Here is a 119488-nt window from a genome sequence, read left to right on the forward strand (position 1 = left end):
TACTGTCACGTATGTTTTGCTTTTTAGAATATTACCACAGCAGAAGCCAAAGGACAAGAAAATGCATATCAACTCGAAACATAAATTTGGGTCAAAAAGTTTAATTTAAACAAGTGTTGTTGTCGTCTTCGGTCTGCTGTGTTGATACTCGTACTTTCTTTGTTGTTGCGGGCAGAGGAGCCAACAACATCACGTATACGCAGTGTAACACAAAGTACAAATAAATTAGTTGCACTCAAGGCGGATGGGATTGGCGAGGACGTAGAGATTGCTTGGGTTGGCTTTCTTTGGCTTGGCATGGGTTCTGCTGCGAAAAACTTGGCAAACGAATGCCAGAACGGAAATTTACTAATTTCAAAGTTTCGCACGCATTAACCTCGAAAATCTGTGTGCAACTTGAAGACACTTGCAATTGCAGAGACACCCCGAAATCGAGGGAGTCTCCATCTTTCGTTGCGTTGTGCTTGTGCAAATAATTTGGGTCACGAGCTGAGCAAGCAACAGGGATAAGGATTTGGATAAGCGAGGGGTGTTCAGAAGGGTGATTCGACTTTAAAGGTCACAACAGAAAGAAAATGAATTTAGAAAGTATAACCTCTTTTAAAGCTTCTATCCCAAAAAAAAGTTATGGAAATATATATTTTGTGGGACCATCTTATCGGGTTAGTTTTTAATTTTTTTAGATTTGTTAAATGATGAATGAATTTAATAACAAACGAATTCGGTAAATAAAAAATTTTTAATGGAAGTTACTTCTTTAACCACCAAATAAAGTTTTCCCTAAATTCGACTCACCCTAGCAAAGAGTGTACGCTGTACAGCAGCTGACAAGTTAACGCTGCGTATACGTAACCCCTGAACAGGGCCAGGCTAAAAACGGCTAAGGACAACAAAGACACGGGTGAGCGGCAGCCGAGTCGAGTTGAACTATTGTCAAGTTTTAACCTCGATATGCAGCGATGTAAGATTAGGCGTCGTCTAAGCCACACCCCTCCGAGAACCCCCTTTCCCACGCCACCCATACCCATGGAATGCAGCGCCTTGGGACAAAACAAAAATAAGTAGCAAAATGCCAGGCGAACTGAGCAGCAGCAGGAGCCGCGGCTCACTGTCATGCCAACGCACGGGAGTTGAGCATGGTCATGTGTGTTCTGGGCGGGGGCGGTTGGCTGTGACCCAGGGTCGTAGGAAGGGGGTGTGGCTACAAGGAGCGGCTCGAGTAATCATGCAGCGACGCCGACGACCCCTTGAGTGCATTACAACAATTGAAATTGCTGGGGCTGCGACTCAGACTGCGAACGGGCTGCTGCTAATGTGGGCTTATGTGGGATCAGATGGCGAAAAATATTTCAAGTAAAGTGGTGTTTAAATGGCCCTACAAAATATTAATTTTGTTCAGGATTCTAAGAAACTCTGAAATGGTCTTTAAATAGAAAAGGCTCTGATGAGTATTTCAATAAAAGTTCGTAGTACGTATTACATTTTCCACCATATTTTAAAATTTAAACTTTTTATTTTTAAAAAACTATGTCTTTGTTGTCTTAAGGATTTTGGATTTTTGTCTCATCAATTGCTTTAATTGAACGGTGTAAAGAATATGTTATAAGTAAAATTCTAAAAAAATTGGTTATAATCGAATGTGAAACCGAAATATGTTTTGTTAAATTTTTAACGCACATTATTACAGCATCAAAAGTTTTACCGATTATTGTTAAATTCGCCACGTCTGGTTTGTTTCGGTTTTCCTAGTTGCTTGCCCATTGTCGCCCGTCGACTACAAACCAGGTTGAGGCTGCTGATGGGTGGACTGGGGGGTTCGAGGTCGGAGGTTTGAGATGAGGACGACTCGACCCACTCGCTGGCCTTTTTGTGCGCATTCATCATTATTGTGGGCCCGCTGCTAAGTCGTGTCACCCGCCCAACGCCCATCCATTACATCGCCCTCGACAAGTGTGTCAGGTCCAAATGGCAGTCGGCGGTTGTTTCGCGGCGTACAAGTTCAAAATCAACTATTCTTGGCTGAGTTTTCAGGCCACACCAGGAACCTGCACATTTTCCCAGCCACGGAGCTTTAATCGAACTAGATTCCAAAAAGAATTTCAGTTAATTTCTCGAACAAGTTTCCGCTTAGCAAATGCAACAAATGGCTATAAATAAACTAAACCCATGACCCCATTAAAAAATCAGAACAAAACTCGAGTAAATAAACCGAACAACTTTAGCTGACCAACGAAAAAAGTTGGGAATAAACTACGAGCGAACTGCACTCAACTTGTAATGAAGTTTCAATATACAAATCAATAAGGACCAAACGGGCAGGCCAACCTCCTTGAGTCCAGGACCTGCAGTCTGCACACCGCCCTGAAAATACGAACAAAAAGCAAACAACTTGAGCGTCGAGAGGCAGAGCAACAATCTGTGAGATGCACAGATGAGGCCCACTGATGTTTGGGTCAGTTGCAAACTTTTTAGACTCCTCATTCCCGTAGACGGGAAATCAGGGGCGTGGAGAGGCAAGGGGGTCTGTCTATGGCTGGCATCGGCAGGAGAAGTTAATGATGTCACTTCCACTTTTACCCAGAGGCCGAAGACATCAACCCAACCGCCTTCGATGCGAGCTGCGGCAGACCGAAGTGGAACGTGTGAAAAATACGAAACTATTAAACCATCGCTGTGTTGGCCAGAGAGACACAGCCACAGAAACCGTTTAAGCCACAAGGATAAGGGGACCATGATTGGAGGGATCAACTGATTGGGTACACGAATCCAAATTAAATTTTCACAACATTCTATATCTATCTGTGTATCACTGCATTAATAGTCTTGAGCTAAAAGGGGTCTGGGGGTCTAGTAGTAAACCAAATAAATTATAATTACTACTTTCTTATGAATTTAAAAAATATTTTTTTAACCACTTTATAAATAAGTCTTATCATTCGATTTTTCATATTAAATCGTTCATAAGATATTAATTAGGGGCCAAGTATTAGGAATGACAAACAAATCTCTAAAACTATTGCCTAAGGGTGTGCAACGACCTATCTATTTGAAACCCTTTTTTCCGGTGCCCTCAATTTTATTCATATTTTTGGAAATATAGCTGGTAACTGCTCCACCCTTTTGATGTAATTATAACCTTACTTGAACATTTGGCTAATTCCGAGAGTTTAAATACGAAAACAATTACATCACTCAAACCGAAATGGGGAAGAGGGAATAGGGCTGAGAAGAAACACCAATAATCGCGCAACGCACTTAGCCAAATTTCAAGCAATTAAATCTTTAATTCGCGCTTAAAAGCTGTTTTACCCCAAAGACTCTACCCGGCTTCCATTTTCCCTATTTTCTGCAGGGGGTAGCTAACTAATTATAAAACGGATGCGCCGCATTTGCCACCCCGAAACTCCCCGTCGTCTCCTCTTTTTTGGGGAGCGCTTTGTTTAAGGCCGCAAGTCCCAACCAGAAAAGGGACAGATAAATGCGACGGTCTGCTCCTAAAATAACAGTATTTTGCATAATTGTTGACCCAGAAAGTCCGAAAAGAAAGCAGCAACAAAACAGGGGAACGATGCTGCAAAGAATGTAATTTCTTTTTCTTATTTTCCCCAGCATTTTCCCTCGGCGTCGCTGTGGGAACCGCCAGTGATTTGTAATTAGGAAACGGCCGCCAACTGTCGCCTTGGTTTTGGCCTGGCTCGGACGATGCCACGCCCCATTTGCACCGCAACGGAGGCGGTGGCAGTGGCAGCGGCAGCGGCAGCGGCTGGAGGCATTAGCGAACCTTAAATACCCAAGTGCCATCTGCTAAGGGGAAAGCGGCTACAAAAAAAGGTGACCGGGAAAAATTAAATGAATGAAAAGTGCTAGAAGAAAAGTGTAAAGCAATGACGGCGACGCCTGGTGCCCCCCTTAAACCCCCTTCCCACACTCCCTTTTGGCCATTTTCGCAGTTTGTGGCTTGGCGGAAGAAGAGGGGGAAAAGCGCAAAAGGGATGGTGGAAAGCTGTGGCGAAGATTCCACCCATTTGTGTGCGTAGTTGGCGAAAGTTTATTAAACATTTAAATTCACTCATTTCGCTTTGGGACTGCTCCTTTCTTTTTCGGCTGGGGAAATGACCAAAAATTGAAATTATTTCATGTCCGGTGTCACCATTTTGGCCTTCCGTTTTGGGTTCGAGTTTGAGTCGGGGTCCTCGTCCTCGGCTAGCGGCCTTTTGCTTAAAAATAAATCCATTGATGCAGAACTTTTGAAACTTCATTTTCAACGGAAATTTATAATTTTGGGCCAGCGGCCTTGGACGGTCCTTGTTTACTCATGTCCTGCATGCTTCCGTTTTCCACTTTTCCATTTCTCTGCCTTTTGGACCACCGGAAAAGACCTTTTCTTTCTGCATAATTTCGGGAAATATGTTTGCAGCAGTTGGTAATATTTCAGGGAAAGTTTGGGGCAATGATTTATGGTGGGGAATGCCTTATAAAACGGTGCAGGCGAAGGGTTTCTTATAGAACATCTTAATTCATGAGAATTGATTTAATTACAATACGCTCTTTGAGAAAAGTTCACTGCTTGTTTGCAGGAAAAGAATGTACGTAGTTGTTTGTGTTTGTTAATAACTGTTTGGATTGGATTGTTTATTTAATACGAATAATATAGTTGGCTTTTTTTCTAATTGGTTTGTCTTATTAATTAACATTTAAAAGTATTAAAAGTCTAATAATAATTTATTGTCTTACTAGCTTAAACGCGACTTATATGACTTAAAAGCATATTTATGAATCCCCAACTGAATTAACGAAACTAAAACGTTGGAATTCATTGAGTGCCTAAAGGTCTTAATACTCGGAAATGCATAAGTTCAAGTTCCCTTTTTCTTAGCCTAATCGATCTTAAGCCCGAGACCACCTGCAGGGGACTAAAAGCACCTTAACAAATTTTGGCAAATGACCAACATAGCTGCGGAGGTTGAAGAAAACTCTCGATGAGAATACATCCTTGTCGGATGTATATAAAATCGCTTTTAAGCATAATCCTTTGCCAGCACAAATCCCATTCAAACCGCTCGGCTTGGCTTTGATTCCGAAAGCCCCGAAAACTTTTGCGCCCTCAAATTGAAAGGAGTTTTTGTTGTGCCCGTGTGTGTGGGTGCTTGTGGCTCGGCTCTTTGGCATTAGCTACCCACCTTTGCTCCTTGAGCCACCTTTCAATGGCTCACCTTGCGAGGAGAGCACCCACAATGGGCACACACACCCACAACCACCCAGTCGCATTCAGGTGCTCACTTATTAGAGGAAAAGCAGGTGAAAACCATCCTTGAGGCGGTGACGTTGCACTCGGAAGTCAGTCTGAATTTGCAGCCCAGAAAATGGCAATAATGAAATCAAAATGTGAATGCCCTTTGCATTTCCTACTCGTAGTTTGACCCTGTTCTGAGCCTGGGCCAAAGCAAGAGAAAAGCTTCAGCTTTGGCTGAAACTAAATCTGAGCCTGGTCAGCCCCCAGGCATTTCCTTCGCCCGCCACGCCCCCTTGAATAAGCACTCATTAGTTCCCTTTCCGAGAATTGTGCGGCTTCGCTGCTTTGGCTGCTGCATAAAATTTGCATTTGAATGCTGCGTTCGAAAAGTTGAGACAAATCCATGGCGGGCATTCCCGTTAAGCTGCGGTTGCCGTTGTGAGGATTCGTTTTGGGTAGCAGGTCAAAGCTATTTTAGAGAGGCTTATTCAATTTATTAGATTTAAATTTATGTGCAGTGCGTCCTCAAAACAGTAAACTAATGAAACCCAGGGCTTTTTATTAAGTACATATATTAATGTGTACAGATATTTTAAAACATCATTGAATAAACCAAATTTTTTGATAAAGAATAAGAATCAAAATACTGTTTTTGAATTATAATTCAATAATTATATAATTATATATGCAATATTTGTCAGTGGGAAGAAAAAAATTCCAAAACATTTAAGAAAAACATGTTAAATGGTAGAGAAGCTTAATTTTCGAAAGAAAATGGTGTCAGGCGTAGACAACAAAAAAAAGGATTTTTTTTTGAATTCATTAGTAAATCTATTATATTAACTGCCATGATATAAATTCATAACTTTTCTGTTTCATACTTTCTAACATTGATGCTTCGCATTTCTATCAGAACCATCATCGCTTGTATTTTATTTCCATTTAATTAAGGTTCCTCCCATCCAAGTCTGGGACCATTTCTTTTATTTCGATTTTCTCGATGCTCCCCGCTTTGATTTAGATGCCAGATACAATGCGGCTGTAACAATTGTTGGACATCGGCTGTCCTAATGGAAATTCGCAAATCAATCCTTTCAATCACGTTCGTCCTTGATGCTTAGCCTGGAATTAGACAACAAGTTGGCCTTGACCCGATGGCTATTGTTAAACTCTTTGGGCTGGCTGGATTAATTTGTACTCCTGCACCCACTTTTATCCATTAAATATTGCCGAATTTAACTTTTAAGCAAAAAACATTTGTTAACAATATGTTTTGAATATCCAAAGATAATTTCATTTTGAAAGTAATCAGGGGTGCCTCAGAAATCGATACCATTATATCGATATCGCACTTCTTATTAGAAAGGTCTACCCTAATTGCTCATGAATAATCGCCATTCACACGAAATCAAGTGATTCTATCGATAGGTGCAGCTACATAATTGCATTCGCCATCCCTGGTAACTCCGCGTTTTGAATAAGAACATTACATTTTTGGACAATAAGTGGATTTCGACAAACGATGGCCAACCAACTTGTTAACGGCAACGATTTCGTACACATTACGGCTGACCAAGATGATTTCATCGACGTTTTGGACTTCAAGGAGGAGCCACTAATGATCTCCGAGGAGGACATGAGCAGCCACGCCTCTGAGATTGAGGGGGACATGCCTCCGGGTGAAGAATTGCAAGGAATTGAAGGTGGTCTCGCGGTTCTGGTGGCAGCCATTGAGACTTTCAAAACACAAGATGGATATATTTCCGGTGATCATTTTACCCCAGAGCCCGTAGAACCAGCAGGTGAAATTGCGGAAGAGATAGAAACCGGATTTTTCGAACGACATGGCGATCATTTGCAGCAAAACGATAACACCTACAACGTGATCTCCTCTGAGTGTTTTTCCCATCCCTCTGAAGAAGTATCCCAGATGACGCAACTGATCCGTTTTCAAAACGAGACTATCGTTTACCAGTCGTACTCGCCACCCTCGATCCCCAATTCACATGTCTGCCATTGCCGCCACAATCACAGCCGCATCCTGGAGGACGACTGCGAAATCGATATGATGGAGGTGGCCTGCATCCTGCTCAATTCGGCGGCTGCTCAAATGAGTCCCCCTGTTCAGGTGGACGAAGATACGGTGCGAACCATTGCCGACGGCCTGACCTCGGCCACGGACTTCACGGCGGGGGAGGGGATTCCGCTGATCGGACGCCAGGGGGTGGGTCGCCTGGTCGCCGCCATTATCCTGGAGAGGGAGTCGGGCATCCTTCTGGCCTACGCCGTGGCCCAATTGGTGCCTCAGGCTCTGATCGACGGCATCACAGGGGACGTGACAGGCATGATGCTCCATCAGGTAACTCGCGGATTCGGAGTCAACGACAACTACCGTCGCATCATCACCGATAACTCCGGACCCGTCCTCTTGTTGGTCAACCAAATTCCAAACTAAAAATTTCAAGCGATTTTAATACCTGGTTATTTTAAGAAATTCAAATTGCTTTAGAAAAGTTTAGCCCACTGCCGAAAGTCTAGTTAATTAAGAAGTTTTAAGAAACAGGTCCTAAAGAACAATTTTGGAAATTGATAAAAATACAATTTTTCAGCTTTATGCATAAATGTATGCCAAAAGTTTACAAGTTACCTTTTCACCATAGAAATTTATATTTTAATCTTTGAATATTTTAAACAGTAGAAATTAAATTATTTTATATAAATATGTAGACGACTAAAGTCGAAGTTACAATAATTACTGGATTTTAATATGTAACATTTTTAAGTGTTTTAAGTTATTGAAAAATCCTGCTTAAGTCATTGAATTTTAATATGTTATTGGCTTTCAAAATTAAAAGGCGAAATATTTGTCACTGCAATTAAGTAGAGAGATTATTGTTTTCATTGGTTGTCTACGGTTTTTCCAAATTAAAAGTCTCAGAATATTTACCTAATTTACCTTCTCTTCGATCCAAAACAAAAGAACACAAATAAATATTCTGAGATTATACTTACCATAAAACCAACAAATTGTTTTCCTAACAGAACCAATTACCCAAATGTTGAGTCGTTGAAAAGACCTCATTAAGTTATTTAATTTTATTATTTTATTGTATGTAATGCAATAAATTTGTCAGTTAAAGTTTCACATAGTTCTTAGTTTCGTTTACATATGTATGTGTAAGTATTTCCTTTCGTTATTAGTCGGTACTTAACAATAAACTTTGCTATATCATGAGTACACGTGAGTTCGAGTGTCTGTCTTTAAAAAGTAATGTCCACACCTCGTTTCGATTTCGGGACGTTTGCGTGTAATGCGATTTATTTACAATTATTCGGGATGTTGATAATTACACGTAAGGCGTCTATACGTTAATCGAGCTGATGAAAAACACTTAAGAGCTTAGAAATGTATTTTGATTTCGATTTGTATAGTACTTGCTATGGTCATATACGCCGCTTAAATCTAACAAAGTTTCATTGTTTAACATTCAGTTTTATGGGGTGTCCAATGGGCTGTTGGTGGCTTTTTGGCGGGGAAATAAAAGGCTGGAAGTTAAGTGGCGGGAGATGGGGAAGGGTGGCAGTGGGTGGATGGCTCAAAGGCGGTTAGCCGCAGACCGCGAGCATTTGATGCATGCAAGCCGGAATGTGTTAATTGTCCACACCCGTGAAAAGAATCCCTGTTAAATTAACCCTCTCCTGCCCTCCCCCGCTGTAATATTGACCACAGAAATTTATTTCCGTGGCTTTTTTTCTCGCCCATCTGCGGAGCGTGTTTGCGTTTGCATTTGCTCACAGCTGCTTGCGGTTACCTTGGCCCAGGATCAATTTGTTAAACGCTCAAAGGCGAGCGCATCAAGTATACGCAGGGTGTGACAAACGGCGCCTTGGGAGAATCGCACACATAATTAATGCCGCTTTGAGGGCATTGTTTGAGTGGGAGAATGTGTGTGTGGCCTGCACCTAATTGCAATTAAGTTGACGCTGCAGCCTCAATTTCCACGTTTCCACGCTGGAACAGAGGGAGCAGAGACAACTTTAATTAATTTCAGACGATTTTTATGGGATTTGCCGTGGATCGGGGAGTGTGTGTAATTAAAAAGGACGTTAAGTGGATAAATAAATACGAGCCGGGCCTGCGGGTTCGCGATGCACACGATGTTTACATTCTGTCCGTTTGATTTCGTTTTATTTATTTCTTTGGCCGCCTTCCGCCTTTGTCTCCTGCCCGCCTGCTATTTGTTTATTTATTTTATATATTTATTTGTATCGTTTAAATGCAATTCATTAGTGTTTGGAATACGTCTCTGGTTGGATTCTGCCATTTATATTATTTGTATATTCAATTAATTTACATTTTTGTTGAACGAGTTCGCAATAGAGTTATATACAGTTCGCGATTCAGTCCGCTCAATTCAATAAATTTACTTTCGTTATCAATTAAATTGTTTTTGTTTGCTTTTCTCTTGTTTTCTGCTGGATGTCCATTCCGATCAATGCATGTATTTGCTATAATTTTTTTGTTCCTTACGCAATTATTTACTTTATGAATTTTGGTTTTTCCCGCATGTTTCGAGCTTGTTCGTGAGATAAGAGCACATAAAATAGAGTTCCATAAATTGGCTATGCAAATGTTTGCGATGTCGCACACATATCGAAAAGTTCATATTTGCGGGTGTTCTATTTGCCAAAGATTATGTTAACTAAACTCCTTGGAAATCATGCAGAACTTCTCCGATCCTTGGGACGGCCTATTCGAGGGTATACAATTTTTGGTTGAATTTATCGGCAAAGGAAGTTGGATTTCCCGGAGTCCGGTATTTGCTAAAAATAATAAATGTTCAAAGTTGTCAGGGATCCGTGCGTGAGAGAGAGGGGCGAAACTGTGCGAAGAGTGCGGGAGATATGGCTAATTGAAAGGTTCAGCATGTCGCCACATAGGAAAGAGACTGCCAATGTTGTTCCAGACTCAAATTGCCATGCAAATGCATTCGAGTTGAATTTTTCCAAAAACGCATTCGTTTGATGGCAGGAATTTCCCAGACCCTGTCCGTTCCCTTTCCTCCTTCCCGGTTCGCTCATGCGGTCCGAATGGATTCAGGATATCGATGCAATTTCACATTGGACTGCATAAATATTTACGGTTATGCATTTATGCAAACTTACTCGGTATTTTCCACAAAACAGAGGTCCCCGCATCCGAACCGAAAAACCCAAACAAAAACTAGATAACAAAGTCAGTTAGGAGTCTGCCTAAGACTAGGGGCTTACTAACTAGTTCGCTTAGAGCCGGTAGAACTTACGATTAGCTGGGGCTCGGGGTTCTCGAAACTGCCTGCGGTAATCCGGGGATTACGGAATCATCCTCTATATGTATTGGTTATTAGTTAGTGGATAAAATCAACTAGCTTACAACATGCACTCAATTATTACGTTTAATCTCTCTTTTCCTTTCTTCTCTTCTCGCATTTGCTATTTGGGTCTATCAAGTTAATTTGGTTTTATACTTTTACGTTGGCAGAGTGTTGGGATCCCCGTCTTCTCGCTCTCTAGTAGCTGCTGTCAGTGTCTCCTGCCCTTCAGTTTGGCTTGGTGGCAGCGACATGTCATGTGCGGTGGCCCACTCCGATGATGATGACGCTGAGTAGGAGAGCCAGGATGCTGAGGGCGTAGGCCCGGGTGGTGGCTGCCGACGAGGTGACCGCCGAGGCCGACGATTCGCCTACGAAAATTCAGAGGAAAAAATCAAACATTGTGGCAATTTGTCTCCCCTGCACAGAAAGAAATTATATTCTATAAATTATTGATATATTATATTATACAATTTTATTGCTGCATTATATTAAACATTTATAGTAAAATTTGTTTATATAGTGTTGGGATGTATTACCAAATATATTTAAAATTCTGCCAAGTAAATTCTGTATAAAATCCCTTATAATATAAGGCTTATAGAGAAGTTTTTAGCAAACTCGGCTTATATATAAAATCTGTAAATAAACTGTGCCCAAATTAAAAACTAATAATGGTGCATAAGCCAAATTAATTTCTTACCTAATTTTAATTTATACGAAAGTACCCAATTAAAATTTATTGTTTTGATATAATTAATAGGTAATAACGCATTTAATTATTACCTGATTTAAATAAAATATCAAAGTAATGTAAACTATTTTTTGGCCAATTTAATATGAGAGTGTAATACGACTTTAAGACTTAAATTACTGTAATATTGGTTTATATTTTTTGCGTGGAAATTCCCGCTCTGCAACTCACCATTTATTATGTTCAGCGTTACGGTCGCACTGGGGCTATTCGACGGGCTACATGTGTAATTGCCAGTATCGCGCTTCTTGGCCGACTCGATGATTAATGAGCCAATCTGCAGAAGAAGAAAAACACAGGCCGCTACAGTTACAGTATCAAGTGCCCAAGGAAAAGTTCGGAAAGAAAAAGATAAACACAGGCAGTTTTCATTCGGACATGGACACACGTACTCCAAATATTGGGCATGTGCCGGAACTGACTTTTTGCGCCGTTCCAGGGGAACAAAGTTATGGAGGCAATTAGGCGAAATGCGACAAAACTGAAACTTTTGCGAAACAATATTATAATATTTCTTGCTTGCCAGCAGCAGCCGAGAATCCATTGGAAATTGAGAGTAATTAAATTAAAATCAACAAGGGAGTCTTTGGGTCGTGGAAAAGTGGAAGAATATCAGAATTACAGAAGAAAAAAATGATTTTAAAAATTTAAATAAAAGATTTTAGAAATATTGAATTAACCTAGGAAAATGTAATAATATTATAACAAGAAGTTAAACAAATTATAGCCATTAATTTATTGTCTTAATGCAGTACAAAGATTTCTTATAGGTTTACAAATTTGGGAAATTTATTACGATTACACTCATAGAAATTTTTACCCTAAATCGCCCTAAAAAACTGACTTTTCGCCCGTGGATTTAGAAAATCGCCCATAAATCGTATCCGCTGGCGATTCGCCCGTGTATTTAGAAAAATTTTCTAAAAAATCCCGATGGAAATTTGGTTTAATTTAGGGTGAATTTTCTTGAAATAAGAAATATTTTCCTGTTTTTAGGGTGATTTGCCCTAATTTTAAGGTGTATTTTTCTAAAATTAAGGGCGAATTTTCTGATTTTATAGGCAAATGCCCTAAAAAATTAGACAAATTAAAAAAAATCGTGTTTGAGCATGCTTAACTGAATTTGGGAAGCATGTTTTTTTTTTAATCGTCTATATTCTGGGACTGCTGCTTTAATTAAACAACACCGGCGGAGGACACCGTTTCATATTATTGTATTGGTGTGTAGCTTATATGGAAGCTGCGTTAAGAGGGGGGCCCGATCTATTCAACACAGCCGTTAGAACTGAAAAATCATGTTTGTAAACGAATTAGGGAAATAAATATGAGGAGAAAAAACAACTTACTTTTTTTGGTCGTTGCGAGAATCGAACCCACGACCTCTCGGTTTAGAGTCTAGCGTCCTACCGCTGCACCACAGACCCATCGCGCAAGACAACGAACAAACTCTGCAGACATCTTATTTTCTTGAGGTCTTCGTTATATTTTGACTAAAGGCAACTAAACCGTATATTTTTTCCTGACGATTGTGACAATTAGTCCCGTTTTCTTGCCAGCAAACACAAAGATGCTTTTAACTCAGAACTCCCATACGTTTTTAAGGTTTAAAGACTACTTTAATTTAAAATTCGGACGAAAAAATGTCCTTAGTATTATAACGTTTACAAAAAAAAAAAATAAATAAAAATCAAGTTGAATCACACAGGGTTCGAACCCACAACCCCACGACCTTAGTCCTCATATAGCAAAGTTGAAAGCGCAAGTAATTAGACCGCTGGGCTACCGAATTTCACACTTTTGGAGTGATTTTTAAGGCGAATCGCCCTTGTATTTAGACAAATTTTAGAAAAAAAATTAGGGCAATTCGCCGTTGGATTTAGAAAAGGTCAAATCGAAGCAAATCGAAAAAATCGCCCTAATTATTAGAAAAATAGAAAAATTAACCCTAAAAATATTTTTTTATGGTCACCTGCCTTGAATTTATGGCAAAATTGTCGTGAAAATAGAAAATTTTTCTCAGTTCAAGGGCGAAAATTTGTTTAGGGCAATTTTCTAAAATGTAGAAAATTATTTTTATGAGTGTAGGCACAATAATCAGCTAACGTATTTAAATATTAATTAAATGTAAATTATAAATAAATGATACAAATTGTAATGAATTAGATAATTTCCTAAATTACAAAAAATTCTAAATATTTACAAAAGTATTAAGTGCATAATTAATTAATGAGCATTTTCCGCTGTGCACTTACCGTGCTCTGGCCTTCTCCGGAGGCCTCCGGCAGGTTGGGATCCAGTTGCGTGCGGTGGCGGCGGGAGTCGGCCGCCAGTTGCTCGGCGCCGTGGTACCACATGATGAACGTGGGTGGCTCCAAGGCGCCGCGCACGATGCAGCGGAGCACCACGTTGCTGCCCGCCTTCACGTAGCGGTCCGGTTCTCCCAGGATCTCCGTGCGGGGAACTGCGGAGGAGAGAGGGAGCGCACATAAGTGGAAGTGGCAAATTCGGCGCTCCAAAATTGTGTCATTTCGCTAATCTATTGAATTAACAGCTGCGAGTCACGTCGCACACGTAAATCTGGCTGTGGCAGAGCGGCACTCCGCCTCCGAAGGAAAAGAAAATCCACTTTTCAATTTTTCACTTACTGATTCCGGCATGAACTACCCCCCAGATGTTCCGCCGACCCGGGGCCCGGGTGATTTTTTGGCCAACAGACACGCACATGCATAACAAACTAAGAGTTGTGTCAAACAAAAATGGAAGAAAAGCAGCAAAAAAGTGGCGAATAAAGAGCACACACAAACGAACAAGTTGGAAATGTTGGCGCATACATTTTCACACGACCTTCCCCCCGGAAAAGTGGGAAAACTGGGCGTCTTCATTTGCTAGGGCAACGTGGAGCGACGTGAGCTTTGAAATTTGACAAAATCACGTATACGGCGAGTTTTCACTGCTGTTACACAAAAATGTGCAAAATGAGTGCGCCGAGAATTTACACAAAATGCCCGACTATGCCCCAGAGTATCTGTGTGGGCCTCCAGTAGTGTAGTAGTGCAGTAGTTCTGTAGCAGTGGAACACGCGCCACGTTTTGGTTTGACACCAAACTGTGTCAGCTTGTCAAAATCGTCATGTTGTTGCATGTTAGTTTTCCAGCTGCTTGACTGGAGATTCGCGACACAGCAGCAAAAAATATGCAAAAAAAGAAATGGCAAAAATATACATAGTATAGCACCTGAAGCAGCAGCAGCAGCAAGTGCAATGTTATTAGCCACCGTTCTACTTTATCACCCACGCAACTTGGCTCTGGGGATATCACCGCCCGGTGAGAGAATAATTTTCCAGCCGGCAAATTGTGACACGCATATGGCTCTAATTAAGTCTACGAGGAGTGGGATTGGTGTAATTAAAAGTAGCAGTTTAAAAGGCATTTAGACAACTAAGTTGATATCTGTTCTCCTGACATGAAAATATTAATACCTCAGTACCATAGAAAACTTGATATGATACGATGATCTATTTTACGTTATGTGGTATCAATTTTGACTTCATATGCTCGGAATGTAAACAAAAGGCCAGTTCAAACTTTCTTCCTCGCACTCACGCAATTTAAGTCGCCACATTGCTTATTCCTCTCTTTTCCGAAGTCAGAAAATCTCCGAGAGAGAGATTTCGGTAAAAACGATATGCGAGGGCGATATGCTGCAATACCATTTGCATATCGATTTGACTGACAACTATTTATATTTTATTGTATAAAACAATATCTTTGAAAATCAATTAGTAAATTCTATTTTAATTTTGCTCCCTGATCAACCGCAGCCTTTAGCTATAATTTACCTTCGCCATGCGAAAACCAAACCCCAATTCAGTAATAAACTGGTTATAGCTATCGCAAGGACACATTTTCAAATTAATTTCATTAACAACATCGATTCCCGAACTATTATGCTTGGTCCTTAGAAATGATTCTGAAAAGAAAGCAGCTGAATGAAAACCGCAGAAACAGAAACCCGAAAACTTTGTGAACAAACTAAAGTTGACCACACTTTCAGCTAATTCTCGGAGCACAAAGGGAACAGCAGCCTGTGGGGGAAGGGGATTGGTTAAGGGTGTCAAGCGAATTGCAGCAACTTAAATTAATTGAGTTTATGGCGAAATGCTTTTAGGGAAATTAGTTGAGGGGAGGTGCGCAGACTTCACAGGGAATATTGTCACTTTTGATGGTGAGATGGTGAGATAAAATGCGATGCCCAGAAAAAAATAATAAAGCCAAAAGAAAACCCCAAAATTGGCTTTGGCCATACAAGATTAGCAGCAAATTAAATAAGCAGACCGAGCCATCCGAGAATGAATACGAAATGCGAAATACGAAAGCAGGCAGGGAATGAAAAGCTCAAGCCCAGGAGATGAGATGAGCTGAACAGAAAGCGAATCTCATAAAACCAAATCTAGTTTGTCGTTCAATGATGCAGAAAAAAATATATTCATTCATTCGGCATTCATGTGTGCGTGGCCACCGTGGGTGTGAATGCCTTCTTTCGGCGCGAAAAGCGAAATGCGAAAAGCTCTCCCATTCGGATAATAAATATAAATCAGCCGAGTTACCCGGGAAAAGTTTAAAAGATTATTACATAAGTTTGCAGCTAAGCAGACTTGATGTTTTTCGGGGCATTAACAACGATTTGGCTCCATTGTGCTGCCCATTTCGGTGACCTAGAAACTTGAGTAAATGAACCAAAACCAAAGGAACTGACATTTTAACCAGCAACAAAGCAAACAAGCATCTCTTCCCCCGCCTCTCCGCCCCTGTTAACATAACAAATTGACCGAAAACTACGAGCCTATTACCCCGACTTTGGCTCTGCATCCGAATATGGCCCAGAAATCAAGCGGCAGGCTGGCAAAGGGCAAAGCCTCAACATAAAATCCATTGCCAAAGACTCGGAATCGAATTCATTCATTCGCCAACGGGTGGCGCTGGGTCAAGGCGGGTGATTTGGGGGTGATTTCGGGGTGATTTGGGGCTGGGCAAAGCGGGTGGTGCAAAAATCGACAGCATGCAAAGGGAGTTCTAGCCGTTTGCACAGACAAAACGATGCAATAAATACAAATTACATGGCAAAGGCACAAAATCAGCCAAGCAGCGCGACACCAAAGGGGGGTGGGAAAACTGTTGGGAAAAACTGGCAGGAAAAACTGCAAAGGGGTGGTCAGAGGCGGGGGCGGATAGGTGCTGCCGATAATGGTTATGGCCAGCTGAATGGGGAGAAAAGGAGCAAGGGAACCGGAAGGACTACGCACACCCAAATTCAACTTCAAACAAACAAAGGCCGATTGGACCACGACCACGACGGGGACATGGAAATGGAAATGGCAATGGATGAAGGCCAAACGACTGCAAATAATGGTTATGCAGAGAGAGACGGCGAATCGGGGCGAGAAAGAGACGGATCGCCGAATCCCTGCCGGGCATGAATAGAAATCCTTTATGCTTAAACTTGTCGTTAGATTAACGCAAATGTGGCCGCGCATACGAAATTCAGCACGGCGAATATTTTTGGCTCCAGATGGATACCTGTTGGCTGCCACGCCCCTTGCCCATTCCTGGCTCCTTAAAGAAAACACTCAAAAAATTATGTATTGAATTAAAATTAAAAAAAAAAGGTAATTGCCTCCCAAAATTGGTTCAAAAGGGAAACATTTATTTCATGTTACAAAAACCTTGAAACTGTTAAAATTACCTTAACAATTACACAAAATTTTCTTAGGGAAAAACTGGTTATTTGAAGTGCTTTTAAAATTGCACATTCATTTTAATTTCAAGTTGAATCTAACGAGCTAATGGTGATTTTTATTCCCAGTGCACACGCACACATGAGGTTTTGGCACACATGCGCAAGTGTTTAGCATACAAATTAGCTGAGCCGGAAATGCGAAAATCACTTTTTGGCAACACCATTATCCAGTCTATTGCCCTTGCCCTTATACCCCGCTCCTTACCCAGCCGGGCATGATGTGTCCCTTTTTGCCGGCAGCTCCTTGGGCTGGATCTCCATAAAACCAAAGTGTTAGTTGGATAAAAGAAAATTCAATTTGTTGGCTTCAAATGCAAATTGACTTTTTACTTTCACTGCCTTGCGCTCTCCTTTTCGTTGCTATCTCAGCCGGCTAAATTGACCTTAAATTGTCAAAGAATTTGAAATGATGGTGTAATTCCCGGCCAGAGCCGTTCGCCCGGCCCGAGGGCAGTGTTTTTTGCCGAGCGGGACTCGGTGATTCGGTAAAACAAACCTCAACCGCAAAACGGACTGATATGCTGGTGAAGTTGCAACAGCAATCGTTTCAAATGAATGCATCCGTGTCATAGATAAAATCCGAAATCCAATACCCGTGGCCAAAAAATATTCGCACTGATTTCTGTGTCGTAGCCCCAAGCAATGCGGTTGTTATTGTGCCGGCCAGATAAATAATGTGAGCCAGAGCCAGGGAAATTTTATATCAATTACAGGGCCCAGAACACCCAGAACACTCCGATGCCCTCGACTGACATTTACATTGTTCATTTGGCCTGCTGCTGCTGTTTCTTCCGGTATGCAAACATGAAATTTAATTAACTTTTTACTCGGCGCTCTGTCTGTCGGTGTGTGTCTGTGAAACCAAAACGAAACCAGAACCCGGGACGTAAAAGTTTTCTCGTTAAAAAACTTGACGGACCAAAGAAATTTTCCGTCTGTTGGTGCGAGTGTGTGCTCTCCCATTTTATTTTTTTTTTTAGTTTTAAGCAATTCAATGGGCAATGGTCAGCAGCCGCAATTTGAATGCAATTTAGTGAGTAATTTGAAATGCAGTAGCCGCATGAAACATGCAAAGATCTCGGCTCATGTGTGGCCCTGCCCTTTGTGAGAGGGCTGCAAAGTTTTCGCATTTGCTGCCACTTGACCTTTGCCCCCCGCCGCCCTGCCGCCCGGAAATTACACGCTCCAACTCATTTAGAGCCCAGTGTCTGAGTGCGAACTCATATTCATAAGCCCCAGCGCTTCGTGTTCACGGCCTTGGTCTTGGCCCTGACTTACCCACAACTTGCAGCTGGACACGCGCGCTGACTTTGGGCTCCGTGGAGACCTGGCACTCGTAGGACCCGGCATCCCGGGCCTGCACATACTTGATCTGCAGGGTCCAGTACTTGTCCGGCTGCTTGATGGCCAGGAATCGCTGGTCGGCTATGAAGACGGCCCTGAAAGTGGGATACAAAATTGGCATTAGTTACAAATTATAACTTTTAATTTAATCTAAACACTGCGAGGAGCGACAAGAAACTTATCCATTTTGTTAACTTAAAATGGTTGCTCTATGGTTGAATGATGAGAGACATAGTGAGCATTTTTATGCTACGGAAGATTGAATGCATCCAAGGAAGCATTACTAAACAGTAAATACGTCTTAGTACCGAAAAATATTGATATTATAAAATTACCACCCGTCCTTGATCCTCTTTTTAAGGACTTAGTGCTAATGTTTTTGTCTCTTTGCTGTTTTTTTCTGGTTAAATACAAATTACAAGATTCCATTTTAAGAGGCAAATAGCCCAAAATTCTTTCCATTCTTTGACCAATATATTAATATTTGATACTTCTTCCAAACCTTAAAAAAATAGTTTTTCGATGCCACATTGCACAATTAGTCCTAACTTGTCTGTTCAATATTTCTAACACTTTTGAATCAAATAAGGTTCCTGTTCAGAATATTATGTCCACGAATTGGAAGTGCCTCCAAAATCAATTTTCTTAGAACTAACCTTTTGGAAAAAGGCATTATTTATAGCACAAAATCATCAGTTTTCACCTACATATGCTTAAAAGCCGAGGTGAAGAATCTGACAAGTTTATCCTGCGGAACTGAGCCACACCATTATTACTTGTTTGAAAACTCCAGGTAGCAAAACTCCGGCAACCACAGGCCATTCGGACTGACTTTAAGCGCACATACTACATAGCATACATAAATTCTAAACAAACGAACAATGGCGGCAGACCCACTTAGTCGAGTCCTCGCTAAGTCCGCTACTAATGGCCACTCAAAAGACACTCAAAGTTATTTAGTTGCGGCATTTAAGCGGCAACTAGGGGGAGAAAGAGTTGACAACAAAGTTGCGTGTTTGGGGCAGGCGGCATGCAAATGTTTTTGTTGCTAAGACGAAGGGAAGGGGTAAAGTCAGTTGTAAAATAAGTTGCGTTTAATGTCATTGTTGCGATATTTTTGTTCCTTCTTCCTAGTTGTTCCCCCCTCCCCTCCTGTCCCCCAAAATTGCCCTCTGCACTTTGCCTAAAGTGCAAAAATGTTTCCGTCATTTGGCTAAAATGCAGCGGAATGGCCACGCCCACTGCACACATGCGTTGACATTGCTTATTATGTGCCCCAAAGCCGCCTCTCGGCTTGGACCCTCCTCTCCCTCGCTCACTAACAAGTTTTGATGCTAAACCCAGATTAGACCCTTGCGTTTTGCACTCGTAAAACTCGACATTTTATGACTTTTGCCATTTCCTCGGTGCCCCGTTTTTCCTCCTCCTAAACTGTACACCCCTAGCTGAATTCCTTATCAAGATTTTGTAGTTACTTTATAATTTTCATTTCATTTTAAAGTTTTCCCAGCGCGCTTGACTCTTCCTCGCTTCTTTTTTCCTGCTTTTCGAGTTCTCGGTGGTCTCTTACTTGCCATATATTTCTGTACAACTGCTTTTGGCTTGCTCCTATTTTGTGGCTTTCTGCGGTCTCCCTGCTTGTTTCTCAAGTACTGGGAAGTGACCCGATCCGGCATAAGTTTCCATCTGCAATTTATTGTTGTGGAAGGGAATTCTGTGTGCCGGTCCTCCTGGTTTTCTGTGATATTAGCCACTCGGTTACTCTGGGTAAGTGGGTGCATGCTAAAAATATTCCTCAAGTGGGCTAATCAAATGGTCGAACCTTTGGGGGCTTCGGTCATTTTAGTGGACTTTTTGGGCTTTCATGCAAGAAAAATGTATCTGTATATTTTAACCATCTATAATTTTTACGTTAAAACCAGAAAGGAAGCTATATTTAGCAAGCAGAAGATTTTATACCCTTGCCCTAAGCCAGCTATTTGATAATTAGATAATTAGAATTATAACTCTAGGTTACAAAACAATTATTGAAAACCACACCAAGAAGGATGATGGTAGCTTTTGATAAACTTCGTTACAACTTATAATCGGTTTACAACTTATGACCATGCAGCATTTGCTAATGCCCGTTAGAAATGCGATTGTTCTGGCTGTTTGATTTTAAGAGGTGTGTCAAATGAGCTTGCCAATCTTCGAGACATCAGAAAGAAATCCAGAACCAGTTCCTTATAGAATCTCAATATGTTCAAGTACGCGGCACATTTGTTGTGCGCGTTAGTTTCATGGGGTTTTTGTAAAGTCCTTGCTGAAATCGAGAATCAACAGTGTCCTGGAATTCTGACGAAAGACCCACGTAATCCACATGTTGAATTGTGTCTGGTGGAACTATCACCCATGCTGGAGCATATTGCCAACCAGCAGAAGAAGAAGGGCATTCTCAATGAAACGCAGGGAATACTGGACAGGATCGCGGGTCACCAAGCAGCCAGAGATAAGCATTTGAAGGCTCTGCAGAGCAACATGGAAGGTCAGTTGAAGGTACTAGAGGCTAAGGTGGACCAGGATGTCAAGATCATGTCCCTGGAGAAATCCTTGCTCCAAGCTAGAAGCGCACTTCAATGTTCTCTGGATGCCAAAATAATTCCGCCATCGAATGTGACACTGACAGTCAATGTAAAGTTCGAGAAGTATGGTAAAAAGTTAATTTACATCGAGAAGCATGTCAGGCAGAATTGGTTTAGTGCAGCCAGAAAATGTCGTGAGATGGGCGGCAAGCTGGCGTCACCCCACAACGAGACTGAACTGTCATTCATCCGCAAGAAAATTCAACCCGAAAGGTATTGGCTGGACTACTCCAATCTGGTCGATCCGAATAAGTGGATTTCTTTGGCCACCGGGAAGGAAGCCTCATTCTTGAAATGGGACAAGGGCGAGCCCAAAAAAGATGCCAATGCGCACTGTGTTTATCTATACGCCGGACTGTATCACGCATTTCCGTGCGACGACCGAAACTACTTTATTTGCGAAGTCTTAGAGGGCAAGGGTTACAATTTTACTAGTATTCCAATTCAAAATAATACGAATATTAATGTTAATATTAACATGACTATTAATATTAAGGATGAAAGGCAAAAGGAAAGGGAAAAGGAAGAGGAAAAGAAAAAAAAAGAGAAAAAGGAAAAAGAAGAGCAACGGAAGAAGGAAGCGGAACGAAAAAGAGAAGAGAAACGAAAGGAAGAAGAGGAACGGAAGAGGAAGGAAGAAAAAAGGAAGAAAGAAGAAGAAAAAAAGAAAGAGGAGGAACGGAAGAGCAAGGAAAAAGAAAAAAAGAAAGAAGAAGAAAGAAAGAAAAAAGAGGAAGAAGAAAAAAAGAAAAAAGAAGAAAGAAAGAAAGAAGAGGAACGGAAGAGAAAGGAAGAAGAAAGAAAGAAAGAAGAAGAAAGAATGAAAAAAGAGAAAGAAGAAAAAAAGAGAAAAGAAGAAAAAAAGAAAGAAGAGGAACGGAAAAGAAAGGAAGAAGAAAGAAAGAAAGAAGAAGAAAGAAAGAAAAAAGAGGAAGAGGAAAAAAAGAAAAAAGAAGAAAAAAAGAAAGAAGAGGAACGGAAGAGAAAGGAAGAAGAAAGAAAGAAAGAAGAAGAAAGAAAGAAAAAAGAGGAAGAAGAAAAAAAGAAAAAAGAAGAAAAAAAGAAAGAAGAGGAACGGAAGAGAAAGGAAGAAGAAAGAAAGAAAGAAGAAGAAAGAAAGAAAAAAGAGGAAGAAGAAAAAAAGAAAAAAGAAGAAAAAAAGAAAGAAGAGGAACGGAAAAAGAAAGAAGTAGAACAAAAGAAAGAAGAGGAGCGAAAAAAGAAAGAAGAAGAACGAAAGAATGAAGACAAAAAGAAAAAAGAGAAGGAGGAAAAAAGAATAGCAGAGCAAAGAAAAAAATCTGAGAAATGTATTAAAAATCAGAAAAAAAAGACTAAGGTATGTACGGCATGTTGGCTAGATGAAGGTGAGAAAAAGTGTCATAAGTGTAAAACAAATGCTAAAAATGAGACAACATGTGAGGATATCCCCGTCAGTGAAGACTATGACGACAGTGACTATTATTATTCTTATAACAGCTATAGTAGACCTCTGAGATGGAGATGGAGCTTAGGTTGGTATTATTTTTATCACTGGTGGGAATAATATAATTAAGAGCTATTATAAAGCCGCTGTGTATGAAATCCAATACATTTTTTTTATCAAACAAATTTGACGACCTAATTGTTCTAATTTAGGTTTTAAATAATTTTTAATAAAGTATGAATATGTATATTAAAATATGTGATGAGTTTTTTTCTGAAGTGGAGGGGCCTGAAGTGGGGTCAAATCTTAGAAAAAATCTAAATATTTTTTGTTTTGTATGATGCACAGCTGAACTCAAATCTTTTTTTCTAGTAGGTCTTGCGAATTCAACAATTTTATTTTCTCACTTCACTTTTTTTTCGGAAACCGCGGGTATTGCGGCGTAAAGAATTGTGTATACTCTTGCAGTGGGTATCAGTGCTGCCATTTTGTCCTCTTTCCGGACAGATCTGTCCTTTTTTTAACGACTTTATCCGGAAAAAAATTCAAACATCCCCTATCCGGAAATCTGTCCTTTTTTCAAAGATAAGGTTTTGTGTGTTCTTTTTGCTAGTCGAAAGTGTATAAACCTGCTTTTATATGCTAAAACGCCGTTTTAACCATTATTCTTACAGTTCCGCACTTTAAAAATAATTCTTTTTACAAATTATCAAAGAGATGTAATGCAGTCGATGGACTTTCTTTATAGTACGATTTTTTCTGTAGCAAAAAAAAGAGGAAAACACTTTAAAAAGTTCTCAATTTTTACTCTCAGCCTTTTTGTCAGAAAAAAATTTCATATTTGAACGACTCTTATTCGGGTTTGACGCAGATATTGAATTTTTTTGTATTACCAATATAGTTACTTGAAATGCTTTTATTTTTTTAATATTTTAGATTATTACGTATACGCACAAAAATTGACCATGGTAAAATGATCAAACGAAGAAGGTTGTGAGTCGGGCGCAATAGATCATTACATAATTGAATTTAATATAAAATCCATTTATATTAAGTAAATATATCACCCATTGGTAAAAACAGAAAAATGGAGGCGCATTTACTTTTGTCCTTTTTTTTTGTCCTTTTTTAAACTTTTTTGTCCTCTTTTTCCCTGTTTTTTTTGGCTTTTCTGTCCGGTTTTTCAAGCTGAGTGATGGCAGCACTGGTGGGTATATTGATTTTAGTCAGAAGTTTGCAACGCAATAAAGGAGAAATTCCGTCGCCATAAAGAATATATATTCATGATCAGTATCACTTGACGAGTCGACCTTGCAATGTCCGTCTGTCTGTCCGTCCGTTTCTACGCAAACAAGACTCTGAGTTTTTAGGCTATCGGCATGAAACTTTCCCGAAAGTGTTCTATCTATTGCCGGTAGTATATATGTAAGTCGGAACAAGCCGGATCGGACAACTATATCAATTATAACCTATGCTTCAAAATAAAAATGTATATATAGCTGCCATAGGAACGATCGGAAAAGTTTTAGAAAATTTAAATGCAATTTAACATTTTGTCTAAGAAAGTCTATACATGGCCTTAAAAATATGCATCCCATACATATTCACGGACCTTAATTTTTTTTCTGGGTGCATTATTTTCTCTGCATTAAAATGCGCGTCAAACAAAACTAAACTTATTACAATTGGGCCATGCATTCAAAAGTAATAAATTATTAAAAAAGTTTAGGCCATTTTCAAATTGAAACTAAAAACTTTGTTTGTCTGTGTGTCGTGCCAATTGCCTGTTATTGGTTTTTGAAAAAAAATTATCATAGTAAGTAAAAGGTGCCGAAAAACATTTGTTCTACAAATTTTTGAAAAACTCTTTAGTTCTGCCACAGTTTCTAAACGACTGTCACGTGATGTTAGCCGTTAAAATGGGAGAGAGAGAACGCTATAATCGAGTACTTCGAGATCATAGCGTTCATACAGTCAGACAGACAGACGGACATGGCTAGTTCGACTCGGATAGTGAACCTGACAAAGAATATATATAGTTTATAGCAGCGGTCTGCACACTCATACAATTACATTTTGTTTTATATTTGTGTGAGTAAATTGCACGGGGAAGCTTATCAGTGTGTGTGTGCAGACCGCTGTTCTACAGTATACGTGAGAGGCAGAGAATGAGCAGAACCATTTCCTATGCTCACTTAATAGGACGCTGCCGACCGCTGGTTTATAGGGTCGGAAACGCTTCCTTCTATCTGTTACATACTTTTGCACGAATACAATATACCCTTTTACTGTACAAGTAACGGGTATAAAAACTAGAGACAATCGCACTCTCAAATAATAATTTAGAATTTGTTTTTTGTAGTAGTCGGGATTTCACGTCGTTACTTCGTGTACTGCCGTCTACACTGATTAAAAAGAACTCCTTAAATTATTTTTAAGGGAATGTGCTCCCACAAAGGTGCTCAATTTCCGGAGGGACTGCTTGTGAATATGATGGGGTGTCCTTTCGCAGGATAGTTGGTGCGGAGTCCTTCACTTGAACCTCAGACGTATCTGCCATGATTTTCTCCCCCAGCCGGAGAGTTTCATTTCCTTCGCTTCGTTTATCGCATCAGAGCTTTTTCTGCAGCTTGTTGCGGTTGCCACTCGGAGAATCCCATTAAGAGGAAGTTCATCTCCTGCTGCACATGCAGCTTCTGCTATCCTGCTATATGGAAACATCGCCTGTGTGTGTGCGCAGATAAGAGATAACAAAGTAGCAGAGAAACACCTGGCTGGGTAATTACCTCGACCGCCGCCCAAGGACTACCGACTCCTTTTGCCACCCATTTCGGCCAAGTAATCCTTTGTGAGGACGGGGACGAGAACGGGAGGCCATAAATTGAGGAAAGCATGTGTCCAGCGGCAAACAAAGGACGCCATTGCACGTGACATTTATATGATAGTGTAAACACATCATTTGCGCCATTATACAACACACTAGCTGTGTCGCTGGCTAAAAGTTTTTGAAATCTATTCCCATTATGTTTGATATGCCGGGGAACTGCTGGCGAAGGACAAACAGTTGGAGTTTTCTTTTGAGCGGGCAAAACGAAGGAAACTTTCTAGATAGATGTGACAGAAGACATTGGAGCAGGAAAGAACTCGACGCACACAATCAAGTGGCAGCGGAAGCAGCAAATGCAGGAAGACCGACTTGGCCCGAAAAGGAGGGAGGCGGCGGCCAAAGAGGGCGTGGCCACGGGGGCACGGGATCCGAGGACAGGACCCTCCTCTGGTGGGCACTGCAGGAAGCAATCAGTAAGGACACTATCTCAGCTAAATTTCAATGCTCGCCGCCCAGCAATGTTTGCCTTCGGCCAGAGCCAGCCAGTCATTCATTCATGCCCAGCCATTCATCCTGGCCCCCACAGATACTCACTCACACTGGGCCATCGGGCATCGGCATCCCATCCTCACACAGCCACACAGGCACTCACATATGGAAGCTACTCCGCAGGAGGACAAACAGGCTGGCTGTCTTATCTAATGTGAAAGGTTCATTGGTTTTACTTTTCTATCAAAGTAATAAGCTGGAAATGTTTGCCCTGCCCCCCTGCAGCTCAATACGCCCCAAAAGGCAAACGTGGCTAAAACAGAGGAAGGCGGAGAGAAACACAGAGATCAATTGGGGACCTATTGAGGTTTAACAGTGAACAGTAAAATGAAACTGATTAAATACTCAAAAGTTAATTTTATAGATTTTGAGTAGCAATTCTGTTTTATGTTAAGACATATGTGTATATTAGAGCCCTGCACAAGTAGAGTTTAAAACAGCTCTGAGCTTGAGCTTGAGTTGTTTGTTTGTGACTTTGGAATCATAGGTCATGGGATCATAGAATCATCGAGTAAGAGCTCCTCCCATGAGCCTATGATTCCAAGAGCCCTTTCAAACAGTTTGGCTCGAGTAGCTCATGTCAAAAAAACAAACCGAACAAACAGCTCAAGTTATTCGAACAGAAATAGCTCCAAGGGCAATGTCATTTCCATTTTATTTACAAAAAGAGAAAACGATTATAAGAGAATCATGGCCGACCGCCAGTACTTTTTTTTAGCAAACTCTTAAGAAATCGCGGTCCATTGAGGGTAATTTTTTTTTTAGCGATTCTTGGGGGGAGAAACGTTTTATTATTCACTAGAAGAAGCAGCAAAATAATTATCCTCGGTGGACCGCGATTTCTTAAAAATCAACAAAAAGAAGAGACGGTTACAAGAAAACTATGGTCAACAAGAAATTTTTTTTGGCAAACTGTTAAAATAAAATTGCGGTCCATCGAGGGTAGCTATTTATTTTTAGCGATTCTTGGGCGGAGAAACGCTTCATTATTTTTTAATTTTTAACAAAGATAATTGTTGAAGAGGACAACATATTAAATCGAGTTGATCTTAAGATATTGCCGTTGCATAAAAAGCCACAAAAATCCTTCATCCAAATTAAAGCAAAATAAAAAATAAAAGGTTTTTTCAGCTCCGGTCGAAAAACTGAGCTACTCGAGCCCATGATTCCATGAGCTTATGATTCCATGAGCCCTTTGTTTTCGAACGAGTCGAGTAGCTCATTATAAAAATTTAGGAGCTGAGCTATTCGATTTGAACATTTTTGTGAGCTGATTTACTCGAGCTGTTTTTTGAAATGGGAGAAAAAGGGCTCTACGAGTATACTCGTGCAGGGCTCTAGTGTATATAATATTTTTAGGATCTTAAAAAACTCGACAATGTAAAAATGTTTTTCGAAATTGCTTTTAATGATCCTAATGTTTTTTCAAGTGTAAGATAAAAGACTGAGGAAAACAACAACAAGCCGAGTCGGAGACAGTTTGAAGTAAAGTTTCACTGCGTTTGAAGGAGAGGGAGGTGGAAAAAATGCAATGAAATTGCACACTTGCGTTTCCGCTTGGCCTGTCATACAGGAAAAACGGAAAAAAGGTACATATCCACCATCCAGCATCCACAAGCTGGAATCATTGATGACACACCTGCATCTCCTCCTGCAACGGGACACACAGATTGAAATTGAAAAGGCTCTTCGGAAGCTTCAAAGTTTGTGCTCTTAATTCATTTTGTTGTAAATTGTTTTCGTCTCAATTGAATTTACAAAAATATTGGAGGGAATGAAATGGGCAATCTCTACGGAGTTCTGTCAAAAGAATGTTCAAAAAACTAAAGCGAATGAACAAAAAGGCCTTTCAGGGAGTTGTTAATCTCCAGGGTTAGAAGTAAGCGAGTGAATTGGCTTCCACAAAAATAGTAAATGGTTTTTTGATTATTTAAAAACGAAGCAAAGCTATTAAAATGCAATTAGTAACCTGGAGTAATCTATCAAGAGTTTGATTATCTATTTAGGTTCAAAGGTTAACTACCTCATCCCTACAGGGCCATTCTACACTCAAATTTGTTGTCATCCATTTCAGACTTTATGAAGGCAGTTTCGCAACTCATAATATTTTAATTGGCAAATATCATTACTGCTGACGGCCATTCATTATTATCATGCATGTGCCCGGAATGTCTGAGGCAGTGCAATCAGTAAATCACTAACAAAATGGAATACTTATATCTGTGCGTTTGTGTGGACGCAAGAATAGCAGTTGAAATCGAGCCTGTATCCCAGCAATTACGCAAATATTTATGCTCGTCTGTGAATTATTACGTTTATAGCACTTGCGCTGTCAATTACGCAAAATAACAGAGCGGCGTCCCCAAGGCAGACGAGAATACCCAACGATACCCAGCGGGAACATTCCTCTGGAAAATAACATATTTTCAAGAGGTTTCTCCATACAAGCGGAAGGGACAAAACCTCATTCACCCCTTACATTTCTTCCGTCTCTGGTTTCAAAATACACGGGGGTGACACAAAAAGTAAGGGGGAAATGAGGTTTCTATGTGGTTTTCCTAGGGAATTCACATTTTCCCTACACCGTCGCCTGCTGAAAGAAACAGGATTTCCGACACTTTCTGCTAAAAGGAACAGGATTTTCAGCACACAAAGAACCACCTTCTCACTTTCCCGGTGGGTATTAACGACTCTGAATGGGGAGGCAGAAAATTGATTTGTAATTGTCAGCAGATTCTCGACCAGCCTCGATTTCAAATGCCTGGAAATGAGTTTGTTAATTACCTGTCAACGGTCAAGATGTGTCCATCTCGCAGGCGAATCCAGGACACCGATTTGTTGCCCAGCTGTTTGACCTGTGGGAATAAAACAAACAAAACAGTGAGAGAGAGAACCACAGAAATATTAGGCTGAAAAAATGATGGATAATACAGATGTACGTATGTATAATTTCTTTTTAATTTTATTTCTTCAGACCATGAAAACATTAAATTAAAAAGAAATCCTGCTGGCGGACAAAAAGTAGTTCCTACAGTTTTAAATGTTTCAGATATATTACTTACTGTTTTTTTAAATGCAACGTTTTTTTTTTAACTCATATTTTAGTATATAATGGTTTTAACATAAAATGTAGTAAATTTTAAAAAGGATATATTACATATTGTATTATCATTACTCTTTGCCTAATTTCAAACAAGTTTGATAAACTGAAAATTAAATCTCTTATTCTGCAAATGCCTATTGCAAATACCGATTTCCATCAGCACATGGAGTAGCTTCGAGGAGGAGCCAAACCAAGATTAAACCCTCAAACTGCAGGCCCTCCGCTCCATTAACGATAAGGACAACCCCTGGTGATTAGACGGTCTACATGGGAATTGCTCAACAAGTGGAAGAGAAACGTCAAAGTGCCGCCACACACACACGAGGGTAAATTACTGCAACCAAATGCAGATGGGTCAGGAAATGGTAAGTGGGGGCTAGTGGCTGCCCACAGAAACTACATTGAAATGTAATTAAATACCGAAATGAACATGAAACCAGGCCGACAGATGGACAAACAGGGAGGCTCAGAAGCAGAGGCCTCCGCATGTTTCAGATATTATCGAAATGTGTCGTAGTTAGTAAATCTAAAATGCATTTATAGGCGCACACACAGCAGCCTCCCTGTTTGCACTGAAACGATTTTGTCCATTCAACACTTTGGTCCTGAGTTGGTTTAGGATTCGGGGTAGGTAGTACTAGGTGGTAGGTCTCGGACTCCTGCAGGGGATCCATTAAATGTTTAGGTGCTGTCGCCGCCCTGTAATTCCGATGTAATGGTCTCATTAGGAGCTCGTTGCATGTGTCGCATTTAATTGGGCATCGGCCCGGTCGCAGGCGGATTACTAATTTAGTTTTGTGGAAAATTCCATTTCCGAGATTACTTTTGATTGCACCGAGACATCGAGAGTCAGTCCACCTCCGCCTATACCTCCACTTATTTAAAGTGCGCATTCTTTGGCCGGAACAAAAGTTAAGCTTCGACAATTACAAATAAGCTGCTGCTTGGAATATTTCAAATAAGCCATTTGTCCCAAAAGGATGTACTTCTCCACCTGATGTCATCGAATGCCCGGACAAGTGAGGCCAATTTGAAAAGAAGCGGACCGAAGAGCAATCTTTGTCCGACTCCTGTTCATGTCCTTGTCCCTCTCCCTGTCCCGTCCCCATCGCCGTGTCCTTCTCCTGCTCCTCCGACCTCCCTCCTGGCTAAGAGGACTCACTCAACTGTGGCACTTAATGCAGCATTTGAACAGAGAATGGAATGAAAGGCTCCCGGAGAATGGAGAATGGAGAACGGCCAAAGGAGCATCCAGCAAACTGGGCGTGTCATCCTGGACGGGCATAAAGTGTAAAGCCAACGACGAGTAATTGACGAAAATTGAGATGCGAGCCTTATACTTTTCATTCCTGGATCGGGAAATGATGGCTGGGCTGGTCTGGAAACGATGGGAGGTTGGATGTTGGAGGTCGTAAGAGCTGTCTAGGCTGTCGTTTGCCGAACTCTGCGGAGGAGCACTTAATTGACCATGACAACAAGAAATTAACATTGCTCGGCTGGAAAATTACAGAACACAGGCCGCACGGCCACCCCATCATGCATTAAATATTTCAGCCGCGATTAATGCGAATTTTCCAATGCTTTGTTCTTTGCCAGGAAATTTGAGCTCTCGAATTGGTGGCCACTCGGGAAAAATTTGTCTTTAAATGAGTTGCAAAGTCTGTAAGACGGCTTTGTGAATTGGATACCTTGAATTTAATCCTACTAAAATAAAGTAATCTTAACATATTTTTCTTTATTAATCCTTAACCTGAAGCTACATTCGAGAACCCATTAGGCGGCCATCGATTACAATAATGTTAGCTATGCTGCCAACCTAAACATTTTCTGTTTGTTTTTGCCTCAACCATCAAACAATTGGCTGAGGGCCTGTCAAACACTCTAATCCCTGGATCAATGCCTAAATTAAATAAATATTAAATAATTAGCAGGGGCTTTCCCATTGACAAAAGAGTCACGTAACGTGGCTGACCCCGACACCAAAAACTTGGCGCCGATTGCGATGCCATAAAACTAATTTGTTGAAATTTAATTTTCAGTTTTCGTTTATGCTAAATAAAATATTTACAACTTGTAAGCAAACAATTTGCCTGGCTGCGTGCCTCGGGCGTTTCCCATTTCCCCCTGACCCCGCCTTTCCCCCAGATCTTCCCGTTGGCCTTTAAACACCTGCGCAAACAATGGAAAAGCGTGTGAGAAATCGCCCGAGAGAGTCTTGGCCACGTTTGTTTGGCATTTGTTTTTGAGCCTTGCGTTAAATACACAGGCTGCGGTCACACCTCGTCGACCTTGTCCGTCCAGGACGGAACGGGCTTTCAACAAATATTTGCGCAATAAAATTTAATGTGTTTTCTATTAGGACCCCGGCCAGGTCACGGTGGTGAGGACGAGGGCAGCCACAACAACAATAATAGTAATAATTACAAATAACAACACGCACGCACCTCCATCTAACAGCACGCAACATCGTTTACGGATCTACAGGCAAAACTCCTTAACACGAACAAAGTGTGTGGGAAAAGGAAAAAAAATTTTAGAGGATAGCTGAAACTTTCTATATTTATACCCGTTACTAGTAGAGTAAAAGGGTATATTGTATTCGTGCAAAAGTATGTAACAGCTAGAAGGAAGCATTTCCGACCCTATAAAGTATATATTCTTGATCAGGGTCACTAGCCGAGTCGATATAGCCATGTCCGTCTGTCCGTCTGTCTGTCTGCCCGTATGAACGCTAAGATCTCGGAAACTATAAAAGCTAGAAGATTGACATTTTGCATGCAGATTCTAGGAGTTTCTACGCAACGCAAGTTTGTTTCAAAGGGGTGCCACGCCCCCTCTAACGCCCAGAATCGCTAATATGCGATTTTAAAAATTTAAATATTTAAATTTAAATGCAGTTTTATTGTGTTTATCAATACCTATCGAAATGTAGAAGAAATTTTTCAAATCGGACCATTCGTTTAAAAGTTATGCGTGATCAAAGATTTCTATCTTCATCTCCCTCGCACTCCCTTTACCTGAGTAACGGGTATCTAATAGTCGGGGCACACGACTATAGCGTTCTCTCTTGTTTTAGTTCTTTGGGACCATTTTCGGAATCTATCTTTCTAGTTTCTTACCTCACAGATATATTTTACGGATTTACTTATTTATTTTATATATATTGATTAAAAGTTTTCCAAGTATAATTCTTTCCATAATTTTTTCCTTACAAAAATAATAAAACAATAATTCTTTCCAGAAAATGTGTGTTTGTTCTTCTAAAATAATAATAACTTTATATGATTCAAGTTTGAATAATCGTTTGATAAGATTTATTAAATTAATTGTCAAATTTATTCTACTTATTGTATCAACATTTATATGTATCAACATTTATATGGTCGACGATTCATACAATTTAAATGTTTTTTTTAGCTTAAGAGAAAGAACAATTTACTTGGTCAAGTTTGAGTTAGGGAAGATAAACTGTACGCGCAATAAAAAGGGAAATAAAGCAGGAATTATGAATTTATTTTTCTGCTAGTTTAGCTGGTTTGGTATGGGAAATTGAGACGGGATGTGGTGGGTGGATGGAGGAGGCTAAGATGGAGAAGCACTTACCCGACAGGGCAGATACGCGTGTGTCCCGATCTGAGTGGTCACATTGGAGGTGGCGTAGCCATCCAGATAGGGCTCCACGAGTCCCGATGTCGCCGACAGGGCGGATGCCTCCGGCAGAAGCGAGGACACTTGAGCCAAGCTGGAGAATGCGGTCGCCGATGATGGGTCGCCGCTCTCGTCGGAGCTGATGGCGGTGGAGGCTGCCGATGACGCTGTCCCTGCTCCAACTCCTCCTCCTCCTGCTCCGGATCCTGATCCTTTCCCGCCTGCCGCCTCCGCCGACGTCTGTGTGTGCGATGCTGAAATTGATTTGGGGGCAGCCCAGAGAAACGGGAGAAAAAGTAAGAGGAAAGTGGATTTCTTGTTAATCGAAATGACAATTTTGGGCTTCGATTTCACCAAAGCACATGTCACGTACATGGCGCTACTGATGCGGGTTTTTGTGTTAGGGAGGGGGCTGTGTTAGTTGATTGGGCATTAAAGCTGCAGGCGAACATCCAGCTTTAATTTGCATACATCTGAGTAAACACAAGAGAATTTTATTGACGTTGAAATACATTGCTTGCTTTTAAGTGTTTAAGGGTTTATTCAAAAAGGGTTTCTGTAAGTACCTACATACGTGTGTATAGTAATTCGCTCTAAATAAAAGATTAAAGCTTAAGAAAAAGATTTATTTAATGCTTTCATTAAATTTAAAAACTCAATGCGATTGAGGTTTACTTTATAAAATATTTAAATTTGAAAATCCACTTAAATGCCTTTTAAATTCGGAGAAATCTTTTTTAAAAATTATCGATCCCAGCTTCGCTTTGTTTAAGGCGGTTAAATTCATATTTTATAAGATTTCTTCCCAATTTCACTCAATAAATTATTAATCCTAACCGCTTTCACATGCCCCACAAAAGCAACAGTGAAAGCAGCAGCGACAAGTTAACAACATTAAACGGGCAATGTGCCAAATGAGTGCAGGGTGTTTAAGCCAGATCCACACAAAACCGCCAAGTCAGGAGCAGGCGAAGAAGGAGGTCTAACCGCAATGGCTGGCCAAGTGGGTGGTGGGAAGACCACCTCTGCAACTGACGGGCCTTCCTCCGGCTTCCTTTCACATCCGAACTCCAGAGCTCCAGATACACACACGTACTTGTCTGTTTGCCAAATGCCAGTTTTTCGGTTTCAAATGAATCAATGGTGTTTAAGTGGCTTTCGGGCGACAGCGTCGCCATCACGATTTTCGCACCGCTGCAAAGTTTTTTAATGAATGCCGTTCATTAAAATTGATTGTTGTTTGGTGGGGCCATCCGGTGACCCTGGCTTTCCACCCCCTCCCCCCTTTGGGGGCAAATATTGTCCAACGTCCAAGGGACGCAGCAATGTCGATGAGTTGGCAGAATGCGGAAGGTCCGCTAAAACGCATGCTATTTGCTGAATTGCCAATTAACTGGCAATTTGGGCTAAAGCGAGCCGAAGCAGACCCCTCGAATCCCCGATATTTTTCCCGTTCCCCAAAACCCAAGCAATTGATTTTATCCGTCTGGGCCTTTATTTCTGCCCCACGACTGAACAACATTTTCGGTATTATATTAATTTTTGGTGGGAGCTCGGCAGCAAGAAAACGGTTTTCGAGTTTTGACTTTGACATAATTGCGCCTGTCGCTGACAGTTTGATATTTTTTTCGGACTGTAGAACTGAATCCCGAATTTCTCACAAATCGATGGTAAAATGTGATAAATGTGCGGGCTTTGTTTAGCAGTGGATTGGAATAGGCTTTTAAGCCAAAAGGTGGGTTTAATAATGCACTAAATTGAAAATCAATGATTATGTTTACAAGTAAATATATTTATAAATTCTACTTGAAATCGAAATTGTATTATTTAGGTTTTGTCGTTTTGTTGATGAACTTAAAATGAAATATTGCACTGGGACGACTATATTTATTCGTAAGTAAAGATTTCATACTAACCCCAATATAATGTAGTCTTTTCAAGGCTACAAAGGCAGTTATAACTGGTTAGCCAATTGAATTGATTCTTGAAAATGAAAAAAACATAAAAGTTGTCTGGGATGGGATGATAAGCAAAATAGAAGCCATGCAAAATTGAATGACAAGGACATGTTCATACGTAAATCGCACAAAAAGGTACCAGATCCGACATAACCATGGCTGAATTTGTGCTCCAATTAAACGAAGAATGTAGCGTAAAATGATTTCGAGTTTGACAACTTGCACGTCAATTTAATTGGTGCGAGCTCTTGACGGCCAAAAAGGTGGCAGTGACAGTGGCAGTGAGTTCCGGGCGTATGCATAGCTGAAATCAGCAATCATTTCATCTATGCCTATTTTTTGCCTTTCAGGATGGCATATCGGCCCCCCTTGCCCCGACTCCCTCGATCCACGCCCCTGACAAGGGGGCAGAGCCACGGCAACAGCCGGAAAAAAGGAAAATAGTCAGGGAGTTGGGGAGAAATGGGCGGTGGGGGCGGTGGCGTAATTGACAAAAGGTTTCATGCATTCAATGCCACTGCCAGGCTCGTTGTCGTCCTCTGACAAATACAGCGCCCAACTGACGGCTCGGCACTCCCGGCCAAGTTGTAGGACCGGGCCAGAAGGACATGCCCGCTGGCAGCCCACACCCAACACTCTCACACACACAATCAGCGCAATCGACACGCAAAAATTGGAGAGAAACGCGCTGAAAAGATCAAAGCCGTTCAATTGTCAGTGACGACAGCCGGAGAGGTTCCTCGGATGTGGATGTGGATGCGGATGTGGATGTGGCAGGGGTTCAATCGGGGCGGGGGTGGTGATTTGTCAAAGCAGGGCCCTCAAGGCTACCGCCTCCCGGTCGCCGCCCAAATGTTTAGCTCAACTTTCACCAAATAAAACAGATGCCAGAAATTTGCTTAGTTTGCATTTCCACACGAAGCTGTTGATTAACGTGTGTGGCGAAGAGGGATGCGGATCCCAATCAGGAAACTGAGAATAAAAACGAAAACAAAGACGAACGCGATTAAAGTGGTCTCCAAGTTGTGGAAGTCCTCTGTAGCTTTATTATTCTCTTTAAAAGTATGGCGTTTAAGTAAAATGGATACAAAATATGATGTGTTTAAAATATTGTGATCCGTTACCCGGCAATTTAAAAATATCAGTAACTTTTTTGTCAAATTAACATTTTATTATTGAACTTTGTTTTATTACATATCAATTTATTTCTAATTTATTTCATTGCATATTTGACCAACAAAGATGGTTGATTTTGTGCATTGACGTACGTAAGAAACATATTGGTTTTTGGTCGGATTGCATTAATGGAAAATAGTTTCATCGTTTAAACATTTTCTTTCATATAACAATTTGACAGTGGAAAGTGGCGTAAGTAAAAATTATCTTCCTTGACCATCGAATAATCTTAAATATTTTCGAACGGCATAACATTTTGCCTTAAAACTCAAGTGGAAATGTCAGGAGAAACCATTTTGTTGGAGAAATAGTCACACGGACACACACAAAACAAATTCCAACCCCGGGCTCGTGATCTCTGACGGGTTCAAGGTGAGTGGACATCTGTGGTGATCCAGGCCATTTTCCAATTAACCCGCTTTTCTATTGACAGCACGAATCGAAGATGTGCAGCCCCTGCTGTGGATCCTGCTGCGGTCCTTGCTGCGGCCCTTGCTGCAGCCCCTGTTGCCCCCCGTGCTGCAATGACTGCTGCGGGTCCTGCTGCAGTCCGTGCTGCAGCCCCTGTTGCAGCCCCTGCTGCGGACCCTGTTGCAGCCCTTGCTGCACTCCCTGCTGCAGCCCCTGCTGCTCCCCTTGCTGCACGCCCTGCTGCACTCCCTGCTGCACTCCCTGTTGCACGCCCTGCTGCAAGTGTTGCACTCCCTGCTGCAGCCCCTGCTGCCCCCCGTGCTGCACCCCCTGCTGCTGCAGTCCGTGCTGCAGCCCGTGCTGCGGCCCCTGCTGCTCCCCCTGCGGCGGGTCAAAGTGCAAGTGATCCACGGAAGCGAGATTGGAATCGCAGGCGGGAGCCAATCGCAAATGTCACCACAAGTTCGTCGGGCTCGTTGGAGAAGCTCCGAGGCCCACCTGCTATTACCAGCTAAGGCAATCAAATACACGAAAAGTCAACAGCAGACCAAAGTTTTCAGTCCCTCGAGGAGTGAGTGTATATGAGGGGGTGAGGAGGTGAGGATATGAGGGAACTTGAACCATCTGCTCCCGGGGCCATGTTAATGAAGACACAGATTAGACAGCGGGACCCTGGCAAAAGTTGGTCATCCCCAACTTGTGCCAGTTAGTGCTGTGTAAACTTTTTGGCCTCTTCCAAAAATTAATTAAAATCAGTTTCAAGTTATGTGACACGAGCACACACACAAAAGAAATTACATTACAAGTCAAGATGAGTCAACTACATGGCTACGAAATCTGTTCGTAAACTAACAGGGCAAACGTAATTATTCTGTAGGCTTCCGCATGTTTTTCGTACCCTTAGTATTCACATTCGACTTTGAGCAAGATATTAGGGGGTGCCACAGAAATAGCTGGGTTTTTTAATTGACTTTTAAATGCCAAAATTAGTATGTAATAATAAATTTTTAACCCAAAAGTGATACGAACTCATACAAAATGGCGACTATCCTTTATTCGCTGCATACTTTTAGACCAGGGGTGCTCAGTCCTATGGCACACGAGCACAATTATTTTTGTAATATCACTAAGCATACGGCAGTGCACTCGCAATGCTTGCCTATGCACACCCCGAGTCCTCTTTGTGTCGCTGTCCTTAATAGATAAGAGCGAGCCAAGTCAACAACAAATTCCATTGAACTTTTTTTTCTCCTCAACTCACAGTGCAAAGTGTTGTTGTCTTTTTCATGACTGTGTGTGAGTCGTTACTTGCGTGCGTGTGATTTTCTTTTAATTGTGTTGGTAAGGGCACTGCCGTAAGCCAATTTTGAACACCCCTGTTTTAGACACTTTTTTAAGTGATTTCATAAGCCTATCTAATTATTTAGTTATCTTTAAATCAGTTTTTATTATTCACTATTGTTTATTTTTACCAATTACTTTAAAAATTACTTTTTTATATTATTTCGAGTGATTCCAAGTCATATATTTAACTCCCACAAATAATCATATATCTTTATAAGCTCCGAAGCAAACATAATTAAGTTCTTAAAGTAAGACCCATTTGTTCGAATCGTTAGATGATTTTTAAAAACGATTCCTTACCGGAAGTTATTTACTCACAGATGGCGGCAGCTGTCGCAACTTTGCATACTTTAATTAAACATTTTACAACACATTTGTGCATTCAAAGTGGATTCTCGTCGGATGTCTCGGAACGTAGCCTGCAGGCCCGGGGCGACGAGTAAAAATAACTTGTGACAGGCTGGTGCGGCAGTTGTTTAATCATTTCACTCGAAATGCTTCCAGGCCCGCCGGCCTTTGCTCCCCCTTCTCTTCGCTTTCCATCTGTAGTTCGCCTGGGCGATGTGAACTTAATTAGGGTTAATTAATACTAGAAAAACACACAGACATATTGACAAAGGGCAAATTGATGTGCTCAAGAAGTAGCCCCTCGTGCAAATGTGGGATGAGTGGCCCAGGCCCTTGGCCCAAAAAGGACACCAGATCCTGCGACAGGAAATGAGTTTTCAAAGGCCGGAAGGCAGCAATTATGGCAGTCGCTTTGTGTGGACTGTTAATTGGTCTGGGAATCGACGAGGCCGACGACTTTACGATATTTCATAAATTGCAATTTTACGATGCCCTCAAATTGAAACCAAATTGCAGGCTCAACCTTGAGATTTGCATATCCTGGGCGTCCTTTTCGATCTTATCCCAGAGCCATGTACCCTTCCCCCCTCTTCCCACTCCGTCTGTTTGTGTACTTTGTGAGTGTCGACGTCATGTAACGTGGCAAATCCAATTTGGCCACGCCCATGAGGCGGAAAGGAGCAGGAGTTCGAGTCCCATCCCCCCGACCCACCCGACTGCTCACTCAATCTCAATAAAGCAAAAGAAATTTTCTCTCAGAGGAGAGGAGCCCAAAAAAAAGAAACGCCTTTGGCAAATTTGTTATTGGCCGGGTTGATGCAGCATTCTTTGAGGCGCAGCCAAAGAAATTGGATGAGGCCAGGTGCCAGCAGAGATTCATCCTGTATGCAGGTAAATATTTGCCCATAGATGACTCCGGGCTTAGTGAGGCGCCTTCTTTGCCCTCGGCTTATGCGGATTTAATGCGGCTTCGGGGCCGGGGCCTTGAACTGCACTAGATGCCTCGCAGATTTAATTAAATTCGCTTTTTGCGGCAAAAACCATATCCAAATGCGAAATCAAAGCCAATTTTATGACTGCACTTAATGAAAGTCGGAAATCTCGTCTCGTTTACATTTTATTTTCCACCTCTCGCCGAGCTGTCAGTAAATATTTGATATGCGAGCTTGCGCCATTTTTAATTATGCTTCAAATAAACATGACGACCGATATTTGGTCTGCCCGCTGCAATAATATTTAGCCAGTTGTCCTGATTTTGACTGCGACGCACTTGTTTTAATGCATAAATAAATATTTGTGTTAAAGTGAAAAAACCGCAGGCCCAACACACGAACGTCATTCGGTACATGCATCCTGTACTCCATGTGTTTTATGTGATATCTGTGCTGGAAAAAATTGACAGGCATTAGATGTCGCTTAATAAACCCTAATAGTCTGTGGTATCGTGTCGGAGTGTCTATCAAAAACACACTTTTCGGACCGCCCGCTTTCCGTTGTTCTATTTTCCAATTTTCTATTTTTCCATCTATCAATTATGCACCGAGGTCGGTGGGCAAGGGGCAGTAAGCGGGAAAATTCGCTTTCATATTATTATTTGCTTTGAAACGAAAACTGTCAGAAATGACCGCAAATGTAAGCGGCGTTGGCTGGTGGAAAATGCTTTTTGCGGCCGCTTCAGTTGCATTTATCGGTTTGACATTTCCAGTTTGCTAACTCGCCAGCAATAAAAGGAATTTTATAAAATGAATAAAATAACAGGCGTCGCTGTTTTTTCATCTTTCTAATTGAAATTTACTGATAGACGCGGAATCAAAACTAATATTTGCTCGCCAAAGAAATACATTTGAACTGCGATGAATTCGCTTTTTCACATCTCAACCGTCAGCTAATTGATTTGTGCTCTCAGCATATCATTTTGACATGGCTAATAAGTTGTGTGGCTTTTTGAATTGTTTCACGGCTTTTAACATTCCAATGATTTTTACAAGAACAAATATAATTGCTTTATTAAGCATAAGCATTGTTTAAACTTTAAACACTCAAATGAATTGGGTTAAAATAATATAAAATAGGAAGGAGCTATATAATAAATTCACAATTTATTCCATTATGAGTACAAAATGTATTTTTCCGCAAATGTACCTACAAGTATTCCTCAAAGTGTTTATTTTGAAAATTTTCTGTGATCTAGCTATGAAATATTTAAATGCAGGCCAATGAACTTTTGGGATAATACAATACGCTCATTTACATAAGTACTGCAATACTTAATTGCAATTATTAAATAAATCAAAGATATGAAAATGTTCGCTGTTAATATATTATAGTTTTTCGACTCCCAATTAGTCATATTAAAAACCTACACATGTGTAAAGATAAAAGCGCGCTAATTCGCGGGAAAAACAGCATTTTCAATTTGTTAAACAAAATCCCGCACAAAATATGGCAACATAGTGTTCCCGTATTCTGTGGGTAATAATTAATGTAATGCTCATGTGCGGACTTCACTCGGATGGAGTCATTACGGGCCCAGCCCACGAATCCGGGATAAATCCTGGAGGAGTGAAGGTATGTGGGTCATGAAACAGCTTGATATCTTTACTGCGCTCTCTACCTGTGGCTATGGTTCATCCATCATTAGTTGGACACAAAAAGAAGGATTTTATGATGTGGTAATGGCAGCATAAAGGACTCCACGGGAGCGAGTGCAAGTGCGAGTGTGTGTGTGCGTGGCAGTATTTTTTATGTTTTATGCCTTTTGAGCAAACAAGTTGGCGTATTTTTGAGCTAAGCTCGCAGACATAAACTGTCGGCTGGCCCCTCCACTCGCCCACAAACTAAGCCACAACTTCCGCAACGTGTCATTCAAGCCACCCACATCATTACGGCCCCCTCCCCCTCTTCACACACTCCATGGCACCCCACCGGGAAAATTCCTATGGAAAATAACATATTTTCAAGAGGTTTCTCCATAGAAGCGGAAGGGACTAAACCTCATTCACCCCTTACATTTCTTCCATCTCTGGTTTCAAAATACACGGGGGTGACACAAAAAGTAAGGGGGAAATGAGGTTTCTATCTGGATCTCTGGCAGAAGAATGCAGGACAAAATCCACTGGTTTTTCGACTTCCCGCATTATAGATTTTCCACACGTACCCAGTTATGGTTTTCCTCCACTTGCAATCTCTGCTTTTCTACACCCTCCCAGTTTTGGTTTTTCCAGACCCTCGCAGTTTTGGTTTTGCACTGCTTTGCAGTATCTGATTTTCCACAATAAAAATCATGTTTTTTGTAATATTTGTTTGTGTATTTATTAATAATATTTACAATCGAAGCATTGGAACTACAAATTTTTAATGCCTGAAGCATTCCCGGGTTTTGCTTGGCCGAATGCAGTACTTAGATATCCATTTCTTGTCTGTCTTCTGAAAATATCAAACATAATTTAGATATGAATGTAAGACCAGGAATAATAATAAGAGTAATTACCATTATTAGGTCTCCGCACAAAATTAAAGGATCTCTCCAGAAATTATGCCTGGTTTGCCATGGCCGATCATTTACCCTCTGTTCAGTTGTTTTATGTCGGGTATCTATATCAAAAACTATGAGAAGAAAAAATAAAATATGACAAACGCAGGCGCAACACTTCTGGTCCCAAGAGGTCTCAGTCGTCCTGGCTGAAATAAATGTAATATTTTGATTAAGTTAAACAACTAAGTTAGTACTGAAGTACTATTTATACAACCATTTAATGAACACCTCACACCATTTACCACTGGTAAAGATTAAAAACATTTCAAGTGTCACTGAAATGCAGAATTTGTGTTGAAGATAGCATCCGGAGGCGTTATTTATTAATGGCGAAAATATCTGTGATACTAACCTTTGTAACGCTGAAATAAAGGTTATAAAAAAACAAAATTCATTTTATCACTCACCTTTTTATTGTTTTTTAGATTAAAATTAACTATTTTCACTTTTTTTTCACTTTTTCCAACAAATTTAAAAATGATGTGACCCTGCATCATATACTTGATAATACTAAAATGCAGATTTGATATAAATTTCGTTGTAAAGTCCGGTCACACTTTGGCGCCGAATAAGTATTTCGTTTAAAAAATACTTTTCAGGGACCGTAATCATTTAAGGTTACGTATATTATAGGTGTATTAGGCATTTTTCGTGTTATCAATACCACCAACACGAATTTTTATATTTTAACAACACTTAAAAATGGCTTAGGCCACGATCTGACGATCAAATTATTTTATTTCACAGAAAATGTTTAAAAATGTAAAAAACAACAATAGTTTTCTTTGTAATTTAATGTAATTCCTTGATAAATGTGATCAAATATTTTAATCGTCTTACCGTGGCTTTTCTCTATAATTTGGTTGAATCCCACATTCATCCTTATTATTATTTGAAAAATGTTGAGTAAAATAAATTAATATTATCATTATAGACATTATGATAATAATGTTATATAGTTTAATTTTTTTGATTAACAATTATTAATATTTTTTCTACGACTTTTAAAATTACTAAAAATTAAAACTAAATGTGAGAACAAGTCTTTTGGTTTTGGTGTAAATCATAGGATTTTTGAATATTATAAGTTGGTGATTTTTTTGTTAAAAAATATTATAATCGTAGTGCCACAGAAATCACACAGCGCATAAGTGGCCTGATATTGATGCTTCTCAGAAACCCACCCTCATTTAGCGCTCAGAAATTATCTATCCCTACACCGCCGCCTGCAAAAAGGAACAGGATTTCAAGAACACAAAAACCAACTTCTCACATTCCCGCTGGGACATGTACTCACTAACACACGTCCAGGAAAGGACTACTACTGGCTGTACGTGCTAAGTTGTTATGGCGCTGCTCTACGTAACTCTCCGCTCTGTCGCATAACTTAGTTTTCCACGCTTAATACAGTTTTACGGGCCCCCACTTCGTCCCACCGCCTGGCCCATGGAAATACTTTAAAACGCATAAAAATTCCGACACGTCGTAACCTCAGTGCTTTTAACAGCTTCTCCCCTGCTCATCGCGAGCCACAGCCCAGAGATCCAGATGCAGAACCCATCCCGAAGCCCGAAGCACCATATACATATATAAAACCGAACCCAGAGTCAGCAATCAACTGCACTTCCCAGGGACTCTCGCTTTGTTGCAAGTCATGCACATCAAGTGGAGTTCCTGCCGCTTGTTGTTCCTTCTATACGCGGTACGTCTGGAATACAGGGGTATACTGGATTCGTGCAAATATATCTTACAGCAAATCTTGCTGGAAAATCAGTGAATTGAAAGGACTGAGATGTAAACGCTCGAATTAAAGGGATAGTACTTACTTATTATTACATTACGCTATATTAACTACATTATGCTCATATAAGGAAAATATAACCTATTTTGATTGAGTTATTTTCATTTGTACTTATATAAGAAGGATGACCGCCATTGTAATTTTATTGAAAGGGAAACATTTTAATAATGACTAAACCTATGTGGGTATTTTACTTGGAGGTATTCGGTCTAAAATTTAGTAAATATAAATAACTAAAGATTTAGTCGGTTCATGAATATAGCTTGCGATACTTTCTAGGTACTAATAATATATAAATAATAAATATAAATGTAAAGATAAATAACCTGAATATTACATGAGATCATTTTAAAGAAAGAATTTCCCAATATTTAAGATCTTGTTAAATCCCGTTCGTTTTGCTTGCTAAATCTCATTTTATACATTAAAAACAAGAGAGAACGCTATAGTCGGTTTGTTGTCCCGACTATCTAATACCCGTCACTCAGCTAAAGGGAGTGCGAACGCTGTGTCGGGTTGGTGTCCCGACTAATAATCGTAACTCAGCTAAATGGAGTGCGAGGGAGATAGATATATAATTTTTGATTGCGTATAACTTTTTAATGAATGGTCCGATTTGAAAAATGTCTTCTACATTTCGATAGGTATAAATATACACAACAAAATTGCATTTATACTTCTCGGAAATCTTTAAAGATGTGGGCGCAGGACCCATTTTAAAATCGTTAGGGGCGATTGTGGGCGTTAGAGGGGGCGTGGCGCTCGGCTAAAATAAACTTGCGCTGCGTAGGAAGCCAAAGAATATGTGTGGGAAATCTCAACCTTCTAGCTTTTGTAGTTTCTGAGATCTCAGCGTTCATACAGACGGACAGACAGACAGACAGACAGACAGACAGACAGACAGACAGACAGACAGACAGACAGACGGACAGACGGACATGGCTAGATCGACTCGGCTAGTGACCCTGATCAAGAATATATATACTTTATGGGGTCGGAAACGCTTCCTTCTAGCTGTTACATACTTTTGCACGAATCTAGTATACCCTTTTACTCTACGAGTAACGGGTATAATAATCCTGATAACACCATAATTAAGACACACTTGAGAGGTGTACCAGGTATCTCAGAGTTGCGACCGTCGATTATTGAGCTCTACTTGTTGTTTCTAGCGCGATGTTGTTGTCTAGCGGACGCGGTGGTCCCGTCTGTTCCGCTGCAGTTAACCTGCAAAGTAGCGCAATTTGTTGATAGCAGGTTAAATTTCATTTTCCCGCACACTTTTTATATATATTTCGTTCCATGTTTGCTCCTTTTTTGTGCGCCCTCTAATGATGTTGCCAGCAGGATGAGGCCGTGGAGAGGGGAGGGGGAAATAAGATGCATGTGGAAAATGTGGCGCATCCTAAACACGTTTTGCATGAGGAATAAACGTAATTGTTTTTTCTGTGTCACAGTCGTTTGTATAAATAAGGTGTGAGCGAAAATGATGCTGAATTAAATTTTAAATTGAATTGCTTCCAGGGGAGCGATAAATACTAACCGTTTTTACACGATGAAAGACACTTTAAATCATACAAAAAATGTATTGCATTGTTAAATCTGTGGTAAGGGCTTAATCGAGTCAATGCGAATGTTTAAAATTTCAAGTATTTGTAAAGCAATTTCCCAGGAGGCGCACAAATATTTTCTGCCCAAGAATTTTATTGCTCGACAAAATTCATTAGCTCCATGCCCACAAAACTAACCAGGCAGTATAAACTTTTGCGCAATTATATAAATTTGAATATCCTGCCGCCCCCAACGGCTTCACCTCTGCTGGCGTTGACATTAATATCACTTTAGCTCAATCTGTCCAATTTACCAATAAAACTCTTGAATCTCGGCTCGAAGTGCTTTAAACTGCAATGGGCCAGGTAAAAGGTAAAAGCGAGTGAGTATTCGAGTATTTGAGTGTGTGTTCCTGTTCTCTCGTGTGTTTGTTTGTGCGGTGGGGCTTGTGGCTTTTAACTTTTGCATAAAAACAACGAACGCAGCCGGCAGCAGTTAGTAGATGGATGGATGCAGGATGCAGGCCAGATCCGAGCCAAGGATGCAACTTTCAGCTGCTAAACGAAAATATAAAACACTTAACTCGACTGCAGGGGCGACAATCCTACTCCCCCTCCACTTCTCCCTCGAAACCAGCCAGATCGTCCTCCACTATGCGACACATTCAACTGCACCCTGGATCCCAGAGACTGGCAACAATTTGATGGCGCTGCGCGGAGCGGGGGAAGCCCTTTCAGCCCTTTGGGTTGGGCCAACAAACCCAGACACAGCCAGCCCTCCCCTGGCTGTAAATTTAGGTCACTTTTTGGCAGCCAACAACAGTGAACCGGAAGTGCAGAAAATTTGGCCTAAAAATAGCATTTATGTGCGAGCAGTTCACTGGCGTAAAGTTTTACGAACTCGATTAGGATTACGATTATGGAGGCACTTTAATGAAAAAATTAACCCAATGATGTTCTTGATCTCTCCCAAGTAAATAGATGCAAAGGATGCAATACTAAGTGAATTTTAAAAAGGTGGTGAAAAATATCCGTTTTCTATTTACTTAGAAATTTCTGTGGAAATAGTTTGGAATCTTTTCTTAATTTTTATTATAATTTAGGGATATATTTTGGACTGCGGAATGTATAAATATTCCAAACTCAAATACAAGGACCTAATAAATATATATACATCCACTTTTTGACAACAAGTTCAATTTGTTTTAAGTAACTTCTCGAATCGGCCCACTGTGCCTGCGTCATGGGTTCGGTTTAGTGGGGCATTGAAAGCGCGGCTCACAATGACCGACCACCAACCGGCGGTGAGGGACGAAGTGAAAGGACTTCACGTGGCTTTAATAAATAACAGCTGAAGTTTAAATTGCCGTTAGCATAAATTATGAGCAGTTAGAGACGTTGCCTGCATTCAGTGAACGACGCCTTTTTGGCTGCGAAACTTCTTTCAGCAGCTCGTTTCCCTTTCTGGTCTTTGGGCTTTTTTGGCAAGCATCCTGCTGAATGGAGGAACTGGTGCCACTCCTTATGCATTCGACTATGCATAAATACATATCTAGCTGTGTACGTATATTTTTGGGCCAGCCAAAAAACACAAGATGAAAAGTTAGCAGCGCAAAGTGAGATTTCAATTTGGCTGGCTCGCGTTTTATGGCGGGGAGGAAACATTGCCGGACTCATAAAGCATTTCCGGCACTCATGAATCGGTTGGGGCCCTTGAGGCTTTTGTCCCCGCTCCTAGAGCTCCTGACTACCCCGATATTGTGATGTTTGGAGCTAAAGTTGTTTGCTTTCTTTTCGCCCAAAAGCCGAAAGCCTTAGAAAATGGAACGCCGTCTGGTGGCTTCCTGCTTCCTGCATCCATTACATCCACCTTCAAGAGTACACTGGAAAAAGGGCCCTAAAGTGGATAGGAAGTCGGAATTTTACTCACTTTTTATTTTTTATAGAATACAAAATTAAAATGTTTTAAATTTCGTGGGATACTTTAAAAGCCGTTGCCATTTTTCACACACCTTGAGAATTATATTAAACTCCGTGAAGAAATTGGTTTCCGTGTATAAGAAGGCCCAGTCTCCAGCTGGGAAGCTCATTCGCTGCATACTTTCCGTTTGCCCGGTTTTGTCTCACTTTCCCAGCAGCGAGTACACATTATATTTCCCTCACAATTGTTTGGCAGCGAATAAAAGAAAACCCGAGCTGTACTACCCATATCCATGGCCCAAGCTGAGTCCAAAGTGGGTTTGTTTGTTGTGGGCTCGTAGGAAGTGAGTTGGGTCCATGGATTCCATGGAATGCAACGACCATGACAGGGCACATGGCTCAGCATGGGTTACGGCACTCGGCATTCGGCATTCGAGTCAAGGGGATGGCTGGCATACTTGTGTGTGCATTCCGCCAAAACATTTGAATGCCAAGTATTCAAAGCAACGAAAACAGGGCTAACTGCAGGGATATCAGCCATTCATCATTCAACGTTTGCAGCCCGACACAATCGACTGAATGGCAAACACTTAATTTAATGAATATTGAACCAGTTATACTATCAACGAGATTTAGTTGATACCTAAATGGAATTCTATACGAATGCATCTAGTCCACAATCTACACATATCCCCTATGCAATGTCAACAGGCTGACAGGACACAGAATCGAAGCAAAACAATATAAAAGGTCGAGCTTAAGTGGAGATTTTGTTACCCTTATCTGGGAGAATTAATACTTCGATCTTTGTTTATTTTTCAATCGAAATTTTGCAAAATACAACAGTGATAAAAACTTGAAATATGAAATTTTTTGTGTATAAATTGTAAGGTATTGTACTTTGGAAATTTATGTTTTTAGAAATAAATGTTCAGTAGTTGCTTACCACAAAGAACAAAACATTTAAATCTTTTCAGTCGAATAGCTTGGATCAACTTTCTTTTCATTTTGTATTCAGTTAATACATTTATACTTGACCCATTAAACTTTTAACCAAATTGCATATATCTTCAGTGAGAGTATTTAAGTAAAATGTAAATCCGTGGATGGTTTTTGGTTCGATTGCAATCATCGGCAGGAACAGTGGCACAATAAATATAACAATTGAAACGGCAAATACTCTGAAAACGGATTCCTATATATGCACGAAATGAAAATCTCTAATAAAAAAAGACATTTCCATTACTGCGATTAAATCGTCAGGACAAAGCGCACACACACAGAGGCAGACGGATATAGATAGGGACTGGCAGGAGATAGAGGTGGAAAGCAATTCTGCTGCGGTCTTTGCCGAGTTGTAAGGATGAGTCCTGTGATAGGATTTCAGTTGCCTGCTATTATTTCAATTGTTGTTGTTTATATTCATTGGATTCTTTCCCTCTTTCCTCCGGCCCTTCCGCCACCCCCTTCTCACTCCTCCTCGCCCCGCGCAGCATTATTATGAGCGTTTTATGTGCATTGCACAATCGGCCTGAAGGTTGACCATAAAATATTTTCCACCACCCATCCGATGATATCAATTTTTACGGCTGACAATATTAGCCCGACATAATTATCAATCTTTATGGGCCGAACTGAAATGGTCAGCAATAAAATGCCAAACGTAGATCGGCGATAACGAATGTCCTCGGCCGCAGAAAGGATGTCCTCCTGGCGCAGAAAATGTTGTAACACATGTGTGCACGTGCTGATAAAATTAGCAATTCGAAACCATTTGTGGGGATATGGCTGGTGTGGTTTTCGGGGGCGGAAGGAAACCTGATATTAGCAGCAGATATATTCATGTCGACTGCTGTCGGGCGTAAAGTCATGGTGCAGCCAACGGGGCGGATGAGTGTTGCCGCCAACGGGGCGGATGAGTGCCAGTGCCGCTGCACCCGATGGGGGGCCTTTGGCTGTTTGCGGTCTATCCACCTCATGGTTAGGAGGGTCCCCTTTCCCCTTTCCCATTTCCATCCCCACTCCCTCATATCAACCGCCCACACAGCGCGTGTCGAAGCATCTCAGTCGGAAAATGGGTGACAATTCATGACAGGGCATGAGCAGTGCGCGTAATTTGCATATACGGTCGTTCGTTCGTTTCGATGGTCGAATTCGGTTGCCTGGCTCTGGTTGCCCAGCTGGCCCGCTCTTTACATTTTATTTTTTCCCTCTTCACCATGGGCCACAGAGTTCCCAGCCGTATTGGGCCGGCAGTTTTTGGCATTGACTTGACTGCACTTAGCCCCGTGGCATTACAAAATGTCCCCCTCATTCTGGTTGCATATTCTGATAAAAATCCCCTTTTCTATGCATTTTCCACAACGAAAACGGCCGAAAAAAGGGCTGCTAAAATGGGAAGCTGGCTCACACATTTTAAATGCAAATGTCACCATGGAGGGCAGATTGTAGATGCAGTGGATGAGGCGCGTTGGCGGTGTCTTTGTGGCTTGCCAGCCGGCAGATTAAAAGCGAAATTAGTTTTTCCTCTAATAAGCCAATCCAGCTTGGGCGAAAGCAGTTAGTGACAGGCTGAATTTCAATTTAGATGGAAGTAATGTCCTTGTATTTGAGAGATAAGACCGCTGATTCGTTGTGTGTGTTAATAGCCCTTGGTTAAGGGACTAAATGTACTTTTTGGTTCAAGTATACGACTGTAATCTAATGTTGTAAAAACTTCCATAGTGGGCACCATCGATGGTTTTAACTATAATTTGTGACCTCTTTTAATATTATCGGTGCTATCGAAAATTGTTATTAAAAAAAATTAAATTTCAAATTAATGCTTGGATCATAATACTAACCGTTGTCTTCTAAAAATAGACTTTAAGACTTTAAAATATACCTCAAATTACGTGTAAAATTAAAATACTTAGCTAAGCGATATTATCGATAATTGGCCCGCTTTTTAACCATCGACAGTATCGATAGTGCTATCGATCTTTTTAACAACCCTAGTTTAAACCACCTCTTTTTAAAAACTGGACCGAAAGATGTATGCTTCTCTTCTCTGCGGTTTTAGATTTCAATTTTAATATTATCATTTAGTAATCTAGCAATTCACTGACAATTTAAATATTTCATATACTTCCTACATGGCTTAGGCCCTCTTATTCCGCCTGTTCTTCCTGCGCATGTGCTTCTTCCACTTCCTCCAGTATTTCTGGATCTTGGTGGCTGCGCGATTCATGGCGAAAACGAGGATGCGGTGCTGCCGGCGCCTGGCCTCCTCCTCCTCTCGCTTCACCACGATCTGCTTATAGACCCGCTCGACCTTCCGGAACCCAATCATATATTCGTCGAGGGCCTTTTTGGCCTTTTTGTGCTCGTCGGTGAGCTGCAGGTTCTCGATCATCTTTTCGCCAATGCTGTGATCATACTTTTTGATGATGGCCTGCAACTGCAGGATCAGCTTATTTCTGGGGGATTCGGGGGATTGTATCAGAGCAAAGTCGCTCTGGAAAGAGATTATGACTCACTTTTCCTCGCGAAACACTTTTTCCTGTTTCAAGTAGGTGTTGGTCGATGTCGAGTAGTTATTTCGGGTTTTTTGCAGCTGCTCTTCCAAATCAGCCTGTCGCTCCAGACTCGATTTTTTGCTGGCGCGGACCAAGCGAGTGCATCGATCGCTGGGTGAAGGAAAGTCATTATTACCTATTGGACTATCCACGGCACTCACATTTCCTTTTGGATGCGTTCGTTCTTCTCCCGCTTCTTCTTCATCATGAGATCCTCGTAGTTCTGCAGGTAGGCCTCCTTTTCGGCCATACGAATCCTGATGGCCAGCTTCTGTTCCTGGATTCTTTGGCGCATCTCCTCCACCTGCTCCTTGACCACCTCGTTCTGCTTGTACATGGCATGCAGCTGCCTCTCCTGGGCGATGGCATCGGTGGATGTCCTGTACAAGCGGTCCTTGGCCAGGTCGTAGAGCATCTGGAATGCCTTCAGCAGCTTCTTCTCGTCCGCGCTCATGTGGTTGTAGTAGCTCGGGAACAGATGGTACATCTTGTGGTTCCGCTGGAAGAAGTCGATGATCTGGATGATGCCATGGTCCATCAGCGGCGGACGCTTCTCCCGCAAAATGAACTCCCTCCGACGAACAAAGGATTCCACCAGGTGAACGGCTGTCTCGAATTTGGTGCCATTCAGAACCTGCGCCATGTGCGTGGGATGTTCCAGCAATTTCGGCATGATTAGCGAGATCTTCACCCGTTCAATTGCCTCGGCCAGGACACTCAGCACACAGCCGATTTGCACCATTCGCACATTGGCAAAATCTACTCGGGAACGGGTTGATTTATGAGCAAGGATTGAGATTCGGAATCTTAAGTAATCGCCTTAAAATTTTGTACTTCTGCTACCCCATGTGAATCTACTTGTTTATAAAATCTACAGTCACATAAGCTTAAATTTTAAATTATTTTATTTTTTAAAATAAAAATAATCTTTAAAAACTATGTATTAACTTTAAACAAAGAACATTTATGAAAAAATATATGGAAATTTTAAACACCGACAAAGTTTAATTTAAATTTAAGTTAAATTTAAAGTAGGGTTAAAACCTTGAAATCGTATGGAGAATCATTGCTTTAACCCTACTTTAACAAACGGACGAGAAAACGGCCCTTAGAAATTATAATTTATGACTTTAAGCTGAGATTTTGCGGGAGTCTCACCATGCTGGGCCAGTTTGATATCATTCTTCTTGTCCGCCGGCATCGATTTGCCCCGCATCATCTCTGTCATACTCATCTTGGTGTCGTTCGTTATTAACTGGTCTCTTGTGAATTAAACATTTAATATTTTATTTATTTTTTTGTTAGTATGAAAAGCTGCGCATGCAGCCTTGCTGTGAGTTGCCTATTTTTATTTGATTTCTGCTTTTATTTTTTTTTTCTTTTTTGACAGCAGTGTTCGTGTGAATCTGTGTGGATTTGTTTATGTTATCAGCTAAAATTCGGGGCTGCCGTTTGATGGAAGTTGGCCCTGTTACCCTGATCCCCTGAACGATGTCGCCAATTTATGTGCACAAATTCCCATATTTACAAAAGCGGATCCTCAGCACATCTATCTGTCGCTGGGTTCGCTCCGCTGAGCTGCAAACTTGCTCAAGTGGAAGCTCTTGTTTGGACTTGAATCAAGTTGACATTACATGGCGTGTTTCAGTCGCGGACTGCGGACAAAGTTTCTAAACAAATGCCCCGGAATTTGTGACTACAAATGCAGCGCTTCCTGCTCGATGTTGGATGCACTTTTTTTGCAGCCCTTTGTACGCTCCTCTGTTCCGCTGTGTTGCCAAAAATTTATGGCTAACAATATTTTTGCCTGCAAAAGACGCACACAGCTCACAGCAAATGGCAAACAACTTGCTGCGAGTCACAGGCGAGGCACCTAAATAAACCAAATGCGCGGGGAGGGGCTGGCAGCTTTCCAGGGGGGTTTTTCGAGGGAGTTTTTGGGGGAGTTTTCGGGGGAGTTTTCAGGGGCGTGGAACAGTTCTGGGACGTAATTTGTATGCACTATGTGAACAGCCTCCGACTCCGCCTCTGAATCTGAATCCGAATCCGAATCGAGCTGTATGCGCCAGTGAACTCTTTCGGTTTTATCTTTTTTCCCAAGTTGTTTGTGCTTTGAATACCCTACCCAGGGTAGAGCAATCCAGAAATTTGAAATGTTCGTTAAATAATTTATTAAACTGCACAAATAAAATTTAGGAATTTAGTATTTACAAATTTTGATGAATATCTAATTAAATTAAATTAATCAACTTTAAATTAATATCTTGTTAATGTTATTCAGTTTCTAGGTATTCTTTTCTTAAGACGTTCGAAATATTCTCTAAACTTCCCAAACGACAAGTGCCTTCTAATAGAATTTAAAAAAAGGTGACAGTTTAACTTTAACTGAGATATTGCTAAAAGAAATTTCCAAAATAAAATGGTATTCTGTTAAAAATTCTAGAAATTAAATCTTCTCTACTTGAAATCCGAACAATTGATATTTTCTATATCAAAGTGTATAAATATTTCGTTGGTACGAATAACTTTGTAGTTAGCATTTTTTCTGTCGCATTTTCTATAGCCGTTGTTGTTGCTGTGCGCTTATTGCATTTGTCTCGATTCGTTTGGCTCGCACAAAAACAAATTGCCGGAAGTATGCAAATGTATGATGCAGCTTATCAGATATTGTTTGAGAGCCTGCACTCGTTGTCTGTTTGTGGAGTAGGAAAGGGGGCAGTGATAGTATGGGTGGAAGTGGGGTCGAAGGGGCGGTTGGGTGTTTCGGGGCGTGGCATTTGGCACGGCGCTCATTTGCCTTGCAAAAGACGCGCCTCCAGTGAGCAACCAGCAAACAAGAGCCAAGCGACAGCAAATAACTTTCAGAGACACTTGCACCCGGAATACAAATAAAAAACCAGAAAAGTATCGGGAATTGAACTGTCAGCTGCAGCTGCACGTTGGGGAAATCGAAATTGAATTACATTTGCACTTTATGCTAAAGATCCATCAGATGACAGCAGCAGCCAATGGAGGGAGATAAAAACTAATTAAAATGTTGCGAAACAATTTCGAGGCGGAGAACGAAGCCAAACTCCAGGAAGGAAACTTAATTTAGATGAGTGATGTCCAGAAAATAGGCTGGAAATAAAGAAACTCTAACAAAGCCTAAGTTTTTCCTTAAATTTTGTTAAATTTGTATGTTTATTGTATATTTTATATATTTTTAAGCAGGTTTAAAGACCATAAGAAAGGATGTTTTTGATTTGTTTATATTTTTATAATTTTTGAATTTTCCTTACTTTTTTTCAATACGCAAAGCTTTCGATACACATTAATGCTTCTATATCTATTAACATGTATCCCTGTTATTTAGAATTTCTAAGATTATGATACAAGTCCCGAGGTTCGACAGTTATGAGGTTGTTGTTCAGGTGCGAGCTGTTTGTTCAGGTGGACTTTTGCCTTTTTCGGCGAAACCCTTGTCTTGGCCCAAGTTAGTACATTGGCGAGTGGCTCTCGATGTCATTTATCAACTCCGAACTTTCTGACATTTATGCTCTGTGACAAGCAGGTCCAGGGCGACAATCACTGGAGTCTAGTATTTGGGCTCGAAAAAGTTCTTTCGACAGATGACACATTTTTCTCCAGCCCCCCTACATGACTACTTGATATTTCCATATTTCTTTAGACACACTGGGCTGGGCGCCGAACCACCCAGAAAACACCCCCTATTGATAAATGATGCTGATGGATTTTTATTGCCCGGTCCTCTTGGATGGACAGGGAAAGATAGCCGGACCTGGATTTTCCAGGGGGAGGCTTGGGCCACATGTATGTATGACACGCTGTTGGCCGGCTGCTTATCAACGGTTTAGCGCGGCTTGTGTGCCTGACAGGTGAATAAAAGCAGCTGTCAACACTTTTTTATCCCTGTCTTTTCGAGGCGTGTGTGTGGGCGAACTGGGTCCATTAATATTGATATAGAATATATTGATTTTGCGTTTTGTTTTTTTGCTGCCAAGGAGCATGCGAGGCGAAAGATTAATGCCTTTGCTAGGATGCCAAACAACTATTTGAATAAGCTTTCTGGGGAAATCTTGAAGGCCGGAGTCCGAACCCGAATCCTTGAAACCGACAATTAGCTTTTGGCCAAGTAGAGCACTTTCCAATGATTTGCCTTGCCGGTAAGCATATTAAATATAAATTGCCTGGCCATCCATCAAAGTGCTCAAAGGAAGAGACGTCGTGTGGGCGGGTGTAGGTAGGTCAGGAGTCAAATTGAGAAACAACTTCAATGCCAATTGGCCAAATCCAAATGCATTTTATGGCCACAAAATCAATTCAATGGCTCAACAAGATGCTCAGTTTATGTCGGCCGTCGGACGGTGGGCGTGGCTGCTGCACTTCTCGCCTTCCGCCGGTTGAAAATTTTATGTTTAATTTATTGATACACTCAGCTTGCAATAAAAATTGATGGCAAAAACACATTTACACACACCGGATGGGGGCGAGGCGAAAAGTGGGCCGAAGGACGAGGGGCGTTGGCCATAATTTTTCATTTCACTGTTTTGTTTCGCAGCAGTCGTGGGAAAATACGCCGCGGATAAACCCGAAACAAAAAGCTGGCAAAGTAGCAAGCAGCAGGAAAAAAGGAGAGCAAAAGAAAATCGAGCGAAAATTCTTTTCTATGCGAGAGAAATTCATGAAAATGCCCGACGGAACTGGAAGCGAATTTTTGTGATATTTATTTGCTGGGCCAGGGAAAAAATGGAAAGAAACCGAGTTGCGAGAACTGCAATAAAACCGAGCAGACAAAACAGGCGGAAATGAAAGCAAAGAAATAATGTCCCCGGCTCCAGTTTCTGTTTCAGACCCAAGGAAAGCAGAAAGGAAAGTGAAAAGTTGCACGAAAAGAGCGAGAAACTAAGCCGAAAACGAAACCAAAGGCGCAGCGCTGTTGATTTTATTTTTATTGCCATAATTTATATATGCACAGATCCGATGCTGCGTATACGCAGCGCCATTCTTGGCAGCTGCACATTATGCCAAGGCCTTGATAGTACTTAAGTTGTGGCAATGGATTTATTTTACTTAAAGGCAAATCGAGAGTGCGGACAGCTGCAAATCATTTTTAAATGCTTACAAATTTCCAACACAATTTACAACTTAAATAAATTTACTGCAGGCGAGTGGGAAGCACAGAAAAAGTTATGAAAAATGTGGAACAGCAGAAAGCAAAGCACAGCAAATGGAAAATAAATCAATCTTACACTCAAAGTTGGGCAGTGGGTGGCGATGGGTGGTTAACCACACTCTCCCAGGGACCGGAAAATTCAATAAAGTTTAAGAATGTTGAAAATATTATAGCATACCTGCGGGCAACTGCAGATGCAGCTGTGGATGTGTGCAGAAGAAATTCTAATATTTGTATAGTTGGCCAAGTTGTACATGGAATTTCGCAGAACCCTTAATGGCTTCACTAGCTTACTGCCGCACCCCCTCTAGTGCTTTTTCCCCATTTTTCCACTGCCTGCGCCGTTGCCTGATCATTTACAATTCAACATTTTGCAGCACCGGTGAATTATGCTTTTCATGTTGGCCTTTTCCCTCGTTTTGCCGCCAACCGTTTCCAACGGTTTCCGGGCATTCGCGGTCTATGGCCCATTTGTGTGTTCTGAGGCTTTGGGCGACGGCAGTAAGTACGCTAATAGCTTCTTATGACAGCAATGAGGTAAAATCATGCGAAAATTCAATTGCACGACTTTTCCGGCTCCGCAAAATAACAAGAAAGTGGGTTAGGTGTGGAAAAATAAATCCGAATTCTTTGTTTATTTTTATCTAGAAGCAGGGCTGTGAACCACTCCGGAGCTGAACCACTCCGAACCGGAGTGGTTCACTTTTTTTAGAAAACGAACCGAACCGTAAACGGGAGCCCCGAATTTTTTTATAATTGAACCGGAACCGAACCGGAACTTTTTTTTTTTGATATTCGGTTCGGTTCACGAAAAATTTATTTTGTGTGTTCGTGTTTTTTTATTCAACTGTGTGGGGGGTTTCTGATCATATTAAAATAGAGTTTATTTACTTAGGGAAATAAAAATGCGCAAATTTTTTGGCTATGCAATGACTGCATCTAACTCAAACAATCTAATAATATATAACTATCATCTTCCAAAACTTTTCGCAGTATGCCCACATTAAAATTACATGATTAAAGAGTATACTCTTTGCCTTAACTGGTAAACACTTTATAAATCATAAATCTAGTAACTTTACTTATAAGTCTTAATGTTATGGTACATATTTCAATGAAAATACATGGAAATAAATGTTGACTTTATTATTTCATTAAAAAAAATTTTTTGAACCCTGGTTCGAACCTGAACCCTGCTCCGGCTCATCATTGAACCGGTTCGCAAACCGGAACATTATCTATCGATTAGGTTTGAACCCCGAACCGAACCCATGCAAAAATAATATGGGTTCACAGCCCTGTCTAGAAGCTTAAATATTTTTATAATCCAACAAATATAGTTTATCCTTGTGATTATTCTATACTAAGTCATTGAAAAAAACCAATTATTTTATATTTTCTTCCAGTAGGAAGCTTTAAAATAGCATATCTAGTGTAGATTGAGTTAAACTGGAAAAAAACGACTTAGATTGCAAAACAAATAGGTTCATTTTTGAATATAAAGCCAATCTGTGGCGAATTTAGCGTTGGCTCTATGCAAAGAAATACCAAAAAGTTGGGCGGATAAAAGAAAATAAATGCCATAAATTTTAAACGCAACCAATAAGGCCAATCAGCCGCTCACATTAATTGATTCCAAACTCTCTAACGGCAGTCGAACAAAACTAACTCGGTTAGAAAATAAATGCAGCTTAAACTACTCCTTTGCCGTAAAAACCAATCAACATAGAAATTCAATTTGAATGGAAATTCCAGCATAAATCGCACATATTTTTTTTGGCCAGACTCTCGATTGTCTTTCATTATGCTGCAATAAATATGTTGGATGGTCAAACGCAAGGGCGTCGCTGTTTCTGTCACATCGAGTGCAAAATTGGGAATTGTAAGCTTTGATAGACTGTCGCTCCAACTTAACTGGAGTTATTTTTTCTGCTTTTGGAGGTAAAACCCAGCTAAGTGAGTTGAATTGTTTTGACATTGAGTGGGGAAAAAACACCCGACAATTGAAACAAATTAAAGGTTGATGGGGTGCGAGTAGACTGCATCCACTGTTGTCGGCGTGTTAACAAAACCACTTTATGCAGTTCATTGAAATTACCCCCTTTATTCCATTTTTTACTGCTTCTCCAGAGCAATTAACACGTACACACACACACAGCCAGAGCAACGGGGATCATAATTGTTGTCGCTGGCAACTGGAGAGCCAGAAAACAACAGCGATGGCAGCAGCGCCAGCGATTGTAAATTCGAAAATTGAACGAGGTGGCTGGAAGGTGAAGAACCAAACCGGGGAACATCTGTTTCAGCCAGGCACTTATTCATTTTTAATGTATGCAACTGCAATTGAGCCGCCTCCGGCTGAAAAGCAAATGTCAAGCAGCTTTCCACCGCACACGAAGGAGTGGGTTCACTGAGGGAAATGTTTAACATTGGTTTCAGTTTTGATTTTTAATATTTTTTTATGGCTGTGTAGTCCATTATTTAACAATTTATAGGGATCCTTGTATTTTAATTTAAAGGGTTCTATAATTTCAAATTAATTATTTAAAAAGAAAAAAGACTTAAAATATTTTCTGCGGGCTATGAAATTAATATCCCTTTAAAATGTATACACTTGCGCTTTTCGCTTTAAAAATTATACAAAGTGGTAAATATTAGATGATAATGACAGCAATTCAGACTACCTTGTATAGCTCGTGCCTCTGTAAGTTAAAGTCTCTATAAGTACAAGTAGAATGGAAAATTGTAAGACGAATTATGTTACTCAAAGTCTCCCTGCCCTCGAATTATGCAAGTTTCTATAGTATGCCTTTTTTTCAGTGGGCCTGTCGCTGAACAACCTTGTTTTCGGGGACATGCCTTTGACATTGCGCAAGGATCGAAGGAAATTGTCGAGGATATTGGGCCATTGAAACACTAATTGATTATGCCCTGATTAGTTTGGATGTCGAGATACATCGCGAGAGTCTTTGGTGTTTGGTCTCGGGCTAAATAGCGGGGCACTTACCGATTGTGAGGCAGAGGATGCCTCCGAGGAGGAGCTGGGTGAGCTGGGCGCCCTGCAGGGGCCGCGTTCTCGTTTCGAGTGTTTGCATTTCGGATCGACTGCGACTTTTCCAGGAGCGCATCCCCTCCCGCAGGGGAGCGAGAGCGATAATGTTCAGTTACGCGGAAATAGTGCACAGCTCGGCACTTTAACTGGCTCTTACTGGCTTCCAGTGGCGGATGCAAGGGGGACTGTGGTCGGGGGAGCTACCGCTCCAGCTGGGATTTGCGAACGCATTTAACACCTCCTGGAAAACTGCGGAACTGCCGACGCGGCGTATACGCAACGTGTGCCAACGTTCGGGGTTTCGGGCTGCCTTGGAAAGAGCGCCCCACCGACTTTCTGCAAACGTTCACAATTTTACTTTCGAGTGACTCCGCTGACAGTTTGTCAAATAATAGTTTTCGTCTTTTATTGTTCGGCACGGTATCAACTGTGTTTTTATGGCCAATTTTATTGCCCTACAATCGCTCTGCTGCTCATAATTTGTTTAATATTTCTTTCCGTCTCGGTTCTTCAGTGCTTCAACAGTGATTTCCACTCTTCGGACCATCAATAACCATTGGCTCTGGGCCATGTTCACTATTTTCGCGTTCGTGGGGGAACAGCAACATCTGTCTCTGGGGTTAAGTCCCACTGGCCCTTTGATTCAGATTGGATTTCGGTCGTTTTCCGTTTTTGTTTGTTTAGCGCATTTATCTGAAATGAAACAAAAGGCAATCGGGGTTTTTAATGTTCCGTTAATAGAGAATCGATTTATTTTAGACTGCTAAATGCCAAGTGATTTACTGTAGGTCCTTTTCGGATGTGTGGGAGAGTGGGTGAGTGGGCTGTGTTTGCAAGGGCCACAGGGCTAACGAACACACACGGATATGTGTGTGGCGAGCATTGTTATTGTAGATAATTGCTTTTGGCCGGCTCGGTTCGGAATTCGTGTTTAGTTTAGCGCTCAATTAATTATCTCAAGTTTCGCCATTTGCCGGCTTAGTTTGCCGGGAATTGGCCCCGGGCCACATGGCCACGCAATTTGTATTCAATGCGCCAAATTACTCCTCTCGAGCATCTCAAACAGTTGTCAATTAATTTAGTTCTCCCCCCCGTAACACAACTCCTTGACTAGTGGGGAATTTAATTTAAATTAGCTGGACTTTCAATGAGTAGGCCATATTAGATATTTGGGATAGAAATATGATAATTATGCTATCACTTTCTCAAGGGTAATGTGCATATTTGCAATCTGTAGTTTGTAAATGCACAATTACCCCAGCTAAGAAGCCCATATCCCGCGTTATTTAACAACAGAAATCTTATTTGGTTGTATTGTAGAAAACCAATCCCATATTTACATAGCCTACTTAATAATAGTCAAAGCTCTTATTAAGTTCACTCTATATCTCGCATGCTCCTCAATTTCCGTTCGCTTTAAGAACTCCGCTCTGCTGTAAACTATCGCCTATACCTCACTTGGATTTACTTGGGTAATTTTTCATAGAATTTTTCGTGTCGGCAGCAGCTGGCGCCGCCAAAGTGGCACACGACTGACGCTCTTTGGGGCGCTCGCAAAAAACAAAAAAAGACAAACACAAATTTATCTTCATAATTTTCCACACGTTACTGGCAACTCATCTGCATAAGCACGCACACTCACTGGCACTCTCGCACACAGGCGCACATGTGATGTATGCAACGCTGCAAAATGTCACCGAAAGTGAAAGGCGGAGGCAGTAATGCTGAAAGTACACTCCAAGCCCCATTTCGCCCCCCGACTTCCCAGCCCCCCACCGAATGTAGGCCACTGGCAGCAGAATGTTGACTTTAACGTTGCCGGCGCAAGTGAAATTTATGCAACTGACGGCTACTGGGGGGAAATGGCGGAGGGACCGGCGGAAAATAGGGGCTTTTCATCTCCGCAGCCGACTTTAAAGGCTTTCCAAAGGTCGAGTGGTGCGTTCATAATATTTTTTCGGGTAAGCTCCCGGCTGCAAGATTTATGCGGGCGGTCGTCGCTGCGGGCCCCGTAATTAAAAAGTTTGTCTAAACAATTCTCTAATTAAATATTATTCGTCTGAATCGAGAATTGTTGCTGAAACTCTTTCGCTTCAGCCGGCGTGTGAATATTAATGACTTGACATTTCGGTTAAACTTTGCGAGTGGGGAGGGGAAACTTGCCCACAAATGTTGCTCAATTTCGGTCGAGGGTTTCCGTTTCGCCTTGTGTTGGCAAAACGAAACGCAATTAAAACACCGCCCCCTGCGAGGGAGTCAACCCTTTAATGGCTTAATGACGAAACCACGAAGTACATAGTTGAGCGGCCAAATTGAGCAGCACTTACTTATTCCGAGCGAACGGAGTCCAATACTCCACATCTGCCCGGCAAGTCGACTCCACGGCAGCCGAAAGTGACGAGGGTGTGGTGTAGTAATTGAAATTAAATGGCATTTGAAAGTTTATTTAGCTGGCAGTTTGTCATCTCATTAGCCCATTGATCGACTCAAGTTTTCAATTATTGTAATTGGTGCAATCCAATTTAAGTTGGAGCGCTATTCAAAGTCACTTCAGCGACTAACTAGGTATGAAAACTACATTTGCCACAGGCAGCAGACTACTACATCATTCTTTCCGCCGCTCCATCCATTTCGGAGTCCCGGGGGAAATTTATCTAAATGTTGTTTCAAAACTTCAACTTGCTCGGAGGAGCATGCTCTCTCTTTCAGCCCTTTTTCTTCTGTCCCTTTCCCTTTGCCACTTTTTTCGCACTCTCTCAGAATCTGTTTGGTACCATGGCAACTCTGGTTTCGTTCGGCACTCTCCCCAACGAACTTGTCACAACTAAAGACATTACACAACAGATTACGTATACGCCGGGTGGGCGCTGAAACAAGAGGTGATTGGGCAAAGTTCCCATTAAAGTGTGCCTCCGCCTAGTTGAGAGCAGATTTATAGCAGCAAATTTTTATGTTATTGCCTGGCGTGTGTGCGTGTATTGTTGTGGGGTGGAGGTTGGGTTGGGTTGGATTGGGGTGGCCCGAAACTTGCCTCCTCCGGCTGCTGAATTAATGTCTGTGGCCCCCAGCAGGCGGCATCCCCTTTCATTTGCCGAGATGTTTATCCTTACATCTATAAAAACACATTCTGCGCACAGCCCTACACACATGTGCGCCACTGTCCAGGCCCCCGGCACGTTCAGCCCACTGATGTAGTCTAGTCAAAATAGTTTCCCCGACTCCATCTACATATATGTGCTTTCCCGGCTGTCTCTCGTCCTGTCATCGGGACTCGAGCTACACTTCGCCGTTCTGCCGTTGCTTTTAAAAGCTTAAGCTGGGCAAACACTTTCCCACATTCTTAATGAGTGCTTGCCTGGTTGCTTGACGCTCCACTTCGAAAACTCGAAATTTCGGTGGGCATTGTCATAGGAAAACATGGCTAAAGCTCAGACAGGAGCCCAAGATGTTGCTTCTAAGGGCAGGCTCCTTTTATTGTTCAAGCTGTAACGGGTGCAGAATATTTATACTAAACAAACAAAACAAAGTAGTCATTGAAAGTAAGACGTATGACTGCTATTTGTTTAATTAAATAATGTACTTAGTCTTTGTTTAAAGCCCCCAAGTTGTTAGTTCCGAACAGCTATTGAATTGTTTCAAATGGGTGATGTATACATTTCCTTTCTGTTATTTGCACCATCTTAATAAGTATTCAGCCTTCAATGGATAGCTCCACTTTTGTGTTGGCATAACTTTTGTTCCGAGCTTTGCTCATAAAACTCACTCAGCTCGCCTTCATTGGCAATAAATCTTCGATGGTTATCTCTATTTCTGTGCTGCCATAACTTAAGTATTGATTAAAGACAGAAAAGAAAACCGACAAACCACAGCACCTATAAGTTTTCCTTATAAACTAAGTCAAAGCTAAGAAAGGACTTTTTATGTGTTTTTTACACACACCCACCAGCAGCATTTTCGACCACTGGAAGTCATTTCTGCTTTGTTTTGCAGCCAAAATAATATCTGAAGGGTCACTCAGGCACATACAACCGACTTGGGTAGAAACGGAAACTATTACGACGGGCAGCGAAAAGTCTATAAAAGCAAATGCTGCCTTCTACGACGCCTTGAGATCCCCACCCTCTTACGCCCCCAAAAAGGAGGAAAAGGAAAACCTAGACCTGAGCACGGAAGGCAGAAAATAAAGTCGACTATAAAAATCACAGGTTTATATACATTTTTTGAGGGCGGCCAGTTGCTGGCGTCCTTATTTTTGTTGCTGCAGTGTTTGTTCTACATCAGAGTTCAAAGTTGTTTTTGGAAGCACTTTTCTCCGCTTTAAACAGCGATTGACTGGCTGCCTTATCCGAAAAACTTCCCATTCGGTGGTGAAATCAGCGGGGTAGGGGCAGCCAACGATTACGTCAGCCGAGAGTTTGGCATCTTGTCACTGGAAAGTTAATCAGGAAAAGTGGCAAAGCCAGTTTCGGGCTTAATCTTCAATTGAAACTTTGGACATTCCCCGAACAAGCTCAGCGATCAGCGGGAATAATCAAAATTATAAATATGGACCAGAAGCGAAAAGTTCAAGAATTTGCTCCTCCAGTTTCTTGCACAGTTCCAAAGGTCTTGGCTCGTGGCATCTAAGATGGCCATCCATAAATCAGTTTTCACACACACACACGACTGCCATAAACTTTGATCTGTTAATAAATTGCCTGCACTTAATCATCCCAGGTAGGAAGAAAGTTTCAGTAGGTATATAAACTCGTACATAAGTTGGAAAAATATCTGCCTCATTTATTCATATGCCAATCTGGGAGAAACTTAAGCAAACAGTCGGTTCCAAGAGTTATTACTGCCGACTTGGTAAAAATTTAATTTATTGCTCATACGCCGCGTGGGCCCGCTGAGTGTCCCCTGTGTTTTTAAAGTGGATCCCCGCTTGTTTTTGGCCAACTCACGGACATGGACACGGACACCAAGGCCCAAACGCAATTAACACACACTAGCACAAGCCACTTAGCGAAGTGTGGGTGAAAGCTAATCGCTTCAGCGGCCAAAATGCCAAACCCCAGTGCGCCTGGCCCATTTGCGATCCAGGCTGCGTTCAGGCCGAAATCGGGTAAACTAATCAATGAAAGTGCATTTGTTCTTGGCGGCTGCATTAAATGTAATGCCAGGTTCTGGCCCGCAAAATTTACACCCGCCTGCGCATTACTTTGCTCATTTGTGTGCGTAACCTGCACGGCGAACTGCCATCCTGGCATCCCTTGTTTGCCCAGATGCAACTAAGCTTTATTTGCCTGTTTACCCTCGGATGGCAAATAGAGATCAAGTCAACGGCAGCAACAATGGCAGTGGCAACTCCAATGGCTCGTTAAGCCAATAGCAACGACAATGTGTGCTGATGCAGCAAATTTTCGCATTAATAAATCTTTTGTTTGCCAATAAATTTCTAAACAGCAAACGTCTCTCTTTCTCGTAGCTCAGTTCGCAGTTTGTTTATTCATTTGTTTGCCTGCCGTCCTGCAGAATTTTGCTTCCGTCACCCGAAATACAGGTAAACATTGCCCATATATGTACATATGTAGTTCCTGTGAGCTCCAATATTAAGTAGAACTTAAGTTCAGGGCTTTAGCGCACTTCTAATCAGTCAATTCCCTGGACATTCCAATTACCTCAATCGAGTTACTATGGGAAAATAGTCTTCTTGTGTTTCGGGAAAATTTGAATATCTGTGCGGCGAGCCTCTAGTGTCCCTAATTGCCACATGCGAGAGCAACAGGATATTTACATGCAAATCAACCTAGAAACGCACTTCAAGGGAATATCCAGGTGGGGGAAAAAGTTCAATCATGTAAATGGTTCGTCAACCAAATTGGGGCGGCTAGGGTAAATCACAACATACGCCAGCACTTTTGGGGAGGATGAGGGAACTGGGGTCCATCTAAATAACTACGTTTGTCCTTGACCTCAGGTGGAGGACATGTGTCAACCGACTCACAGAACACGTGCAATTCCGGCCTAGACAAACTCCGAAAAAAACCCGACAGCTTGATTTGTATTAAAGGTGAAAGTGAAGGCTGGTCGTACTTGTTATTGGCATATGAAATATTTATTATACGTTGACCTTTTCTAATGACGTATATCTGTAATACGGCATAGCTGCTGACATGTCTTATTCAAATATATCAGTACTCAAGGATTGTTGCTTCATAATAATACTGATTGGAGGATTAAAATAACACATATCTGTATTATGTATTACAAATACACGACTTAAATAAAAATATCCTTTGAAAATAATATTTTAAAAGTCTTGGAATTCCATTTTCTTCTTCTTTAATACGTTAAAATACATCAAATAATTAAAAGTATATTTTCCAGTACTAGTTTATTTTATCTAATTTATTTTGAATTATTTTAATGCCAAATATCACATAATAATGTTTTATTTTTCAGTTATATCGCTTATGCAGAGGTAATGCCTTGTCGATCCTGATTTGCTGTGAGAGGGAATCAAATCAATTGGCCAGCCAGGGGCTGAAACAAATCCCAATCGAAATTTGTGTCAATTTAGTGAACGTGAAATTGTGCGTTTATATTTGTGTATGCATATTTGTATCTTTACGCAAGCCGTTGAGTGTGGGTTTCATTTCGTCATTGTGTGTGCTTAGTCACATATATATTTTTGAATATTTCATGACGCAACCGAACGCGTTGTCATTGCTGTTTAGCCCTCGTCACTGGCGCCCCAACCCAACCCCTTTTCGTTTGCAACCCTAACCCAATAAGTTTTGGGGCACTTTGTTGTAGAAAATAAAAGTTTAGCTTTTCACACGTGCGCCGGCCGACTCTTTTTTTCTGCGTCCCAGCTGTCAACTCTTTACACAAATTATTAAAACATTTTCCCACGAGTGTCAACACTTTCGGCGGTCGTCATTTTGGGCCGCCAGGGAGTCGCCGGATAGACAAGGGGCGTGGCAAGTTGGGGGCGGTGGGACTGGCAGGGCACTCTCAACCCCATAACTGGCTGAACCGCAATGAGACCTCTTTAATATTTAAGGCAAGTTGAAAAATGCAAAAGACAAAGGGATCAGCTTTGCGCTGGGCGCAAAGTTCAACCGTTTCGCGGTTAAGTGTGACAATATTTTATGGCAAGTGTTAAGGGTGCTCCAGGGGTGGCTAAATCTCTTCCGCCGATGGAATGTATATGGCCCGGATTAACCGGGGAGAGTGTAATAAAAGTTAAAGACAAGCAACCGACTGCCGACTGCCGACTAGCGACTCCCGAATCCCGAAAAGGGGCAGTGTGTGGCAGTTCGTGTGTATTTAGGTCGCTCCTGGGGGCAGACGGCTTCATTAAGATAAACCAATAGCTGCTAAATTGTTAACATTAGGCATACATAATGAATTACGGCACGAGGTCTCCTGAAAATTTAAGTAAGCTACCCACGAAAGAGGAGCTGCGAGTACAAGGACCACGGCCCGGAGGTCCTGGTGGGCCCGGTTATCTATGAGCTCGTGGGGCGCTTTTGGGCGGGTTCCTTGTCTGCTGTTTAGTCATTCGTTTCGCTTGTTAACAATTTCTTTGAACCAGACAGGCGACAGCAGCGAAGACTTAGGCATTTCACTCAGCTGCACCTTTTCGCCTGTCGCCCGGTTGAAGGTTGAAGGCTGAGTGGTGGGGATGCGGATGACTGGCAGATTCCCTCTGCCTTCGCAGCTGGGTATTCATAATTTAATGCCAACTTACACGACACTTGGCGTCATTTCGCATCGTTTAGCTCAATTTTCGAAGCGCTTGCACAAACAGGTTTTTAATGAATTTGTCTCGCTTTATCAGGCTGTCTTCCTTTTTCACCTCATTTTGGATATGGCAATTTTGGCCATTACTTATCGTTTTACTTGGCTTGGAACTTCCAAATTGGAAGCATTTATGCTGCCAGGTGTAGTTGGAAGAAATGTTAATTTCAATAAATGGGTCATAACTAAAATGTTTATTTTTGAATCCCTTGTTATTATAGATTAATTAGTAGAGCTTGAAAGAATATTGACAGTTTGCTATTTTTCGATAATTAAAAGGAGTTTTCCCTTGAAAACATCGATATTATCGTATCGATAGTGTGAAAATATCGAAAATGTCAATAATTAAATAAACGTAAGTAACTAGTTAAAATAAATTTTTAGTTTTGTTAAAAATGTAAAAAATGTTTCAACGACGCAGGGTTCTCAGGGAGGACACAATAAAATATGGAAGTCTTCAGTAATTTATTTCCTATTTGAAGCTAAATCAAGACCCACGGAAGGAAGTTGCCTTAAGTTGAAAAGGGAAAACCTCAGGAATCTGGCGGAAGTGACAACGACGAAAGGTTGCATCTCCCATTTCTTGCGGTGTAAGCGTCTTGGGCTTCTCCTTGTTTTGTTGTCGCATGTTCATTTGCAGTTTTCGGTTTCCCTTGTCTGGGCCGCCTTCAACTTTGCCTCCTTGTGGCCTCCAGAGGTCATGTGCCTTCCCTCCGCCCCGCCCCGCCCCCTCCCACCCCCTTTCGCTTTCACTTTGTCTCCGCTTAGACAATTTGTGGGGTTTGGCCCCGGGCACCCGCTTTTCCATCCGCTTTCCCCCCACCGCCTTCCGTCCTTCCTTTGGCCGGGCAGCTCTGCTGTTTTGCTGCCTGACTTTTTACATAATTTTGTCGCTCGACTGGCTTTGTCCTCCTTTCGACTGGCCGCCCACTTTCGCCGCCCCAAAACCCACTGTCATCCTGTTTGTGTTATCCTATGTGTTATTTTCATTGTTGTTGGCGGCATTCTGTGAATTCGTTGTGGCCATTTCAGCTTGTAATTCACTTAAAACCGCACACAATGACAAAATGTAGCATTTGTTTCTGCCTCAACATCCCTGCGAGCCAAAAACAGAGGCTTTAAATTATGTTATTAAATTTGTTTACCAAGGAATTTGGAGGCCCCCGCCCCCAAAGCCCTGACTCAAGTTTGATAAAGTTTGGCTCCGCCGGCACTTGACGCACCGAATCCAAAGGAGTCCCCGGCATAGTTCTGTCCCATTTTAATTAAAGCCAAGTTTCCAGTAAGTCCCCGGCCTAATCGAATTGGCAAGTTGAAGAGGGGCTCTTGCCGAGACGATAATACCTTAATCCACCCCGAAATCCCGAGCACGCGTTCCGGTGGCGATGATTTCGCTTGATTGCTTCGATTGTTCGCAATTTGCCTCGGCTCTTCGCGACTAAGTGCTCCTAAAAACTTGGAACTGGGAACGCGACTCGGCTGAAATGGAATGGCATGGAAAAATAACATGGAAACTCACGGCTCACGGCTCGGTTGAACTTTAATTGGCGGGAGCCGCGAGCTGCGAGCCCGAAAAATGTCTCATTTTTGCGCGACATGAAAGCGTCACATTATTTAATAAAAACTTGCTCCTTCTGCCTACTGGGAACAATGCCTGTGCGCAGAATGGCGAATATAGGACGGCTCCGAAACGAGGCTCGGGGCGCTATTAAATATTGACGCGCCACACAAAGGCGGCTAAATGCCACAAAAGAACTCATAATGGCGACTTTGTGCCACTCTAATGCCATTTTATGTGCTTTATTAAGGCCCAGAAGTGGGGAGGAGTGAAGAGGAGTGCCACGGAGACATTCATTTAAGGCGATTCCCCAAGTTGTACAACATCAAACGCAAATTTGTGTCAGGTGAAGCATTAAAATTACCAATTACCGCACAATACCAACTCATTTGGCCACAAAGAAGGCATTAACTACGGCCAAAAGGCGATACTACACTGGGCTTAGGAAATCTCAATTAGGATTAGGCAAACTAGTTATTTCAATTATGCGGAGTCGATTGCGGAAAGTCGGCCTAATCAAGCTGAAGTGGCTAAAAATGTACGTATATTTTGGAAGGAAAATGAACAAGGGAAACACCGAAAGCCTTGCAAGATGATTTTTAGATTATTAATAACCATATTTCAGCGACTAAGCATAGATGGCGATGCTCTTTAAAATTGGCCAAAAAGGTAAATTCCCATAAGTCTCCTATATTTTCGTATCTAAAGCTGAATAAAAATGGACTATAAAACAGGCGAAAAAGCGTCAAGAAAAGCCAACTTTATGACTCACTCTAGCCCCAACTCCCCACTCACCACTTCCCCTTCAGCACCTCCACCCCAAACTTCAACCCCACAGAAAGTTTCTCGGCGACCCCAGCATCCCGGGGCAGGACTATAGATACGGATGTATGGACATTATGGTGCGCACGGTCAATTTATTACGTTCGCGCTTTAGCCGCCCATGCATGGCTGCACATTAAAAAGCAGATTTAATTAACTTTGGCCAAACTTTTATTAATATTGAACGCGTTTATGGTGGGCGGTGGCTGGGGGGCGGGCCCAGCTGATGAAGCCCCACCATTCGGCACCCGATGGGAAAAAAGGAAAAGGGCGTTAAATGCGCTAAGCAAGTTTAAGCCGTAATAATAAAAAGTAGCGCACAAGAAAATAAATAAATAAAAGACATACCATCAGCACGCATTACGTACACAATTTACTTTATTGCATAAACTGATTATAGTTTTAATGCCGCACAGGGCGAGACTGGGAAAAGCCGGGCCACAGGGCTGGGAAAAGGGGGGAAATCCGGGGCGGGCGGGAGCGTAGACGGAGACGTTCGACATTCAGGCTGGCGGGCAGAAAAACTTTAATATCCTGACGTTATTATCATTATTAAACTGTGAATGGCATAATAAACGAACAGGGTAACCACAGCGAGTCGCGCACAGCGCGCATTCCCAAGTTTCTTCAAGTACGATGGACTGAAAGAGCGAAAAGTGTAGGGAATTCGGAGGAGAATTTAAAAAAATATTATTCTGAAGACTTTTTTTTTTTTAATTTTTTACCAAATAAAAATTGATATTGTAATAAGAAACTTATCAAGGTTTATGATAATTAAATGTAAGAACTGATATATTAGGAACCTACAAAAAACATAAAGTATAAACATTTTATTTCATTAGAATTAAATAAGTTCAATAACATTTTCCACTTTTTTTTCCATAACTCAGTTTTAGAATTCTGCAGAATTTTCTACGGTGCGTTAAGAGTAGCTGCAAAATGTTGTGTTTACCGTCAACATCCGGCTGAAGTGCACCAGCTCTGGGCCAAAAGACAATACGCCCCGTTATCGATGTGCGGCTTGAAGTTATGGCTGCGTAATAATCTATTGAGATGCGTTTTATTGCGCATACGCCGCGTACGCCAGCCAAAGCAGTCGGCTGCGGAGTCGTAAGCACTACCATGGCCCTGAGCTGCACTTAAGATCCACATGCAATGCATTAAGAGCCCCTATGGCTTTCGCTCGATGGCGAAAAGATTTGGGCCGGGCTGCAGAGTGCCGGGCCAGGCGAATGGAAGCGGAAAACTGTTGCTAATTTCGAATTGCAGACCGGATTGGAAAGTCTGAGCTGCCGGCGGTGAAGGCAACATTCGGCCACAATTCCTTCGGCATTGATTCCGCTTCGCAGCTCATTTCGTACAGCCAACGGTCACTAATTAGTCGTTAATGATGCATTTCCCCAGATTGCATGTCTCGATTATTTCGTTTCACTTCGTTTGGCTTGGGTTACCCACAGAGCACGCACATGCCTTCCGAGTTAATCTTGTATCTGGAATCCCGGCAGACACGCAATATTGAAGCCCTGCGGAAAGTCAACAGCGAACGGCGGATAAAAAATCTTCTTACTCACGCCATGAGTCGGAGTTTTCCCGCTCCGTGATTCCTTTATCCTTATTTACCTGTAAGGAGATAACAGCAACGGGCGCTACGGAACGAAGAGGGGGTAAAAATTTGTATTTGGCATTTCAATTTGCTTTGCATATAATTATTATTGTATTACGCATACACCCCAAGGGCTACGCACTCACTCTCGCACACAGGGAATTATTCCGGCTGGCATGCATGATACAACTTTCCCAACTTCAGCCACCGGATTTCCATGTGAGTACACAGGAAAAAATTTGCATAAATCCAGGCAAAATATTTGCATTGCTCAGCCACCCGCTCCCTGCTTTTCAGCAGCATTTAAGCCATTAATTTGCATTCATGGAATATTGCCCAATCCTGATTTTAATTTCCAACTGAAAATATGTATCCTCAAGCATTCGGCAGATGGGCAGAAGTTTCCTTAGAATTTTTAGCTGCTCTCCGTTTGCATTGCTTAAGCCAAAAGCTGGTGGTAAAGCCACATTTTTTCCTCGTTCAAGTGGCTCGTGCGGGCTTTAAATTTAAAAATATATCGGTGGAAAAACTCATCAATTCGTGGAAAATTTATTGCGCGTCATTTCTGATTATTCACCGAGAATTCCCGCCTGACCGAGGAAATTGACATCTGGACTTGGCTGTCATTAATTTGCTTCGTTAATGTGAAAGCAAACAATGTGAAAATGGCGCGGAGTCATTATTTTACATTGTAATTAAAATTATGCCACTCCACACACAAGTATTCTCGATAATGCTTATGCAGGACTCAATTTGTTGTTACATAATTACAAGAAATAACACCGCGGGCCATTATGAGTGCAAACAAAGGCCACAATTAAAATCGTTAATGCTGCCGTTAAAAAGTACAAAGTCAATGGGATTTGCACTAAAATCACTCCCACTAATTAACGCAGCCCCCTCTCCAACGCCTGCATTATCCCGAAGATATTATCTGGCTGTCATTCACTTGGAAATTCGGCTCACTCCACCACCACCCACACCCCCACCCTCATTCCATTTAGAAGCTACAAATGTATGTTTTACCGGTATCTTTGCCCAGCATCTATGCACCTGGCCGTAAAACTCATTCGTTGCTCAGTGAACACCGAGCTAATTGATTACAACAAATTCAATTCGTGTTTAATTAAATTAAAATTTTGATTTTATCACAACTCTGCCCCGCAGCATATGTTAATGCCCGGGGGACTGTGGCCGGCCTTAAATGGATATTTGTAAATTTAAATGGAATTCCAGCCAGAAAAGCCGGAAGTGAAGCGGCAGGCTGTGCGCAATTACCCCACCTAATTAATGATCTGCCGGGCCGCAAGTACGTGCTTGATTAAAATTTGTGTGTAGCTAACGCATTAATTAAAGTTTCATAAGAAGGAGAAAACGAATCGAAAAACGGAAAAAAGAAGGCGAAACAAGGACTCCTATTTAAATATTTATTCCACTCATTTGTATTGTGGAAGATGGAAGAGAGGCCCCGAGACCTGGAGACAGAAATTACCTTTAGCACACAAATTGCATTTGCGTGTCAACCGCAGTGCGTCAAAGGGGGCGGGAATGTCCTGGGGCGGCCTCAAGTTTGAATGTGTGAGCGAGTGAGAGAGTGAGTGAGTGTGTCTCTGGAACATGCGAAGCGTGCGTAAGTCGGCAACATGTAAACGCGTATTAATTAAGCCAAAACAAAGCGCCGCCGCTCAAGAACCAGACGAAATGCGAAGACGATGAGGACGAGGACGACGAGGACATGCAAAAGGAGTGGCACATGGCAGGGGGCGTGGCAAGTCAAGAGCTTGTTCACTGCCATTTCCCCCTGTCAAGGCCTCAATGTGTCCGTAGAAAATGGAAATGTCCTTATAATACGCCAGACGTGGTACATTTAATTTCTTTTTTGTGTGTGCGGCTTTCTTTGACTGATTCTTTTGATTCCATTTATACATTTTAATTACACAACCATCTCACATATTACTCGCATATCTCACTGTAGTTAACAGGCGTTTTATTTAAATAGTCCCCTAATGAACCAGTTCTCCCGTCCTCCCCCCGTTTCTCACGTTTTCGTTCTCGGCTGGGGAGCAGGTGAATAGCCCTCGAAGTTGTCGGCCTGCCGGCGACACTTTTCCGGCATTGTCACACCTGTCAGCAGCAGGCGGTCCGAGCTGCCACAAATGTCAGTCCCGCTTTAAATGGACAGTGAAGTGGAGTAAGCTTCAAATATATTTGCATCTGCCACGAATCAATTAGGGTAAAATCCATTTAAACACTCACAAAAATAAAAATTAATTGTAAATAATAATAATACTTGAAATGCTTCATAAAAAAGATAAAAAACCTATTTTAATTTAACAAAGTCTAAAAGATTGTATATGTTTGAAAGAAGAAACTCAGTAGAAACTAATTGGTTCTTATTTTTTTCTAATTTCTAAACAATACTTAAAATTTTACAATCCGACAGTTTCCCTGGCTTTTGATTTCCTTTTCCTTTCTTAAGTTAAATAAATTGGAAATTTCCTAACTATATTTGTAAGTAAACAATTGGCCTGGCTTTTGATCTGACTAACAGTTTTCGTTTGAGTGCATTTAATAGCGCGAAAATGGGCTGTCATGGGGCTCCAATTCAATTTTCGTGCCCACTTTAATTGCAATTCGTGTTAATTTGGCCGGCGAAACTTGGGTTAACAACCACTTGAGGCGGCCAGCTGCCACTTCATCGGTCATTATGGTCAGCCATAAACAAATCAGCAAACAAAGTGGCCGCCACCTGCCGCCTTTCGATGGCCACGTCGCCACTTTGCACACCCACTTTTCGCACAAATTGCACGTTGGGCGCCACGAAAAGTTGCGACCCCAAGGAAAAGGGAGCGGAAGAGCCGGAAAACCCAAGCGAAGAAAGCGAAGGGAAACAAAGAAGAGAGCGAAAAGAAAATCATTCATTATCATGTCACGTCAATCGAAAAACAATCTAATGACTGCACATGATTTCTATCTCGAATTGGTCGGACAGGAGGCTGGAAAAGGGGGAAAGGAGGAGAGCAAGCCGGAAAATCGGCCCACATACGCAGCCGGCTTACTCACACATGCCCACAGAAGTGGTTGAAAAGTTTGCGGCCAAACGTTTATTATGCATTAGCCATGCTTAAACGGTTAAATCAACTGTAAATCTCTCTGCCCACAATAAGGTCGTTGGGGTGGCCTTCGATGGGCGGTCAACTGCACAAGTCAAGTGTGAAATGTGTGTGGATGAGTGTGATTTGATAAATCACTGCGATACTGGGCTCGTGGGTGTGGGGCTTATCGGAAACTTAGATACCATAGCATAGGCTTTTCCAGTTGATTAGGGAGTTAGAGTTTCTCAGGTTTGAGTTTCAATTTCAAGATTTTAAAATTTTGCAGGATTACAACTGATATCTGGCACAAGAAGTAGATAACTAGCACCATCTAAAAAAATCCTAATAGACTTTCCGAGTAAAGTCAACTAAGTCAGCATAAATTATTCAGTTCAGTGTAGTTTCTTATATTTTAAATTGCCATTATGTACAAGTAAGTATTTATCATTTGATAAGTTATTATCGTGGGTGACACATAAATTATTTCCAACCGAAATCCAACCGAGATTAGTGTGACACCCCCCTATAAGTTTTTATTAATTTTATCATCCCTAATTGTGTTTATTTTTTAAATTTCAGCCGTAGAGCCACCACGTAAGTATCGTTCGTTAGTCGTTCCGTCTCAAGTATTTCCACATTTTCCTCCACTAAGCAGTAGCATCCTTGAAGAGGCGGTAAAATATGTTTATCAGTATCCTCTGTTGCCGGTTCCACTGATCGATTATGGCTTCATCTACAATCTGGTGTGCAAGAAACCCCGGGATGTCAGTCTGCCGTTGATCCTCGAAGTGCCAACGGAGTGTAAGTCCAAGTCCAGTGCCTCTGAGAAGCCAAAGAAGGTAGCCCGACTCTCATATCATTCACGATCGAGCTCAATGAGTGATAAGGAGTCGGAACCGGAAGTGGAGATCAAATACCGCTGGAACTCGCCCCGCCTGATGATCCTCTGCGAGGACGGGGATATCAATTGTGCCTTGCACTATCTGATTGAATCCCTTCAGGATCCGTTTTCCTGCAATGCAGTGGCAACTCTCTTCTTGCAGGAATCTATTCTGGAGGAGTTTGTAGATCGAATGAAAGATCGTTTGGAACCACTGAGTTCGGATATCTCCGGGCATCCTGTTTATGTTAAAACGGTGGAGAGACTGCAGCAACTGCAGGCTAAAACTATAGTGGGAAATCCCAAGACGGTTCCCGAGAATGCGAGTCCCATTCTGGTCTACGATCTGTGCCATCGCTACTTGGCTGACGGGCCCACCGGTGTAATAACCGTGCACACTTTCAGGACCATGAAGGAGGCCGTTGATCTGCAGGCCAAGGAACCACTTCCCTTCACCTCCGTCTGCATTTGGAACGAGAAGCTGGGAGCCGCCTACGAACTGGTGGCCCGATTCAGGCCCCTGATCTTCCTGCTCAACTGCTACTACGTGGACCTGGATCAAATCAGCCTGTCATACATATGCAACTTTAACTCCGCCAAGATCGTAGACGGCTACCACTACGAGTCGCTGACCTTCAAGGAAAAGCGCAAAATCGTTGTGCATCCCGTTGGCACCATCTGGGGAAAGCTGGCCCGGGAGGGCCACATTCAGTACTGATCTCTCCCAGCGGGGTCACACCTGGTCACAGCCTTTCGGCTGGTGGGTAATTTAAATTACTAGTCATCGATCGGGGTCACTGACTAATTGACTTTCCGGCTGGGCAACTGCCCACCGCCAGGAGCTTTGGTCTATAATTTTCTGGGGAAACTGGGAAAACTCAACAGGCCTCTTCCCCGGGGATAATCAATGGAAATTGTGAGCGACTTTGTATTGTGAAATTAAAAATTCCTTCTGCGAAGTAATTCACCTAACGTGCCAATAATTTCAAAAATTTACTTTGCCCCACCGCCACTTCCCCTAATTTCCCCGCTCCCAACGAGCGCACAACAAAGGCAACAAAGGAAGTTCGTGTTGGCAACAAAATGTTGAGGCTGCCAGGTGAGCGGGTGGTGGGTGGTGGTGGGCTGAGGTCGGTGGTTGGGTGGCAGGTGGAATTCCGAAAATGCCATAATTACTCCACTTGCTGCCTGCCAAGAGATGGACGTGGAAGGGGGTTGGAGGTAAGGTGGCAAGGAGGGGGCTGGGCGGTCATATTAGTGGCACATTTCGGCTTGTTGGTTGGCCAAATAATACGGGAATGACTTTGGCCAAACGAGGGTTGGGCAACTTTATAATGTACTTCCGTTTGCTTTCATTCACATGGCAGCGGAATATCAAAATATTTGACATTTGCATAAATAACACGGGCAACGGCGGCGATCTCGGGCAAGTTGAAAGGCAAATAAGGCCCATACTTTCGCCCGACCCCCAAACCACACACATATCATGCCTGGAATTGGGCAAATTTTAAAAACCAGCACATGCCGTCGCCGGAGAGCAAGTGGGATGGATGGAATGGAGGGGAAATATGCAGCGCAGGCAGCGAAAACAAAACCGTGGAATTTCTGCCCACCAGAGTCCGGACTCCTGCCTACGGACTCCGCCGACTGGGTGAGTCCGGTGGCTATGGGCAAATAAGATTTGCGTGGAATTCGGCCGAATTCAACCAGCTACGAGGGCCCCTGGTATGGTATGGAATGGTATGGTATAGCATGTCGGCAAAGCACGGCCTGCTCACTAAATAAACAAATTCATAAACAAACAAGTGCGAAAAATATGGGACTTTGCTTAGGCCCCCGTTTAATACCCTGATGGAGCCATCCAAATGAATTGTTCAATATGACAGAAAGTAAGTTGTGGACCGGGCAAAAATATGAAATACGTCAAAGGACAAGTTTTTAGCGGCATAAGCTTTTTTGGCGTTCGGTCATAAAAATGTTAGTTTAACTGGGTAAATTCTTAAACAATGATACATTAAATTATAATAACGATTATAATAACGATAGGGGAATGTAAGTTATAAACATTTTAACTAAAGATTTTTAAAAAGTTGTTAGCAAGAGCTCTGTACATTAAAACACTAAAAAAAGTAATTTAATAAATAGTATAGAATTCTCGTTTCATTCCCTATATAGAGTCCCTAAATGGACAATGCGGGGTATTCAAAATAATTGCTAAAATTTTATTTTTTGAAATATCCAATTAAAAAAAATATATGGTTTTCAACCTTTTTATCCCTCAGTCTTAAGCTAGCACTACCCCACGTTAGGGCATATCGAAACACAACGGAAAAAAGCCGAATGCGGAAAAACCCCAGCGCGAAATGAAGTTTATTTATCCAGCGAATGGGCAAAAATTAGACGCGGCTGCATGCAAATTGGCAATTAGGAAATCCTTTATTTTATGAATTTTTCGCCAGAGTGCCGATTTCATTTTCTTCATGTTGGCTCGTTCGTTCGCTCCGGTTGGGTTTGAAGTGCAAATAAATGACTCCACCTCCGCATCCACATTCACTTCCACTTCCATCTCACGGCGTTGAAGCCCCATTTAGGGCTTTCATTCGGGTGTGTGTGGGGCTCGAGTGGGTGAGGAGTTCCATTTTTCACGCTTTTATTTGGCATTTTATTTTGGTAACGTATTTAATTTCATTGCTGGTTTTTGCCGGTGGTAATTTCGGCCATATGAATGGAAATGAATTCTGTTGAGTGGAGAAGGTTAACTCTGCAACTTGTGATGTATACAATTTAAATGAATTATTATGGGCGAATTCTGAGTGGTGCTTTTATGGGATTATCTTGGTAAACGGTGGCAACTTCCCGCCCAATTGCTGTAATCAGAGATTTAATGAGTTTCCAAGAGGTTCGCTGTTTGTTTCTGCTCAAATATCAAAATAAACCCCCGTATGTCTCGATTTTTCTTATTTTAGCTCCCCCCAAAAGCAATAACAGACTGGCCGGGATCAAATGCGGATATCTCTTGAAAAATAAATCCACAAGCGATAAATTTTGGCGTGCGGAGAACTCTTGAGGTTGGCCTGGAAACCGTTCACTTCACTTCAATTCCATTCGATTTTCGACCGTTGGTAATTGCAAAGGTGAGGGCCACAAAAAAAAAAATATCTGGAAAAACGGCAAAAACAAAACAAAACAAAGAAAAGCCGAAAAACCCATGGAGAGCAGAGTGGAAATCTCAGTTAAGTTGAAAGATTACATCCTGTGTGGAAGGGACGTGGGACGTGGGTCTCAAACCTTAACTAAAAGTCAATTCCCAAATCAGCACAGCCAAATGACTGCGAAAGTAGCTTATTTCAATCGAACGTTTTGCAGGGCTCTGTTTAAATTGTGCAAATCCTTTTATTTTAACGACTTTAAACTTTTCTATTGTCTGCCCGCTTTTCCCACTTCTCTGCTTTCCGTTTGCTCCTTTTTTGGCCCCGATTGTTTGGCATTGTTTCATGCAAGTTTGATTTTCAAATCAACTGCAGGTTGCCTCCACCTTAATCCTGTCCCTTGTCTCCACTTAGTTGCTGTTGCCGTTGCCGTTGCTGTTGTTGTTTCGCCCCATTCAGTTGTCAAAATAAAAACCTGGCAACCTGTTGCTACGGAGGATTACTCGTGCGTTGAAAGCCCCCATCTCGAAAGGCCCGCCCATTCCGGCTCCCCAGCCCCCATACCACGTATAGAGGAAAAGTTTTCGCTTTGATATTTGATTTCTGTGCTGGCCTGCAATGGCAGAAATCACCGAAACGGAAAAAGGTTCAAATTACCGCGAGTTTTTAGCCGTTTTCCGTCGCCAACATTTTCGTCCTTCTGTTTTCCGTTCTGACGTTTTTTCGTTTTTTTCCGTTCTGTGTTGTTTAGTGTTGTGTGCACTTTACTTTTCGGCTTTGACTTTTATGCCATGCTGGTCTAAGTTTCGGCCCAATCAGGACCTGCAAGGACTCTGGGCCACTCTGGTGGTGAAGTGGGGATTGGAAGTTTTGACAAATATGCCGAGCAGCAGAGGCCACTCAGTGAGTTCATACCAATAGGATTACGGTCGGAATATTAGACACATGGAGAAAAAACACACAATAGTTTCTTCATAAGAAAGTTTTACTGAGATATTTGAAAAAGAAGATTGGAATTGATCATTTTAAATATTGTTATCGTGTTGATGGACACTCCAAATAATAATTAATATTTTGTATTATTCAGCTTAAAATTTTATTGTCAATAATTTTACATTGTAAATATTTATATTGTTTTAATAAAAAAATAAACTTAGAAAAACTCTATTTTATCGAAACAAATTTTATCCTGTTTTATTTATATTTGAAAAACCAATATAAATCCCATATCACCGCAAGTGGATCCGCGCATGTATTAGATAGTATCTAAAAACTTTTAAGAAAACAATAAACAACATCTTTTTAATTATTTTTGAAAGAATATATAGTCCTGCATACACTCAAAAGTTATCTAGTAAATGACTCCAAAATGATAACGTCCACGGCGAGACCTTTGACACCGAAAAATACATATGCGCTTGCTCTGATTTAAATATTTTATATTGAGCACAGACAATTTGCTTCGACAATATTCCTTTTTAAAAAGCGTACGCCACTTTAACATCCGTTCAATATCGATTTAATTAATTTGAGAAACGTCGGGGCTGATTAAATATTAACGGAGCTGACGTATTTATGCATGCCGACTGTGGATGTGAGTGCCAGCCCCTTTTGAGGGATCCTGCGGTTGCCTGTATCGCCTGACAGCCATTAGGAATATTGATTTCCATATCGCAACATTAACCGACGTCAGAAGGCAACAAAAAGTCGCATTCCCTAGCTGCAAAAAAGAAAGTACAGACGGGATACAGGATACCAACATTCGCACACTCGCTGGCACACACAGGCAGACTCACACACACATCTAAATGCGCTGACGTAATGTGAAAATTATGCGTTGTAATTTGCGCCATCAGAAGGAAACGGAAAGGCGGAAGACGACGCACTCAAACAAACAGAGGAGGGGAGGGGGAAAAGGACAGGGCGTCGGAAAAAAAAGAAAGGAAAACAAACGTAGAAAAAACACGCAGGATATTCCGAGTAAGAAGAAGAAGGTATAGGCGGGCAAACAGACACATTTACATATGCTTAGCTGTGTGTGTGTATGTATGCAGATGTGGACATGAAAAATTGGAACACTTTAGCAGTCAAAGCTGATTCACAGTTCCTATCTCCCCAGCCCCAAGATTTCCCTGTTGCTGTTGGCCTTGTTGTTTTTTGGCACTTTTTCACCATCGTCCTCTTCATCTCACTTTTTTCGCTTGTGGCCCAAAAGGAAGTTGTAAAAATAAAACATAGCACGTTCACAAGTCCCCAGAAACACCCGATAGAATGCTACGATTAGATGGGTTCCGACCCATGAATACCCGCTATATGGAAAGAGAATGATAAATACCTGCTAAACATAACTGTTGCTTGTTCTTAATTCTCTGTGAAACATAATAGGCGCATTACTTCTATTTAAAATACTTTAAAACTGCCTTGAAGAAAAATGTATTCCGCAAATTTTGTAAATAATCAAGAGTCATTGTTGGATAATAACATTGGATGAGAATACGAAAAAATATATATGCTAACTTTTAATGAAGGTATAAAGTGGTTTTGAAACAGGAGCCAAAAGCCAATTTGTATACACCATTAAACGAATAATATCCTGTAAAAATAAAAATTAATGCCTGTAAATCTATGGTATGCATGAAAACTCTTTTTGAAGCTTGGAAAACCAATGCAAATAGATCGATTCTTGTTTTCCAAGCTTCGTTCCCATGCTACGAAACAGTCACAACAGCGCATCCCCCTGTCCCTCGGAAAACAAAAAGATAGGAGGGAAAACTGGGTAGGGGCCGGCCCGAGGGCAAAGAAAAATAACTACATGAAAATTTGTGGTCGCTAAGGAATGCGGCAAGCGAAAACCAGCGGAGCTGCCGAGGGAGGAGCTCAAATTTGCGGGCACTAAACGTGGCATGTGGCGAACTCAGCATCAGCATCTCAGGATGCCAGCATCCCAACTTCCCCGCTTTCCAGACGAGCTCCATTGGTAACCAACCTGCGTGTGTAAATGCTGCGAAATAAATTTGTGTCGCTTGCAGCGTTGGCAAAAAAGAAATGGAAATAAAAATGTGTAACAACGGCAAGAACAAGCAAAGCCTCATAAATGTTTACACCTTGTCTGGGTGGAAATTCAGGCTCAGGTGGGTGGCATTGGGTGGTGTTTGCCGCACGCACAAAACGTGTCAATGACGCAGGTGGAAGGGGATTGGTGTGAGGTGTAAGGTGGGAGGTGTGAGGTGGGAGTGCGAGTGCCGCTGATAAACGTCGTTCTAATAATGATAATGGCTGACGTTGCATCCTGTTGCACAGTGGAGCGGAAAGGTGCGGCAGCTAAGGAGCTAATGAACTCCATGTGGGGTGCTTTACGACCACACTGAACTCAACTTCCTGTCCTAACCCATTACCTACCTTTCTTTCTTTCAAGTATTATTATTAAACGTATTTTTAAAATTTGCAACTTTTTTTGTTCATTTTGTAACCTAAAATAAAGTCTTTCAAAGATCTTCCGAATTTGTTTTAGTCACTGATTAAATTTTACTCTATTTAATGTAAAAACCCACTGTACCCATATTTTTCCCACACGTTTGAATCATTGTTTTCCCCACCCTAGCGTGTTTTCCGCAACTTTCTGCTATTTTATGCTGTGCAGATACAATGGACAGCGAGAGACATTTAAAATTTTCGTCGAGCTGAGTACATAATTTGTTTAATGGTGATTTATTGTCTGGCTGCTGGCGCCTCGCTCTAACAAATGGCAAAAATTTGCAAATTCTTTTTCTTGCTTTTCGGGTAGGATAAATGTGCATTATTCTTTATGGCCCACATTTATACACTTGGTGTGTGTGTGCCAGATATTCCTTTCACTTGGCCTAGCTTTTTGTGCTTTTTGTGCCACAACTTTGGCTAATTTTTTAAAGTTTTTATTGTTCAGGTTTTCGGTAATGTATCCATTTTAGCATCGCACACTTTGCAACAGTTTTCTGGTTTCATATATTTAATTAAAATAGTTTTTGCTGCCATTTAATGAGCTTAACTAATTTTCAGTTTGGTTCGACAGTTAAATATGTTGCAACTTTTTATGCCCGAGAGAATTGCTGTGGGACGGAGACCTAATGAGCATGGGTAATTAATGTGCAAATTTAAATGACGCATAATTTCCATAATCAGTGCAAAAATGTGGCAAATAGAATTTATGGCTAATCTAAACACTTTTAAGATCGTTTTAAATATTCTCTTTTTTAATACGGATACAGAAACAGTATTTTAAATTTAATTTACAGCCTCTCAAAAAATGTTAGCAACCCTACTCATAATGATGGCTTGGTTCTTGACATGCTAACAAGAAAAACAAATAAATAAATAACGGCACGCATATTGAAATAATGTTGGGGATCTGCGCCGCAATTAAAGTTAAAGCAACAGCTTGAAAATTAATATTCGGTATCGTGGTGTCGGAGCGTACTGGAAATGAAATTAAAATTAAACAATGCGTGACATTTTTTGCAACAAAGCAGAGGCAACGAACGTTCTCGTAGGATGTATGGAACCAACAACCGCACCTCGTTAAAATTGTATGCCAAAATGGCTGCATATGTGTGTGGCCAAAACAAACAGCCAACAAGGAGCCATTTCGAAAAAGTTAAACAAGCAAACATGGCACAAAAATATACCGAAAAAGAAACACAATATAACGAAACAAAGAGAACGAAGGAGAAACCCCGAGGAGAATTAAAAATTCAATTCGGCACAAGCCTTGGGATAAACTTTCTTTTGGATTTTACAACGAGAAAATTAATACGGTGAAATACGATGCATACGTGGAGCGGAAAAAGTAAAAAGTACATCGTGGCTAATTATAACCTTTGAATATGAATATTAATCAATGCCACATATGCCAAACCGCCCAGCCAGCACTAAATGTGTGACAAATGAAATATTTAAATAAATTTCAGACCCACAAACATTTTGACATTTTTCGCACTGACAAAGTGCCGCAAAAAGTTGCAAATTGTGGTTATTGTGGGGACAACACAAAAGCTCCAAAAAGACGAATAATTTCAAACGAAACGAGCGCCCAACTCGATGACTTGCATTGGGGAATGCGTTAAAGTTTTAAATTCAGAATTCAGAAAAAGTTGCTACCCAACATGAGCGTACGGAAAACTTTCGAATCATTATCGTCATGGAGATGATGATGACAAACATCGGGGGACAGCGGGCGGTCGGCCTTTTTTTTAGCATTTGAAACGGAAGTGATTTCATCAAATATTCATATTAACTAATTGGATTTGATGCCAGTTTGCATATTTTGTATGTGTCCTTCGCAGCGGATATTGCCCGTCGAGCTCATCAGGCCGCCCTTCCGTTCGGGACAGTCGTAATTTAATACACACTGTTTATTTTAAATTAAAAATTTATTTACACACATGTCACCAAAGGACGTGCCTATCGAAGCCGAGTGTGTTTTCCGGCGGTTTTCTCCCACGCAATTGCTTACCTAAAAAGAACAGAGATAAATAAAACTATGTTAATGGGAGTGAAAAAGCTTGATTATGTGCATATTTTTATGTTTTCGATATTTTTTCATTTTAATTATAATGAATACTAAAAAAAGCTATAAAGCCCATTCATTTAAAACGAAATTTAAAGTTATGCCAATATCCATTTATTGGGCGATGCACACACACAACCAAATTTAATTGTTAAATTACCCAATATAATAGTTAAATGGTAGGGGAGTGTAGGGTAAGGTGACGAACGATTCGTTTTTTGAATGTAACTTTTGTAACAATCAATATTTTTTAAAAGTGTAAACGCAGAAAGTTGCTTACATCTACTGAGCATATCCCTGTAAAATTCGAAATTCGAAATTCCAATGCAGCTAAATCCCACAGCGTTTGGCGTGAACCCTACTTTTTTTGCACTTTCAAAAGTTGTAGGGTAATGTGACGAACGATTTGTTCTTTAATGTAACTTCTCCAAAAATCAATATTTTTTAAAAGTGTAAAAGCAGAAAGTTGCTTACATTTACTGAGCATATTTCTAAAAAAATTTGGATTCGAAATTTCAACGTAGCCAAATCCCACAGCGTTTGGTGTAAACCATCCTTTTTACAAAAAAAAAAAATACATTTTTTTATATATTATTTACGGAAAGGGTTTTTTCGATACGGAAAAGAAAAAAGTAATAAGATAATACCCAAACTTACAAAAAAAAAAAATGGTCAAAGTGCAAATTTTTATACCCGTTACTCGTAGAGTAAAAGGGTATATTGTATTCGTGCAAAAGTATGTAACAGGGAGAAGGAAGCGTTTCCGACCCCATAAAGTATATATATTCTTGATCAGGATCACTAGCCGAGTCGATCTAGCCATGTCCGTCTGTCCGTCTGTCTGTCCGTCTGTCCGTCTGTCCGTCTGTCTGTCTGTATGAACGCTGAGATCTCAGAAACTATAAAAGCTAGAAGATTGGCATTTTGCATGCAGATTTTAGGAGTTCCTACGCAGCGCAAGTTTGTTTCAAAATGGTGCCACGCCCCCTCTAACGCCCACAATCACTTATATACGATTTTAAAAATTTTAATATTTTGGAAAAGTAAAAATGCAGTTTTATTGTGTTTATTAATACCTATCGAAATGTAGAAGAAATTTTTCAAATCGGACCATTCGTTAAAAAGTTATGCGTGATCAACGTTTTCTATCTCTATCTCCATCTCCCTCGCACTCCCTTTACCTGAGTAACGGGTATCTGATAGTCGGGGCATCCGACTATAACGTTCCCTCTTGTTTTTTAAATTAAATTAAACTGACGTCACTATTAAAAACAACAATAAAACTGCAGCAGTAAATGTAATCTGGTATTATTATATTTTTTTTACAAATAATCAACGATAACAGTTAAAATTCTTGAATAAAAAAAGTTCGTCACAATACCCTACAAAAAGTTCGTCACGATACCCTACAAGGTAGACTTGGAGCAAAAACGGTGTCACTCTCAAACGGCGCAAAAGAAAAAAACGCGAGGTACCAAAAACTGTTGATAAAGATCTCATGTATACGTGCATATATTTGCCTGATTTTATTTTCCACTCATCTTTGCTCTGGCACTGCTGAAACACAAGTAAATTGAATGGGTTTGCTAGTTTGCGCACCACATTTTTAGCGAAAATTACCTCACGAACAAATTACGGGACTTCTTATTAATATTACTGTAAATACATTGTCGACACGATAAGGGGAGACGACTACATTTATTTGGAATTTTTGTCGTGACGTCATATATGAGATTCGACGAGTTCGTCACATTACCCTACTCGTCAAATTACCCTACACTCCCCTACCAAACCACTGAATTATAAAATTGATCAATTAATACTACTGTTTTTGATGGTTGTTTTATATTGTACCTACATTAGGGTGGGTCGATTTGGGACCCCAAAAATCGTATAGGGGGAGCGTAATCTTTAAAGGATTCTAAGCCATATTGGCGAACATACCATAATCAGCCGCTCGAAATGGTGAGTGGAAACTACGAAGAATTAGCCAAACTTTACCAAAACTTTTCATATTTCAAGAAACAGCTCAAAGGCCTGTACTCCTAATCAAACTATTCTACCTTCCACCCTCCTGATTTGACAAACTTACTGGGGGAGACCAACTTAAATTCCAGTCTTTTCATTAGCATTCAAGGCGGGCAACGTTTTCCCGGCAGAAGCGATGAATAAAATAACAAACATGGCGAGCGGCAAAGAAAAATAAACCTTCGAAAGGCGGGTTGGAGAAAACAAGGCGAAAATGTGTCAGTTAAAGTGGCGTATACACAACATGTGGGCGAAAGCAATGAACTCCGCGGAAAAACTTGGCTCAGCTCTTGACTCAACTCTTTTGGGCCAACACTTCGCCCCCCTTCCATTACGTGCACGCGCCAAAAAGGGAAAGAAAACGTGGCAAATATTACAAAATATTAAAAAAACGGGGGAAAAATAAAGAAAACTCTGCTGTGCCAGTAGCAGGAAAAACGAAAAAGGATAAAGTGGGAAAATGGGGGGAGTGCCGAAGAGAAGGGCAGCAAAAGGAGCTACAAAATAGCATAGAAAATTAATAATCGCGCAATTTTTGCGCCAGTAAACAATGGGAAAGTCTTGGCTCGTTAGTTTCCTCATTATTCTGAATTTTCAAATTGCTCTATCTCCCTCCACGAGCATTTTCCCCCTCCTCGGTGAACTTTTCTTTGTGCCCTGCCTCTTGCAGTTCCAGTCCAAATCCCTGAAAAGGACAAAACGCAATGCTTAACTGAAAATGGAACGCCGGCAAACGAGCCTTGAGGTTGTGGGTTTCGGCTCCGAACTGGGTTTTCGCTGGGCTGGCTGAGACAACTGTCTGACAAGATGAAGAACGCGATTTTACCGGAAAAATAATAATGAAAAATGCGATTTAATATCATTTTTCATAACAACAAATTTCGCCAGTCTCCTCTGCCATTTCGCGTTCCCTTTTCTCCCCTTGAAGTGGAGTGCAAATGAAGTGTTGTAGCTAAAAAAGTGCATGGGACCTTAATGGATTTCAGTTTTGTCATATTTCCGAGCCATGCAATTCGCGAGGAAAGAAATCGCTAGAAAATTAACGATGATGAAATCTCGGTGATAAGTTGTTGAAATTTTGGGAGAGGAAGAATAAATGTATTTCGGATATGCCACATTGACGTGCTTGAAAAAGAGGTCTAGCTTTAGGAAAAGAACAAATCAAGCTTGTCGAAGCTAGCTTCCATTATTGTTTTTCTTGATTTTTATAAATAATTATTCTTATTTTTTGAGTTTAAGAAATCAAAAAGTTTTTCTTTAAATTCGACCATACATAAATATTTTTCTAGATAACGATGACTGAAAAAAATTTACTAATATTATTTTTAATATTTATCTTGCTTTGATTTGCGTGCAATTCTTAGAACCTAGTTTGCGAGTTACTTTATGAGTCTTTAATAACAGATGCCAGAATGTATTTAATCAGGCAACCTTCTGTCGAGGCCCGCAGACAGAGAAACAAATTTAAAGGGCAGTCATGCAAATGATACCGAAGTGATAGAGGCAGCAACAATTCCCATCGAAGCTGCTGACCAACAGAGTACAACCGAAAACAGGGAAACAAAATCAAATTACAAGCGGGCAAAAAAGGAAAGGCGGCGAGCCAAAGGACAGGCGACCAACAAGTTTCCCTGGGTGTCGACTCGAATTCGCATTGGAGGCGAAACGACAACTAAATTATTAATGCACAATGAACTTGAAGCGAGAGCAGCTCGGGCAAGCGGCAAACCAGAAAATATGGCCAGCGAAAAGTTGAGAAATATATGTACGGCATATGAAAGTGGGTATATGGGCGAATGCAAATGACATTAACTTGGTGGGGAGTAGGGCAAGGTCGAGGGCAACCGACGGTGTAAGAGTAACCAAAAAAGGCGGGGAAAAATTATAATACGTGGACAAATTGCGTACAGGACAGCAGGTCCTTTCTCTCGGTCTCTTTGTTCTTTTTGCTGTCATTTCATTTTGCATTTTAAATCAACATTTGTGTTTTAGTCACATTCCTGCCGAGCTTCTCATGTTTTTTTTATTTTTATATGCATTAAAAACTTTTCAACTTATTTATATAATTTTTCATGGGAATTTCACCTTTTGAAGTTTGGATATGATATGATAATGGTTTGCTGTTAAATAAACAATTGAGTAGGGGGAGTTGCCAAACTTTTCCAGCTGGGGATTGATACCCCAGCCTCGAGAGCCCCTCATTTATTATACACTCAGCTGGATGAGAGGGCACCCAAAGCCGCTTGCGTGTATGGGACTAATCAAATTCTGTCATTTAATTTCGGCAACTTGCAGGGCATAAAGGTTAAATGTTGCTAATGCGAAGGGGCTTCGAAAACCACTGGGGTGACCATTAGCCATTTAATTTATGGCCGAGAGCAGTCTCTTTAGAGGAAAAGATCCTCGTAAATCATTACCCTTCGAATTTAAACGATCAATGCTGGTTTTTTACAGTCGAAGCTTTTAAAAAATAATTCATTCTTATCTGCTTTATAATACAAAAATAACTAAACTTAGAATTAGTGTAGTATTTATTTGTCTCATAAAAATCAAACAATTCGCCATTGAAAGATAATGCTAATTCTAGATATAGATTTTCAAATAAATAAATCATTTGATTACCTTGAATATAATTAAAATAATAATAAAAACGATCTCCCTTAGAACGACACTCCCTTACATTTAATAACCTCTTCCTTCCGAAACATTAAATTTAGCTTAACTGCATTTATTTAAGTGTCTGTTCATACGGGCATAAACCCATTTGGATTCCCATACCTGTCCCGCAAAAATAACCAATATATATTCAATTATCAATATTCCGGGAGGGCTAACTTTGTTGGTCGAGCATCCGCATAGTTATGCCCTCGTGGCCCGTAAGCTGCTTAACTATTTTAATTTTCAACGTGATAGGGTCATTTTTTGCCATTTTATTTTATCAGCCATATGCTGCGTGAATCGGGTGGATCGGGGAGTGGGTTTGGGGATTGGGTATTGGCTCACCTTTGTGCGATTTTTCAATAAATTCCCGGGCTTCGTTGGCGGCCTCAGAAAAAGATATCCAAAACACGTGACAGATTTGCTTGGATTACATACGCATTACACACGCACAGGCACAACCTCACTACCACACAAAGCCACCGCACTACACATCAGCCTGTGTGTGTGAGAATATCTGTGGATTAACTTCAAAGGAGCCGCACAATTCAATGATGGTTTTGCTGTTGTTATTTCTGTTGATATCCTTAAGGATGCACTGCGAGAACGTCGCCTAGACGGCGTATTAAGAATCAAGCATACGCCTGGGCGCCACACAAATCAAGCATACGCCACCGGGACGCACAGCAACCGACGCACGAGAGTCACGGCTGGAGTCACAGTCACGTCACTGTTTTGAGTCACCCTTAATGGCAGTAACGTACACACTGAGCGGTTAACACAACTGAAGCCCACGACAACGGCATTCGAAGTGGCGACGGGTGATTTCAGCAGTCACTACGACCCCGCAAAAGCTCGGCCAACTCGCAATGAAAAGCCGAGCTAGCCTGCTCGGAAAATAGCCATTTAAGAGACTTTAGCTCTCTTCTCGAAGAGCATCCTTTGGGTGCGTCTGCCGGCAGACATGCGCAGTGGGCGATTCACCAACTGGCAATTCCAGTGCCTTACTTTATCCCGTGGATACGTCCCAAAAACAAACAGCAACAGCTGTTCCGCGAGGCGCGGAAGACCCAAAAAAGCTGTCCTCGTTGTTGTCGGCTTCTCTGTCGCACTCTCCCGATACTCCCCGATTTCTGGCTATATGTGAGCTGTGTGGCGTGTCTTAGGTCAGAAACGTCGGCATCCGAAAGTGGGTAATGGGCATTGGGAGATGGGAGGTGGGTGAACGATGGGAGAACCTTTGCCGGTGTTGGCAGAATTTTTAATTATGATAAATGCCCATTCATAAAAATGAGTGGCATACATTTGCGTTGCGTGTTTATTTTTATATTTCGTACATTTGGTATATTCTGCATAATTATTATTGCCATTATTATTTCTCCTTTTTTATATCTCCACTGTCTTCTTCTGCGCTGTTTTTTTGTTGTTTTTGTTTAGCTGTCAGTAATTTGTTAGCTCCATCTTTGATGGCTTCCCTCCCCCTTCTGTTTGCACTTGACAGGCCAAGATTTATGCGACTGCAGTTGGTGGTGATTGCTGGGGAATTGGAGAGTGGCATGGGGTGGCGATGGTAAGTGGTGAGCGGTAAGTGGTAAGGAATAAGGGTTGGGCGCCTGATGATCGACTGCCGGCTGCAGGTGTTGATGGCCCAGATGTGCCTCAATCACCATCAGCGTCAGTTAATAAAATCACAGCACGACGTTTGATGAATTGTTGCGATTTTTGCCACTGACATTTTTGAGGGCAAACCGATTATCCGACTATTAAACAAACAAAGGCAATTACAAAGGGGAGGGGACTACAAAAATCTAGTAGCAGAAATGTAAGCCTTTTTTGGATAAGATATCAATTTTATTAATATAAATCATTTCGAGGAAATTGTAAGTATGGGTTTTTAGGACGGTGTTTGGTAAATTTTCATTATTGACCAACAATTTGTCATTTGTATCAGCCGTACAAGTCAACTGTACTTTAATTAAAATTATTTAACATTTAAATTTTTGTAAATGAAATGTCTTACTTCCCTTAAATCGTTTTTAAGGTCTTTGGAGGTGCTACTCAAAGGACTTTGCTTGTTACTCATTGTTGCGAATAGGTTGCAGGATGTAAGATCCGGCATCAACTCATCTCAATGCAATGTCCGACCACTCGACAAAAACCAAATTGACCAAAGTTAATTTAACCACTGTAAACAAACCGGGACTCAAGTGCCCGAGCACTTGAAATGCTTCGCTGGCCACGAGAAGAGAATAAGGTGCAAAAAAAAGACAGATCGGGGGTGAAGTCGGATGAAAATCGGGAGGGGTGCTCGCAACATACGTATACGTACGTACTGTTGTGAAAATCAATTGAAGCGCCAACAAACGCTTCAATCAATTTTACTTTGGCAAACATTGAGTGCAAAATAAATCACAGCACCGACTCGAGACGACGGTGGATGCTACTCCCCGAGATCCTGGATTTTGGACCCGGAACAGAGGGACAGGGGATCCGGCCACCCACTGAGCTCATCCTTGTGTTTATCTTATTTATGCAAAGCTGTGGCAAACACCAACAATAACAAGCCAGGATGTGCGGCGAAGGCAGCTAAAAAATGAATGAATTCAATGAAATGTGGGTAAAAGCTGAGCGAGAACGAAAGATGCAACGAACGAGAGAGAAGGAGTGCAAAAAATTGCAACAAACCGATTGGCAATGTGCGAGTGTGCTTGTGTGGGGACATCATGCTACTTGGAGGCACATCAAACATCTCAAACGGAATGAATAATTTATAGACGCAAAGAACGGAGGGAGAGCCAGTCGCGTAAGCCAACTGCACAGAATTTCTTTCGCACAGCCAAGGGCGTCGGCAACGGGATTGTAGGGGGCCTATTCCACCCTTACAATTTTGCAAAATACATTTTGGCAAATCGAATGTTAGGTCCCAAATGTTAAATAATAATACTCTTTAAAATATTTTCCATGTCAAATTTTATAACAAGTTTAAATCAAACCTTGGCTTGCCAATAATGCAATGACAATATCAATTGCATTTGTAATTGCATTTTATTTTTTCGTCGTTCATCGATAGACTCAACATTTAAATTAATTTACTTAAGTAAATTATTCAAATTTAGTTTGTGAACTTTTGTCAAATAAAATATAATGTTATTATCTTGAAATTTATGCATAGTGTATTTTTCATACTATATTTGGATTGGTCTTTTAATTTTTGTAATTATTTTGTGTGTATTTTTAAAAAAATAATATATATTTCTAGACCCCTTGTATGCGCTCATGTATGCAAAAACAGCCCTCAGCCAGCTACGCATTAGTTGGCACACACATTCCATTCATGGATTTCAATGCGACTGACAAAATAAAATGGCAATGCCGATGCAGAATGTAAATGGCAACTCGAGGTGCTTGGGATACCTTTGCATTTATTTTCATTTTTCGCACCAGCACTTGCAGCATAACTCCCGCAAAAGGAAATTTATTTCGAGCACAAAGCAGCCAAGTGTCAGTGATGCACTTGCAGCCTTTCATATTTACGGGGAAAGTCTGCTTTATGTGCCGATTGTCGTTCAGCCAGCCAGCCAAATGCGATTATCGCGTTATCAAATCTGCTGTTTCGCACTCGGCATCCAATTCATAATTCCAGCCGCGTCAAACGAAAAGTTTAAATAAATGACTGCAGAAAACTTTGCTAATCTGACGGAAAACAAGCGGGGACCGGAATGACGGAATGGAAATTCAGGCAAAAAGCAGAGCAGTTGACTTTGATGCTGGTTAGACCACACTGAAATTCGTCAATTTTTGAAATGCCAGCGGAGAAATCAAGGCGAAACAACTGTCTCGTGGTAAATATTAATTTAACTTTGCGCATTAGCCGAGCAATGACACTTGACTGTGGAGAACCTGTGGCACCACATCGCGTTAAAAGCCGGTCACAAATGTTGGGGGGTAATCGACCCATCCCCCGCCCTCTGGAGCTCCCACATCCCAGGGGGTAAACCACAGTTATTTGTCTATTTGCCTATGCGAAATTTGATGCGCTGTCTGCCAGTCTGTTTTTTTTTGGTGGCAATGCTTGTAGTGTCTCTGTGCTGTTGTGCCTCTCATTATCGTAAATTTTTATGCTAAATACATTTCGTTGTCGGACCCAAAAATACAAACAACTAAACCGAAAGCGACAAAAGAAATCCAAGATTTCCTTCGACATTCTCTATGCAAATGGGATACTCTATAATGAAAAAAGAAATGTAAGCCTGATAAGAAATTATGAAATAATATTTATATATATATGTATACATTTTGGATAAAGTACATACGATAAAAACGATACATTTACTCTCGACGTCATTAAAGCATATTTAGCAATTATTCATTGGATTTTTAAAGTGTTAATTCTCTAATAGCTTAACTGAGTTTTATGGAAATGAAGCTTTAATTAAATTTTTAGACTCTTGGAAAATACAATAAATCAAAATACTGGATTAAATTAAAATAGCGATACACAAAGCTTGTTCAATAGAAAACATGCTCTATTTAGACCAAAGGACATTTGTGCCAGCTGCCGCCACGTGGATGCGACTCCTCCGCTACCCAACATAATCAAGGAAACTCGCATATGGGGGGCGAACCTGTGGTCCCTGACAAATTGAACAATTTAAAGAGGGATTTGTGGGTTTATTGTGTGCCTGAGCCGGACTAGGTCCCGTTGCGCTTTAAAAGGTATTCACTCCGGAATCCGAATCAAATTTCCACGCGGAAACGCGCTAATGGAGGTAGACCGAAGATTGAGTGCTTCTGGCGATCTAAGAGGCGATTTTGAAAATAAAACAAATCTCTTTCATATAGAGAAAAAAAACAAAAGAGAAGATATGATTGCTTTATTTACATAGCTTTGTCTAAGTAAATGCACTATAATTTTATACGTTCTGGAAGAGTTCTTGTTTTTTCTTACTTATCTCATCGGACAGATGATCTCGTAAACTTTCCGACGCCCTCTTCAAATAATTTATCACTTTAAAGGCTTCTATCCTTATAGGGTCATATTCATTCCTAATTACCTGCTTACTATTATTATTTTTTATCGATTCTGCCGTTTTGTGTATATATTTATCGAATTCCCTGCCACAGTATTTTTCCTCTTCCAAAAACCGAAATCGTTGCAGGCACAATCCTTGGTGTTTCTCCGACTTAAGTTTAAAGGAGTCAAGCTCCTGAATTCTCCTCTGGAATTGATCACATAATTTCTTGATCCTGCACTGATCATTTCGGACCATATTAATTGCCAGATCTGCTGATTTTCGGACCGATAGCAGCTGAGTCATTTGATGACCCAGTTTATTATTATCAATTTGCATCTGAAAAATCTCGGTGTGGACTTCGTCGGCCTTGGACAAAAATATAAGTTCTTGTTTGCAGATATCAATATTTTTGCATTCAGGTATGTTGCCTCCTAGTAGCTGATTGAGCCGATTTACGCGCAGCCTCACTCTACTAACCTCCTCGTAAATGTCAATGAATTCCTGCTGACTTTCTTCAAGTGATTCTTCCGCTGCGTCTTCAACGACTAATGATCCTTGGGATGTGGGATCAGCTTGCTCTTCGCAATGGAAAACCTTAGTTGGCTTAGCCTGAGTGGAAATCACTAAACTATTTGATTCGTTTTTAGGGGATGGCTCATTATTATTCGGAATACCAAGGTCAACAATTCCTGGCGCCTTGCATGGTAAAAAAAGGAAAAGCGTTTCATTGGGTTCATTACTTATAACGTATTTATCTTTATCCATTAATTTAAACTATCACTCAACTTGTAACCAATATCCAATAAACGGAGAATGCAAAAACAAAATTAACTGAGACAATAACTGCTAGGTAAAATATTTTGAAATTGTTTTAACAGAAATCTCAGTGCAAACTAATTCAATGAAAACAAGAGGGAACGTTATAGTCGGGTGCCCCGACTATCAGATACCCGTTACTCAGGTAAAGGGAGTGCGAGGGAGATGGAGATAGAGATAGAAAACGTTGATCACGCATAACTTTTGGTCCGACTTGAAAAATTTCTTCTACATTTCGATAGGTATTGATAAACACAATAAAACTGCATTTTTACTTTTCCAAAATATTAAAATTTTTTAAATCGTATATAAGTGATTGTGGGCGTTAGAGGGGGCGTGGCACCATTTTGAAACAAACTTGCGCTGCGTAGGAACTCCTAAAATCTGCATGCAAAATGCCAATCTTCTAGCTTTTATAGTTTCTGAGATCTCAGCGTTCATACAGACAGACAGACGGACAGACGGACAGACGGACAGACGGACAGACAGACGGACAGACGGACAGACGGACATGGCTAGATCGACTCGGCTAGTGATCCTGATCAAGAATATATATACTTTATGGGGTCGGAAACGCTTCCTTCTCCCTGTTACATACTTTTGCACGAATACAATATACCCTTTTACTCTACGAGTAACGGGTATAACAAGAGAGTCAAGAGCTTTATCTAATTAGCTGTTCTCATCTTACTATTTGCTTCTGATATTGAGAACATTCAACAAAAGCATTTGTGCGGGCTTTAAAGACGAATATTTATTAACAATTCTCTTTGTGTAAAAGTTCATTTTAAAATTTTTATCAATTTTTTTGGTTTTGTTTATTTTTCTAGTAACAACTCATAGAAAGATCTTTTTTTCAACACATATGGGTCTAGTCCGTAGTAGTTGCAGGCATTCTGCGGTTCAAAAAGGACGACAAAAGCAGATGCATTCAGGGTGCAGCATCACTTAACCCTCCTTCAAACCGTACAAGCACATGCAGAGCAAACATACACACTAAAAAAATGAGTTTTTAATGTATTGTAAAATGGGTACACAGAAATCTCTTGGGACGAAATTGGGATGGAATTTAAATTGAATAATTTCCATTAAGAAAGAAATTTTAAAAATATTTTACGCAATTTAAGCTTTAATTATGCATATGCTTTGAATACCTAAACAGATTTTTAGTCGAAATGTAAGTCATAATAATAAAATGTATCAAATATTGTATTCTTTGTTGGTTTTTTTGTTTTTTTTTAACAAAATATTTTTTTGTTATATACTTTGGGTTTTTCCGACCCTTTAGACGTTTGTAAAGTAACAAGGAGGCGCGATATATACAGTGTTGGGAAAGGTACTGTGTTTTTTTTACCTAGGTAAGGTAAAAGGTATTGTCAAAAATAAATACCTAGGTAAGGTAAAGGTACTTACATTTCCCAGTACCTAGGTAAAGGTAATAGGTATTTATAAGGTATTTTTTATTTTTTATAATTTTTTTGTTTTGTTCAATGTAATCATTTAAACTTAAAATAAGACTAGTTTTCAGTTTTTAGTCGTCTTAATAAAACAATATCTTTTCATTTCATTTAAATTTAAATGTTTTAATTTTGTGCATATATTTTTAAACCACGCGGCATGAATAATTTTATGCACGTATCACTTCATTAATGTATTTATGAAACCCTCATGTACATATTTGGCGCGCAAAAATTCCGTATGTAGAAACATTGACTATATATTGTGCACATGAATGTATATGCCGTTTGTTTACGTACATACGGCATTTTTGCGCGCCAAATACACTTTGGTTTCATAAATAAATTGATGTAGTGATGGGAACATACATACGTGCACAAAATTATATAAAAAAAAACTGCGATTAGTTTTAACTTTACAAAACAAACAATAGAACGGCTGAATTATTAATGCTGCGTTCCGACTATTACAATTCTGAAACGAAACGATACAATGAAACGATACTACAGTGTCGCAGTCAGATTTGGCTATTTTAAATCAGAGCAATGTTTAATACCTATGTAAGTACCTTAATAATTCCAAAGGTATATAAAAATAAATACCTAGGTAAGGTAAAAGGTACTCAATTATTTGTATACCTAGGTAAGGTAAAAGGTACCACTAAATTGTACCTAGGTCCCAACACTGGATATATAGCATGTGCCAAAATGACAGAAGCCCACTGATTGCTTTAGCCCCTCTAAAATGTTTTAAGTGTAGCTAGAATAAACGTGCCAGCCCGCACATTTCTTTTTCAAGAGAAAACTTAATCCGAGCAATAAACAAGTTTTATATGAACTTTAAACTACTTAAAGAGGACGGTTTAAAGACGGCAAGAAAAATAATTACCAAATTACCACAAAAAAAATCCAAAACATCCAAAAACCTTTAAAGTTTAAATCCTTAGTCAAATTTTCCTAATTTGTTAATTTACAATCAATATTTCGGTATAACCCGTTGATATTTTAAATAATTGTTTTAATGTTATATTACCACCACTCCCGCAGTCTACTACTCGCAAGAGCACAAAGAGCTGCGGCGAAGTGAAAAACGACTCACGATTAGATGATTGAACTCGACTATCAGCTTTGTTGGATAGAAATGGTACAAAGCAACTGCTTTCCATTGCATTGAATGACAGCGGAAAATGAAGTAAAATCTAATTAAAAACCTTTGGCTGATGCTGAACCATGCGAAAATCACAATTGTCAGCGTAAAATTCACGCGCACCTGCTCACAAAACTCACGAGCACACAAACACTCGCACAGACAGATGGACAAACACCGGCGATTTCCCATACGCAAACAAATAGAGGATTGCGATTCCGAGCCCGAGTGGAGCGGAAACCTGGCAGGTGAAAAACAGACGTCGGCTGTCCAACTCCCCCAAATGCGGAATCTGGCGAAAACAGAGTAAAAGTTTTTGCCAGACAAAAAAGGCAAGGCGAACTGTTCTCCGGTTAGAAAGCGTGTGATGCCAAATGGATATGTTCCAGACTTCATTAGATTAATATATTTACAAGTTCTTTTTTTAAATAAAGCTAAGAATTACATTAGAAATAAAAAAGTATGCAAAATATATTTCACTTATTTCCCCAGATTTCAGAACACCTAGCACCTCTGACTGGACGGGATGATGCCGCGGGGTGCGAGGGGCAGATAACCTCCAGGAGCGAATGAAACGCGCTGTTGCACACGAAAAATAACAAGCTGCGTTGGTCAATTCATCGAATGTCGGTCAGGGCTGCCACCAGGGAGAAAGTGGATTGGGCGAGTGGGCTGTGGGCAATGGGCAATGGGCAGTGGAATGTTGGATCCCGAAGCCTGGAGCCCAAAGCCCGGAGGAGGGTCAGACCACCTGGCTGGGGGTCAATGCAAGGGGCGCCATCAAAGTTTCGCACCCAGGCATTTGGACATCATTGTTCGGGGAGCCAGTGGGGCCTGTGTTTGCTCTGTTTGAATTAAAAGAAATTAGTTTAGTTATGCCAATGTCCCCCGGGTTACTCTATTGAGTTATCGGCATTGTGCGAGTGGGACAACTTGGGGCCGGCGGCAGGAGACAGCTCGGATGGATAAATTGCATTTATTATGCAAGTTTTTCCTTCCAATTTGTGCGTGAGTGTGTGTGAGTCCTCTTTCCTTGCCATAGTGGTTGGATTTTCACAAAAATGCGAACATTTGCGTGTTGCTCTTGTGATGTCGGTTAACCATTATGTGGCATGAATATGCCATTTCCATTTTAATGCTCTTGGCAACGGTTCAACTCGTTGGCTGTTTGGCGACAATTCTGCATTTTTACCCAGCAAAGTTTAGCTCGTGCGGAATGTGCACCAATTGTGATTGTGTTGCGGCCTAAAAAAATACGTAAATACAAAATATACAAATGTACTACGCATTTTTAAGTCCGTAATAAAATGCGTGGAGTATAATTGAGTTCTCAATATATCGTTACTAATCATAATTATTTAAATTTTCAAATGCGTTAGCCGTATATATCCTATAAAGCAAGGACATACTACTGAAAACTACTTAAAAACAAGAAAGGAAGCTAGCTTCGGCCAGCCGAAGCTTATATACCCTTGCAGATCATTCCCATTAATTAACAAATCGCAAAAATGTTCAATTTTCTAATATTTCTCATTAATTTTCCGATCGTTCCTATGGCAGCTATATGATATAGTCGCCCGATTTTAAACAAATTAAAATTGAAATTCGGAAATATTTAAAAAGAGTCATATCCTAGAGTAGAAGATAATACAATAAAAACCAAAGAAGCTAGAATTTATTTCCTATTACTTTTCAATTAATTTTCCGATCGTTCCTATGGCAGCTATATGATATAGTAGTCCGATTTTTTAAATAATTAATTCGAAATTCAGAAATATTAAAAACACACTCATAGAAATTTTCCGGTAAAATCGCCCTAAAAACATGGAAAATCGCCCTAAAACGGGGGTCAATGGCGACTAGGCAACAAAATTAGGGCAAATTGCCCTAAAAATACGGGTGAATTTGTCATACATTTAGGGCGATTTTTCGTAGATCTAGGGCGATTTTTCTATTTTCAAAGGTAATTGCCCTAATAATAAGAAATGAGACCCTTAAACTAAAGGCAGTTTCCTTTAAATCCAGGGCGATTTTTTTGGACTTATAGGCGAATTGCCCTGGAAATTGAAAAAAATACCTTTAAACTAAAGGCAGTTTTTTATAAATCTAGGGTGTTTTTCTGGATTTTAAGGCGAATTGCCGTAGAAATAAGGAAAAATATCCTAAAACTAAAGGCAGATTTTAATAAATCTAGGGCATTTTCTCTGGATTTATAGGCGAATTGGCCTAAAGCATGCAAAATGCTCCCCAAAATTTCACGGCCATTTTTCATAAATAAAAATACAATTTTAATATATTTTTTACATTAACTACAAATATATTTACACAATTTATAGGTTTACAAATTTACATACTCTCCTATTCTTATTGCTAAATGGATTATATCGGGTTTAAAAATTATAAATAATAAATAACTTTAAAAGAAACGGCTTCCCGAGTCCGCAATGGTGTGCTTCGCGTTCTTGCTCCCGCCGTCCTTTTTTGTTCTTGCTGTCGGCACCAACACTGAATGGATCGCAAGCCAAGTTATAGTTGATTGTATCTCTATTAAATGAAAACAGTCTAATTATTATATGATAATAGAAAAAAGAGAAGCACTTACCTTCAGAGCGGCTTTCCAAAAATTTAAGCAGGTTTATTTCCTGTTGCTTCCTTACTCCTGCTTTTAATAAGTCCGAAAAGTGGTTTGCGAGAGCTGGAACTGAAAAGCGTTCTCGATCTAAAAAAAAAAAAGGAAAAATTGTTAGAAATTAATATAAAAATGCACAACCAACACACAAAATTTTCATTTAGCCTGCGATTGCGTTTGCTGCTACTCCTAGAAAAAAAAGAAGCAGCAAAAGCAAATTTCGAGCACTGACGAAATGTCGCAATAGAAATTTGGGGGTTGTTTTGGCATATGCACTTGAGAATGCGGTTTGTCCGGTGCATAAATACAGATTTCTTGTAAATATATAAATATGTATGTGTGTATTATGTTGCATCATCTTTTTAACTCAAGCATTATTTACAAATACACATACATATATGTATACTCTTATTAATACACATACATATATGTATACTCTTATTAATGATCTTACTTGGTTCTGCCACACTTCCAAGACTTCCGCTTCTGGACCGACTAGTTGAACAGGAATTTCTCCTCGTAGCTGCTTCCACTCAAATTTTTTAAAGTTTCAGCTGCGTTTTCCTTTGTTACAGATATGTAAATTCAATAAGTTATTAATATCCATATTGCACAATTATATATGTATGTACTCACTAGAAAACAGAAAAAGAATCGCCTCCCAAGTCCTTTAATAGCGTTTACATTTTTCACTTTTTCACGAACAAAAGGTTTCATACAAACACGTCTTTCACTGCCAAGCGCCCGAAAAATTATGACAAAGTCTAGACAAATCAACTCTTTCTACCCCCACCCTTGCCACTGCAGCGGACGAAAAGTAGCAAAGAAGAAGAAAAAGGGTGGACTTCTCTAAAGTCAAATGCGCAAAGCATCAAAATTCATAGAAAAAGGTCCGCCCTAATATACACACACATTCGCTTGTTTTGACCTGTCAACCACACACACATACACACATGTATTACATATGTATCCATTAATTGCGTCTTAAAATTTCGTTTGACTCTTCCTTGTTTTTAGGGCAATTTCAGTACATTTTTTTTGCTATTTTGTTATACGTTTTAGGGCGATTTCGCCCTAAAAAGACGGAATTACTTTTGGAGTCGACTCATAAAAATTCGCCCTAAAAAACAGGGCAAATTTGCCCTTTTGAAAAAACTAACCCTAAAAAATATTTTCCATGGCGATTTTTCGTATATTTAGGGCTAGCCACCCGTATAATAGGAAAATTTTTCCTAGTTTTAGGGCGACCTCGGTTTTAGGGCGACTTTTCTAGTATTTAGGTAAAATTTTCTATGAGTGCATAACATCCCCAAAAGTAGAAGGTAATATTTCAAAAAACACCGAAGCTAGAATTTTTTAGTGTTTTTTTTTCCGATCCTTCCTATGGGAGCTATAAGATATAGTTGTCCGAACCGGTCGGCTCCGACATATATACTACCTGCAATAGAAAGAAGACTTTTGCGAAAGTTTCGTCCCGATAGCTCAAAAACTGAGAGACTAGTTTGCGTAGAAACAGACAGACGGACAGACGGACGGACAGACGGACATGGCTAAATCGACTCGTCTTGTGATGCTGATCAAGAATATATATATACGGAAACGTCTCCTTTACTGCGTTGAAAACTTCTGACTGAAATCATAATACCCTCTGCAAGGGTATAACAATGGAAGGTAATTGGGTTAAAGTGGGTTGTTTTCCCTGGCATGCTTAATAATCTAAAGAGATGTTTAGTTTTTCACTACCAATGGCGAACCAGATTATACTCATGACGATGGTGCAGTTGAAATTGATAGTGGAAATATGTGCGCAGAATGGGATATTTAGAGCGCCTATCAAACACGAACACAATAAATCTTCGTCACGGGCCCAAATTGACATTTTACAGCCAAAAACCAGAAACCAAAGCCACGCGGAGGACAAAGTAAGTTCCACTAGCTCTGTTCCTGCTGCTTTTTTGTTGCTGCGGCCGCCGCTGTTTCCAAAGCCACTGATATTGTTGTCAACAATGATGGCCCAAAGCATCAGCCACATGTGTGGGAACAACAGCTCATCCCTCAACAAAGTGCCCTCACACATGCCGGCCGAAGCCAAGCCTTTATTGCCACATCTCCATGGAGCAACAGGACTAACAGCGAGAATTTAATATCTGGCACAGGGCTTGTGGATTGGGGGCGTGGCTCCATTAGAGTTAGTCCGCTGCCGCTGACGATCTGAACTCATCGCATTATCCTTTGCCCTGGTGGCGGTTACTCGCTCAAAATAATTGCACACTGCACCGCCAATAAGCCAGCTTGTTCGTTTATATACTGAAGAAATATTATTTTTTAAAAAAATATAGAGCTCAAATGTCAATTTTTTAGCTTAATAATTTTAATCTTAGGTTAGCCTTATATAAATAAATAAATTTGAAATTACAACAATTTAAAAAATTAAAAATAAATAAATTAAAATAATTAAAACTACAAATAAAAGGTATATTAAAGAAATGTCTTCTAACCGGATTCAAGCTTTTAAGCCGATCAAATCAAAGGGTTCAATTTCAAAACAAACATGCCCCAAACCTTCAGAGATGTCAATCCCCCACAACATTTTTGCAAATAAGAGAAATACCCATTTATTTTAAAAAGGTTATTATGAACTAAATTAATTATCCACTTATTTCAATCACAACTAATTACCAAATGCATATTTCTTTATGAACATATATATTTTATGCTATTTTTTTTCTGTGCATTTCTAGGTCATCAGTCAGTCAGTGCCTAACGTCAAAAGCATTAAACCTCCGACCAGCTGTCAACACAACGGAAAAATTGGCGTCGCAAGCGTCAGATTTTGCGGCGTCTAAGTAGATCGATTTAAAATATGTAACTATTGCTGTTTTGAGTTTTGATTATGCTTATCTATAAAAAAAAGTAAGTTAATTAATAGGATTGTTGAAAAATCGATAGTGGACACCATCGATGTTTTTGGCTATCAATGGTGGTCACTATCGATATTATCGATAGTATCGAAAATTAAAGAAAATAAACAACAAAACAGATAATTTGTATCTAAAATTAAATAAGTTAATAATGTGATTGAATCGTGTTTTAGAGGTTTTTAGAAAAGTTGAATATGGTCTTTTTTTGAGACTTTCTCATAAAACATTTAGCACAAAGTCTTAAAGCTTCTGTATCAAAAAATAAGTTCAAGGGTGAAAATGTCAATTAGTTTGATTAGTTTAAAAATACATCTATACGAAATCGAAAGAAACTGATTTTATCTATAACATTAAAAACATAATCATGTGCGGTTTCATGGGGGTATAAGTCGCCCGACACACCATTAGGGAAGGGCAGTAAGCCTTCTTCTCCCGTTTTGAGCAAGTCGAACATCAATGCATGCAGACTGAGAATCGAAATCTTTGGAAAAATTGTCAAAGTATTTTTTTATTTGTAAGAATTTTACATGGGTTTGGTATATTTTTTAATAGTTTCGGCACTTTGTCGGGTATAATAGAACTTTTTTAAATTTTAAGACGTAATTAATCCATTCACCTATATTGCAGTCGGCCGCAATGAAACCTGATGAAGAGAAGGCCATCCTAAATAAACACAATATGTATAGAGAATTGCACGGCTGCCCCCCGCTGACCTTAGTTGAATCTTACTCGAAGGATTGCATGGAATACGCAAAAGTATGTTCCGGTTTGTATACCTGTTATTTGTAAAATAAAAGGGTATATTGCCTTCGTCGAAAAGTTTGTAACAGGTAGAAGCAAGCTTTTCTTGACCAGGATGAGGAATCGAGTCGATCTAGCTATGTCCGCCTGTCGGTCTGATCTTATGAATGACTGAGGAAGCAGATTTTGGGGATTTATGCTAAGCGCAAGTGTGCACGCCCACTCTAACTCAAGCCACTGCCTTCTGCATGTCGGCACCTTTAACAGAATAGCGTTAATTCTAGTGTTAAAGCTGGGTAATGGGTATAAAATAGTCGAGACATTCGACTTCGCATTTTTTTTTTGGTTGCATTAATTTTTCAACTTCCGATACACTCTAATTTGCTTGTACAGGAGTTAGCAGCTATAGAAACGTTGAAGAAATCGAGTGATGCAGACATAAAATACGGTGAAAATTTGTGCCTGCGGTCACAAGAACCTACATTGTGTGTTCGAGATTGGTACGATCAATGCGAAAACTACGACTATGATGATCCCAACTTAAGCGAGTTAACTTCCCATTTTACCGCTCTTATTTGGAAGAATGCTAGGGAACTAGGATTTGGGCATGCTAGAGGTAAAAATGGACGCTACTGGGTGGTAGCAAGATATTATCCACCAGTGAATATTAAAGGAGAGTTCAAAGAAAATGTTCCAAAGCGAATCAAGCAGTTAATAACTCGTCATATTTCACAATTATGTTTTTATAATAATTTTTTAACATCAATTTTTATTGCAGGGAAAATCATGGGGGTAATGGCAGTTTTGAATTTCAACAAGGAAATAAAGACGCCTCTCATAGGACTGGAATTAATACCGTTCTCATCTTTCTTACCTTGTGCCTGACCTTCACTACATAAGATCAATATTACTAAGCATTCTTTGTAAATTTCTAGTTGACAAATTCAAAAAAATTAATTGAATTTTATAGTGCATTTAACAATAAATTATTTTTAAAAAAGTCTTGCTGTGATATGGGTATTTTTTACCGGTTTTTAGTTTACTTAAATAGATTTATACTATTTCCTGTTAATAGGCGTTCTAGTACAGACTGCGTTATATACACAAAACCAAAGGACCGAAAATAAAAAGAAAAGACGCCTCTAGATGCCTGTCAAATATTTTTTGGCACACATTTTTCCTTGTATTTTTTTAAGCCTGTTCACCGGATCATGTTGGATGTCAATAGAGGTGAACACATTACTTCAATGGCTCAAAGGCTTTGATTGACTCAAATAATGATCTTAATCTTAAAGGCAATTATATAGAAGGCCATCTAAGCAATTTTTTGGCATTGGTTTTAATACAATTGAGCACAGACCCTCGAAGGTATCTTAAATCAAAACATTAAATGTTGCTATTTTTTTCAAACCGCGATTGCACAAATACCACCCGTTAAACGCGAAAACTAACTAACTAAAACTACGTCTATATTAACACAATTTAATGCCCATTGGTCTGCACCAAAAACACTGTCGGCCTGTGTTATTGCTGGAAATCTGTGAAGCGAAATAACACTTTTTGTGCTTGTAAAAGTGTTGGGTTAATTTGAGCTCGTGCGATAAGGATATTCAATTTTTTCAATAGGTGTAAGATCCCAACGCTTGGAACTGGCCTTTTTTTCTTTCCGTATTTATTATAATCTTTTTTTAGCAATCCGCATCAGGCCAACTGAATCCCCCATTGGCCATGCCTGTGTCAACAAAAGGGAGGAAAAGATTTAGATATGCTCCCGCGTTCGTGGGATTGTCGTTTAACATTTGGCTATGTTTACCCTATACTTGTTACGTTAAAGGGTATACTCGTGCGATTCCGACCGAAAGTAACAAACACCTTTACCTACACACTTTTATGTCTCAAAGATGATCAAGTAATGTATTTTAAGTTTTAATGGGTTCCTCCCAAGCAACACTGCTAACGCAGTGTCTATATAATTTTTTAAAAGCAAACCCTTTGGTTTTTAAAAAAAATTATCTACCATATAATGTGTGCAAGATATTTTGCACCGGATATCTCATAGTCGGAGCACTCAACTACAAGGTTATATCTTGCTTTGTTTTCCTACATGTCTGTTCCCAAGTGTAAGTCCATGTCTGGGGCCTAGCAGCTGCCGGGAGCGCATTAAATCCTTAAGCACTCATTATTATTCAATCAGATATGGAGTCGAATGCCTTTTTGTTTGGCTCTCACTTGGCCTCGCTTTCTGGCTGTCTGCGCCGTGCGTGGGCTCACCTAATGACATTCAAATTGCTTCCATCTCCGGTCGGTTTCAATTGGAACACCTTCAACAAAAATTAATGGAATTATAGATCACGGCGCTCAGGGAAGTGAGCTCCCCAGATGATTCTTTGACGACGGCTTGAGTGGGACAGTTACCTTTCCCTAGTTGTTTATAATAGGGATTAACTTTTTCAGAGATTATACAAACTGCACTAAGGCCGCATATTATTTCAAGCTTATTTGAAAAATAAAATATTTATATATATGCGAATAACAATGTTTCAATCTCTATCATTTCACGGACTTTAAAACATTTTTCCGTTGTCACTTCATTAGGGCTTGAGTTTGACGGAGAGCAGGGTCTGTCAACTATTTATAACTTGAACTTAGTCGTAAATTTTATGTGCATCGTAAAGGCCGAAAGTTTGAGCAGCGCACAGGGAAAATGTTGTGAAATCAAATTTACACACAAACCATCCCTAATGACCCTGCCCACAAACAGAACGGAAACGCGGAGGAGCCCTTCCGGAAAAGGACAAATTCAAGACGCGGGACGAAATGTCTGGTTGGCAGGACTTTATTCCGCGGGACTGGAAATTGTTTAATTTCGCCCTCGCTTAATTATCTGCAGTGTGCCGGGTGCTTAAATTATAATGGCGCTGACCTAATTGAGTAATAATTAAAATTAAGTGCATGCTAAATTGTTATTAATTATAGAGTGCACGCGAAGATGCCACCGACTTCCATCGATGGCGTGCAGAGGGACACTTAAAAGTAGCAGTATAGTTTGTTGCAAGTGTCACCAAATGGCAAACTGCATGCTGAAAGTTATAGTCCAACCAGACAAATTAGAATTGCAACTTTAGTTAAGAGAGTTCTTGGCCATACATTTGTGATGGAAAAACTATAATGCATAATAATAAAATAAGAGAGAACGCTATAGTCGGGTGCACCGACTATCAGATACCCGTTACTCAGCTAAAGGGAGTGCGAAGGAGATGGAGATAAAGACTTTGATCCACCGTAGCTTTTTAACGAATGGTCCGATTTAAAAAATTTCTTCTACATTTCGATAGGTGTTCATAAACACAATAGAACTGCATTTTTACTTTTCCGAAATATTGAAATTTTTTAAATCGTATATAAGCGATTGTGGGCGTTAGAGGGGGCGTGGCACCCTTTTGAAACAAACTTGCACTGCGTAGGAACTCCTAGAATCTGCATGCAAAATGTCAATCTTCTAGCTTTTATAGTTTCCGAGATCTCAGCGTTCATACGGACAGACAGACATGGCTATATTCACTCGGCTAGTGACCCTGATCAAGAATATATATACTTTATAGGGTCGGAAATGCTTCCTTCTAGCTGTTACATACTTTTGCACGAATAAAATATACCCTTTTACTCTACGAGTAACTGGTATAATAAAAATACAATTTTGTATAGAAGGCGACTCAGGCCTTACAAATATTATCTTTTATTTATTGAAACAATCTAAAAGTTGATTTACTTCTCCTAACGACTAATGGCTGTGCCCAGAAATTAAACGCGCCAGTCGCAACTAATGCAATCCCACCCTCATTCAGATAGAGGGAGTTCAGCAGTTGCAGTGACACATTTCAATATAAATTATTGTCAATGGGAGTGCATAAAATGTCGCATGTAGCTGCAACATGAAAACACCGAACAACAAATATAACCAGGGCTAAAAACAAAAGGAAAACCCAGCAAATCGCGTTATTCATCGTTAAAGCAACTGCAGGCTGCAGAGCGATGACGACAGCGACGGACGACGAGATGGATGTACGGGGCGTATGCGCAATGCGATATGCAACAAATTGCTAAACAAATCAAATTTATTGCCAGAACTGCCAGCATTTGCAGTACCCATGTAAAGCGTCCCCGAGATAGCAGAAATTAATATGAGTCCGCGCCCCTCGTTTGGCTATCAGCGTTGTTGTAACTTCATTTGGACCCGGTTTGGTCCTTGGTCCTTTTGTAGCTGTGCGGTTGGTTTTCCCAACTCGCGTTTCATTCTTTCGGTTAAACTGCATTTTTGCCGGCGCAGACTGCATGCATAACAACATGGCGGTCGCTCTGACCGGAAGTCCGACTTGTACGGCGTTAAATTTATGCCAGAATGCAGCTTCACAGTTGCAGCTGCAGCTTCAGATCCTTTTCATACTGAAGCTGCTGTTTGCCCGCACTGGTACAATGGGTTAAACGAGATGGACGAGATGAAAGCTGGGGGAATCAGCGGGAATTCCAGTTGCACCTCTTCAAGTTAATTTAACTTGTACTCTTTCTGTAAGAAAGAAAATTTTATTAAAACTTGTAACTGTCTTTGCTGATTTTATTAAAATTATATTAGTTTAATTAACCTTTAGAAAAAGACATGCAAAATTGCGTTTATACTTCTCGGAAATCTTTAAAGGTGTGGGCGCCAGGCACATTTTAAAATCGTTAGTAGGCGATTGTGTGCGTTATGAGTGCCCAAGAATATGTGAGGCTAATCCAAACTTTCTAGCTTTTGTAGTTTCCGAAATCTCTCATACAGACGGACGGACAGGCAAACAGACATGGCTGTATCGAATCGGCTAGTGACCCTGATCAAGAATATATATACCTTGTAGCTTCCTTCTAGCTGTTACATAGTTTTGCACGAATCTAATATACCCTTTTACTCTACGAGTAACGGGTATAAAAAGATTGTATTCGTGCAAAACTATGTAACAGGTAGAAAGAAGCTACAAGGTATATATATTCTTGATCAGGGTCACTTCTACCTGTTACATAGTTTTGCACGAATACAATCTTTTTATACCCGTTACTCGTAGAGTAAAAGGGTATATTAGATTCGTGCAAATGTATGTAACAGCTAGAAGGAAGCGTTTCCGACCCCATAAAGTATGTATATTCTTGATCAGGGTCACTAGCCGAGTCGATCTAGCCATGTCCGTCTGTCCGTCTGTCCGTCTGTATGAACGCTGAGATCTCAGAAACTACAAAAGCTAGAAGGTTGAGATTTGCCACACATATTCTTTGGCTTCCTACGCAGCGCAAGTTAGCCGAGCGCTACGCCCCCTCTAACGCCCACAATTGCCCACTAACGATTTTAAAATGGGTCCTGCGCCCACATCCTTAAAGATTTCCGAGAAGTATAAATGCAATTTTGTTGTGTATATTTATACCTATCGAAATGTAGAAGACATTTTTCAAATCGGACCATTCATTAAAAAGTTATACGCAAACAAAATTTATATATCTATCTCCCTCGCACTATCCAGTACAGCGTTTGCACTCCCTTTAGCTGAGTGACGGGTATTAGATAGTCGGCACACCAACCCGACTATAGCGTTCTCTCTTGTTTTTTATCTTTACTCTTTTACGAGTAACGGGTATAAAAAATACCACGACTCAAATTACAAGAGTGGCAGCGGGAAGAAGAAATTCCCTCAAGTCGAAATAGAGCGAGGTGGGCCTATAGTTGCACATTTGAAATTCGAACTGGACGACTTAGAAAATGTTGTTTTTATTTCGAGCATATCAAATTGAGATGCCGCATAAAAAAACTGATAGCACATAATAAAAAATTGATTATCGTTTCATATCATTTTTTTTTTATTTATAAAATAATATTAAATTAAGTAAAAATCTATTTCCCTACAAGGCACAAATGTCCTCGACTGTCGCTTTGCCCAATAACGACTTAATGTTGATAGAGTCCTGCCCATTGTCGCCGCTTGGGCAGTTATCCTAGTTGTTGATTTTTATTTTCTCAATTAGGAAGCTGTTTTTATTATTGTTGTGCGCTGCGTACAGTTAAACAAACTAAGCAAGGGGTAGGCGGGTGGGTGGCAAACATGGCCACGCCCACTCCCGCTGGCGAAAGGGGAGGACGGAGGCGTTGGCGGCGGCAGACACTTATTCATCAGGCGGAAGTTTGCTTGCCTCGCCCATTGTTGTTGCGGCCGTTTGTTGCTGTTGTTGTTCAGCAGACTTGTTAGTTGTTCGTGGGTGTTTGCCGCCTCATGCAAATTGCATAAGTAACGAAAGCGAGGAAAAAAACGCCTGGCGAGAAGTAAGGCGAAAAAGCAGAAAGTAAAAAGTAAAAACCAACAAGGAAAATAGTGGCAAACAAAGTTGCCTTCGCCAAACTCCCCCGTACACTCGTATATTTTTTGAATTTATATTTAACTGTATTACAAGGCAACTGCTCCCCCAGCCCCACCACCATCCACACACCCGTTTACATCTCCATTGCCATCCAAAGCCAGCCAACGGAATCGGAAGTTATAGTTATGCCGCTTGCGCGGACGCATTCTGCAAATATATTTTTGCCAGGCACAACAGCAACAAAAGTTTATTTAAAACTTTTGCGGTTAAGCTTGTTACTTGCCAGCTACTTTTCCCAACGCCCTTCGCCCTCAGAAATGCTAACTCGTTTAGCTCAAGAGTTCCGCCCTAGAAAATATTCGAGCTGCACTTTTCCACAGTTTCCACAGGGCGAGCCATAAACATTTTCAAGCAGCACGTGTAGCCCATCGGTGGTCATAAAAATTATACAGACTTTGGCTTTGACTCCGCCATTAATGTCGAGAGGTGTCCGACCCCGGGCGCCGCTCAATCTCGTCTTAATCAGCTGGCAGATTAACCAACTTTATGCAGCTGCTTAAATTTTCAGCATTCTATTTGCTACCCCTGGTGTTGGCATCATAAAAATTTTCAATTTCATTTGCCTGGCACAAAGAACGGGACCAGCAGAAGCAGAAGCAGTGGAAGAGAAGCAGTAGCAGGCGAAACAGCGAGGAGCAGCGGCAAGTGCAGGATGCTACTGGCATATCGATGACGGCCACTGCCACCTCCTCCCCGGAAATAGGGGATTCTCCTGCAGAAAGGAGCGCTGTCCACCCCGACAGACCGGGCCAATAAAAGTGTCGAAGGCTGCCTGACAAAGCGCCGGCCTGCTTTGTATTTATGATGAGCCATCCGTGCCAAAGTCCCTCGTCGTGCCAATCCCGTGCCTCCTGCGGGTCACACAGTCCCCTCCAGCCCGATCCCCTAACTCCTCACGGAAGCTGCCTTGCACTGTTCATAGGAGCTGGCACATAGACCAGCTAGCTATTCCTGGTCTAAATGAAAGTACACTGGAATATTGCCTTTAATAGAATATCTAAAAAGTATCAAAACAAATTATAAAAGGAAAGGTGAAATATTTGAAACATAACTAATTGCATAGTTTGAAATAAATTTGTAATCAACTTTAATATCGTATTTGTCGGAAGGTATGTAACAAGTAGAAGAAAGCGTTTTTGAACTGAGATCTCAAAAACTATAAACAGCTTGAAGATTGGGATTAACAGTGCAGATTCGAGGGGTTCCTATGCATTGCAAACATAATTCATTAATGTACCGCTCCCCTTAACGCCCACAAACAGCAAATACTGTGGCGCCTACAAATTTGATACTAGAATGAAAATTTAAGTTGAAATGTATTTGTTTCGTAAATACCTACCGATTGACCAAAAACAAGTTTTTTTCTAACAAAACTCCAACGCACTTCTATGTATGTGGTATTTATACCCGTTACTCGTAGAGTAAATTGTATTCGTGCAAAAGTATGTAACAGCTAGAAGGAAGCGTTTCCGACCCCATAAAGTATATTTTCTCTTGATCAGGGTCACTAGCCGAGTCGATCTAGCCATGTCCGTCTGTCCGTCTGTCCGTCTGTCCGTCTGTCTGTCTGTCTGTCTGTCTGTCCGTCTGTATGAACGCTGAGATTTCGGAAACTACAAAAGCTAGAAGGTTGAGATTTCCCACACATATTCTTGGGCCTCCTACGCAGCGCAAGTTTATTTCAGCCGAGCGCCACGACCCCTCTAACGCCCACAATCGCCCATTAACGATTATAAAATGTGTCCTGCGCCCACATCTTTAAAGATTTCCGAGAAGTATAAATGCAATTTTGTTGTGTATATTTATACCTATCGAAATGTAGAAGACATTTTTCAAATCGGACCATTCATTAAAAAGTTATACGCAATCAAAATATCTATATATATCTATCTCCCTCGCACTCCCTTTGGCTGAGTTACGATTATAGTCGGGACACCAACCCGAGTACAGCGTTCGCACTCCCTTTAGCCAAAGACCATATTCTAATGTCTTTGCTTTAGCTGAGTGACGGGTATTAAATATTCGGGACACCAACCCGACTATATCGTTCTCTCTTGTTTTTTATAGGACTTGACTATTATACAAGCGATATACATATCGTAAATATTTTGTTTAAATTTTATTCAGGACTTGAGTGACAGCTATTTCCTTCCCTTCTTTTTAGTTTCTCTTCCTAATCGGCAGTTGGCATCACTGACGCCAAGAACATGTCCTGCAGTTAGAGTTCGTGCGGGTCACAGTGGGATGCCTGCCATGCGAATTGGGAGCACTGGAGCTACAGCCTCACCATTGATGGAATTCCAATAAATCCTCCTCTCAGCTGGCTCCTCTTTTTCTCGGGTGTGTGTGTGTTTTAACCGCTGCAGAAGCAGAAGCAGCAGCAGCTCTTAGTGCCATATTTTTGTTGGGCATTTGAATTTTGAGCTTTTGTGGGATGGTGTCTCCCTGCCCGTCTCCATGGGAAATAAATTATGGCTTAATTTAATTTGAGGTGCCTGCCCGGTCACCGCCTGCAACTGTGGCGAAATCTGTCTGTGGTTGCTGGATTTATATGCAAGCGAGTGTGGAGGCCTTAGATTAGTTGCCAATTCGCTTCGGCCCTTCGGTGATGCATGGCAATAGGCGATTTTTGAAAAAAAAATCGGCTTCCTTTGGTCCATCGATGCATGGAAATCTAGAAGAAGGAGGTAATTGGCTAACAGCGTTTTTAAAACCTTGGTTCAAAACGAGGTTTGGGATCCATATCAGTGTTCTTCTAAAAATTCTTAGTTTAAATTTGCTTTTTGTTTTAATTAGACGGGTGTCAGAATAAAACCCTTCTGAACGAGGTTAAGAGGTATTTCGCCAACTCAAACATTCGAAATTTTTGATGATGATTTTGTGACGATATCGGATCGCTGAGGAATAGGACCCTGCGTTTCCTATAAGTAACATTTTTTTCTGGCTGGGGAAAGGGAAATAAAAATACAGTAGAATAAATTCACAATTTAATTTTTTGTTAAATTTTGCACGATTATCATTAGAATACTATAAGTATTGGAAATAATCCTAATCAGGTAGTTATTTTCATGAGCTTATTGCCACTCGCATCCATAGTGGTCCTGAGCGCAGTCGACAATGCTCGTTTTCTGGCCACATCCACTATAGCGTATTCCCCGATGATTTGCACCAAATGGGTTAATGCGTTTGTTAGTGTGCAGGAATTGTGACTTTCGATTACAGATGACTGGAGAATATATATCTTGAGGGCGGTGGCCAGCATCTAACAAAAAATATACAAATTCAACTTAGTGGAGAGTCAAAGGCAAGCGCGAATGAATTTATTATGCAGATATCATATGTTTTCTTAATATTCATTTTATGTAATTGTGTCGTCCAAATTTGACTGGAATTCAATGAAAAACTGTACTCCCGTCCTACTTACCTTCATGTAGTCGGGATCGATTCCATTTTTCAAATGCGTGGGGAGGTTTTCATCCAAGGCCATGCGGAATGCTAAATTAGTATCCAACGTTTGAACCAGCTTCGACATTAGCTTCATCATTGCCATGGCATGGCCATGCAGCTTACTTAGGTTGATTTTTCCATCTCGCCTAAAGAAGTTAATAAGGTTTTCGTGCTGCGTAAGGAAACTGACGCACATAAAAAAAAGGTAAAAGGTAAAATTTAATATGTTGATCAATAACGACTACCTGTAGAAATTTTCCTTGCCAAATCGGCGCTGGAATGGCTCAATTAATCGCCAGGCATTGCGCAAGGCGGCCTTCTCCACCATTGTAAACTCATTTTCATCGGGTTTGTAGCTTAAATCTAGTTCAGGCAGTGGTTTTGGATAAACCGGCAGGTCCACATGGCGACGCTGTTCCTCATCACTTCCTTCCGATTGAACTGTTTGGCTTATGTGGCTAAAGTGGCTAATTTGGCTCATATTTCATAGTTTATTCTGTAATAAATATTAATATTGATTTATTTTCTAAAAACTTTAATCCTTTCAGAATGGATTTGGTAAGCATTCCAATGCCTACTGTGGTCTACTTATTGGAACTCTCTATTAGAGAGTCTCAATCTTTGAAAGTTCGTTTGGACAGTGTAAGTACAAATAAAATATATAGAAAAATTAAACAAAAAATTACAACGCGTCAAATGTCGCCTCATATGTTAAAATCCGGAGCTCCGTTCAAACGATAAAAAGTTTTGTTCTATGACTTTTTGTAAAAACCAGGGATTATAAATAAGAGTTAAATTAAAGTTAATTAACTTTTAATCTCCAATTTTTATTATAAAAGTTGACAAATAACTCTTACGCTTCAATTTTTATTATAAAAATAAACAAATAAGAGTTATTTGTCAACTTTTATAATAAAAATTGAAAATAAAGATTGAATTGAAATAACTCTTGAACGAAGGGGTTCATTAGTTTAAAATGTATATCTATAAAATCTACCCTTGAATACCTTTCTGTTGATATGCCATATGTCCCCAGAATATTTTTTATAATGTATCAAATGTGTGTATGCACCCTTGCTTAACATTTATTTTTCTTATCCCATTTGGTACATTGGGGAATATGAGTTATATGTAAATTTTTTTGAATAGGTTAACTCTTATTTACGATCCCTGGTAAAAACAGCAATAAATATAAAAATGTCTAACGCCTTTAATTCACTAAAGCTGCTAACTTCTTATTTATAGCGTTAAAAAAGTATTTTTAAATCCTATAGACGTCTCCTGAACTTAGTTTGATCCTGTACAAATTCGACGGTTAAATCCCACCCTCTCAGATGAAATATAAATCAAAATCTGCTATTTAAAAAGTTTGCAACAAAAAATTGGTTCTGAAAAATTGAATATCTGAGTAACTAGTATCCTCGAGTATATTAGTCGAGGGACTACAGCGTTCGAATTCCAATTTGATTGGTGTTATACTTAGTTCAAAATAGGCTTTAATATTGGTTCATAAAGAACTTACATACCTAGTTTTGGACGCATTTTACACTTCTTTTGTGGCGAGGCAATAATTAATGTGGAGCATGTTTGGAAATACGTAAGCGTAGCAGAAAAGTAATCCGAAAATAAAGATATGAAAGCGAAAGTTAAAAGTTGAGCAGCGGCAGCAACAAACAAACAAGCAAACAACGCATCAACGCAAACAGCATGAAAAGCGCGTGGGGTGAAAAACTTTTTCGGGTGAAATTTTCTCATTAAGCGCAATGCAGTTTGCAACTCCCCCTGCCACCCCCAGCCCCATCCACCCTTCCGCCCTGCTGGCTAACCGGAAATGCATCAGTGTCAGTTTCGCTGGCTGCGCAATTTCGTTAAGAAGTGCGCAAAGTTGTTAAATTTTACGATTTAATTGCGAAACTATTAAAAATTACGTCGCCTTTCGTTGGGCGCGAGCTGCAGTTGCTGTCGTAGTTGGAGTTGTTGGAGTTGCTGTTGCGGATGTTGCTGCTGCGGCTGCCACAAGCAGCAATGCCGCAAAGTTTTAAGTATCAAAATGGAGCGCTTAATGGTGCCCCCATAATCACACAGAAAAAAATGAAATAGAAAATTTAACTTCTTAGAAGAAAGATTAATACATATTTATAATTCTCAAACCTTCAAAATTTCAAAAAATGTTATTATTAATATATATAGCATTTTATTATTAATATAAATAAGTTCTGTAAACCTTTTTTTTTCGTGTACTCGAACAGTGACAGACTTGGCCGCGTATCTACTTCGGCACATTGGCAAAATATGCTGCCTACCCATGTTTCCGTTCCACTACCCCCTCTTCTCGCCAATTTTTTCCGCACTTTGCGACCCTCGTAAATATAATTTGAGCAAAAGAGTTTATTAAAGTTGCAATTGATAGGGGGAGAAGCTCTTGGAGCCCCTGCCAGCCACTCGCGTAATAAAATGACAAAATGAAATGGTTAAATTAATGTGCAGCGTAATCAACGTTCGCCTGCTAACGAGAACATGAGGAAAAAGTTGAAATCTCTGGCCCGGCAGTCAAGACAAATTAACTTAATTACTCCAAACTGACTGCGAGCCTGGCAAATGTTCCTCTCTCCCCTCGGAACTCGCGACTCAGCCATAACAGCCCACGCAAAGGTGAAAGTTTCATATGGCACTCAAGGAATGGGAGGTTGCCATTGGGGAAATGGGAATGAAATTATACAAATGATTTAAGCAGAATATTTCTGTAAATTTGTTGGATGTTCATACTAATTTTATTGCAAGCGTATTTTGCACCCAAGTTGGTAGTGCTTGAGAACGAAAGTTTTGCCTTTGAAGGAGCTCAGGCTAAGTCAACAGAACCGTGATTCTTGGTATACTTAGCAGATTTCTCTAGAAATTCAGCAGGTTTATTATAAATGTGCCATTACTCAATCTGCAGAGAAATTTTAAATATTATTTCATATATTTGGTTTATAGTTAATAATACGTATAAAGCACACGGCAAGCCGAAGCTTATATACCCTAGCAGATCATTCTATTAATTTACAAATCGCAAAAATGTTAAATTTCTTATTATTTCACATTAATTTTTCGATCGTTTCTATCACAGCTATATGATATAGTAGTTCGATCTTTTAAAAATTAAAATCGAAATTTGGAAATATTTCAAAATAGTCATATCCCAGAGTAGAAGGGAATGTATTAAAAACCAACAGAGATATAATTTTTTTCCCATTAATTTCCATTTAATTTTTCGACCGTTCCTATGGCAGCTATATGATATAGTGATCCGATTTAAAAAACAAAAAAACCGAAATTCAAAAATATATAAAAAAAAATATTCCTATGAGTAGAAGGTAAAATTTCAAAAAACACCGGAGCTAGAATTTTTTTACGTTTTTTTTTTGATCCTTCCTATGGGAGCTATAAGATATAGTTGCCCGATCCGGTTGGTTCCGACTTATATACTACCTGCAATAGAAACAAGACTTTTGGGAAAGTTTTATCCCGATAGCTCAAAAACTGAGAGACTAGTTTGCGTAGAAACAGACAGACGGACAGACGGACGGACAGACGGACATGGCTGATCAAGAATATATATAATTTATGGGGTCGGAAACGTCTCCTTCACTGCGTTGCAAACTTCTGACTGAAATCATAATACCCTCTGCAGGGGTATAATAATAATTTATATTTTTTCGAGTTTGTGTTAAATTGGTTTAACCTTAGATTAAATAAGTTCAAACCCTCTGTGTATCCCAAACTATTTAAGATAAAATTACATTATTCCAATATCCCCGCCACACACACAAAACATCCTGATATTCGGCTCTTAATTTGCTTGTACTCATGTTCATTTGAAATATTTCAATAGATTGCAATTGATATAAAAACCCCGTCTGCGGTTAAATTGTATGGCATGGTAGATAAACAATAATTACGCACATTTAAACACACGCAAATTAACTTGAGCGCATACTCATATGACCAACTGTGTGTTCAGTTGTTGCCGGCAGGATGGTTGGATCGTTGGATGTTTGGATGGCTGGATGGTTATATGGTCGGTTGGCCAGTCGGACTGCTGGTCTGTTCTGGTCATTACAGATTTATCGCAACATAATGTAGGTGTGCACGATTTATGCACAGTTTGCTGAGAGCGACAACAGTAACGATGCCAACAAATCACAGTCGGCAGTAACAACAATAATGATGATATGGCACGGGCACCAAGAAGCGCAGTGGCAGCAAGCACAACAAAAAGCCCCCAGCCATCAAAAGGCAACAATGGAAGACCGGAGGCTCTGTGCATGTGGGGTGCTGATTGCCACCTATTCTGGTACACCCAGAAAAAAATGGTTGGCAAATAAATTGAAGAATTGCTCCGAATGCATTTGAATGCTATAAATAAGAGTACTTTTATTTTATATCTTAAATGTGACCGGGGGTGTCACAGAAATCTTTGTCAACCTTACGCTCAAAACCAACCGTCTTTGGTAGGAAAAGATTTTTATAACACCCCAGTATGATTTAGAATAAAAAATACAACTTTTTATGATTTGTAGTATAAACGTATAAGACAAAAATATTTCTTTATGTGTCATTTTTGCGAGACTCTGGAGCTATCTGCTCGGAACTCTGGCGAAATCCTGCCTCCCGGCTGAAGTGTTCCATGGAACCCAACGCTAGCTGAGTGTGTGTGTGTGCGGAGTGTGTGAAATGCGTATGTGTTGGGGTCAGCCCTTTGCGGAAGCGGAAACGCCCCACAAATCGTGGCCTAATGATCGGGCTTTTATTTAATTAATTGTTGATAACAGTTTCATGCCCAGCGGAAATGCGTCACCGATGGGTCCGCCCAGCCCTCAGTCGTTAACCCTTTACTAGGCAATCTGGTTTTTGTGGTGGCTTACATTCTGTCTTAATTCTCTTCAGCGCTTATTTTAATACATCACATAATTAGCTGGGTGCGAAACGATGATTCAAATCGATCTCACAACCATTAACGCTGAACATTTCTGAGATTTTTGTTTGTCCGATTTCTCGGCAATTTCACGCCACATGCGATTCAATATGGCCAGACCCAACCTGCCCAGCCCTCCCTGGAAACTGCTACCATCGACATCCGCATGCCGCACAATGGGATAATTAAAATGCTGGGCTGTGGCATCGACAGAGATGCACGCTTAACCCCTTGTGGCAACCTGGAGACGCAGACGGAGGAGAAGGAGAGGTCGTGGTGTCCCAGTGTCATTACAATGCAATTATCAGTTACAATAAAAACGGCCACAACTCAAAAATTTAATTGAAGCCCACGCACGGGGGCGTAATTGTTAACTTTCATTACGTAATATCCGTAACGGGCCCCGGATCCGGAGTCGAACTCGGAACCGTTCAGTAGCCTTGGCCTCTCGGGGGATTATGGTGGAAAGTGGCGGCAAAAAGCTGAAAAATTGCAATGCTTTCATTACGCATCCCATTGCATATTTTTGTTGGGATTCCCGGTGCTCTTTATCTCCGCACTTTACCCTCCCACTGGCTGGGCAATTACGCCAGCACGCATATATCAATTAATTACTTTTATGATTCCATAAAACCGAATCGGACCAGCGCCCAGGACAGCCCACTTGACCCAGCCGGCGTAATGACAGATGCAAATATTTGGCCGATCGGTGGCAGGAATTGTGGGTCGATAAATTCGCCAAAGTCAAAAATCAGCCAGGTGCAAATGGATTCCGCAGGAGGAAACGCAGCAAAATCATATGAAGGATTCTTTTAAATAAATTTAAAGTAGTGAACGGAAATCAAAAGACTGAAAGAACTCCGCAGGGACTAATACAAATTTATAGATATTAAATTATAAAAATGAAAAAAAAGTTCATGAGTTACAAAAAAAATTTTAAAATTAAAAAAATATACAAATTTTAAAATAATTGTTGGTTAATTTAAAATTTTAGTTTTACCTAGATTTTCGCTCTAAAAAAAACTTAAAATCCCTTTAAATTAATGGTTTTTCATGAAGCTTATTACAACCCCAACAAGAATGAAAATTTGTAGGATATTCTTTATCAATCAAGAATACGCTTTAAAATTGAAAGTACATAAGGGAAATAATATGGGAAGCCTGATTCACCTGAAACTTTATTTTCTCCCATTCCGCAAAATTATAATATCTTCACCTACATTCCATAAACACACTCCAGAGAGAATCTCTTATGGCTGCGGGAAGATATGGATCCAGATATATGTGCTCAGTGCATGAATATTTATAATGCAGCGGGCGGGCTTTCACTTCAGACCCGCTCAAAGGAACTCGCATTTTAATGTATTCCCTCGCACGACTTTCATTTGTTTTCACTTTCGTTTCCATCATGGAAATGATCCAAACGGGCGGAAAATATCCTCCGCTCGTATCGGCGCCGGCGAAGGAGTAAAAGGAGCCCGTGACCAAGATTTCAAGGGATTTCTGCCTTCTTTTCTTGGACTTTGGTGCAATTTCCTTGCACTTGCACAGCTGAAAGCTTTGAAGTGGGAACGCTTTGATTGTTTGTTATCTCGGAAAATTGAAGTGGCCTTTAGTGCCCATTGATGGTTTGCCATTTGATATTTGATTTTATTTATACACAATTTTTTGTTAATTGAATTGGAAGAATTGACTTTCGAGTGCTTATGGAAATTGTCAATTTCATTTGAACGATTTCAAAGAAATTCAATTATTATTGGATTTACACCTAAGATGTGTGATGTGCTGTTGTGTGTCTTTGAGAGAATTTGTTTGCTTTACATTGATATTTGTAATTATTTTTGTTATTCATCAGGGCAAAGTGTTCTTGGTCTGTTTGTGTTTCCCCTGGCAATGCTCAATCGAAATTTAATTAAAATTTAAGCCCTGTGAGGGCAGACCTTTGTCTGGAAATTGCAAGCGCTTAAATAATAATTACGAGCAAATCAAGGAATAAAATCATATCTTAGTGAGTAAATCCTTATTTAATTTTGTAAGCTTTTATGGTTTCTGGGGAAATAACGTATCCAATTAACAGCGTGTTGATGGGTCTAAATTCCTGGTTTGCAGGGCAATCCCCACTTGGCCCTTACGCTCTCCATCCATCCATCCATCGACCATTCCAGCTATGATTTCCCTGCTCCTCGGCTGCTCTGTAATGAACAGCACGGAATAAATAAATATATAAATTCTTTAAGATTATAAATTTTATGCAGTTGTAAACAATTTCAGACATGCGACCGCAGGCCGGGTGGCTATCTCGCTCTGAGGGATTGGA

The 119488-nt window shown here is 40.6% G+C and overlaps 8 protein-coding genes and 2 long non-coding RNA genes across 16 annotated transcripts; 5 read left to right on the forward strand and 5 right to left on the reverse strand.

The window, feature by feature from the left end:
• Window positions 1-6568: 6568 nt before the first annotated feature.
• On the forward strand, window positions 6569-8319 carry LOC108057624 (uncharacterized). Its single transcript, XM_017141956.3, has one exon. The coding sequence runs from the start codon at window positions 6756-6758 to the stop codon at window positions 7686-7688; it is 933 nt and encodes a 310-aa protein (XP_016997445.2). The 5' UTR covers window positions 6569-6755; the 3' UTR covers window positions 7689-8319.
• A 26-nt stretch (window positions 8320-8345) lies between these two features.
• Window positions 8346-88401, reverse strand: dpr11 (defective proboscis extension response 11). Of its 3 annotated transcripts, XR_006412441.2 has the most exons (9): window positions 87952-88401; window positions 58439-59176; window positions 32611-32909; window positions 28689-28759; window positions 18413-18573; window positions 13591-13799; window positions 11510-11615; window positions 10667-10955; window positions 8354-10600 (listed from the first exon to the last, which is right to left on the reverse strand). XR_006412441.2 is itself a non-coding variant. In XM_017142069.3 (8 exons), exons 2-8 carry the CDS (start codon window positions 58557-58559, stop codon window positions 10840-10842), a joined length of 1083 nt encoding a protein of 360 aa, XP_016997558.2. In that variant the 5' UTR covers window positions 58560-59176; window positions 87952-88401; the 3' UTR covers window positions 8354-10839. The 3 variants fall into 3 exon arrangements, 2 of the variants coding, with proteins under 2 accessions (XP_070072612.1, XP_016997558.2); XM_017142069.3 differs by having other exon boundaries at window positions 8354-10955; XM_070216511.1 differs by lacking the exons at window positions 28689-28759; window positions 32611-32909; window positions 58439-59176; window positions 87952-88401 and adding an exon at window positions 20053-20451 and having other exon boundaries at window positions 8346-10955.
• LOC108057620 (cilia- and flagella-associated protein 251) lies at window positions 20687-22785 on the forward strand. The gene has a single exon (XM_044394759.2). It carries the CDS (start codon window positions 20720-20722, stop codon window positions 22646-22648), a length of 1929 nt encoding a protein of 642 aa, XP_044250694.2. The 5' UTR covers window positions 20687-20719; the 3' UTR covers window positions 22649-22785.
• LOC138913633 (uncharacterized) lies at window positions 35841-37023 on the forward strand. Its single transcript, XR_011419440.1, has 2 exons — window positions 35841-36161; window positions 36223-37023. It is a non-coding gene; the product is annotated as an uncharacterized lncRNA (long non-coding RNA).
• On the reverse strand, window positions 41187-41941 carry LOC138913561 (uncharacterized). Its single transcript, XR_011419336.1, has 3 exons — window positions 41835-41941; window positions 41383-41573; window positions 41187-41318 (listed from the first exon to the last, which is right to left on the reverse strand). It is a non-coding gene; the product is annotated as an uncharacterized lncRNA (long non-coding RNA).
• Window positions 49734-51679, reverse strand: LOC108057676 (dynein regulatory complex protein 10). The gene is made up of 4 exons (XM_017142068.3): window positions 51414-51679; window positions 50417-51014; window positions 50217-50366; window positions 49734-50156 (listed from the first exon to the last, which is right to left on the reverse strand). The coding sequence occupies exons 1-4, from the start codon at window positions 51487-51489 to the stop codon at window positions 49838-49840; spliced, it is 1143 nt and encodes a 380-aa protein (XP_016997557.2). The 5' UTR covers window positions 51490-51679; the 3' UTR covers window positions 49734-49837.
• LOC108057678 (uncharacterized) lies at window positions 73639-75196 on the forward strand. The gene is made up of 3 exons (XM_017142071.3): window positions 73639-73782; window positions 73929-73943; window positions 74005-75196. The coding sequence occupies exons 1-3, from the start codon at window positions 73775-73777 to the stop codon at window positions 74945-74947; spliced, it is 966 nt and encodes a 321-aa protein (XP_016997560.2). The 5' UTR covers window positions 73639-73774; the 3' UTR covers window positions 74948-75196.
• Window positions 88402-92460: 4059 nt separating the features above from the next.
• On the reverse strand, window positions 92461-93502 carry LOC108057650 (uncharacterized). The gene is made up of 2 exons (XM_070217704.1): window positions 93296-93502; window positions 92461-93230 (listed from the first exon to the last, which is right to left on the reverse strand). The coding sequence occupies exons 1-2, from the start codon at window positions 93356-93358 to the stop codon at window positions 92520-92522; spliced, it is 774 nt and encodes a 257-aa protein (XP_070073805.1). The 5' UTR covers window positions 93359-93502; the 3' UTR covers window positions 92461-92519.
• An 8458-nt stretch (window positions 93503-101960) lies between these two features.
• LOC108057649 (Golgi-associated plant pathogenesis-related protein 1) lies at window positions 101961-103306 on the forward strand. 5 transcript variants are annotated; one of them, XR_011419083.1, is made up of 4 exons: window positions 101961-102105; window positions 102219-102357; window positions 102726-103042; window positions 103111-103306. XR_011419083.1 is itself a non-coding variant. In XM_017141983.3 (4 exons), the coding sequence occupies exons 1-4, from the start codon at window positions 102119-102121 to the stop codon at window positions 103229-103231; spliced, it is 609 nt and encodes a 202-aa protein (XP_016997472.2). In that variant the 5' UTR covers window positions 102019-102118; the 3' UTR covers window positions 103232-103306. The 5 variants fall into 5 exon arrangements, 4 of the variants coding, with proteins under 4 accessions (XP_016997474.2, XP_016997472.2, XP_070073045.1 ...); XM_017141983.3 differs by having other exon boundaries at window positions 102019-102160; window positions 102219-102347; XM_070216944.1 differs by having other exon boundaries at window positions 102037-102105; window positions 102219-102347; window positions 102726-103053.
• An 8435-nt stretch (window positions 103307-111741) lies between these two features.
• On the reverse strand, window positions 111742-112800 carry glob2 (globin 2). The gene is made up of 3 exons (XM_017141987.3): window positions 112460-112800; window positions 112192-112399; window positions 111742-112029 (listed from the first exon to the last, which is right to left on the reverse strand). The coding sequence occupies exons 1-3, from the start codon at window positions 112693-112695 to the stop codon at window positions 111820-111822; spliced, it is 654 nt and encodes a 217-aa protein (XP_016997476.2). The 5' UTR covers window positions 112696-112800; the 3' UTR covers window positions 111742-111819.
• Window positions 112801-119488: the final 6688 nt, after the last annotated feature.

Source organism: Drosophila takahashii, chromosome 3R, assembly GCF_030179915.1.
Source record: "Drosophila takahashii strain IR98-3 E-12201 chromosome 3R, DtakHiC1v2, whole genome shotgun sequence".
In the NCBI taxonomy this organism is placed as follows: Eukaryota; Metazoa; Arthropoda; class Insecta; order Diptera; family Drosophilidae; genus Drosophila; species Drosophila takahashii.

Coding starts and splice junctions, on each gene's coding strand:
- LOC108057624 (XM_017141956.3), top strand. CDS start 6,756: ATGGCCAACCAACTTGTTAACGGCAACGATTTCGTACACATTACGGCT.
- LOC108057620 (XM_044394759.2), top strand. CDS start 20,720: ATGTTCAAGTACGCGGCACATTTGTTGTGCGCGTTAGTTTCATGGGGT.
- LOC108057676 (XM_017142068.3), bottom strand. CDS start 51,489: ATGAGTATGACAGAGATGATGCGGGGCAAATCGATGCCGGCGGACAAG. Junction 51,015..51,413: donor TATCAAACTGGCCCAGCATG/GTGAGACTCCCG, acceptor GTTCCCGAGTAG/ATTTTGCCAATGTGCGAATG. Junction 50,367..50,416: donor GAACGCATCCAAAAGGAAAT/GTGAGTGCCGTG, acceptor TCCTTCACCCAG/CGATCGATGCACTCGCTTGG.
- dpr11 (XM_017142069.3), bottom strand. CDS start 58,559: ATGCGCTCCTGGAAAAGTCGCAGTCGATCCGAAATGCAAACACTCGAA. Junction 28,760..32,610: donor ACGCGTATCTGCCCTGTCGG/GTAAGTGCTTCT, acceptor TTATTCCCACAG/GTCAAACAGCTGGGCAACAA. Junction 13,800..18,412: donor TGTCCAGCTGCAAGTTGTGG/GTAAGTCAGGGC, acceptor TCTCCTCCGCAG/TTCCCCGCACGGAGATCCTG.
- LOC108057650 (XM_070217704.1), bottom strand. CDS start 93,358: ATGAACCCAATGAAACGCTTTTCCTTTTTTTACCATGCAAGGCGCCAG. Junction 93,231..93,295: donor GCCAGGAATTGTTGACCTTG/GTATTCCGAATA, acceptor ATTTCCACTCAG/GCTAAGCCAACTAAGGTTTT.
- LOC108057649 (XM_070216943.1), top strand. CDS start 102,052: ATGCAGACTGAGAATCGAAATCTTTGGAAAAATTGTCAAAGTATTTTT. Junction 102,106..102,218: donor GTCAAAGTATTTTTTTATTT/GTAAGAATTTTA, acceptor CCTATATTGCAG/TCGGCCGCAATGAAACCTGA. Junction 102,348..102,725: donor ATTGCATGGAATACGCAAAA/GTATGTTCCGGT, acceptor TTGCTTGTACAG/GAGTTAGCAGCTATAGAAAC.
- glob2 (XM_017141987.3), bottom strand. CDS start 112,695: ATGAGCCAAATTAGCCACTTTAGCCACATAAGCCAAACAGTTCAATCG. Junction 112,400..112,459: donor GGCAAGGAAAATTTCTACAG/GTAGTCGTTATT, acceptor TATGTGCGTCAG/TTTCCTTACGCAGCACGAAA. Junction 112,030..112,191: donor TCGATCCCGACTACATGAAG/GTAAGTAGGACG, acceptor ATTTTTTGTTAG/ATGCTGGCCACCGCCCTCAA.